Here is a 127,422-nt window from a genome sequence, read left to right on the forward strand (position 1 = left end):
ATACTAGACCTATTGCTTATAGTATCTGAGATATGGACTTGACCACCAAAACTTAACCTTGTTCACTGATCCATGAAATGAGGTCGAGGTCAAGTGAAAACTGTCTGACGGGCATGAAGACCTTGCAAGGTACGCACATACCAAATATAGTTATCCTATTACTTATAATAAGAGAGAATCTAACATTACAAAAAATCTTAACTTTTTTTTCAAGTAGTCACTGAACCATGAAAATGAGGTCAAGGACATTGGACATGTGACTGACGGAAACTTCGTAACATGAGGCATCCATATACAAAGTATGAAGCATCCAGACCTTCCACCTTCTAAAATATAAAGCTTTTAAGAAGTTAGCTAACACCGCCGCCGCCGTAGCCGCCGCCGCCGCCGCCGCCGCCGGATCACTACCCCTATGTCGAGCTTTCTGCGACAAAAGTCGCAGGCTCGACAATAAACTAGACAAAGTGATGCCTCAGCACTCCACTATGAAGTAACTGTATTATAACAAAGTCAACGAAGGACTTTCTTTGAAATATTATTGTGTCTGGGAGACACAAATGATGCTCCCGCAGATGCAAAGTGTTATTTTAAAATACACAAAGTTGAGCATGGGAGCACATGGGTCTATGGTTCACAGTAGGAGGAGTTATCCGGAAACGCTATGCACCTCTTATGCAAGTATATACTTCAATAAAATGCTCCGCTGGGCGCAGCTTGATACGACTGCAGAGGTCGAACCCTGAACAGTTGGGGCAAGTATGGACACAACACTCAAGCTTGATACAGCACTGAATTTGGATTGTAATTAAATATTTGACACAGCATAGGTTTCTGACACAGAATAAATGTGGTCTAAGAACTTAAAAATTTTTAATTTACCTATTCAAACCATATCATTATTATTTGCTTTTATATATAAATCAGAAATAACCAATTTAAAATGGAAAATTTTAAAGAAAAAAAAGGAAACCTCCCCCCCCCCCCCCCAAATTTTTTGAACCCCCTTATGATTCATCACCCACAAACTCAATCCCAGCCTTCCCTTTGTGGTACGGTTCCTTGCAGTACAATTTCAGAGCGATCCATACACTTGAACACAAGTTATTGTATGGAAACTAGAAAAATGCTTGTTTTTTGGCCCCTTTTTGGCCCCAAATTCCCAAATGTTTATGGCAACTACACCCAAACTCAAACCCAGCTTTCCCTTTGTGATATGGAACCTTGTAGTACAATTTCATAAAGATCCATACACTTACACACTAGTTATTGTCCTGAAACTAGAAAAAATGCTTGTTTTTTTCCCTTTATGGCCCCTAATTCCTAAAATTTTGAGGCAATTACCCCAAAAATCAATCCCAGCCTTCCCTTTGTGGTATGGTACCTTGCAGTACAATTTCAGAGAGATCCATACACTTGAACACAAGTTATTGTCTGGAAACTAGAAAAATGCTTATTTTTGGCCCCTTATTCCTAAACGTTTTGGGCAATTACCCCCAAACTCAATTCCAGCTTTCCATTTGTGATATGGAACCTTGTAGTACAATTTCAGAAAGATCCATACACTTACACACAAGTTATTGTCATGAAACTAGAAAATGCTTGTTTTTTGCCCCTTTTTTGGCCCCTAATTCCTAAAATTTGGAGGCAATTACCCCCAAAATCAATCCCAGTATTCCCTTTGTGATATGGAATCTTGTGGTACAATGTCAGAGAGATCCATACACTAACACACAAGTAATGTCTGGAAGTTACAAAAATGCATATTTTTGGCCCCTAATTCCTTAACAGTTGGTATCATAACCCCAAAATTAATCCCAACCTTCTTTTTGTGGTATTGAACCTTATGGTAAAATTTCATAGAGATCCATTCACTTAAACTAAAGTTAGAGTGCGAAAACCAATGTGTCTTCGGACGACTACGACGCCAACGTCATACCAATATATGACCGCAAAATTTTTTGCGGTCGTATCAAAACAGGAAATATATTTTTACAAAACTTCCTTCTAGATACTAGCTTTTGATCATAAACTAGCTTCTGTCCAAGTTTGGTACAAAACCAGGATAGTTTAAGAAAGTTATTAAAATTTAAAAAAATTTAATCACAGAGTGAATGTAATGTTAACTGGCAGAAAAACTAATATAAGGAAAAACAGGAAATATATTTTTACAAATATCCTTCTAGATACTAGCTTTTGATCATAAACAAGCTTCTGTCCAAGTTTGGTAGAAATCCAGGATAGTTTAAGAAAGTTATTAAAATTTCAAAAACTTTAACCACAGAGTGAATATTTGTGGAAGCCGCTGCCGCCGACGGAATGTAGGATCGCTATGTCTCGTCACTCCTAACAAACAATAGCATACAGTTTTAAGTAAATTGATCAGAAGAAACTTCAGTTGGTGTGCACTACTTGAAAAATTACCTTAAATCTTCTGTCAATCCTAATGTTCTGTTAAAATCTTAAAAGAATTGGGCAAAGCAAATTTGAGTTATCATACAACATGTTGGCCTACAGACAGATGGATGGAAGGACAGATGAACAAATGGAATGACAGACTACGGTATACCATAATATGTCATGTTGATAACAGGTATATAAGAAATGATAAAAACTAGAATGGAGATCAAGTTAACTTACTAAAAGGTTACACCCAAGTCAAGCCATTTAGGAGGTGTTGGGCTTACAAGTTATTTCCACATATTGCAACATGTAAATACCCTGTTAGACAAGGACAATATTCCTGTAAGCATATGCTGAGGTAGTATTCTACAACTGTGTAAAGTTTTATCAATATCCCTCTAGCTGTTAAGGAGTTTATACTTTTACCACACATTGCAATATTTTAATAAGTAAATTCCATTATCTTCCGATTAGTAGAAAAACAAAGGATATGGGGTATATATATATCCATCCATGACACAAAATCAGTACATGCGCAGCAAAAAACACACAAAAAGCAAAGGAACAGCGCTTTTATTGCTGTTCTTCATCTGAAACATTAGCATGTTGGACTGGGATTATATCCCTTCATGCATATTCACAGGTTCTACAACTATGTAAAGCAGCATCAAAATCTGTCTATCTCTCTAGTAGGAGGAGCTTTGCTTACATGGCACATTGACAGGTGGACAGGGTAAATCCTAGAAAAAAACCTAAAAACTTTGTTTGGTGGGAGTATAACAAAAGAACTGGACAAACAGGTATCTTGTGCTTTTAACTCCCAAATTTCTTGTGGTTAAATGAAATAATAAACACAAAACTTTGAAAATTATTTAATAAATACTTTATTAAGATGTGAATTATTTTATATAAATTATCAACTGTATAATTATAGTTCAAATTTTACAAATTCAGTCACAACCAAATGTTAGTTACTGTCATGATAACAATTGTATAAAATAAAAATTTATAGATATGTATTTTTGTCACAAATATATATATAAATATATATATATCACCCTTCAATGTTAGAAATATAATGGCTATGTATAATGTCATATGATTTAAAATATCACTATTATGTATTTTGATATGTCTGTAAACAATTAATATCACATGATTTTCATTCACTGTAAAATACATAACAAGATGAAGGGAACTTGAAAGAAACAATTACAAGTCTACAGTGAACTCTTTCCCTTTTGTACAGAAAACCAATCATTACAATTTTTTTCTAGATTATACAAGACTTTAGTAAAAGTCAGTTTCTACTTAGCATCAATATTATTTTTCTGGAATTTTTAAACGAAATCAGTAGTAGTAATGCTACACAATTACTATCGATTTTTCAACAGAAAAAATATGATAGCAAATAACAACTTTTGCAATAATAGAAAACAGAAACTTATAAGTAAATATTAAATATATATATATCGCACTGCAAGATATGGATAAAATCATGTCCTACCTGGATTTCATTATATTAGTAAGGCAATTCAATACATATATTTTTAAAACACAATACAGGTTTCTTGGAATGTTTGCTAAAACTAAAACATGTTCTTCTTTTAAAGACCAATCATAGCTTTTCTAAAAGCTCAATAATCTTTGAAAGAAATGTTTTGCCAAAGTTAAATGATTGCATATATTAAACACTAAACAAAAAAATATAGAACAAAAACAAACAGCAAGTAAACAAAACATAAACATCATACAAATTAACAAATCTTGAGCCAAGGAGACACACTTGTACTTTATGTAAGTATAAATATGAGGTCATGTTTTCATTGTATTGTTTAATATAATATGTTGATGGTATCATAATATGTTGAACACTTTGGTAAGTGAAAAACTGTCCCCCAGAAAAAACAGAAGGGGGAAAAACTTGTAACTGGAATGTTCTGTTGACATATGATTCTATCATATACCTTATCAGAATGTTTAATTCTAACATATTTTAAAAATCCCTAGTATATCTAAGGAAAACCAGGAAAAGAAATGCAATGAAATACATCTTAATGAATATATTATCAAAATGCATTGTTTACATATGTTTTGTGTGACTGAAGTGTGTATACCTGGTAAAGTTTATCATATTATACAATTCAAACTACTTTTGTAATTTATTAACACCATTTAATTACTAATATATTTTTGACAATTTTTTTCTGCTTATTAAATTATATTTATGTTTAAATGAATGAAATAAATGAAAAAAGTTCAGTGGTTGATTTAAAACATTTTGTATTCAACTTCAAAACCATTAAGATATTTTGTAAGTTTATTAATATGCATATTTGTAGTCAAAACAGCACAATTTTTCTGAAACAAGAATTCCACAATTCTACTTCTGTTGCCAATAAAATATCTACTCTGGCCATTTTAACTTTTTTAAAGAAAAATCAAGTTGTAAAATTTATTTTACACTGAAAAATTTAATCATCACAGCCCATTACAGAAACAATAAACTTGTCCTGTTGAAAAATCCTGCCATTCTCCAAGACAGTCTTTCTTTCTCTCTTGATTTAATACATTGAAGATCACTTCTTTATTGTCTTTTGACGATTCATATTTGTCAACATTAAACTAATGTATGAGGTCAACAGATCATCCATCTTATAACCCTAAAATAATAATAAGAAATATAGCAATGTACATTACGGTGTCATTTTCTCCATCTAAATTTGTTTTCAATTGACACATTCATATTTAAAGTTAATAAATCCTTTTTCACTTTTCTATTAATATATGCAATACCATGTTTCTTTTTCTAAGAATAAAGTAAGACAGTAGAACATGTACAGCAATTAGATTCCTGGTACTAAGTTACCAATAGCGGTATGGTTACTTGAAAACTTACCAATGATGTTTCACAGAGTATTTTACTTCCCCTTACTATAAAGTTACTTTTCAACTTACCAATGATGTTTCACAGAGTAATTTACTTCCCCTTACTATAAAGTTACTTGTCAACTTACCAATGATTTTTCACACAGTAATTTACTTCCTCGTACTAAGTTACTATTAGTGGTATGGTTACTTGAAAATTTACCAATGATGTTTCACAGAGTAATTTAGTAATTTACTTCCTCGTACTAAGTTACCAATAGTGGTATGGTTACTTATACTTACCAATGATGTTTCACACAGTAATTTACTTCCCCTTACTATAAAGTTACTTGTCAACTTACCAATGATTTTTCACATAATAATTTACTTCTTTGTACTAAGTTACCAATAGTGGTATGGTTACTTATACTTACCAATGATTTTTCACACAGCAATTTACTTCCCCTAATTAAGTTTATTGTGTTTTGTGTACTGTTGTCTGTCTTTTGGTCTTTTCTTTTTTTTTGCCATGGTGTTATCAGTTTATTTTTGACTTATGAGTTTGAATGTCTCTTTGGTGTCTTTCGCGTCTCTTTTACTTCCCCTTACTATACAGCTACTTTACAACTTACCAATGATGTTTCACACAACAATTTACTTCCTCGTACTAAGTTACCAATAGTGGTATGGAAATAAGTATTACCACTACTCCAGTTTGATATCTTTGTAAATGGATGTGTGGCTAGGATATCCTGTAAAAGGAAGACAGTTTATAGATTATTTGTTAAGTAGATCAGATACTATTCTTTGTTTTATATTTCATAAGCATTTGTGTCTACCTTGTAATGTCCTAGATAGTTTAAATTTCCTTTTCTGTTAAAATATAACATTGCTGTCAAGATTTTCAATTCAAGTAATCTCTGAGCTCAACAAGTAATTTTGTAAACTTTTCTAAATCATTAAATGATATAATAAATATTCAGCAATTGCTTATAATTTGTATTATGTGAAACTCAATGGAATTTAGTCAACAAAATATACTAGTGATTAAAAATAAAATGCTCTTTGCTATTTTCCTGTCAATTGTGGTCAAAATGGATTTTTTAAATGCCAAATGTTCTGTACACAATGAAACTTGATTCATAAAATAAAAGCTTTTGTTATAAATTGCAAACAGTAGATATAACAAATAACTGAGGATACCATATAGATATTTTATACCTTTGATTTAGGATCAATTAGATTCATTCCATTTTTGTTAATTGCAATTAATAAAATCTCTGGATACTGTGGCTCTGTCTGTTGCTATAAGAAAAAAAAATAGAAACTTTCACATACTGATATTTACTTAATTTTAATTCTTTATCAATTATGTTTTCTTCTTCCGACTGTCACCAACAGGATTTAATTGACCATTCTCAAATATCTGATAATGATAACTATTGATAGTTCTGTCAAAGTTACAATCCCTTCCTACTTTCATCACCAATGAATTTGTCACTATTTTGACTAACTGCTGGTCTTATCATGAGTAACACGAACAGGCACCAAAACAATAGGAACCGCTAACCCTTCAAAAGCACCAGAGTTCACTCCTTTTTTTTTACTTTAGATAATTTTGCTCAATCTTAAGTTTTCTGAGTAATGTTGTGTGGTCCATTTTTTATCTTCTTCCACTAGGCCATGTCTTGACTATTTTTTCTATTCATGTTTAATTGGTCTCCTCTTTGTATCTTCTTTTCATACAGCATAACACATTCATGTGCCATGACAATTTTAGTGCAAGTTCAATATAAACTTGTTCAAGAGGTATTTGAAAAATGTTATATATTGAAATCCCTTCTGATCAGGTAAAACAGTCTAATTAAGGTATCTTTACCTCTGGTTTACTGCCTGAGCAATTCTTGTAATAACACTTGACATATTTAAACTAATTTTTGACTACATAATTTCATTCTTTTTTTTTTTACAAAAAAGGATTTCGTATAGACGTATTTACACTTGTATGCAAATTTGTCCGCCATTACTTAAAATCACACAAGTTCCTGTAAAATTTGACATCACAATGCTCGACGTCAGAAGGTTATTCAGAGCTAACTACCAAAAGTGTAAATACGTTTATCAAACCAATGGCAATCTGACATAATATAACTTCTATTCAAAGTGCTTGTGAGCACTGAAGGTTAAAGATTGCTTTTATTTTGCAATTTTGTGAATTTTTAAATAAAACATTGAATTATTTTGCTTAGCAAATTAAAAATTTGAGTTGGAGTTATCTTCCTTTGTTCAAGATTATACATTTGTAGTTGAACCTATTTTTATAACAGATTCATACACCATGCATTACTTGTGTAATTTTTCATAAAAAATGTTTTCTTCACAAGTATGGTAATTTAAATACACATCATATTGTAACTTAAATATCAAAGTATTATCATCAATAAATTGCATGACATTGACTAGATAGGATCTAAATAATGATCACTTCACTGCACTTTTTTTGGTAGTGATCAACCTAGGAAGATATAGACATCAAGTCAGTACCATACGGTTTGATTGCATTTCATGCAATCTTTACCCCAAAAAAAAAAACATTTGAAATCTTGATACATTTAAAAAGGGCATACAAATTTTTCCCCATTAATAAATACAGCAAATTACTTTTTATTTGCTTTAATATCAACAATATCTTAAAATTTATGGTGCCAAAAAAAAAAAAGAGATAATAGTATAATGTATAATATCTGGAATTGTCAATCGACATATCTTACCTTGACTTCAAAGAATGCAGAACCAAATGTTGGCCATTTGTAAATCACCTTTAAGAATTCAATCTTTGCATCTTCAGGAGACATTCCACCATTTTTGTTAAAATGGGTTATTATGCCCTGAAACAAAATAAAATTCAAGAAATCTGATCACTGAACACTAATAGTACTTTTTTGATCACTTGACAAACAGGAATATAGGACATGATGCCAGGCTCCACACTCATTTTTCCATGTTCAGTAAACTTAACAATCAAGGTCAAAACCATAAATTGGCAAATTATTTTAAAAGTTGGTATCATAATGAACATGTGTACTAAGTTTCAGTTTGATGTGGCATCAACTTCTTGGTAAAGTTCCTTAACCAAAAACTTTAATCTGATATGGGACAGACAAACTGAATAATGCATATATAAAATATAGGACAGATGCAGAGACCAAAAAAACATAATACCCTCTTATATCAAAGATGGAACAATAAATAATATTGTACCTGTCTCAAATCAGACATAGGTAAACAGTTGCAGCCTTGTTTTTCTACCTGTATATTCTTTTTTGCATATTGTTTGAATTTGGATTTTATGTCTAAGTTTTTAGAGTATATGATATAATATCAACTTGGATTTTTTTCAGACATTTTTTTTAAAGATTACTAAGGCAACAGGAAACTGTAAATAAAAGAAAATATTGCCTATTGTTTGTCCCTTGTAAAGCATAAACACTGCACTTATTTACAGATAGTCATTTCTATCTAATAACAAGTTTTTTCAACTGCTGTTATCAGATTTCAATTTTTGTATTTTTTCATTGTCACATTCATTTACAAATTTCAATGTTCAAATTTACTACTGGACCCAACAACAATCAATCAAGCAATATTGAGACCCATCTGACAATACACATTATAATACCAATTTACCAATTTTTCTGCTTATAAGGGAAAAGTAAGTCTTACCCGTTTCCAGTCATCTGGTGATTGTTTCTTTACTAAATCACTCGGAACTAGCTCTCGTAATAAACGCCTAAAACAAATAACATTTTATAAGTAAAGTTTGATGTCATTATCTATATGCATATGAAAAATCTCATCTGAAATTAAAAGAGATAATTAAATGTTCGACATCAATTTCCTTATTCAAAATAATACCAGGTATCTTAAAAAACTAAACTAAAGCAGACTATCTAAATATCGGGCAAAGTGAACGTAAAATATTGGTCAAAGTCCCCTTTATTTTTCTTGGAAGATGTAATATATATGCATGTAAGTAATACAGATTTAAAACATAATCATTGTCACCCAACCATGAAATATGGGTCATGTGACATTCAGCTTATGGCACATGGTCGGTCTTGCTAAGATGCATCTGCACAACAAATTATATGGCTGTATGCTTATTAAGTTTCTGAGACTTGGCTGTCACAGACATAAACACCAATCATACTACAATAGTCCATGAACTAAAAATCTGTATCTAAAAACCAGCCCATGGTTCACAGAAAAGCTGATGATATTTTAGTGTACTGATTTTTCGTGACTTATTATCACTTTAAGTCCTCAGATTTTCTGGGAAATGAGGGCATGTTTTTGTACTCTTAATACTGATATAATTAACTTAAGAAGTACATTTTAGCAATTCGATTTTTATTGTGCAACCTTTTTTATTGTGCAAACTCGACTATATTATATGTTATTCCATTTATCAAGATAAAAATAGGGTGTTTGATAAAACAACCATACTAAATATTTATGTGTCTGTCCAAAGTCAGGACTTTTACCATTGGTTGTTGCAGTCTCTTTATATTTTCTTTATAACTAAGACTTGTTAGTGTCAAATATTTGGTCATGTCTGCTAAATTTCTTGACTTGTCTAAATTTTTTTAAATTTGAGTTTGTCAAATTGCATCATCGCTTGTCCATCTTTATAATTCAATATGGTGATCTCTAGATATCTGATTAGGTTCATCGGGTTGCTGTCTCATTGATATCTACTATATATATCTCTCGTCATTGGGTTGCTGTCTCATTGATATCTACTATATATATCTTGTTATTGGGTTGCTGTCTCATTGATATCTACTATATATATCTCTCTTCATTGGGTTGCTGTTTCATTGATATCTACTATATATCTCTTGTTATTCATAAATCCTCCTCTACTACTTACGGTATGTTTGCTAAGCCAGCCTTATTATCACCAAACTTGACCCTGTATATCAAAGCAGCTAGTATTGAAGCTTCCTCTTCACTACATTTATGATATCCTCTCAAAAGTTTGGGTAATTCCTAGAAGTAATATCATCAAATGTCAATTTCAGAAATTATAAAGAGGATAAATGAATTCCAAAACTTTATGTACAGGTAAGAATATATGTTATGTAAAACACAAGATTTAATAATTACCATTAATCTTGGTGGCTATGAAACAGCATTTATTGTTGAGCCTGTGACATTTGTCGTGGAAGCAAGACATAGCGATCCTACATTCCATCATCATTAAACATCAATAACTTTGTCAACCTTCATGGATTTTACAAAACTTGATCAGAAGCATTTTTTTTTATCAAATGACAGTATTCAGAGCAAAATTTTGAAATATTCGTTTTTCATTTTCAGTTACAGTGTAAGGTTAATGTTTTTCAGGTATCAATAACTTTGTAAAACCTTCATGGAATTTGATGAAACTTGTATAAAAGCTTCATCAAAATTATCAAACATGAGCATTTAAAGTTGGTTTTAATTTACTGATAAAAGGTCTTAGTTTTTGGCAGTCAACATTATACTTTGACACTGACAGCAGCAATTGCAGGCTAACTCAGGGTTCCATTGCCTATAGAAGGTTAAATAAAAAAAATATTGGATGGCTTATTAGTAAGTTTTTAATATCAAATGTAGTGATGTATATTACCTGATGATAATGGAAGATGATATCAGCTTGTCTGTCTTTACCAGGAACTGTGTTTGTCCACAACTTCTTCATGAAGAATACTTGATATGTAAAAGATGGTGGCTGCCCTGCAAGTGCAAATTTATATAAAAATTAAATAATATAAAATTATGTGCAAGACGATCTTATCTTTGGTTTTAACAAGAAAGTATGCTTAATTCAGTATTTTCATCCTTGTTCTATGTTTCATGTTGGATAGTTGTCTCATTAGATCTCAAGCCCCTTTTACATATTTAAATACCTCTGTACATGTATTATTTGTTCTTTCAAACAAAAACAAAACATTTATCATAATTGTATGTGTTCTACAGGGTTCTTGAAAAAAGTTATTATATGCAGATATTAATTAAAAAAATCAATAAATAAACAGAAAACTTGCAGTATGTAGAAATTCAGTTTTTAATCAAACAAAAATAAACATAAAATTTGTAGCATGATTCTTACCATCTCTAGATGGTCTGGCTTTTCTGATCCAATCTGTCAAATGTCTGACGAAGTCAAAGAAGAAATCTCCTTCAGGAACACTTATCACTGTCAAAAAGTAAGTTTTATTTCAATTATCATTCTATAAATTTTTTATTTTATAGAAAATAAATGTTCTAACCTTCATTCAATATAGCATACAACATATTTCCAGGCAGTTTGAAATCAATTGGTTACATAGGGTGTTGTAATAATAAATTAATTATATCTACTGTTTAAATTTTTCCTCCTTTTATGTGTTTATGTATTTTAACTAGATCTGCCATTTTCATGTGTTAAAAAGGTTGTTTTCATTTTCTAATGTAAATATTGACTTTTAGCAGTTTTTTTCATATTCAAATATAGATAGTCTTGTCATATTCTCAACTTCACATTTAAATTTGTTCTAAACCATGCTAATTATAATATGGCAGCTTCTTTTTTTTTTTTATATGCCAAAAGATTTCTCACTAAAATTTACAAACCTTTATCAGCAATTTTGACAAATAAACTGAATCCCTCAGAGGAAGTTAACATTAACTTTGTGGCTATATTGTGACAGAAGTCTTTGGCTCTGGTACTAGATTCTACTTCAAATGCCTAAAAAAATAATACAGATCAGATTGTTAACATGGATAAACTTTCACAATTCTCTTCATTTAACAGCTATTTTAAAGCATACAAATCATGAACATACCCAAAAGGCATGCCAAAAATATTCTTTGCCACTAAAATTATTTATTGATCTTGTTAATAACAACCATAGCTTCAGAAAAAAATATCATTCTGCGACTGCTTAAAAGTCTCCTGGTAAATGGCGTTTTGCAAATCTGCACTTCATTTGCAACAATTTTTTTTTCACTTGCGCCAAATTTTATTTTTCATTTGTGCCAATTTTTTCTTATGGTTGCTGCTATGTTGAGAGATATGATTTAAACATAAGTTGTTGCCTGAATTTTCTTTATGACATTCATAAAATGTAAATGTCTCGTTAACAGAAGTGTTTAAACCAATGAGCTCAACATGTATCTATATACATGTACATATAACATATAACATAGATATGTACTCATTGAACACCACTAATGCCTGGTACGTTAGGTTAACCTAATTAACGGTAAGTATCTAAAATGTATCAGATCTTACCTGTTCAAATCAAATTGGCGCAAATGAAAAACTAATAATTGGCTCAAATGAAAACATTGTTTTGGTGCAAATGAAAAAATTGATATTTTCAAAATTGGCGCAAATGTCATACGCCACTGGTAAACTATATATCAAAATTTAAAGGGCATAGGAGGATAAAAATGGCAACCTTTTAACACTGTTACAGTTTATCTATGAAACTGAAATGTTTCTAGTAAGTTTGAAATCTGTAACAAATAATCAAACAGTTTTTTTTCCCATATGATAATTTTTCATTCTGATAGCAGGCAGCCAACACAGGAAAATATCACATCTAAATCTATTAAAAGATACATGGCTAATAAAAAATTAAGTATTTTTTATTACCTTCAATATAGCACATAGCATAATACATTGTAAATCAAAATCTATTACTGTAACAAGAGAAAATAAGTTACCTCATCCGTGTCATCAGGGAAATAAACTTTATGTAAGATCTGAGTGGTCTTATGTTGTATGGCTTCCACTTCTACCTGATGTGGTGGGTATTTTCTTGTTCCATTCCTGTCAAAAATATACATCTGTTTAATATACCCACTACCAATACTATCTGGTGCTAACATTTTTACAATATAGTTCAACTATAATTTTTTCCTATCAATTCTAAATACAAATAATAACAATATCACTTATTTTCCCACTCTTAATTTGTAAACAATGATAAACTCAATGTTTTGCCATGAGAAACACCAAAAAAACGTTTGGATCAACAATTAAATGGATGCACAATGCCACTTTAAAGTACTAGCAATTTTTTTGAAAAATTCATTCATAATGAAGTTACTGAATAAGGAGGAGTTGGAAATACAAAATACAAATGGATGAACAAACAAATAACTGAATGAAATAATGATCACTTTACATCGACACTTCAATAAGAGGGTATACATTTCATTTTCAAACTCCTGAAATAAAATCATTCTCTACTTATTTCCATGTATATGAAAAATATTCCCCAAAACTTCTTGCTGAATGTCATAATGATTTTTTATGTATCTAGTCCATATTGAATTTCTTTCCAATTTTGATATCATTGAATTCATTTTTGTGCCTAATCACCAATAATTGTCTTATTCATTATAAAAGTAATGCTATTTATTTTGTGGATTTTTTTCCCTTTGAACTCACCTTAACGTCTTCTGCACTCTATGAACACAGTCTTGAGCTATTTGGTTTTTACTTTTTGATCTGAGAAAGCTATATAATTCCTTAACAAGATTTGTACTTGGTACAAAGCATCCTGTGGCCAGCCACATTAATTCCCAGCCTCTCCTGTCACTGATTCTGTAAACAATTAAATCATTTAGGGCAAATAAATGTTAAGTTTAATAAAAATTTATGACGATTTCAATCACTATGGAAATATAATACATATAATACAGTTGACCATAAAATATACAAAGATGTGTACCTATGAAACATATATCACTTCCTCTGTGAATAAAAATAAAAACAATTTCTTTGCCAAATACAAAATGTTATTCTACATGAAAATTCCATCATTATTTTATATCAGATGTTAATTTCTAAGACAATACACAATACTTACTCATTTCTATTTTCTGTCAACTGTTTCATCAACTGGCAGTAAATTTCATCTCTCAAAATCTCCTATTTCAGAAAGAAAAACAAAATTTAATGATAAAAATTTATTCATCTAGCAAACTAGAATTGTATTCATATGAGATATTTAACTTAGTCTTTTATATAATAAAAGTTCAGTTATTTATTTTGTGGATTTAAATTTTGTCTGAATATAAATCTGATGTGTATAGAGCCATGACTTTGTATATCTGAATAAAGTCTGATGTGTATAGAGCCATGACTTTGTTTATCTGAAAATGATATCATAGACAAGTATTTATAAATAGTAAAGTATTAAAAGAGTAGGCCCAGTGTCATATGGTATTTTGGACCCCATGGAAAATTGACCCTGGGGTCAAAACACAGCTATGGTAAATTGAACCCCCCCCCCTTCCCACCCATATGGAAAATTTACCCCCATGGTTAATTGACCCCCCTATTTTTTCATTCTAGATATTTCTTAGAACAGTATACATTATTTTAAAGCTTATTGTAGATTGAAAATCAGATATACAAAAAGGGGAGGTCAATTTTCCATGGTAGATAAAAAAAATACCATGGCTTGGTATAAGTGCTCTGAAGTCTTTACCAACAAAATTTCATTCAAAATACGTATTGAAGCATAATAACTAGATCATGTAGCTTAAATGCTTTGATTATTTGAAATCCTAACATATAAGGGGAGTTCAATTTTCCATGGTAAAAAAGGGGGAGGGGGTCAAAATATGATGGCTCAGTAAAATAGTCAAAACAACTTTTTCAACATGTTTTATATATACCATATATTTATTAGAGTATTAAAACTTTGAAAAGCAGTTTGAAATAATTTGATTTCTGAAATTGGAGGTAAATAGACAAGGGGGTTCAATTTACTATGGCAGGGGGTCAAATACCAATGCTTAATAGAATTGTTAAAAAATCTTTTCCAACATGTTTCATATATACCAAATACTAGTTACAGCATTATAACTATGTAAAATAGTTTGAATATATATGATTTTTTGAAATTTGATGTGTATAGGAGGGGGTTCAATATACCATGGCAGGGGGTCAAAATACAATGACTAAGTAAAATTTTTGAAACATCTTTTCAAGCAAGTTTAATACATACCAACTACTTATTGGAGTTTTATTACTATGTTAAGGAGTTAGAATAGCTATAATTCTTGAAATTGGAGGTGTATAGTAGGGGGTTCAATATACCATGGCAGGGGGGTTAAAATACCATGGCTAAGTAAAATTTTCCTAACATCTTTTCCAGCATGTTTAATACATACCAACTACTTATTGGAGTATAATGACCCGAGGTCAATTTTCCATATGGTATTTTGACCCCGGGTTCACTTTTCAGGGGGTTCAATATACCATAAGACACTGGTAAGACCCCTTTTTGGCCCCAAAATATAGCATTTCAAAAATTTGTTAAAAATGTAAACTTTTAGCTATTTATTGGAAAGAATACTTTTGTTACATAAATATGGGCTGTTTTTGACATTACACTGCACATGCATCAGTTACTAGCATCATAAATTCATGCAAAATTACTGAAATCTTCACAATTTTAGCATTTGTGCTAATTTTAGATGGTTTTTGTCTAAAATGGAAGTGGCTGCACTTGTGTTCAGTCTTAATATTTAAATATATGTTGTATTTTGATGATACATAACATATATAAAGGTTGAGACTGAACACGAACGCGGCCACTTCCATTTTAGACAAAAAACATTTGAAAAAGTTACGTTTTGTGGCATATTTGATAGATTTTTCATATTTAAGCTTCAATTTAGGCGTCTTTAAAGATCAAATCAGTTCAAATCTTTTACAAAAACTAATTGAATCGACTGGAGAAAGACTCTTGTGTTTAAAAAATGTCAAAATCTTTCGTCAGATGTACTTCAAATTTTAGGCCAAAATAAGCCCGTACCGAACTTCTCCTTTCAATGTAGAACCATAAAAATGTAAAAATCTTCCATATTGCATCGTTATTTTGGTTAAAATGGAAATCTAAATATAATATTACAGCTTAAGTATAGTAGATGTACAATTATAATGAATTTTGAATTAAAACTTGAATATATATACCGGTATATATATATAATTATGTATTCATGATTGATGATAAAATATATATAAAAGCATATTTTGTTCTGCGATCTAGCCTTGTGTATACACCTTACCACTATTAGTCCACCATTACAGGACATTACAAAATGGTCCCATAAAACATTGACATTAAAAAGGAAATGTCTGAAACCACAGTAAAACTGTGAATGTTGTACAACAACATCAAAAGGTGTTACAGCATCCAAAATAGAGATAAGGTCTATATTAGCTATTCTATGTGAAATTGTTTTAATTCAGTTTAGTAACTCACAGAACTGTAGCCCATAGTTCCCTAAAGTGTAATATGTTTATATATATAAAATTGATATGTTTAAATGTGAAATGAAATTTTAATAAGTTTTAAAACATTAGAGGCCTGTAACTATATTAAACACAGACTATAAGAGTCAATGATGAAAAAATATGTCCAATTAACATGTAACTGTACACATCTTCCATGATGGTCATAATTGTGGGAAACATACATCATAAAAGTTTGAAGCAGCATGGTTTTATTGGGACTATTTTGAAAAATTATACAACTAAGAAGTCCTATTCAACTGTAAAAGCTTCTTAATTCAACCTACACTTCTTAACGGTGGTTCATATATCTGGTCTGTATGTTCATTGGCTACACGTCCACGTTTTGACGGATGATCTCCCATGTATTTCAAGATAGGTAATAATGTTAAGAAAATTAATAAAACTCTTTTCATAGATTAGATTAGCAAAATACATTTCATGAATAAAACTTTCTAATTAATTCACCAGTGAAAATGAACCATGAATATTATTTGCTATTTTTAATCGCCATAAAAATATGTTTTCCATACTAACTACTCTAAGGAGAAAGTATTATAAATACCATAATTTGACTCTTGAAAATGTAAAATAAGAAAATTCTTCAATTTTTCCAAAGTTATTTTCATTTTTTTTTAATGGGTAGAATGATATAATATTGACATTTTAGTGCAAAAATTTCAGTTGTTTTGTGTCACTATGATGTCATAAAAATGTAAAAATTGACAAGTTTGACCTAAAATGCCAATTTTACATATACCTTTTTGAATAAGAATAAAAATAAGAAAAGCACCAGAAAAAGACACTTTCCCCACATTAACATCTTTGTATAACACATCTTAAAGCAAATTGTCTTTTAGGATGAGCCTATGTTTCATATCTAACATTAATGACAAAGAACTAAAAAAGAGTTTTCAGACAGTCTTTGAAGTTTTGCACAAATTTCAAGAAGTTTGAAGCCCTAAAGCAAATATATAAGATAAATTTCAAATTATAAGTACTAATATCTGATAGACTTGTCTTGTGAAAATCTGAAGGATGTTATTTACAAGATCTATAGAACTTTTTGATTTTCAAATTCAAACGGTAAAAAGTGGCCTTTTCACACCTTCTCCTTTATCTTTAATAACATGTAAAATCACGGAATTTAACGAAAAAGGACACAACAGTAAACATAAAAATTTTAATGACCTCTTAAGTTGAATTGTTTGAGCAATATTTTAATTATGACAAATTTATAGCATTTTTTTTTTCTCTCTCAGTTCAGAAAGATTTTTTTAAAAGGATATCTAAGTAACACATGCAAGCTTCTTGACACAAGTCATCTTTGCCGAGTAATTTTTTAAGTAGAGGTTGTTTTAATGGTTCTTTGCTGTATCTCCATAAATCATCTGGTCTTTTCCGTCTTGCTGTTGATAATGTCTTTGATAATGTTCTCTTTGGTGGTGGTCTAGAAAAAAAGAACGATAATAATAAACTTACACATATAGATATCAAAGGTGAATTAAGTGAAAGAGTTACATGATATATTACTCAACTATTAAGTTTTCACCATGTATGATTATACTGTCACATAACAGTATTCTCAACATTTTATAGTACAAGATAAGTAAACCAAAGTAATTATTTCTAAATCTTAACTCAAGAGATTTATTGATTGATTGATTTTTTGGTGTTTAAGGCCACTTTCAACACTATAGCTATTTCATGGCAGCAACCTTTTATGAGAGGGGGTAGCAAGAGTGCCAGGAGAGAATTTCATGGCAGCAACCTTTTATTTGAGGGGGTAGCAAGAGTGACAGGAGAGAATTTCATGGCAGCAACCTTTTATTTGAGGGGGTAGCCAGAGTGTCAGGAGAGAACCACAGACTTTTGGCAGAAAAACTTACAATCCTAGTCCATCCAGATTGGAGTCTAACCCACTCACTATGTAAAGGGTTCAAATTGGTCACCGAGGTCCCTCTAAGAGATGATATAATTATTATATAAAAAAAAACTATGTACATTTTTAACAGTCATTTATCAAAATTATACTATTGTTCAAGAAATGCTGCAGATTTTGTTGTAGTTTAAATTGGATGCTTTAACAGTAAATCTTTCTGGTTATCATAAAAAAAAATGTTTATGTGACATCAGTAGACTGAAAATTTAAAACCAATATGGCTTTTTTTTAATACTGTAAAAAAAGCCAAATTTACATTCATAAGCACTGCATATCATGTAAGATGATTCCATAAATTATTATCATTCTAACAACAAAAGTTTAATTAGAAAATCAGCAATAATATAAATGACAAAATAATATGATAGTACACTAGTACCTGAAATGATCGTATGAGTATTCCTCTAAGGTGTATGGTTTTTCTCCTTGGTCTACTGGGGTGTCTTGGGTGTTAGACGCCAGCATTTTTTCAGCTTGGTCACCAGATTGCATAAATAAATTCTGAAAATAGTTGCCAGAGTTCAATTTTCCTTGCTGTTAAAATTGTGTTTTAGGGTTGTGCGTTTTTTTGATAATCATTAACCTTTATTGGTTCATTTTTTACATATACATGATGCTGGCTAATACTTTTGCTCAACCAATTAGTCTGTTCATTAAAAGTTATGGCAATGAAATGTACAGACTTGTCATATGAGCTAAAATTACAGGACTTGACTGCATGTATTTACATCTAAAATTAAGTTATTTACATTGCTATAATGTGCGATTATTTGCCAATTAATGGATATTATGGCAAACTTTTGTTAAATAAAGGTTTTAACCTTAAGTAATGTACACTATATAGAGAAGGGTAGAGTCTCATCCTACCTTATTGGGGGTGGCTTAATAAGAATAATTCAAAATGATCTGATTGCTTTTTTTGGAATAATTCTGTTCAATGGTATACATGTAAATTGGGTGTTATAAAACAATAAGGAATAGATTGGTTTTTATCTTTTATTTACAGGAAGTTATAAAACTCTTAATATGCTTTTTAATAAATAAATAAAAATGCTGTATAGGTATTATATAGTACTTACAAGGATTTCCATGGGTGGTTTTGTAATAGTTGGAAGCACATATACACATTCTGCAGGGAAATCCCCTTTCTGTGACGTTCTGATACATTCTCCCACGCACCATCCAGAGTTCATTACAGACTCTCCACTTTGTTGGTTCAATACAATTAAATCTCCCTTGTTAAATGTCAAGAAAGAACCACCATCACCTGAAATCAAATTTCAATAAATAGTAATAAAAAATGTACATTGAAAAATAACGGGAAATTTATCATTGTTGAACTGTTTCAAAACAATTTGAAAGAAGGCACCAATTTTTTTCATTTCCTGTAAGAAACATCTTTTTTATCCTTACTGTAAGCCAAAAACTATCCTGATTTCCTAATTTTTTAAAGCAAGAAAAAAATTGAAGACTAACTTCTGAACAAGTTCAGAGAGAGAGAGTTGTGGGTTTGAGAGATGGGGCGGGTTAGATAATGAATCAAAACCAAATACATCACTATAACATAAATCTACCTTAAATTTCTCATTAACATCAAGTCAATATTTTCATTGATGAGCTTTCTAATTGTTACTATTAAAAGGGAATTTAAGCCATTGTCAAAGTATGAATTTGGTATAGGCTGATGTTGCCATGAATTGGTACAAACATGTAAAGGATACAGGTATTGAATTTTCTTTTAAAAAATCTACTCTTGTTTACATATATAATCTTCTTTATCTTCATTTTAAATTCATTATTAGCATATTATATTAAGTCCAAATCTAACTCCTTTAAATTGCATTCAATTCATTGTCAATAGACATAAAGATGAGGTCTATGTTACAACAAATGGAAGTTTTTAACGACCTTGACTGGCTATACAGCCCTTGCACGGTCGGCCCTGGCTTGCGCCTTTTTGGGCATTAAATAATTTAATTTTTACCATATGGTAATTGATATGGTCTATGTTCAGTAACAGATCAAGTATATATCACTTTATTAATGAAGCATATCAAGAATTTGTATCTATTTAACTAATCAATGTTAATAAAATCATCACAATAAAAAATCCAAAATGTAAATGATAACATATACAATATTTAATTTTACAATATATATTATATATAGTTATTGTGGTTAAGAGCAAGTTTAAATATTCAGTTTTAATCTAAATATTCCAAATATATTTTACTATTACAAAAATCCTTAATATAAATAAAACTGTCTACAATATAATGTCTACATGATAAATATTTATATATATATATAAGTATATTACTAAGTTTTCTAAACAAAGTATCTTCTGAATAGAAAGAATGTCTTGCAATGGAACACGTTTTTTGATTCAAGTTTTTTTTATCTTATCTTTCAATATGGCAATATATTAAAATATGAAGTACTAAACAACCTATATACTCAACTTATATTTTCAGTAACAGACTTTTAGATCAATGCTTGCATTAAAGGTATTTATAACAAAGTAACTGTTTTTCCTTACTTGGATGAAATGTATACAAAATCCATTACAAATATTAGTTGGTATAGTCTACTTATAGAGAACTCATTGCTTTACGGTGGACGTAAGACCTTCATTTTATAATACATGGTCAGTTTGTCCAAGATGTATCTGTGTACCAAATTATATGGCTGTATTTCAATTTGTTTTTAAAAAAAAAAAACTGGCTGTTGATGAAGATGTGAACATGTATAACAATCTTAAAGTCCCACTCAACTTTGTTAAGACTAACGGTAAACAACACTCAAACACAAATATTTAATAACTACATTTTGTTAATTAAATACAATGGTGTTAAAATTCTACACAAAGAACTATATGTGCAAGAACAAGATAGTATAAATCCTGTCCAAATAAATCAGTACATTGTGTCACTCTACATATTATCTTACCATTTTTCAAATCTTTAGCAGTATCTTAAAATTCAAATTATACATTGTAACTCTCATAAAAAGTATAATATGTCAATGAAGCAAATCTTTAATAATGGAACCATTAACATGCAACTGAAAAAACAAACAAATAGTAAGCTTTTGACCTAATAACAGTTTTCCTAATATAAGTTGTAAAATGTTTCCATAATACCATTTGTTCATTAACTAAGTTTGATTGTATAAAGCTATAAAGCCACAATTTCTTTTTGTTTTAAGATGAATACAGTAACTTATCAGTGTAATTATAAAATGTTGACAATAGAATTCTTATTACCTGGTGGAACATAGTCTTGCAATGCTATCACATATTTGGAACGTTTCTTTAGACCCTCTAGAAAGGTAACCACTAAATCTCTGATGTCCTCAGCATTAGGGGAGGTAAATGTATATTCATCAGATTTCACTGTAGCTAATGTAAAGCTCTGGCCATGCATTTTCCCAGTTCTGTTAAAAAAAAATGTATTACAAATAAAAAATCTACATCTTTTCATAAACTTTCTCTTTAATCAATATTATACACTTTATACCAAGGGTCCAGATATTTCCAACAATTTTGGTAATTTTTAAGAATTTGAAAGACTGGTCAAATCAAAGTTCACCCTGGAATCAGGGAACTCAGAAAAAAAGTGGGTGCACAATTTTGCAACTTAGCCTAGGTGAAAAACATACATGTTCAAGTATACTTGTTTCACGTGTGATGTGCTAGCTTGAATTTCTTAATTGATGTAATTGTAAGAAAAAGAAAAATGAACAAAAAAAATGTAATTCTAAAGTAATTATCATGTTTACAAGTTGTCAAGTATGATTGATATATTTTCTCCAGGAATTATATAAATTATATCTATAAATGTTCTACTCTGTCAAAAGAATCAGAGGAAGATATAGTTTTTGGCTGATCTAGCTCTGTAAATTCTGGGACACTGATATTAAAAAAAGATTTGTTACAATAATTTTTAACATTTTTGTTTTTTTTAAAGTTCAGAATGTTTCTCATAAAACTTAGGGTTGTTGACACAATTTGACTTTATGTCATAAGGGAAATTAGTCATATTTAATCAAATGAATGTTATTTCTCAAGTGTTTTGGCTAAATAACTAGAGAAAACTGACAAGTCAGTAAGGGCCCTGCTTGCACATTTTAATGTGAGGCAAAGAGATTGATGCATACAATGCAAATGTTCATAGGTTGTCAATTTTCATAAATTTTGACACCAGCAATTAATTAAGGATGTATTCTCAATTAATATATGTTTTGTTAAAATCCATACATTATGACATGTACTTTGGTGGGCATTTTCGTAAGTGGTGGGCAACCAATATTTTTGACACAGAGAATCATTTTGTAAAAGCAAATGATTTCTTTTTCATTTAAACCCTAGCAAGAAAAACATGGAATGCAAATTATGCCTATATCATATATCATTGTTTTTAACATCCTATAACAAGAAGATGCTTCTCAAAATATGCGATTCAAAAAAAAAAAGTAAGTTTTTACCATTTTTCTAAAATTTGTGAATCACTTTCAAATAACTCAATACAGTTACAATGTATATATCAGATTTGGTTGAAACTTGTGATTTTTTCCCGGAAATTAAATGAGCCAAATTTCACCATATATGATATGCACATCTACATATTATGCACAACAACTGTCCAAAATTTCATTGGCCTCCTACCTATACTTTTGGAGTTTTTGCATTTACAAATGACATTTCTCAAAATTTGTGATTTTTTTTTAACAAAAACTAAGTTTTTTTCCCAAATAAAGGAACCAAATTTCACCAATATATTTTTATGCATATCTACATATTACGCACAACAACAGTGCAAAATTTCATTGGCCTCTTATCTATACTTGATTGATTGATTTTTGATTTTTGGTGTTTTAACGCCACTTTTAAGCATCGCTTTTGGGCTATTTCGTGGCGGCCAGTTTTTTTTGGTGGAGGAAGCCGGAGTGCCGGGAGAAAACCACCGACCTTCGATAGGAAAACTGACAATCCTAGTCAATTAAGACTGGAGTCGAGTGCACCCGCACGAGCGGGGTTCAAACTCAAAACCTCAGTGTTGACTGGCTAGTGATTACAGTAGTAACTACTTAGACCACTTGGCCAACGAGGCCCCTACCTTTACTTGAGGTTTTGCACTTAAAAAATCATTGGACAGACAAACAAACAGACAGACAGACAGACAGACAGACAGACAGTCAGACAGACAAATTGAAAACTGTAGGGCTCTCATCCATAAGTGAATAAAAGAGTCCCTTCAAAACAAGTTTTTTTCCTGTCATTAAATAAATACAAAAATACAATTCCAGTGTGAAAAAGTATTTGGGTCAGTGTTGTGCTCTAAATTATTTCTAAGAGTATTATTCAAGCAGTCAAGAATTTGTGTAATTTTGTCGTTTTACTGATTTCAATACAAAACCAATGCTATTAAATTACACCAAATAATAACATCATCAACTACTCATGACTTACCTACTACTGGAAACAGCAGTGATTTCAGGGAAAGACAACTCTAGTAAAACTTGTTCTTGGTCATCTACAACATATACACCAGTCCAATTCACAGCAATAATTACATCATTCTTTGGCAAGCTAGGACCAGCAAATTTATAAGCCTCATAAAACCGTGAAAATAATAATGGCCACTTATATTTTGCATAGCTTACAATGTCTTCCTTCACTTTGTTTGGTTTAATCCTTTCGTTAGAGAAATAACTGGTTTTAAGTTTTTGAGTAACCAGATTTATATACTGATTCATGGCATTAGGTTTACTGAGTGACGAGTCTGGAATGTATGAAGCTAACAAGTTAGATAATCTGTCCATGTTCACTCCACTACCATGTTCTATGTAGTACTGCTGAGCAGCAATCATGGCTAAATCATCATCCTACAATTAAAATACATCTTTACTTAGACATTTTATCAAATGTATATATTTGTTTGTCATAAATCGTTGTCATAAATGGCCTCATTGGTTTTTTTATTTGAATTGTTTCACATTTTGTCATGTAAGGGCTTTTTAGAGCCAACTATACTGTATGGCTTTTGCTAAAGTTAAAGGCCATACTGTGATTTATAGTTGTTTAAATCAGTTTCATTTGGACTCTATTGTATAATTGGCAATCATACCACATCTCCTTTTTATATAGACTTTTCAAGTAATTTTAATTTATACAAAAACACCTGTTTAAAACAATGCAATAACCTCTTCATTCATAAGCAAAGCTTATCTGAATAATTAAACAATGAACAAGTGCAATTCCCAATTTTTTCTTTATGCAAGATAATTCAAAGTCCTTTTAAGGGGATTGTTATTTTTTTTGTTGGTGCGTGTATGTGCATGTTTAATTTTTTTGTATATTGCTTTTTAATATCATTCAAACAAACCTTATCACATCTGTATTCACCAAACTTGATGCCCCTGACTACTTGCTGATAGATTAATGTTGTTGCTGTTAAATCTTCACCAGGGTCATGCCATGGAGCAAAGATCTCCTTCCTAAAGAATAACCTCCACGGAGCATTACGTTCCTGAGCACCTTGTTCTTTGGCATATTGTTCACACTGAGATATGGCATCCATTACATGGTCACCACCTCCACCAAGAGAAGATACCTGTAAATTGAATAAAAAGCTATAGCTGATCAATTCTTAGTACCATTTACACATTATGGGTATGGTGTAATTTATTTGCTCAGGTCTACTTACACATTGTGTTAATATCATTACTGCAAGTTATAAGATGACATTTGGTTGTTTGTAAAAAGAGTGATTGATTAATTAGTCATTTTCATATAGGTGTTGATACAAGATCTATTTTATCAATACTTTTGTCAATTAAGTAATCCATAATTTAATAAATTGCTTCGCCGAGCACAGCTGGATTTGACCGCAGAGGTCCAACCCTGAATAGTTGGGGCAAAAATGGACACAATATTCGCGCTTGATACCGGTCTGAATTTGGATTGTAATTAAATATTTGAGACATAATAGGTTTCTGACACAGAATAACTGTAGTCAAAGAACTTAGAATTAGTTATATGATTTGAATTTATATTCAATTTTTTGCAATACACTATGCTGTTGTCTGGAAACTAGAAAAATGCTTATTTGGGCCCCTTTTTGGCCCCTAATTCCTAAACTGTTAGGACTATAACCACCAAAATCAATCCCAGCCTTCCTTTTGTGGTTATAAACCTTGTGTTTAAATTTCATAGATTTCTATTTACAAATGTTTTCGGACGACGCTGATGACGCCGACATACCAATATACGACCGCAAAATTTTTTGCAGTCGTATAAAAAAGGGGGGCACCAAGGCAACGTTACGTGTGGGACTTGAAAGAGAACTATGCATTAACTATATACTTAGCTCCATTAAGAAGGGTCGAAATATCTGGGCCAGGACTTCTTAATAACTCATACTAAAGACAAGCAGGCTACCATGAGACCAATCAGGTAGTTAGTAGAGCAATAATTAAGGAGTATACACTGATATATCTTACAATAACTTATCCATAAATTTACCTTGTCAAATAATGCTATATACAATGAGAATCCAAATTGATCTTTTAATCCTATTTTCTCTGCTAATTGTTGACAGAGTTCTTTGGCAGTAGTTGCTGAATCTGCTAATAATGTTTTTGTATTACCATCCATGAATGTAATGGGGAGCATTAATGGTTTTTTAGATTTTGTGGCTTGTAATTCTAACCAACTTGGAGGCTGGTTTCTTGTTCCATTTGCAAATGTTCTCCTTAATCTCTCCTCACAATAAGGTGCGTATCCAGGTGGACCTTCATGTATGAAATTCCGAAGATATTTTAGAAACTGTGAAAAAAGAGAAAGAAATTACCAATATGATCATCAATTAAATCAATTAAAGATCAGATTGAAAATTGATACTTCACAAAGTATCCTTAATGGCATTTTTATCAGACCTAACATACTTTAAAAAAGAAAAAGAATAACATAAAATACATTTCTATCTTTAATTGTTAGGTTCTTCTACTTTAAACTCCCATCACTACTGGAGATTACAGCCGATTTCAATGAGTGTGTAGGCAAAGGTAATATCTTTGGTTAGCTTGCTTGCTAGCTGAACTGTGAAGTCATTATCAGGTAAGGTATACTACCCTCCTTTCGAAGTAGCTTAGTCCTACAGACAGATTATCTGTCGGACTAGTCTACTCTTAAAGGAGGGTAGTTTACCTAACCTAACAATGACTTCACGGTTCAGCTAGCAAGCAAGCTAACCAAAGATATTACCTTTGCCTACACACTCATTGAAATCGGCTGTAACATCGATCTTTCTAATGCACATAAAGGATGGCCTTAATAATTATCTTGATTCTATTTCAACAGTATTTTGAGGTCTGTCTTGGGAATGTTTCTCATGTTCTTTGAAACCCAAGTCACTGTCGCATATTCATGATTTTTGTCAATAGAAAAGACAAAAAGAAGCACTGAAAAGTTACATTGGAAAAATTGCAATAAACTAGCATTCTGAGAGTATTGCAAGGCAATAATAGTTCCCTACCAGTTAAAAATTCATTGTACTGGAACAAAATGCTAACTTGATCTATAACTTGTCATGGTGTAAACTTTATAACAAATATCTAGTCAATATCTTCAATCATGATGGGAAAAAGTGTGGAAAACTGATTATTTAAGTAAATTTTTTAAGTCCAAGGACCATAACAAAATTCGAACTTGATCTGTAACTTGTCGTGATAAAACTATATACGAATTATCCATTCAATATCTTCAATCATGATGAAAAAAGTGAGGAAAACTGATTATTTGAGTGAATGTTCTAAGTCCAAGGACCATAACTCTGCACAAAATCATCAGACTGAAACAAAATATGAACGTGATCTGTAACTTGTCATGATAAAACTATATACCAATTATCCATTCATTATCTTCAAGCATGACGAAAAAAGTGAGGAAAACTGATTTTTTGAGTGAATTCCAAGGACTATAACTCTGCACAATTTAATCATAAGACCAGAACAAAATTCGAACTTGATCTGTAACTTGTCAAGATATAACTATATACCAATCATCATATCAATATCTTCAAGCAAAACAAAAACAAGTGCAGAAAACTGATTATTTGTGTGAATTTTCTAAGTTCAAGGACCATAACTCAGCACAAAATCATCAGACCGGAACAAAACTTAAACTTGATCTGTAACTTGTCATGATTAAACAATACACCAAATATCAAATCATTATCTTTGAGCACAAAGAAAAAAAGTGTGGAAAACTGATTTGCCAAACTGACGGATGGACAGACAGAGTGCAAACCTAAAGTCCCCTTCGACTTCGTTGGTAGGGGACTAATTAACATTTTCAGTCAGTAATTACCTTATCTGATGGAGCAAAACATCCAACACATAATGATAACAAGATCCAACCTCTAGCATGACTGGACTTTGATGGGTTCTGTGTTAACTGTTTACATATCTGGCAGTAAATCTCATCTCTGTAATAATGAATCATATGAATAATTTCAATACTTCTAGTAATACCTTAAAACTGTGTTACTTTCATTTCTTACAGAAGAATACTTTCCAAAAACTACAAGATACTTTATTTATAATCATCTTGTGTTACAAACTGCAAAGCCCATTTGAAAAGAAAATTACTATCATGGCACATGTATCTAATAAGATGAAAGGTTCAGCTTTCTTGATTTGTAAGTTGTTAACTAATGACAAATAGAAGCATACCTTAAATCAGGTCTTAGAATACCATGTCCTATAATAAAATGAAGTTTTTCTAAGTTTGATGTAGGTCTGTCGTCCAAAAGAGCATTTCCACCAGATGTGAAACCGACATCATATTCCAGGGCCAACTTTTCACGGACATCCTCTGTTATTTTGGACTTTTTCTTTAAAGTCAAGGACACAAGTTTCTTCCTCATGCTTCTCTTGCCTTGTCTCATGTTCATTGGTTCATTTTCCTGAAAGACAGAAATATTGTATTAGTATAGGAAATTAGCTTATATAAGACTTTAAATTGTCTATTAAAACATTCTTTGCATTTTTCAAAATAACCAAATTTAGATTAGCCATGGCATTGTCAGTTTATTTTTTTGACTTATGAGTTTGAATGTCCCTTTGGCAGGGGTTTCATTATTTTTTTAGACTGGAGGTACCTTTGAGATTATAGGGGGAACCAAACTTAAACGGCAAGGGGTCTGGGGGCCGCTTAAGGCCCCCAGTGGGTCCAGGTCTAGCCCTGGTAGGGGGACCAGGGGGGCAAAGCCCCCCGGAAGCTCATGGATTTTAGGGATTTCAGCCTTAATTTTTTACTTAAAAAAATAGGGTAAAGTCTGTAATATTTGCTTCAATTTTGGGTAAGTTAACATTGAATTGTTTTTTTTCTAGACATGCTAGAGTAATCATCTGAAAATACATTGCTTATAATTATTTTGTAATCAGTTATAAAATATGTATGACCATGGAAGTATTATATTGTCAATATAATACTTCCATGGTATGACCTATAACGCAGGGGTTTCATGTGAAATGTTGTTTAAATGTTTTGTTTGTTTTTATACTTTTATTAAATGTTTTGCATTTGTTCAATTTTGTGAATGAAATATTAATTTCATAAGTTACATAGTATATTATTAAAAAAAATTGATAATAAAACTTGTTGTAACTTTTTTTTATTGCTTTGTTATAATCATAACTGTGTCAATTGTTTGTGTAAGTAATTTAACAGTGTCATGCAAACAATTAAACAACATAAACAATAAACATGCTCTCATGCAAAACAACAAACAAACGTTTTTGATATATGCTAAGTGTTATGATGGTTGTTCTTGTCCGAAAAAAACAACATGTATTCAACTTTCACTTAACTTTAATATTTATAAAAAGGGGTGATTGTGAAATGGGAGGGGGGGGGGGGGGGGGGGGCAAATTAATCATAGGATTCTTGACTATAGTAAGTAAAAAAAAAAAAATTTTCACTTCTTCTTAGCTGTCTTTTTTTTTAATTTTAGAAGTCTTAAATCTCGTCAGATGTTATATTTTGTAAACGTAATGTTCAGTTATGTTAGTTCAGATTGTAAAATGTTTCACGATGTCTTACACTAAAAAATTCAATCACAACAGAGAACACATATCGTGAAAACGGAGATCAGTGACAACGTCCAACGGGAAACGAACTGATTTGATACGATTAACGATTTTTCTGAATTTCATAGAATGTTCACCTTTATTAAACCTTTTATTCATAAAATAATCTGTGATAAAAGCTGCTTTCCTTTTATTAGACATAATATTGCTGTTGTTGTTTAAATTCATCAACAATTTGCCGCTTGAAAATATACTGCTAAATCGTCGCATTTTAAAGCGCTCTTACGATACAGATACAGACACATGGTTTGTAATTATCACTTCTCCTACTTTGGAGGTGTGCCTAAATTGGCAGAAGATAGATCTATACTTTAACGCGGACCTCGACGAAGACACCTATAAACATACACATGAACGGCGTAGAACGGAGATTGTCAAGGAATGAAAGAAATTAGATTTGAACGATCTTCAAAAGAATTTTACACATTTTTTTTTTGTATTTTTATTTTTTCTGCCGGTACCAGACGCTTCCGTAGGCGGGTAAAAGTACCGGGTACCGGGTCTAAATGAATGCACTGCTTTGGTATCTTTTGCCTCTCTTTTTCATGCATAAAGGTAAAACACATAATGTGCCTTCTAAAAAGGAATTTTATTCTATTGTAATTGTTTTTACATAAATGCAGAGATGTTCCCAATTTCTTAGTCTCAACTCTTTTCCTAAAATTTGTTTAAAAACAAGTCTCTTATCAAAGTTGCTTCATTATTGCTATTTAAATTTTGAAATTGAAGAAAAGTAAGCATTGTGCAAAAAAAACTAAATAAAAAGAATTAATTTGTCAATAGTAAAATTACAATTTTTTTTAAATTAACAAGAGACAGAATATAGTGTTGTTTCATTCTCGGGAATTAATTCACGTTTAATGGTAATGCAATCAGTGTATATACAAAATAAATCTATTCCTTTCTATAAACTTTATTATACAACTCAAGTAGATGAAAACAAATATTTTGGTCTACACAATAATTCTTGTTACTGGAGCACGACTTACGACATATTTTTTTAAACTTACAATATTAAAGCCCATCTGTTGGGCCTCCTCCAAATCTTTCTTGTTGAACTTTCTGCCCAATGTGGAGTAGATTTTTGTCATCACAGGAGTAGTGTCCTAGAAAGGGAATGAAATTTTACATTTATTTGTGACATATAGTACTTTCAATGTATAATGTCAGTACAAATAAATGGGGAATGAGTCAATGGGACACAGATGATGCCCCACTTGCATATAACGTTATAAAGGGCCATAACTCAAGAACTGACACTACCCAAATTTGATCTTAATCTGTGTTTTGTGGTAATAAGCAGTTTATAAGTTTCATAACATTTAGTTGAGGTAAACTTCAATTAGAGAACAGAAAAGAAAAATTCAGCGATTTTTCCATTTTTAAAGGGCATAACTCTAGAACAGTAGAAGTGACGCCACCAAAATTCAATCTTTATCTGTGTTTTGTGGTAATTAGCATTGTGCATAAGTTTCATAACATTTGGTTGAGGCAAACTAAAGTTAGAGAACAGAAAAATATTTCAGCAATTTTGAGATCTGTAAAGGGGCATTACTCTAGAACATTAAAAGTGACACCAACAAAACTCAAACTTGATCTGTGTATTGTGGTAATTAGAATTGTGCATCAGTTTCATAACATTTGGTTGAGGCAAACTCAAGTTAGAGAACGGAAACCAATTTTGGTGCGTACGTACGGACGGACGTACAGGCTAAAACTTAATGCCCCCTCCACTACGGCGGGGGCATAAAAAAATGCAATATTTCAAACAAGTAAGAAAGCTTCACTTAATTAAATCTGCATCATATTCTGATAGAATAAACTTTCACAGTCTAGGCTGGACAGAACATTCCATTTCAAAGAATATTTCATAGTGATGATTTTATCTAAGACAATTTGTAATTAATAAACTGATATTTATCTGCTTTAAATCAAATAGTATGATAAGCATAATTTGGTGAGTTCATTATTTTCTGAGCAAAATAACTATCTGACAGACATGAAATTTACATCCCAACTTGTTGCTGTAATTAGACAGTTAGTGTCAATCAGCAGGTATTCCATTATAATCAGGAATTATGAGACATATAATCATGTATTAGTTGTGATATGTATAAACTGCTATTGTTTCCTGATAAAAGCAGGGAAAACCTAGTCTTTTAAATTTTTAACTCTCAAAGAAATTATGCAACATACCAAAATATTAGGAACTGATTCATTACTGTAAAAGTCAATATCTATAAAATATGCCTTTCAATTTCAATACTGGAAGGAAAACCCAAATAAGAAGATTTGTATATATTTCTGATCAATAAATGCTAGCCATACATTGATATTCACTGACAAGGTTGAACCTGAGAATCAGATTATTCATTTTAAATAGCTAACTTATTGTATAAAATTTCATATACTATAATGGACAGGAAGCACTGAATAACTGTTTCTGATCCTTTCAGGAGTAGTTGTGTAATTGGCAATTATACTATATTTCCTTACATTTATATTAGAATCTACAATATAATGTAACTTACTCTTGTATCAGCCACAGCGGCCATATATTTTGGTTCAGGTAAATCTCCCATGAATCTTAAAATGGTTATCCACACAGCTAACGCAGCCTACAAATATATATTTCAAAAGGAAACAATACATTATTGAAGCATATTGGAACTAGAGATGCTGCTCGCAAAATGCTGTTCCTGCTCTACTCAACATTTAAGATGTGAGTTCAAATACCTCCCTTTGTCTGACATAATGCACATCTTGGTGGTCAAAAATTGTGTTAACTTTCCTTAAAAATCATATAATGATTCAAAATGGCATGTACTTAAACAATCGATGAACAGACAAGAAGAAGGAGAAGTATGGTCAAACTTAATGTTATATTTTTTCTAATTTCCATCTAACTTATATTTATATACAACAAGCATTTTAGTTATCTTATTTCACATCCATAAACCAAAAAATCAAATAACCTTGAAAAAATTATGTTTTAATCAGACAGTATAAATATTATCAGAAATGTTCATTTATATTTGCAGATGATATATTTTCATTTTCGAAAGGTTAAAAAGGATCAATTGTCATGAGTTATTCCTTCATGAAAAAATTAAATTGCTACATTGGTGTTAATTATCTGGGATTTTAAGAATCTTTGATCAGCTGTCAATCATCTGACTTAAAAGACAACAATGGAATGTAGATGGAGTTCAAAAAGAGTCTAGCTTTTCAATATAATAGCCATGCATAGTTGACAAAATTCAGATTCTTACCAGCTTATCTCCATCATTCTTCAATGGCAGTAATGGTTCTTTCAATGTTCGTCTGATATAAGTATGATTATTATTTCCTTGGAAGTACATAGCAGTAAACTTAGCGAACTTATATTCTGATATGTCCTCTTCATCCTCCGGCATTGGAAGGGGAGGGGCATCTAAATCTATCTCTCCATTCATTAACTCTCTTCTTCTCTGTTCCAAATCCTGCATACAAATAAACAATATAAAAATAAGGAGATGTGGTATGGCCACCAAGAACAAGAACATTTAAAAGTTTTGAATTAAAATTTCTATCCTTTTATAAAGTGTTCAAGTCAATAAAGGTTATCATTTTTTGCACTAGAAAGCTATCTTTTAGATCTAACAATATTATATGATTTTTAGGGGTACCCATACTTATTGTATTTTGCAACACTTACCTTAAAAGACACAGGACCCTCTCCATTTTCTTGTGTACCATGAACGTCTCCAAATAACTGATCAATCTGAAATACAAATGTCAATTTCAGTCATGAAAATTTATCTCAAAGAATATGGTTTTAAATTAATCAAACCTTAAGCTTATGAATCAAAAGAACATATTTCCTTAATCACAATAAAAGATGGTATAATACAATAACTTAATGGCCACTTATACTTAAAAAATAGTCACAAAGTGTTCAAAACTTAATGCATTAACTACAAAACCTCACTGTGACCTTTATTTGTTTTATATCTGTGGACATATTCTTGGCTACAAAATCACCAGACTACCTATAGAATCAGCAAACTCTCAACAATTTAAATATAGTGATTATAAACTAAACTATTCAGTTCCACAAACACATTTTACACATTGGAAAAATCTAAACATAAGTGTCACCTACCAGTTTACTTTCACTGACAGGTTCATCCTTCATTCTCTCTGCTTCTGCAATCTCTTTTTTCTTCTGTTCAGCTCTCTTTTTATCTTCAACTTCAGCTTTGATGACTTCATCCCCAATTCTAGCCAAACGCTCCTATAAATTACATCAAACATTTTTATTATCAATCTTAACAAATGTTCATATAAAGTACATTAGAAATTGCTTTTATCATTTATCTGTTTAAAAGTATTTTAAACCTGTGTTACTGGTAATAACAAAAAGAATTTAAATAATAAATACTAATTCTCCTCAACCTATAAAAATTTGTAAGGGTTCCGCGGAACCCAGTGTCTTGCCTACTTTTGCGGTAAGTTGCAGGCTCAACAAAAATGGGGAAAAAATTATTAAAAATTTTCATCTAGATACTATCTTTTGATTGTAAGAATCTTCAATCCAAGTTTGGTAAAAATCCAGGATGGTTTATGAATCTAATAAATGTTTTAAAAACTCTAACTACATACTGTATGTAATGTTAACTGGAAGAAAAACTAAGTCCATTTATAAGTAATATACGGATAAACAGGAAATAAAATTTTACAAGATTTCCTTCTAGATACTAGCTTTTGATCATAAACAAGCTTCTGTCCAAGTTTAGTACAAATCCAGGATAGTTTAAGAAAGTTATAAAAATTTTAAAAACTTTAACCACAGAGTGAATGTAATGTTAACTGACAGAAAAACTAAGTCCATTTATAAGTAATATACGGATAAACAGGAAATAAATTTTTACAAGATTTCCTTCTAGATACTAGCTTTTGATCATAAACAAGCTTCTGTCCAAGTTTAGTACAAATCCAGGATAGTTTAAGAAAGTTATAAAAATTTTAAAAACTTTAACCACAGAGTGAATGTAATGTTAACTGACAGAAAAACTAAGTCCATTTGTAAGTAAAATACGGATAAACAGGATTTTTTTTTTACAAAATTTACTTCTGGATACTATGTTGTGATCATAAACAAGCTTCTGTCCAAGTTTGGTAGAAATCCATTATAGTTTAAAAAAGTGTTCAAAATTTGAAAAACTTTAACCACAGAGGATTTGTGGACGCCGCCGCCGACAACGAAATGTCGGATCGCTATGTCTCAATTTGGCGACAAAATTCGCAGGCTCGACAAAAAGGGGGCTATCTAGCACTATTGTAATATATCAATTTTTTTATTTTTCACTTTCATAAGAACCCATTCTTTTTTTTTTCAAAAGAAAATATAATATTTACTATGGCTTGAATAGATTTTTCTTTTTTATGCTTTTCTGTTTAATCTTCAATGAGATTTTATATTAAAGTCTTTAAAAGTCTGACAAAAATTATTATAAAACTCAATTTGTTATAATACCTGGTAAATTTTCTCTGCTTCAATTTTAGCTTTTTTGTCCGTCATTTTCTTTTTCAGATCAGCTTCCTCTTTTTTTTTCAATTGTTCTGCTTCTACACGTTTTCTGTACTATGATATGAAACAATAGTATATGTTAATATAAAACTGATCAAACTGGCAATGCATAACATAAATAAAGTTTATTAACCTGAGTTTATAGAGTTCGTATTGAAAAAAAACTATAAAACAAAAACAAAATTTCTGGAAGTTGCAAAATTTTTAAAAGGTAAAACAATTTATTTTGCATGTATGGAAAACAATTTAGATTTCTTCCTTGTAATTCAATATTTGAAAAGAATATAAAATTATTTCTTCGATTATATTAAAAAAAAAAAAAAAAAGAGCGCAATACTATTTTTTCCTAAAAAAAATTTGTAAGGGTTCCGCGGAACCCAGTGTCTTGCCTACTTTTGCTGCTAGTCACAGGCTCACCAAAAATGGGGGAAAAATTATTAAAAATTTTCTTATAGATATTATCTTTTGATTGTAAGAAGCTTCTGTCCAAGTTTGGTAAAAATCCAGAATGGTTTATGAATCTAATAAATGTTTTAAAAACTTCAACTACAGACTGTATGTAATGTTAACTGGCAGAAAAACTAAGTCCATTTATAAGTAATATACGGAAAAACAGGAAATACATTTTTACAAAATTTCCTTCTAGATACTAGCTTTTGATCATAAACAAGCTTCTGTCAAAGTTTGGTACAAATCCAGGATAGTTTAAGAAAGTTATTAAAATTTTAAAACTTTAACCACAGAGTGAATGTAATGTTAACTGGCAGAAAAACTAAGTCCATTTATAAGTAAAATATGTAAAAAACAGGATTTTTGTTTTTACAAAATTTACTTCTGGATACTATCTTATGATTATAAACAAGCTTCTGTCCAAGTTTGGTAGAAATCCAGGATAGTTTAAGAAAGTCATTAAAATTCCAAAAACTTTAATCACAGAGTGAATATTTGTGGACGCTGCGGCCGCCGACAACGAAATGTAGGATCACTATGTCTCGCTTTTGCGACAAAAGTCGCAGGCTCGACAAAAAACAAATATGCTTCATTAACATACTTCTATTTTCTGTCTTCTGTATTTTTTCTGTGCTATCATTGTTCTGACTAAAGCCTGAATCTTAACCACAGACTCCATCCTCCTAGAGGCCCATTTCCTTACTATATATCCTCGGCAGTATCTCTGTAATAATAATTGTTATAGTTATTTGTTCTGTTACTTCGCAGCCCTGAAATAGTAACTTATATAAGAGTTTGATCCCTCTTCACTAAATATATGGCCTGTAAAAAGATATCACCACCAGAGATCAGAATTAGTTTGTTTTGCATGATAACAAAAATCAATAGAAGGGGTTCTGTGCAGAGAAAGTTTCATAACAAAGAGATTTTACTTTTGATCTTCTATCAATATTCATTGAGATGCAATCCAATTGTCCTAGAAAATTTTCACTTTGGAAGTTCAAAAAGTAGACACCAGTGAATCTGTGAACAAATGGAAAAGTCTGGCTGACAAGTTATTTTGCTGTCTACTAACCTGAACATCAATGATGATTCCTCTCATAGCATTAAACCTGGCTGTTAGAATTCTAGATCTGATCATAGCTTGTAATCTCTGGTAACCTTGTCTCATCTGAAATAAGGAACCACAATGTAAACAAGTTGAACTGTGAGATATTGATCACTTATTATACAAAAATAAGAAGATGTGATATGACTGTCAATAAGACAACTCTCCACCAGAGACCATATGACGTAGAAGATAAAGTAAGTATAAGTCTCTGCACGGCCTTCAACAATGAGCAAATCCCATACTTTTAATATTCCTTAAACAGGAATGGAGGAACTCTGAATATTAAAAGAAATAACATGGTAAAGCATGCTGACATAAAAGTTGATATTAAAGTTCAGGGAGCTCCCTTTGTCTTAACATATGATAACTTTTAACTAAAAATATGTACTGTGGATTCATTTATTTTCGTGGGTACCAATTTTCGTGGATTGAGGAAAACTAGCATTTTCGTGGATATTTGATTTCGTTATTTGAACAAAGTCTGCATACATTTCTGCAGAAATCTTGTAATTCGTTGAACATTTAAATTCGTGGTTCTCCTGTACCCATGAAATCAACGAAAATTGGTATCCAACGAATAATAATGAATCCACAGTACTCTTGTTTCAAAATTAGGGAATGTCTTAATGTTTATTTACTACAATAATAAAAATATAAAGTCACATTTTGCTTGATAATTTTAATCGTGTTACAAAAGTGTGTAGTTTTTATTTGTCTCTATAACTGAATTATCAGCCTTTCACTCATTAAGTTTCTGAGGGCCATGTACTTGGTATTACCTTTTGATTAACGTGAAGGTACCCAAATTGCACCTATTTTGACAGTTTTTTCACCTACGTTTATTTATGATCTAGACAAAAGTTTCCATTCTGTGTTTATTTTGTAGATGTATCATTATTTACTATATGGTTCCACCAATTTAATTTTAAATCCATATTGAATCATAGAAAAATGGTTTTGAACAGACCTCCAAACGATCAATGATTCTGTAATGAGGAGTACCCAAATTGCATCCTTGCTTAAATTCACATCCTTAAAAGTCGAATAACAGATATTTTGTTTTATTTCTTTAAATATTTAGAACAATTTGACATCAGTCCATGCTTACTATTAATTTTTTTAGAAATAAATGCTTGTAACATATTTTATTTGCTAATTTTTAAAAGGTGACTTTTTGTGGACGTCGCCCGTACATTTTACTTTTTCCAGTGAACATTTCATCTGTTTATATATACTGTGAAATTTTTGTGTATATTTAAATATATTTACCTATGTTGAAAGACGTGCATATAGTCAAATCATAAAAATACAAATTGTTTAGTCTCTAGGAAAACTTGTAAGATTTCCTCTGCTATTTTTGCTAAATAGGTGCAATTTGGGTACCGTGACATTATCTAACTTAATCCAAAATACAATTTTAATTCATTAATCTATTCATTTAGGTCAAAACTTACCAATAAGAACCTCTTTCTTTCAATGTATGACCTCCAAGTAGTCTGTATAGTGACACAACTTCCTTTCATTTTCAAGAATCTTCGCCTACAATGCCATGCTCTAATGGTCTTTTGCAGAATCAGAATTTTCCTTGTTAAGGCAAGTTCTCTTTGTTGTTCTAGATACACATCTTGAGCATCCTAAAAATATCAGAATATAAAAATCAATGCATATTTTTATTTTCAAAGCAATATCAACGTAATAAGTATTTATTTTTTATCTTTATAATTTCAATACTTTTAAAAGTCTGTCATTGTGCTAGCTATGTTTTTGAAAATCAGGTTTTAAAAGTAAATTTAATTTTACAGTTGAAAACTTGATCTGATAAATCTGTACTTAAAAAAAAGTTTTATAATTTGTCTAAATTTTTAATAATTGACATATTTTTTTTAATGTATGTAGTACATATTTCTTAGATTTTGATGTAAACATACATAAATATATAATAACTTGTTGTTTGATATACAGTCACAACACTTAAGATAAACATAGCAAATCGGTTAAAATTAAATGGAAACAAGTGCTTAAAGTTAAATATAATTTTAATCTGAAAACACAGAAAATACACATTTTTTTTATAGCTTACAGATAAATCAACAATAAACAAAATGACACACCTTTAAGAAAACTTTAGTTCTACCAAGTTGATAGTCCATTCCCTGTAATACAGCTTTACAAATTTTGTCTGAAGCCAACCGACAATCTTCTTTATGTGATGGTCCAATGCCTTCTGCTAATATTCTGTATCTGTCTACAAAGTCCCTAAATCGATGTCTGATGGGATATCCTGCTCTTCTGATTCTGATAGTTTCCATCATACCAGAATATCTTAACTGTTTACAGCATAATTCTCTGTCAAAATCCTGAAGAATAACACAAAAAATTAGATTGGTTGATGACTGCGTAATGTCCAGCACCAAATATTACATGCATATTTAAGACGATAACATGTTAATAAGTTAGATGTCACAAATATTTCCCTATTCAACTGTTTTAACTTTTTTTTTTTTAGTTCACAAATACTTGTAATTGAAAAGTATACAGATAATCCCTCTATTGTAGTTGATATTTATCACTTCTTAATCAAGGGCTTTCAAAATGTATTACTGTCGTACCATATGGTAACTTTTGGTGTTCATTTTTTTGCAGCCATGTATTATTTGGTTGTAGTCTCATTGATGCTAACTGAAATCCCCAACAGAAATATAAAATTCTTAAACCTACCAAGGGTCGCTTAAATTCATTAGGTTTGATACATCTAACAAAGAATGGTTGACAAGCTTCCAATGTCTTCATCAATGAATCTAGAGATTTTTTGAACTGGGCTCCTAGAGTTGGTGCTCTCTTTCTTGTGTCTGCTCCTATCTCTATGTCATGTTTAAATAGATTCACAATGAATTTATTGCTAGAAGACTGAATCAACTGTAATAGATCTGGACTAAATGTGTCTCGATTCTTCTCCAAAAAGCCTGTGGATATAGAATTAAATATATTTTAAAATTATATATAAAAATTAGTGTTGTCAAATCGAAAAGTTTTGCCTAACTGGTTACTCGGATAATCTTTCGACCAATTAACCAGTTAACCGGTAGTTCAGTTGATGTTTAAAGACTGTCTAGAGTACCCTACAAATGTATATTTTTATGATACCACAAATTGAAGTTTATCCTTGTGCATTATAAGGCTAAGCTTTGAGAATTCCTGATGAAGTTTTTCTTTTAATTATCCAATTCTACCGTATCTTCTATGAAGTTTGTAATAACTTCAGATTGAGAAGATGGTAATCTTCTTGATCTCGTCAAATTGACATTGTCTGAAACCATTGATTGTTTTATTTTCTCTGGTGTCTCAGAAAATAATGTGGAATGATTAAGCATGTTAATGTACCACCAAATATACATTGGAGGTGACATATTTACATGTAGGTCTACGCAATATTAAATCAAAAATGAAATAATGAAGTAAATTGTAAAATGAAATCAACTTTTCAAAATACATGCATGCAAATTATGATAGCTTATGTAACTTGAAAAGATCGGTTTTAAAATCAGCTTACTTTACAACATACACTATAGAAAATGACTACAAAATACGATTATATTTGTAAGTGACAAATATTTTATCTTTCTTTTGAAACTCATCATAAACTTTTCTTGCTAAAACTACATATGCAAAATTCAAATGGATACACAATTTTAGTTTTGAAATAACCATACCTCTACAATCATAGAACACCAGTCCAGCAAAGTGATTGAGACCAAACATGACACTGATTTCTGCTTTAGGTTTAATATAATTTTTATTAGTACCATGTTGTTGATGCAGTTTGTTCAACATAGTCTGATCTGTGCCCTGTTTAAATAAATATTAATAACTTTAATGTTTATATTATGACAAAAGGACAAATTCATTACTAATACTAATGAGAAGAATACTTTATGTAAACATGTTTCCATCATCCTATTGGAATTTTGAGTTGTCAATGCTCTTCAACCTAGTTCTTTATTTGCCCTATTTTAACTTTTTGATTAGTGCATTACTGATGAGTCCTTTGTAGTCAAAGCAAGCGTCTGGCAAACAAAATTTTTATCCTGGTATCTATAATGAGTTTATTCATGAAACTTATATGGAACATTGAAATTGGTAGAAGAACATGTCTATGTACATGTCTAAATGCAGGACTCTAATCAATGGTTGTCTTTAGTTATATTTTAATGTTTTTTAGTCATTTAGAGAATTTAGCATAGATGACATATCTTGAATTTATTCACAACTTTTCATGACTCTTGGTAATTCATACCTTGACAATTTATATATATGCTAGTCTATTGTTGAAGACTGAGTTTTTTGTGATGGTGGGTTACTGTCTCATTGTTGTATAACCCAAATTTCCTTTTCTTTAAGGTCTTACCTTAGGAAATTTACTCTCTTCATCAACCAGTGATATGATGTTCATGGGTTTTGCACCAATTAAATCCAGTGTATCTTGGTTGTCAATGAATTCTATGTGTTTCCAACTGATGCCTTCATTATTATACTCTTCCTGTTAAAACATTTAAATATATCAATTATTTATTGCTGAATTCTAAATAAGCCATCAAATTTGATTATATACCATCAAAATTATATATTTTCTTCTGTAGTGTAGTTTCCAGTAAGCACATCTTTAAAAAAAAGAAATGAGGTATATCACACTAAAACTTCACACATGTTTCTTCAAACTTACAATTTATATCCACAAATTTGAGAGAAAAAAAAATCTGAAAATAAAATTTGTGCTGTGTATTTTGAATTTTTTTTACTTACTAAAACTAAAGAAAAATTTTCTTCACCTGCAATACGTTTAATAATTCTATTCATAGTTACAAAAATAAAGAACAAAATTCTGTTGACATGCAAAAGATAAAAGAACAACTGACTTTGCAAGATTTATAATGAAATATATATCTACACACATTGAATGTGTATTGACATGACATTAATTAAGTAACATTAACATGACAAATTATGATGTAGTGACAAAAATCTTAAATAATTTACATCTTATTTATTAACAGAGGAGGATATAAGTATTAATTATGCTATTTTCTCATTCCATTTTCATAGGCTAAATATGTGATAAATAGATTATTATTGCTATTATCTAAAATTTTGCTTTGAAATTTTTTTTTGTGATAATTTTTCATATCACACTACTCGTGTTAGAATGGTTTTTCTCAGACCAGTAGAGTGAGAACACAATGATACATCTCATCTCAGGGCTGTCATCCTTCCATGAGATTGCTGTCGAGAAACACTCTCTAGTTTGAAAAAAACATTGATAATCTATAATTAGGGGGTACATATGGCTTTTTCCATATCAGCCCTAGTATTATCCCTCAACCCATATCAGGACCTTGGGCTAAAGCAAGGCTTCCAAAACGGTCATATATTCCGGACATTTGTATAATGTCCGGTAAAAGTCCGGCTGGGCAAAGCATGAAACAGACATCTACTTTTTAGTTTTCAAGGCTTAAGAGACGGTCATTTTAACACAATTCGCGATCTTTTTGACCCAACCTTTTGCCTTTAACAGCCACACATTTCCAGTCATAAAAGTGACATGATCATTAAGCACTATCAAAACAACCCCTACTGTAATACCTTCTCATTTTAATCAAGGCTAATTAGTTGTCGAACAGCTGAAATTTACCTGTTCAGGTGACAGGTAAACTATTTTGAACCGGACATTGATCAGTCTATTTAAAGTTAATTTCTTACATTTCAGCGGTTTGCATCTAATTAATTTAGTTCAAAAGATTTAAATTATCAGAAATACGTTTACAAATAAGATTTGATGAAAAAATTAAAAAGGTGAAAATGAAAAATCGTCATAACCACGTTGTTTGAACCAGAGACATGTCTCTGTTTGAACTAGTACACGTGTGCGCATGTGCGCAGGTGTGAAATTTAATTATGCATCCTAATTTCTTCAAAAAATGCTTAAATTGTCATTGATACCTTTATCTTACGTTTATTTCGAATATTTTTTTGAAGAAATAACATAGAAAGAGCTACTTGCACTCATTCATGCTTTGCAAACGTACACGGAATTTACGTATCGGTCTCTGGTCCATGTTTTACCATTGTCAAGATAACATCCGGTTTAGATTTAAAAACGAAAGTAAAGTTTTTGACAATGTTATTTTGCACAAATAAAGAGTCTAAGCAGATATAAGTACGCTGATGTTGCACACTTCTAATGATGCACTGCCAATTTAACAGTTTACGTCAAAACTTCGAATTTGAATCAAAGAAAGTTTAATATCGTTTTTTTTTTTTAATGTCAATCATTGGGATGGCCAACTCGGCAACTGATTACCATAATTGCCTTTTATTTATTTAGTCTTAAGGGATTAAAATCGGGATAATATATAAAATGTCCGGCTGGCTAAAAATAATTTTGGAAGCCCTGGGCTAAAGCCCTCGGTCCATTATGAGAGTTTCTGGTTGATACTAAGGTCAAATATGAAAAATGCTGTATAATAATCTATAATTGTACATGAACTTTTGGTTACGTTCTGTATGAAATATGTTGGTGCTATATAATATGTCCTCTATCTTCATTGTATAGATTTATTAGATATGTTTGAAAAAACCACATGTACTTTCAAAATAATTAAAAGTAACGAATTAACATAAAACAAACCTGTTCAAGTTTAAATATATGTTGAACAAAGAACTGCTGAAGATTTTCATTGGCATAGTTAATACACAGCTGTTCAAAGCTGAAAAATAAAATGAAGCCATACTTAAAAAAGTTAAATAAAGAAGTAGAGTGGGTGGCGCATATTCGCCATGGACACATTTTCACCGTTTTTGCTAATTTTTTCTTTAAATTTCGTGTGCCTTTACCCAATACTTGCCTAAAAAGATGCTAAACGCTGTTTGTAATGTTCGAACTGTTGATATGCCTCTTTACCCCATTTCCAATGTTATTCGCACATATAAAGAAATACGCAGGTGTTTTTGAACGATTTTGGCAATTATGTAAGATTTATATGGCACGCATGCGCAGTCATAAAGTAAATATCTGTTAGAAAAATCATATAGGAATGATCTCTCAAGCTAATTCATGTAATTGCAAACAATTGTTTTTATAATATACAAGGATAATGGGGATGGTCATATCATACATTGCTTCGAAAATGTGTCCCCCGTGGTACAAGAACAACTTGATTTCCTCTTGAGTTTGCGTTCATTTTTTAAACATTTAACCAACGTTTTGAAGAGAATTCCTTTATCAAACATTTTTTTCATATAGTAAACTTTCTGAAACCTACATAAAAAGTTTCAAATATTCGAATATAGGTCAGATGTAGGTGGAAATGAACGAATTTTGCGGCGAATATGCGTCACCCACTCTAAGTTTTTTTTTTCTGAAGTAAGATGATTTATCTGTTACTGCAACTCAGTAAAATCACAATTTTCTATAAACTTGGCACTGTACAACGGAGTTCATCCTCAGTGTTTGTTGGGATTCTTGTTGTCCAATCTTTAGTTTTCTGTGTAGTGTCTTACATACTGTTGTTTGTCTATTTGACATTGTGGCCATTGTGTGGTATGTTTTTCTTTTGACTTTTGGTTTTTGTTTGCCCCCTTGGTATCTACTTTCCTTTTCACACAGTTCCAGAAACTATATTACACTCTGACAAGTTAAGGTGGTATCAAACACCTTGACTTAAAATTATTTGGCTTGTATAATTTTCATAAAATTTTGACAAAATATTTACTTTGACCCTTAAATATAAAAATTTCAAAAAACTTGAACCACCCACTTTATCGGAAAAATTTCATTGGATATATAGCTGTTTGACAAACACAAATCTTGATAATGAGAAGCTTAACAATAGAAAGTGATTAAAACGTTCAGCCAATTTTTACAGAGTTATCTCCCTGTAGTGTTATGTACCTCCTTAATGTGTTGAAATTTGTAAAACAGGATGACCTGTGTAGTATACATTTCCTTGTAATTTCTTCCCTTTTTGCTGTCAGAATAAATGTAGTTGTATGAACCTACAGATCAAAATTATGAATTTTTAACAGCTAGGACACAAAATGCTTTATATAAATAATACCTGATAGTTAGTGTAGTTTAAGCATGTAAACATCATCTTATTTGCATGCAACAAGTAGTAATGCACCTGTCTACTTTTTAATTACCATCAATACTATATAAATAATATAAAAGATTTGAACTTCCATAAAAAAGTACCTGTTGTGGTCAAAACTTTCAAATCCAAATATATCAAGCACACCAATACTAGATCTATACTGGTTTGGAGATTTCTTAGGTTTGTATATGGCCAAATTAATCTTGTCTACAATCCACACGAACATTCTACCATAGACACCTTTCACAAAGGCATCTCTGACATCAATTGACCCTTCTGGTGCCATGGTGACAGTCACACTTTCTCCTCGTGTAATGATTGTCCTAGTTGTCAATGCATCTATCAAATCTTGAGCTCTGACCTACAAGTTTAAAAACTTTATTTTTGAAATAGATTTATTATTTATTTTATTTTATCACCAAAAACACAGTATCATAAGTTTTATACTTTCAAAACTTAAGAAAATATCTTCAAAGCCTGTAACCGGTACAACATTCAGTGTCTATCTTATGTTTTTTTCATGCTCACTTCAACCCTTTTGTGCATCCAATACCCTAATCTTTTCATATATTTTGAATAACAAACAAAAAAACATAGCCTATCATATACTTTTTTTTACAAAATTAGATCTATAGCCATCATGATTATGCTATTTCATGAAGAGATAAATTGTTTAGACAAATATCTGATGTATTTACGTCAGTGGTTTTTATTTGCATTTTTGAAATAAGTTGACATTGGATAATTTCAGATATTTATGATTTAATCAGTAACCTTGTGATATATTTCCTATTAAATTTCTCAACCTTATCATATACCACAAAGCTGAAAATAGCACCCTAATCCAGTAGATCATTCCTAACACTCTTTTATATAGAAGTGGTCATTGGCAGAATATAGCTCATTCAACTTTCTCTCAAGAGAATTACTAATGAAGGTATTCCAGAAAACAACTTCAAAAGCAGCAAACTCAGTAAATTTCACTCTAATCTGCCACTAGCGGAATGATAACACTGTTAGTTGATGCATAATCTCCATGGATATCATTCATCCACTATTCAGAGCTTTAGTACTAGCCATGATTTGTTACACACAGTTTGACAAAATTCTGAGTCGCATTTATTTTGTAATTTGATAAAAAAAAAAAAGAAAAAAAAGAAAGGAGAATGTGTCCATGGGACACAGATGATGCCCCCTGCTTGCATAATAATGTTCTAAAGGGACATAACTCAAGAACAGTAAAAGTGAGGCCATCCTATTTCGAACTTGATCTGAGATTGTAGTAATAAGTATTGTGTACAAGTTTCATAACATTTGGTTGAGGCAAACTTAAGATAGGGAAATGGACTAAAAATTCAGCAATTTTTCCATTTGTAAAGGGGCATAACTCTAGAACAGTAAAAGTGACTCCACCCAAATTCAAACTTGATCTGTGTTTTGTGGTGAAAAGCATTGTGTATAAGTTTCATAACATTTGGTTGATGCAAACTTAATATAGGGAACAGACTAAAAATTCAGCAATTTTTCCATTTGTAAAGGGACATAACTCTAGAACAGTAAAAGTGACTCCACCCAAATTCACTTGATCTGTGTTTTGTGGTCAAAAGCATTGTGTATAAGTTTCATAACATTTGGTTGAGGCAAACTAAAGTTAAGAGAATGAAAACCAATTTTGGGGCGTATGTGTGTACGGACAGACATACAGCTTCCAATGATGAGTTGACCTTTGACACTAACAGCTATTCTTTTTAGTTCTTTTTTTTGGTGCCAAATTACATATATACTTTCCTTATCAAGTTTAATGTAGAAGAGTGATTCAAATGGATTAAATGTTGTAAGTTTAATTCAACTTTATTGAACACCTAACTGATATCTTGTAGGCTTATTGCTATTTATTTTTTTTTTAAAACAGTAACTATTTCATATACTGAAGGACTGCTGAACAAACAAAACAACTCCGAGAAAAGTTGAATGCTTTGGAGAATCTGGTGGAAAAAACTTAAAGACAAGAATCCAATGTTTAAAATGTGATAAAAAATTCGCCAGCATCAGTACACTACGCAGACATCACAAGACTTTTCATGAACCAACGGTCACAATTTTTGAATGCCTTCATTGCCCAGCAACATTCACCAGGAAACATGGAGCAAAGAAGCACATAACTACAAAACACCAGGAGAAACCAACAACAGATTTTAATGAGAAAACAGCAACACCAAAAGCAGCAGCTGACCCAGTCGCCAAATGGGTTCCACCTGTAGAAGCATTAACCAAATATGAAATGACACCAAAATTCAGGATCTTGGCAGCGCCACCTAAATACACTGCCCCAACTCCAATCAAAATACAAGAGACACCAGAAATGCCATCCATGGATATACTTAAAGAAGATCTACAACTCAGTGATTCAGATGATGATGTTATATATGTCAAAACAACAGGACCGCCAAAATACAGCACTAACAGTCTTATCTTGTCGAAGAAGTACCAACTTACCAGCCTACAACCTGTTACAAAACATACAAGGGACCAGTACAGAGTTCAAGCCAACAAACAGTATGCAGAGATGAACCCACAGAAAACAACTGGATGAGCCAAGTGACAGTCCGAGGAATATACAACATTTTCACCAGTGACAAACAGTAGATAAAAACATTTTAATTTTTAAATTATTTTATTTTATTATATATTTATTCTCAAAAAACTGCATAACTGTATTAACATATTTCATTTTCTTTCACTAAATACATTCAATACATAAGTAACCCATAACAACATGGACAATAATAGAACACTATGACGTAAAAAACTTGATGCCGCATTTTAGTACTTCAGAGAATACTTTTATTTGTACTTTGTCCTGATGACGCCGATCTAATCGGCGAAACATGTCGACTTAATAAATTTGCAGATTACTTAAGTGTTGTTGTCAATCTAGCGGCTTTTAGATTATTTCATATACTATAGATTTATTATTATTCTGTGGATACTAATTTCTGTGGATTCTTTAGGTATGAATGAACCATGAATTTAAGTGTTACAATATAATAATAATTTTCTACTGTAACAGATTTTTTATTAAGTAAATGCAATATCGGAAAAAATTATTTATAGAATAACTAATCGAAGAATTCAAATAGAGAAAAATATTCAACGAGTGACCAAACAACACATTAATTCACGAATGCGCGTAGCGCATGATTTAATTATCACTGTTGTTCGGTCACGAGTTGAATATTTTTCGATATTTGAATTCTTTGATTAGTTATTCTTTTTATTACATTGGCAAATGGCTTTTTTTAATGAAATTAATGTAGAAAATGTAAGGAACTATATCTTTTTTCTACGCATTCACAATTTGTTTTGATCCGACGTTATCGACGTCTTGACAACGCCTATTGTTGTATGACGTCAGAGAGTGAAATAACCACGATTATTTCACATGTGAAATTATCGTTTTTTATTTGACTGGGAAATCAATGTAATTCAATGCTACCAATGTAATAATTGTATTTAACATTATACTCTATTATACTATTTCTTACCTCTAATGATTTGCCAGCTTTGTTGACATACTGTATATCTATAATTTCACTAGCTTCAATATTGTCCATTTCAATTTCTGAAAACAAAAAAATATGCAATGTCATTAATCAATATTTAAATACAGCAGACCCAATCAATCTTTACCAGTCAGCTCGAGATGCAATTATTTGTCTGGTTATTGGAGAAACAACTTTTTTATATACTAATCAAATTCAAACTTAAAATGACCATGGCTATATATCAGTAGATCTTAAGTCAATCATATATAGAATAATATTCTGAAATGTTTTTAAAAATGTAATATTTTGAATTTTCATATATATGATATTTCTACTTCAAAATTTCTGAACACAATAACCTTTTTATTCAACCTCATCTTTTTCTCAATACAGCAAATTATTCATTAAGTTATTATGCATTTTTTACCCCTTTATGCACAAATTTGCAACAGCCAGAAATATATCCTAAAGAGTCAACTTTCCTTTCTATGTTAAGGACCACAGACAACATACTGCCTAAGTAGATCCCAATGTTCAATCTTACAAAAGCTTTTCAAAAAGTAAGATATTGTTTTGTTTTGAAGAATAGCAGCATAACAATACACATGCCATCTGTTTGTAGACAAAGAACAAGTTCAAATAGACATTATGATAATTTATTGAATTCCTATTATGTGGTGTATGTGCCCTACAGAGAGATTTTTCCTTTTTCCAATCCTTGTTCTACATTATCTTTGCCATAGGCTTTTAATATCAATGTCATTATAAGCTTCTATTATCTTTATTGTAAGTATCTATGTATCTGGTTCTTAATCAACAAATCTTACTATAGAATAGACCACTTTCGAGTTTGTCCGTCACCGGAAAAAACTCGTCAATTATGCACGCCTTTATGACGTCATTTACCAGATAGAGGGGATCACCTGCATCCCTGCACTATAAACGTTCATCAAGCGTCTTAGTGATCGTTATTGTGCAGGATAAACTAGAAATAATATTTGTTCTGTAGGTACTTCATCACAATTCCCTAATGACAGTAGTGCTGAAAGACAATTATGAGAATTCAATTTGCCGAATAATTCATGCCATATAGCTTTATAATTTTCCAACCACTCGCTCAACATTGGAACGAAAGTGACGACGCCCCTAAACGCACGGATGATGTTCACTAAAACCAAAGTTTTTGACGGAAATGCATCAAACTCGAAAGTTGTCTATTGCTTTCTTACCACTGTATTTTATATTTCCAATATGAAGAAGGAAAGACAGAATTTTGAATATTTCCCAGATTTCTGCGTCACTAAATGTCAACACTTTCATAGCTGATCTGATGTCAGCAAATTCTTTTCCATCATCCCTCCCTTCAACATTTATGTCTCCACCCTACAAAAAAATGTAAAACAATTTATCATATAAATATACGCATTGCTATTTTTACATATGTTTCCCATAATTGAACACAATTTATCAAGTAATTTAAGCAATCACCTGCATTTGTGCTGACCACATTTGTTTCAATGTAAACAACAAAATTCGCGTGCTGAGATGAAAAATTGTGTTTGACAATTCTTGGATACAGTTTTTATACTACATGTATCACACTGGATAAATCTTTAGAATTAGAGACATCTCTCTGTTTAAGGGCATATTTTACAGAAAAGATTTCTTGTGGATTTTGTCCATGTAGTCCTTTGTAAAAGGAAAAAATGGGGTTCAACGTGCTCATTTCTTAGCTAAAATTAGAAAATCCTGTTGTTTTACATGCTGGAGATCCCATTTCCCTTTTTAGGTGCTGAAATATCCCTGAGATCTAGTCTTAATGTATGCCTTACATATGTAAGATTATACATTCCATTTAAAAATACCATTGAACGTTTATTTTCTAGTTGTAGTCTAGTGGGTGTGGTTCCTTTTATGTCTCTTGTTCGAAAAGTATGACTGAATGAGTTGCCAATAAATGATAGACAGATGGTCTTTTGAGCTCAGTTTCGCAGAGAATATTTGTAAATCAATTGCAGACAATCAAAAACTTGTCAAATCTTTCTTTCAGAGCTAGACACTTGGTGTCAATGGTATTTTCAAATTCTCCTTTCTAATGATCCATGAGATTTAGTTTACATGTGTCATACCTGTGTTAGATAGTAATAATGGGTTGCATCTTTGAGATCTAATTGTTTCCTTTCATCAGCTGACAGTCCAGCCAACATACAGTAGAATATATGATAATTCCTCTCATCATGTGCCTGATTAACTATTCTTGACTTTTCTAGCAAGTACTGTTCTATTCTTGAGCCTTCTATCGTTCCTTTTTCATTGAAGTGAATGTCTATGTATTTCCCAAATCTACTAGAATTGTCATTTCTAATGGTCTTGGCATTCCCAAAGGCTGAAATACAATTATTTTCAATATTTAAGTTAGTAATTTAGATTCAATGTAAGTCATATGCCATTAATTCCTTAAACTTTTTCAGTGTTCGTGTATTTTTCTCAGAAGAATGTAGAATGAACCTGTAAATTTTCATTAGCGCAAAGACAGGAACTAGGATCATTGGTCAACAGAAAAACAATAGAGATTATAGCTGCCAAGAATTCTTATCTAACCAGAAAAGTCAATGCATAATTAGGTTGAATTAGTTTGAAATTTTGAATGGTAAAATTTTTAATTTAAATGAAAACATTCATATCTTGTTTCTTCTTAGTATAGCCTTTTTGATTCCTATCCCAATATTGTTATGGTTAATTGAAAGAATGACAAAAAGTTTTTTTACTGCTGATCATGATGTCTGTTATCTGATTTGTTTGTCTTATGATGTAATCTCATTCAAATCAGACCTTGTTTGTAGTTTTTCTGTAAAATGATATTTCTATGTAAAGTAAAGTTGTATAGAGCTAGACAGCAAGATAGACAGGACAAAATCAATATCCCTCCATACTTAACATGAATGATATATAGTTGATCTATGATAGAGATTTATTACCTTCCATAATAGGGTTAGCCTCTAGAATTTGTTGAGCAATCCATGAATGATGTCCACTGACAGCAGCTAAGAACTGTAGAATTAGCTTTGTACTTTCTGTTTTACCTGCACCCGATTCACCACTGAAATAAAATGCTTATTATTATATATAGTTTGGCAAATATTTCCTACAATGATCAATGCTTAATGCAAAAAGAACTGACAACTGTATAAACCATCAGTTTCTATCAGAAACTGCTGAATTTGATTAAAAGATCAATGAAATATTCTAAAGTTGGAGTGATGAAGTAAAGTTTTAATATTACATCAATCTTTTTAAAATCCAAACCTAACCAGTCAGATCTGAGATAAATAAAATGGAAATCTTATAAGGTTACTCCAGTTTAAGAACATCATATTTACTAGAGTTGGATTTAGGGGAAGAACCCCTTCCCACACCACTGCTTATGGAGCTTCATATATGATAATTTAAATGCCTAGACTTTTTTACAAGCATCATTCCAAATGTTGGCTTGCTTGCTTCACCTGATTATAATACATTGGTCATGTCTATATCCTTTCATGTTATAGTATGAATTATCTGCTGTGCAAATACATGGGAAGATAACTTTTATCTTTTTATCATTGGTCATGACTGTTTGGTTCATGCTAAGGGGAGGTAGCTCTCACCTGATTATAATACATTGGTCATGTTTGTATCGTTTCATGTTATAGTATGAATTATCTGCTATAGCAAATACATGAGGAGGTAACTCTCCTATTTTCCTGTCGCTATACAGTTTAATCTGTTCACTGGTGTAGATAGGAAGAACTTGGTATGGGTTAACCGCTACAAGGATGGAACCTGTGAATGTCTGTAAAGTCAAAGAGTAAAAACACATATCATTTCACCAAATAACCTGTATCATTTACAAAAAGAATTTAAAATCAAGCAATTTAACATTACATTTCAACTTGGAATTTTCTTAGTTTATAAAATTTTCTAGTTTAAAAAGTACTTGTAGTTTAGATTTTCTGTATACTGTCAGCTTTCATTTCATGTAGAGTTTATATAATTATAGATTTACCATATCCTCCTTTCATTTTGTAGATTTGGAACAGAATTTTTGCAGTCTGAAAGATTCTCAATGCAACATAATTAAGTAGGTATAAAACTTTCTTTTTACTGGTTTAGGACCAGTTACTGTCAAAAAGTCTTTTACTTAATAACAAAAGTGTTACTCAAATTGGCATACTAGTGTTATCTTCAGTCAAAAAATGTACTTCATTTGTAAAAACTTGGATTTTTTGGAACCATAATGACAGTGAAATGCCAAGCTTTTTGTTTTTTATAACAGGTACTTGGGAATACACATTTTCTGACAGTAACTGGTACTAAACCAGTAAGGAATACAAAGTCAAAATATCCTACAGGTCCTGCACTTGTAAAAATTTATATGGTGGAAGTTTAAATTAATGAGTGATATATAAACTATACTTACGTATATAAGATTTTCCATGTATCTTGTAAACAAATTCCTCAGGATTCCAGCCTCATTTAGATCACCTAACCCAATCATGTCTTCGATTCCTTCCACTGATGTTGGGTGCATGTGTTTGATCTGTGTCTTCCCATCCAGCCATACTTCTTTGCCATCATCATCGATCACTTGGATCTTACCAGACTGGGTGAACTTGACCCTACCTCCAATTGCCACAACAAATTCTCCCTTCGTCTCTGGCTCCAGCCACACATGGTCTCCCTAAAGGTAAATAATATCAAAATGAAATAAGAAAATAAAGGTCACTCTAAGTTCATTCTTTACTCGAAATAAAATAAGGTGGGTGAAGTATTAACCTCAGTGACAGCAATTAATGCTGGTCATATATTAAAGAACCTTAGTGAGCACGCTCACATACCCCACGTCCCCACATTGTCATTGGAGAAATAAAATAAGTGTAAGAAAAAAAAAATTGTATCAGAAAAATAAATTGAATCATAATTTCCTGTCAATATGCACATCTACATAGTATGTCCTTATTATCTACACAGTTTCATGAAATTCTGTTGTGTGGTTTGAGAGGAGTTGCGATGACAAAAGGTTGCTGTAGTATATTGGGCAAATAAGTTCAAAGGGGCGTAACTCCTTGAAAAAAAATTGAATCGTAATTTCCTGTTGATCTGCACATCTACGTAGTATGTCCTTATTATCTGAAAAGGTTTCATGAAATTCTGTTGTGTGGTTTGAGAGGAGTTGCGATAACAAACTATTGCAGTAGTACATTAAAGTAAATAAGTTCAAAGGGGCGTAACTCCTAGAAAAAGAATTGAATCGTAATTTCCTGTCGATATGCACAACTACATAGTATGTCCTTATTATCTATAAAGGTTTCGTGAAATTCTGTTGTGTGGTTTGAGAGGAGTTGCGATGACAAGAAACAGGACTGACGGACTGACGGACGGACAGACGGGTCAAAAACATTATACCCTCCGCAACTCGTTGCGTGGGGTATAATAAATGGAGATGTGGTAGAAACCCAACAATATAATTAAATCAGAAAAGATATATAGAGGTCAACATAGTCTCCTATAATAGACAAGTTCTAAAATGCATAGAGTATTAACAAGTTTTACACATATAACAGGCCAGTGAAGATATATACAATCAAGTTCAACACTGAATTTTTCAAAAGACAAAACCAATAAGCTAGATCTGGGTTCTCACTACAGATATTTTAAGGCAAGTCCATGAAATCCTCATTTCTACCGTGGTAAATCCAGAAATACAGATATTTAAGGCAAGTCCATGAAATCCTCATTTTTACCCTGGTGAGTCCAGAAAAACAATGTCAATGCTTTGACTTATTATCTAGTTCTTCATGTTAAATAACATAAACATAGTCAAGTTCAAGTGTCAACTTAAGACATATTTTTAAAACCTTTGCAATGAAATCATTCCTTTTGCACTTTTGTTTTTTTCTTCTTGTCCCATAACTTATAAAATGCTAACTCAATCAGGTCAAATAATTTTTGTGATTTAAAAGTGGGTTTTCTGGCACAATTTTTTACAGCAAAAGGCAGATATTTCAGGCACAAAGGAAAATATTTTGGCGAGCTTGACCAACAAAACCAACACTCTTATTATGACACTAAACTAGGCTGGTGGCTAACAGTTACATATACAATTGAAAATCACAAAACAATCTAATAGGACATTAACTGTCAGAAATACCACAATAACATACAATGTCCTGTTATTAAATGTTATGAGATATTTCTTTCCTTTTCATTATAAATAATAAGATGAGAGAGATCAGATATGCCAATTCTAAAATGAAATCACGTTCATGTAATTCAGCAATTTTGAACATACAAATGTTCTTTTTGAAAATTGATCTTAAACTTAATCCATGTGTGTACTGGTTCAATACTATCACAGATATTACAAACTGGTCCTTTACTCTTTATTCATAAAACTGAATACTTTTATCTGTCAAAGTAATATGTAAACATTGGTTATACATTTAAATCTGAATGATTTTTATAAGTATTACTTTACTTACAAAATGCTTTGAATTCCTTAGTTGTTATGGGAAATTTTCTTATAATTTTAAATTTTAAACCGGCAATGTGAATAAATTGTTAGATAACTAGTGGTAACTACTTTGCAGTAAACTGCTTTTATCCTTTTAAAATTTGATATAATTTAGTTGCAACATCAGAGGGAATTCATCTTAAAAAAAATTAGTATATCGCAATAATTTTTGGGTTTTTATTTTTTTTATCTCCTTTCTGAAACAGATTGGTTTGTCAAATTTTATCTTTTTTTCTTTCAATAGATATTGGTTCACACCTGTCAACATTCATGTTTTGTAAAGTTTACGTCTTCCAATTTTGGGCATATTTCAACTACAGTTTATACATTATTTTATCAACTGCATTCATTCCTCTTTACTATCATATATCTTAGTTAAAAATCTCTTTCCATACTGCCAAAAGCCCTTCAAAATTTCATCAATTGACTTTATGATAAATTCTGCTAGTTACTTACATGAACCTGTAGTCGTGGATACACGTTATGTTCATCCTTTTTTGCCATATTTTATACAATTTCGAGTCCTCTTTAAAAGAACACTAAATACTCAGAAAATTATAATCCCATTTCATTATTGAAGTGATACCAATATTTGTCTATGCATTTTATGATCTAAAATGCCATTAAAGTTTGATATTTTACGTTAATTCCCATTGGAAGGTGGGTAAACCTTTGAAATATTTGAATCACTACAATGAATTTGTGCCAAGGTGTTCGTCAGGTTGTTTTCAGAATTATAAACTAGATTATCTGCACGACCCACTATTATCTTGTTTTTAGTGATAAAGACTTCCATATAAAGAAGAGTGGTATAAACAGCTTAATGGAATTGGTCAATTGATATAGATAATGATATCTGGCTGAAGAACGAGATTATTACTCTCATCAGGCACAAGATAGCACTTGAGGCAAGTAAATTGTATTCTAGTTTTTATATTTTTGAAATCTTAAGACAATTTATGTTTCTAATTTCTTTTCAGATATCCCATAGGGGATAATTCAGTGATTAACCAATTTTTTATGTGCAGCCTTGTAACTTTTTCAGGGTTGTAACCGGCAGTAATATTACTTTATTTGTCAGCAAGCTTGATTTGTCTTCATCCAATATTTTATTTTTATTATTCAGTCAGATGTAGTATGAGTTTCTCACTTATCTGAGGTGACATAAGTGATCAAGGATAGAAGAAAGAGACCAAATATATTCAATTGACACAGAAATAATACTTAATGTTTTCATTGATGTCTAGCGTCAAAGTTTTTCTAACATAAACTCACTAAATGTAGGCACATTTTCTAGCAATGTTTATGATCAATCATTTTGAAAAGATATCATAATGGCTTAATAGTTTTCAAGTGATTGCCTTGCCATATTATCACACTATCTATATGGGAAAACACACTTATACAGAAAAAATACAGGATACTAAAGAAGCAATCTAATCTTGTAAGTTAAAGGTCATACACACCTTGGTCAAACGAAAATCACATAAAAATTAAAAACAACAGTCTATAAATCATTGCACAGAACACTATCCACAATAGTGCATAAATCAATGCATAGAACAGTAAGCACAACAGTCCATAAAACATTACAAAGAACACTAAGAACAACAGCCCATAATTCATTGCACAGAACACTAAGCACAATAGTTCTTAAATCATTACCAAAAACACTTAGCATCATTGCACAGAACACTAAACACAATAGTCCATAAATCATTGAGTAGAACACTAACCAAAATATTCTATAAATCATTGCACACAACAATAAGCATAACATTCCACAAATCATTGCACTTAAAACTTAAGTACAACAGTCAACATATCATTACATAGAACACTTAAACCAAAATAGTCCATAAATCATTGAACAGAACACTAAGCGCAATAGCCTTTAAATCATTGAACAGAACACTAAGCACAATAGCCTTTAAATCATTGAACAGAACACTTAGCACAATAGCCTTTAAATCGTTGAACAGAACACTAAGCACAAAAGCCCTTAAATCATTGAACAGAAACATAAGCAACATGAAGTTCACTAACTACCTGGGTGAAGTCAGGTGCTTGAAGGGTAAGCAAGTCCTACAATACTAGAGGCACTCATTCTCAATTCAAAGTGTGTTCAAATATACATAACAACTAACATCAGCCTTTTTCAGATAAATAAAATACATGTACTGATTTTTTTTTAAAAGTAATGTCATGGCTATCTAAGATATAATGTCATAGTGTTAGAGTGTTGTTTGACATTTACCTGAGAAGATCACTTCACACTGCATCCCCTCTGGGGTTTAAGTCCCATTTGATCAGTAGATAGTGTGGCAGAGTGTTGTTTGACATCTACCTGAGAAGATCACTTCACACTGCATCCCTCTGGGATTTAAGTCCCATTTGATCAGTAGATAGTGTGGTAGAGTGTTGTTTGATATCTACCTGAGAAGATCACTTCACACTGCATCCCCTCTGGGGTTTAAGTCCCATTTGATCAGTAGTTAGTGTGGTAGAGTGTTGTTTGACATTTACCTGAGAAGATCACTTCACACTGCATCCCCTCTGGGGTTAAAGTCCCATTTGATCAGTAGATAGTGTGGTAGAGTGTTGTTTGATATCTACCTGAGAAGATCACTTCACACTGCATCCCCTCTGGGGTTTAAGTCCCATTTGATCAGTAGTTAGTGTGGTAGAGTGTTGTTTGACATTTACCCGAGAAGATCACTTCACACTGCATCCCCTCTGGGATTTAAGTCCCATTTGATCAGTAGATAGTGCGGCAGAGTGTTGTTCAACATCTACCTGAGAAGATCACTTCACACTGCATCCCCTCTGGGGTTTAAGTCCCATTTGATCAGTAGATAGTGTGGCAGAGTGTTGTTTGACATCTACCTGAGAAGATCACTTCACACAGTCACACTGCATCCCCTCTGGGGTTTAAGTCCCATTTGATCAGTAGATAGTGTGGCAGAGTGTTGTTTGACATCTACCTGAGAAGATCACTTCACACTGCATCCCCTCTAGGGTTTAAGTCCCATTTGATCAGTAAGCATGTTAGGTGGTTTACCGCAAAACTCAAGTTTCATTCACCAATATACATTTGTAATCAACCATAATTTTATTGCCCAAATGAATAGTGAAAACCATTAAACACCATTTAACTAACAAGATTGTAGCAATAAGGAGAAGTAACTCTTATTTTGAGGGAATTTAATTATGAGTGTTGACATTTCAGGTTATTCTTTGATTGGATATGGCTAATGGCAAATGGATAATCCATAGAACAAATTTTAAAGTTGAAAAGCATGCTGTCATGTTTACCTTATACAAACAAAGAAAAGATAAACATTAACAATAATGACTGTCTGTAAAGCTGGCTTGTCAGAATATGCTTCTGAGTTTTTAATTATCTCAATATTACTTAAACTTTCACGTTAGATCATTCACTGGTAGTCAAGATATCACGATTAAGACATAGATGTAGTGACTGCAGAAAATCAACTGACTTCTTTGAACCTGCATTTGTTTACATCCTCCCACCCCAGACATGCCTATTAGGTTGTTATTAAGATATATTGGTAACTAATACAAAGTACAAAAGCAATCAGGGCTGTTTTGATAGATTCAAAGTTAATTTAACAATTTTTAAATTACTTCAAAAGTATACTTACTCAGGTGATGCCATTTTCCCTCAGAAATTACATAATTATTGAGTTTGAAATAGGGGGTCTGAAGTATAGCTATACATACCCACTGTTAAAATCTAGAGCAAAGTAGTCAAAATATTTTTACAGTTGTTAAATTTCACTGAAATTATGAGGAGTTTCTTTTAATTATAGACAGGTTTTTTCTGATTATCTGCCTTAGTTTGTGACTCGACTTCTAGGCGTCGTCGTAGTACGATCGACATTACAACCGTGAAAAAATATTATATATAGATCTATAAGCCCTAACCGCATATAATTAAATGTGAACACAACAATGTGAAGTCGTACTTGACCTCGGCAAAATTATATGTGCTATAAATAATAAAGTAATTAGATACGGATTCTAAGTGTATTGCAGGCCAGGTGTTGTGTCCTTAAAATATAACTGTATTTGATATGTTACACGCGGGACATAATAAATTTTATACGAATACTAATCCCAGGTTACATGTCGATTATAATAATTTGGTAATCATAATATTAATAATTATAACGCATACATAAATAAAAAATAAATAGTCTTGACCGGTCGAATGTGATATATCAGAAAAACCAGGGTGCAATTTTATCAAATCATAGAAATTTCTGTGGTCAGACCTATAATGAGACAGTCCTAAAATTTAACAATCCACTAATCAGACGGTCCTACAGAGACATGAGTTTTGTGCCTTTTGCTTGACTCATCAAAATGCTAAAAATTGAGTGACATTTTCGTATTACTTTGGTGTCCGCATGAATTGCACTATACATGTACACTATCGATGCGTCGGACCATATGTATATAGATATAACGTTGCGATTAGAATATGGGCTTAAGAAGTTTTGAACTTTCACGGCCCATGTATTCCTATAGTTATTATGTGTTCGATTCCAATTTCTTTTAAAGAAAATTACTCGACATACAACTACTATAGTATGTATAGTATATAACATCATATTCCAGTCCGTGCTTAATATAAATGAATGCCATTAAACCACCAAAGACTCCAACATGTAAATTCAAAGCGATGATTAGTTATGTTTTGAAGCGTCATTTAGTGAACTGCACCCAGGAATAAAATATTTTACAAGCCTTACTTTTCGAAATATTAAAGCGCCGTCCCAAATAACCAAATATCAAACTAAGTGTTAACCTCATCAGTACAATCGCGCAACAGCTGATCTGCATAATCGTAGTTGAAAATTAAATTGTGTAGTAATTCCACTAAAGTAAAGAAAACTTAGTTACATAAGTATACAATAAGGCGTCACTGTCATTCATAATATTTTTTAAACGGCTGACGAGGTCCCCCTCCTTTTATTTAATTTTGAACTCCTTACTCCTCTGTTAACAATATTTTTGTCTGAGTTAATATTGTCGGAATGGGTGTCCATTTTGCAGCATAAAGATACTATAGAAGTCGTCATGAATGAAAAAAGTTCGTCTCTTCACACTGGGTTGATTTGCTTGCAATTATAAATACATGTAGCCTCAGGGTATGTTTCATTGTTATTAGCTTCATTTATGGTTAATCCAGACATTTTACTGCTTCCACTACAAAAGTTTGGGGGCACGCGCCCTCCCCCCTTTTTTTCAAATTCCTGGATCCGCATCTGATGTCGCAGTGGATCTTCTCTACAAAAAGAGGCAGATGCACTGTAGTCATCGGATTAAATTTTAAAGATTAATTTAAGATTTTAACAGTCGTTTTACATCGTGTAAACATTTTTACTTTCATAACTAACAAGTTTTATTAAAAAAAAACGGATTGTGTGCAGTGGCGCATCATCCAAAAAAAATGGCCGGACCATACAAAAAACTGTTTATGCAAAGTTTTTTTTATGTTTACGACTTTGATCCACTCTGGTTTGTTGGCTCGTCTGAAGGCATCACAGTCATAAGACGTATATGATATATGAAATCAAACGAGGGCAGTCATCATGCAACTCGTTGTGTAATTCGCATATTGATTTTTTCCACACCTGAAGTTTTTAACGATTATTTGTACAACTATTAACTGCACAAGAAATGCTTCCGTGTTTTTTATAACTTTTGGCTGCATCCATAGTAAAATAAATCAGAAAATGAAAGAAATACAAATGTAAACAGAAAATGAATATAATGTTTTGATCAATACACATGCGTTATTTTTCACGGTTGTAATGGCGGATTGGTCACATGAGAGGTTAATGGATGCGCCCATGTTTTCTAGGTCAATTACAGATAAACCCATCTATAAAGCCCGTGATGAAGAAAACACAATAAAGGGAGATAAGTAAGTGGACAGAAGGGGAAGACAATGGAAAAGATTGAGAAGGAAATATATGTTCACACTAACATCAATGTATGCTCTAGTATGTCCATTTTAGCATTTGCACTAGATTAACACTAGTTGTTACACATTTTTATTAAATTTCAAAAGAAAAAGTAATAAATATACCAAGAGGCATAATTTCTACAATTTCAAACAAAATAGCACAAGCAGTAGAGTTCTTTGATATGTATGAATGAGACCTTTGAAATTGGGCAACAGTCCTCTAATAATAATTCTACATGTTCTTCGTCATATCACTTTTTACATGCACTGTCATTCTCCTGCCTTCCTGAAATCTTGTCATTAAACTAGGTTGCTAGGTTTCAGATACTATTGTCAGTAATGAGCCCCAATATAACAAACATTAGCCTATTTACATGACTTTTCAGTAGGAAATGACGTGAAAATATCAACACCTTTAGGTACACTAACATTATATAACAAAGCTAGCTATCAAAACCACATTAAGTGCACTTTTTCACTATACCAGACATTATAAACATTATCCTTCAGATGAAGGTGTGTCTCTTCTTGTTAGAATAGTATCATTTTTTTAATATCTTATGCATTTTAGTTTGTGCAGTTCCCTTTATCTTTGTGAATAGACAAAATTACTTTAGTCAGGGTTTTTTACTAAAAGCTGAGTCATTTTCCTTCCTCAGTTTCTGATGAAAACAGTTTTCTGTGTTTCTACTGACTGCTATATTTGCTAAAAAGGTTATAAAGAAATTCTCTGCAAAGTTTTCTTCCTTATCTAAATCTTGTTTAGTATGGTATATCTGGTTTATATGAATAACTGCCTTTTTGGATAAACATATTGAAATTTATTACTAATTGATCTTTAAGAAACCTGCAACTATAAATGGATAAATGGAAAATATTTAGGAACACATAACAAAAACATGTGACACTGATTTAAAGTCATCCAACAGTCTTTTTGGGGAAACATTACAATTTTACCTCCCCCCCCCCCCCCCAAAAAAAAATAAAATAAACTAAAAGTGTAAATGGTAATAACCAATTGAAAATGTTTTATTATGACAATTAAGTTATGGCCTTGTTGCTATTAATTTTGAATGCAGCTTACTATCAATAGTTTTATTGCAATAAAAAATAAAATGCTCCGCAGGGCGCAGCTTGATACGACCGCAGAGGTCGAACCCTGAACAGTTGGGGCAAGTATGGACACAACATTCAAGCTTGATACAGCTTTGCATTTGGATTGTGATTAAATATTGACACAGCATAGGTTTCTGACACAGAATGAATGTGGTCTAAGAACTTAATATTTTAAATTGGACATTCACCTATTATGGTCCAATATCCAAAATCTAAATACATGGTTAGATTCAGCATATCAAAGAACCCCAAGAATTCAATTTTTGATGAAATCAAACAAAGTTTAATTTTGGACCCTTTTGACCTCAATGTGGACAAAGTTGATAACGGGGCCCAAAAATCAAAAACCTAAATACATGGTTAGATTCAGCATATCAAAGAACCCCATATATTCAATTTTTGTTGAAATCAAACAAAGTTTAATTTTGGACCCCGATTTGGACCAACTTGAAAACTGGGCCCATAATCAAAAATCTAAATACATGTTTAGATTCAGCATATCAAAGAACCCTAAGAATTCAATTTTTGATAAAATCAAACTAAGTTTAATTTTGGACCCTTTTGGACCTTAATGTAGACCAATTTGAAAACGGAACCAAAAATTTAGAATATAAATACACGGATAGATTCGGCATATCAAAGAACCCCAATAATTCAATTTTGATCAAATCAAACAAAGTTTAATTTTGGACCCTTTGGACCTCAATGTGGACCAATTTAAAAACGGGGCCCAAAATCCAAAAACTTAATACACGGTATGATTTAGCATATTAAAAAACCCCAAGAATTCAAGAATAAAACCCAATTGAAATTGGTCAAGAAATAAGCAATTTATACGAAGTATCTTCTTTTGCACAATACTGTGCAATTAAATATTTCTTGCTATTGCGCAATACTGTACAACTGACAATTTCTTGCTATTTGCGCAATATTGTGCTATTGGATATTTCTTGCTATTGCGCAATACTGTGCAATTGAAGATTTCTTGCTATTGCGCAATACTGCGCAATTGAAGATTTCTTGCTATTGTGCAATACTGTGCAATTGAAAATTTCTTGCTATTGCACAATACTTATTATATAATAATTTACACATCCTGTTTGGTGTTTATCTCCTACCATATCATTTTTATTTGCTTTTAAATATAAATCAGAAATAACCAACTTAAAATGGAAAATTTTAAAAGAAAAAAAAAAGGAAAAAAAGAAAAAAAATGAAAAAAAAAAAAAATCCCCCCCCCCCCCCCCCCCAAATTTTTTGAACCCCCTTATGATTCATCACCCCCAAACTCAATCCCAGCCTTCCCTTTGTGGTATGGTACCTTGCAGTACAATTTCAGAGAGATCCATACACTTGAACACAAGTTATTGTCTGGAAACTAGAAAAATGTGTTTTTTGGCCCCTTTTTGGCCCCAAATTCCTAAACGTTTAGGGCAATTACCCCCAAACTCAAACCCAGCTTTCCATTTGTGATATGGAACCTTGTAGTACAATTTCAGAAAGATCCATACACTTACACACAAGTTATGGTCCTGAAACTAGAAAAATGCTTGTTTTTTGCCACTTTTTTGGCCCCTAATTCCTAAAATTTTGAGGCAATTACCCCCAAAATCAATCCCAGCATTCCTTTTGTGATATGGAACCTTGTGGTACAATGTCAGAGAGATCCATTCACTAACACACAAGTTATGTCTGGAAGTTACAAAAATGCTTATTTTTGGCCCCTTTTTGGCCCCTAATTCCTTTACTGTTTGTACCATAACCCCCAAAATCAATCCCAACCTTCCTTTTGTGGTATTGAACCTTGTGGTAAAATTTCATAGAGATCCATTCACTTAAACTAAAGTTAGAGTGCAAAAAACCAATGTGTCTTCGGACGACGCCAGACGACGACGACGACGACGCCAACGTCTTACCAATATACGACCACAAAAATTTTTTTGCGGTCGTATAAAAATTAAAGTTTTCCAGGGAATCCTGTTTTTCCCCTGCAAATTTGTATAAACCTTATGTTGAGAGCAAAATACTTTTTCAATATATCAGTTAAATACAAAAAAATCTAAATTTGCACAGGATACTCTCTTGATTATACAGAAGCTTCTGTCTGTATAAGTTTTGTAAAATGCCATGAAAGTTTGACAGAGTCATTAAAATCTTTCAGATTGCACCTTAAATGTTGACAGCAAAAAAAGAACCGAGGCCAATGACTAAATGTAGGTTGTCTCAGGCAAGACCATTACAGAAAAGTAATGCATGGTGCAAAATGAGAAATCTATAAGCATCTGAAGTAAGGTTTATAGCAGTTATCTCCTCTAAAAGTGATGAAACCATTGGTATTTAGTTCACATACATCTTTCAAGAAATATAGGTCAAACATATCTTTCAAAAATACAAATGTGGTGTTATATATACGCATTTTATAAGGTTAGAGGTCATCTGAAAACTTTCTAAAGCTGAAAATCATTGTAACAGTACTGCCTCTGTTATAAAATCTGATATTTCTAAGTATTACGTTTTGTCTCTCAAGCTATACATAGCCTCAGTTTAATCTTCAATATAAAGCAGCAAATACACATTTCGTATGTATGTTTTATCCTTTCTGGTCATATTATTTACAACTTGGATATTGGTTATCATAACCTAATCAACCCCCTTCTTCTTTTGTTGACAGTTATCATTTCAAGATAATACTGTCAAGTTACTGCTTGTAAGACATACATTTAGACAAAACTAAATTATTTATATGTTTATCTTCTAAATTGTCACCTCTTATATTTTCAAACATATGACAACAGTTTTGTCTCTTAGCAGTGTAAAAATAAGAGTGATGACCGATGATAACTTGTATTTCTCCAAGTAAAACAAAGTTATCTTTTCTAGCTGATTGATGGTGTGAAAATTTACTCAACTAGTTTCTACTTGCAATATTACTCCTTATAAAACCCTTTCTTTCATTTCTTATATATTTCACTGAACAAATTGACTTATCTTTGACAAGACAGACCTTTCACTACATGCAGCTTACACACTCGGCTGTACAGCAAACAATCTTACTGCCACCCCCTTCCTTTTTCTTCTCTCCTTTCCCATGAGCATTATTTCCTCTACCTTTAGACACAATGACATTCTCAATATCTGTTTAATAAGCAGGACTAACATAACTGATGGTCCACTTCTCCCTACCATTATTTTTCACCCTTCCCTTTCTATGTCCCCTATTATTCTTACCTTAGATAAGATGACCATGGTTCTACTTGTAGCTGGCTACCTGTAAGAGAAAAATCAATAGTGAATCAATGATATCATTAAATATTTACCTTACTGTATAACTTTTCTCCTGTAGGAATTACTGATGGATTTGTGTTTTTACACTCTGTCCTTTGTTTTCCCCATGTTGAAAATTTTTCTTTTATTTTCCTTAACTTACGGGCACTAAACTGATCAAAAATATTTAATAGAAAGTCAGAGGTGATTGCTAATAAGGTCATTCAGTTCATCCTGTAAATGAAGCATGGATAAAACTAAATGTACTGAGACTCGGACTGAAACAACATCTCTAGAGCATGATTTTATTTTATGGTTGAGATGTGTCAAGTATTTTTTATGAGTCATGATAGTGGTGCAGCAATTAATTACATAAAAGACCATTATTTTATTTCTTATTCTCAAACATAGTTATTAAAATGGATCAATAACTAACTGACTATAATCTGGGTATCATACAACAATTCTGTATAAGGATGTCTTGAATTAAATAAAAAGTATGGGAAAGCCTCAGCATCACTGTTTTATTATCATACATGTACAGTGACCTTTACTATATTAATATGATCATCATTTGAAATGCTCCTTTCAATTTTAGTTTTCCTAAACCTGATACCATCTCATAAATAATCTTAAATATCCTGCCATTGAATCTTTTCCAATCATAGTACATTATATAACTTTGAATGCTGGCCTGCAGACATTTTCACAAAAAATGCAAAAATTGTTTCCAGACCATGAATTGCAATATAATGTATCATCCATGCATACAATGTAAACAACAATTTAAAAAATAAGTGAATTTCTCTGATAAACAAATAAAACCCAGGATGTAAAAGATATGAGCTGAACATCATAAATTTGTTATATAAAGCAATTTGTATAATTACCGGCCTCAAGATATTCTTTCTTTCCAAGTAACTTGAAAATTACATACAAAAAGGTCTACTTCTCATTATAGAATCACCTAATGGCAATAAAATATACAATACAGGTTGTCAATTTCATCTTGTTATCAGGATTTCTACCTAGCTGTTCTTCAGACCTCAGTACAATTCAAGGAGGGCTCATAAAACTTACTAACATAATAAAATAATTTGGTCTCCTGCAATTATCAACAAATAATGATCTGTGAAATTCAGCATTTGTATTGTCTGCAATGTTTTACATTACAGTTGAGGGCATTGTCCATCCAATTTGTATCTAATCTTTATTAAGAGGTGTTTAACCATCAAATTAATAGCAAAAGAAGAAAGTTCATCTAACATCATTCAAGGATATAAGGTACTGTTTTAATGAGATTTCTGAGGCTCCAAAAACTTATCAAGTATAAAAGCTATATATATATATATATATATTCTATAAAATGTTATATGGATCAAGGTAAAAAAAGAAATGCAGTTTTAAGGTCTCATAAAAAGCTGAATGTTGCTTCCTTTGTAAAAGAAATGTGAAAGATACCAAAGGGACATTCAAACTCATAAGTTGTAACTATAACTTGTGTCTTTGCATTACTGTATGATTTTTGGATCTATATTATGAAACTACTAAAACACCTTTTCATTTTGATCAAAATAAAATATTACATTTGAGGAATGTTTGAAAAAAATTGTGTGGGGTTCTGTGGAACCCTGTGTCACCTGCAATTGCTGCTGTCTGTGTAAAAGTGTAATGTTGACTTAAAAAGTGAGTCCATTTATCAGTAAAATACAGAATTAAAAAAAAAATTCTAACTTTTTCTTTTGATGCTATTTCTTTGTCTTGAAGATAAGCTTCTGTCAAAGTTTCTTAATAATCCATGAAGGTTTATAAATCTTTCATGTTAAAAACATTTAATCTTAGACTGTCTGTAAATGTTAACTGTAAGAAAGTAGTATCAGAAAAATACTGAAAACGAAATTTAAATTTTCAAAAGTTTGCTTCATACATTATCTCTTAATCATAAAAAAGCTTCTGCCAAAGTTTATTAAATTTCTAAGAATGTTTGTCAAAGTAATTGATGTGTAACAAACTTTAACCCCAGACTGCATCTACTTGATAACTGTAAAAAACAAACTAAGTCCATTTATCAGTAAAATATCTGTATATTGGTCATTAACAAGCTTCTGTCCAAATTTCATAAAATTCCATGAATGTTTGACAAAGTTATTGATGACTGAAAAACTTTAACCTCAGACTGAGTCTGAATGTTAACTGTAAAAAAAATAAGTCCATTTATCAGTAAAATACGGAAAAAGAAAAATAAATATTTTCAAAATTTTGCTCTGGAAACTGTCTTTTGGTCATAAACAAGCTTCTGTTCAAATTTCATAAAATTCCATGAATGTTTGATAAAGTTATTGATGACTGAAAAAACTTTAACCACAGACTGAACATAAATGTGGATGCCACCAACGAAGGAACTATGATTGCCATGTCTGGCTTTCACAACATAAATGTTGCAGGCAACAAAAAGCACAGGTACCTCCCAAATTTTTCATAATTTTCTGTTTGCTTAAAAACATGACCATAATCTAACTGTAGTATTACACATTTAGAAACATGTTCAACCTGAATTAAAAGGTTTTCATACAGATTGTAGAATGAAAACATGCATGGGTATCCCTAAGTTTTAGAGTGTTAGATCTGCACACATATCAGTATGGCAATTTTACAAGACAATTTTATTGTGTTGTATTTGAGCTTGTTCTTAATTAAAATCAAAACAGTTGTTGCTTTTGCTGAAAATTCGCCTTAAGAAATATATAAAGCATGATGTCTGATTTACAGTAAATTACTAGTAACAGCTTAACCAATGATGGTTCCCTATTTTGGTTGAATAACAAACCTTCAAGACCAATCATTAGGAAAGAAAGAGAACAAGGCATATTCATCCTAAGTTATACACTGAATTTGCATTGACTATACACAAGTCAATTGAATGCGTGTTGCTTGGTTTACGTCCAGCATACAGAAAGAAAACAATTGAAATGATCCTACATTTTGAATGTCTTTCATAAAGCTTCAAATTTTAGATTTCAACCGTAAATGAATCTTCTTTATTGTTTAATGATAGATTTTACACACATTATATCAAATCATACCCATAAGAGGGTTGTATATGCAAAAATATCTAAAAATAATTAAATTTGACCAATTATGATGGAAAGTCTGAACTGCATAACTGATTATGACTTAATAATATATTAAAACTCTATGAAATTAAAAGTCAGTGGTGTTGGAACAATGCAAGATGAACTGTATATCTTTTTGGTCTATATATAACAGATAAAGTAACAATAAAACTATAGAATCTAATGGTCAATAATTGGTTTTCAATGATAGACTACACTTAGACAAATTTTTCACAATTTTGTGAATGCTGTTTTCAATTCAAGAAAAACCACAGAAGACCTGCCATCAACAAAGTTCCTTATTATGTACAAAATCTTTAAGAAAATAACCACTGGCCACTGACATCATCTCAATCATCCATTTTTTCACGAATAACTGTTTTAATGTTTTTTTCAATTGTTTCTCATCCTGAAAATGCACAGATGTTTGCCAATGGATGTTGTAAGCAAACAATAATTAATCAGCCAATTTGTCTATCATGATGTTTAATTCAAGGACAGTTCCTACTATGATAGTTAAGACATGAAAAAACTTATTGATATTGATAACATAATTAAACACCAAAGGTTCAAATAATCAATACATATAAACATATGTCACTCTTTTTTTGTCAAAATCATTTCTATATCTGACATAATTATGATTGATAGTTGACAAATTATGTGTAAGATTTTATGTCATTAATTTTTCCCTAATATAGACGTTTTCTAAAGTGAGCTATCAGAAAAATAGGATATTAGTTTTTAACATGAATAGAAGGAAATGTTGGGTATGTGTCACTTATACAGCAACACATTTATAACTAGATGTGTCTCAACAACCCATATGCCCATGCCTGCAGCCTAATCACAAAAAGTTTGTGGATCAAAAACGAAACACAAACTTTATAAGGACCATAATTGCCCAAAAAGTCAGTTAACCGGAACAAAAGGGAAAGGAGTAGGCTAGTTACCCCAATAAACGTCCCCTGTAGAGGTGTATTGATTAAACTTAAATTGTTTGATTAAATCTATTGTATATGTATTGCTTTAAACATCCTTTTTGGAAGTATAATAAGAGAAATTGTATATCTGCTTCATATTTATAAGTACTTCAGCCTTAAGTAGGAATAGATTTCATTTTCAGCCATTTTTCTAGAAATTTATCTTGGGTTTTATATGTTGTCCCACCCCTCGTTCATTAAAATTTTTTGTTGAAAAATAATTAAACAGTATGGTGTATAAAGAATATTTCATCGAAATATTTGTTATCAAGGGGTGGCACCTATGTTAAATTTTTCAGAAAACTGTCAATAATTTTGAAAATTTTGCAAAAAATCATGTTTTAGCGAAATTCACCTTCATTTATGATTTCACAAATACCTCACTTATGACGCAATAGGTGAAAATCTTTTTAAGCTGAAACATTAAATGACATTTTATCATATATTTTCATCAAGATCTACCAACATTGTCATAGTGAAAAATTTTCAGAGATTTTTAGGGCCAAAGTTATGAGTTAGTGAACCAACTCCTTTGATTTGTAAGCCATTATTATACACTAATGTACCAAAATCATATCAATATCTGCAGGCAGAAGGAATAAACTGCTTCGATGAGCGCAGCTGGATATGCCCGCAGAGGTCTAACCCTGAACAGTTGGGGCAAAAATGGACACAATATTCAAGCTTGATACAGGTCTGAATTTGGATTGTATTAAATGTTTGACATATTATAGGTTTCTGAATAAATGTAGTCAAAGAACTTGAAATTGGTTATATGAATTGAATTTATATTCAATTAAAGATTTCTTGCTGTTGTGCAATACACCATGCTGTTGCGCAATACTTAGTAAATCTGTTGTCAGACTATAAACAATTAAAGTTCAAATAATTCTCAATGTCATATTAGAAATTTATGAAAATGTAAAGGGAGCAGCTTACATCAATAGATATAAACAATTCACCAAAGTTTCATGAGAACTGCTGAAAGCATTTTTTATTTTTTGTCAGAAAACTGGAAAATCCCCCTTTTTTTATGAATAAAACCCTGTAACTCGGAAACGTAAAATCTAAAATTTATAAAAAACAAAAGGGAGCTCATGGCAACAGATATAAACAATTCACCAAAGTTTTATGCAAATTGGTTAAAGCATTTTAGAGTTAATGTCCGACATGTTGACGACGGACGGAGAGACAAACAGACAGACGGACAACGGTATACCATAATACGTCCAGTAAACGGGCGTATAAAAAGTCCAGACATCTGGTTTATTTCAGAATGTGGGAATGCCGGACATGAGTAACACTATATGCCCAGACCACTTAGTGGGGGAAGAAAAAAAACCAAACACAACAAGAGGTCAACATACTGTCGTTAGTGGTAATTCTGATTAGGTTGCTTGTATCATGTAGTCCTAATTCTGATTAGGTTGCTTGTATCATGTAGTCCTAATTCTGATTAGGTTGCTTGTATCATGTAGTCCTAATTCTGATTAGGATGCTTGTATCATGTAGTCCCAATTCTGAATAGGTTGCTTGTATCATGTAGTCCTAATTCTTATTAGGTTGCTTTTATCGGTATAAAATATAATATATACATATGAAGACATACCTATCTTGGTATACCTTACTGATTTAAGAGATTGCTTCAGACTGTTCCATCACAAGACTAACAGACAATTTTCTCCAGAAAATCCTTTACATGTTTGATTTTATCACAAAACCTAATATTCAGCATCAATCTGCATACAATTTGTTTTAATCTATTGTTATCTTTTGTATTTTTTTGTTTAACGGCAACAATTGGAACTTAAGGGTCCCCCAGAATACATACCACCATATTTGTTGAAAATGATAAATTAATAACTTCCTGTATAATTCTTACAAAATAATTCACAGGCTATCAACCATGTATGAATGTGAATATGTAATTAAATGTCTACTAAAATAATCTTCACTATATATCAATAATCAATCTCTACAGGAATCACTTTTTAAACCTGAATGACATAATTTGACAGTATTTATTTTCATGGGTGGGTTTATTTTCTTTGTATTGTGTGTTTAAAGGCTAAATTTTTAGTTTCAAGTAAGCTAGGTCAAAAAGTAGCATGTGATACGAGACAGAATAAAAACTCCCAAAGTCACATGACAGACATACCGGTAGTTTCCTCATTCTAGATAGGTTGATTGTATCATTTACAAATGTAATAGGGTAGATAGAATGTGCACATAAAAGTACAAATAAGATCTGAAAAAGCATTTTTAAAACTCTATATTAACAATTATGAGTAAAATAGTATTTAATGAATCTGTCATGTCTGTACCAAATTATGTACACAACCTTATTTTTCATGATATTGTGTCTGTCTTTTGTGCTACTTATACTATTTAAAAATGAAGACCTATTTCTGAATTTTTTTGTCAAGATTTTTCTAAATCAATTCTTATTTTCCATTTTCAACATATAATTTGTTCTTCTGCAAATACATGAGGGTAGGAATGACCTTTACTGTCAGGCATCAAATGGTCAATTTTCGGCTACCGTTAGCTTCAAATTGGTTAAAATTTTACCGTGATTCGTCAAAATATCCTTATCGTGATTTGTCAGAGGTCTCAAAAAATTATCGTTACCGTTATTTTTGGAAAAAAATTAACGTGATTCATCAAAATCAGTAGTTTTTTTATCATCTAAAAGAAAGTGTATATTTTATCGTCATGTTCCAAAAATTACCGTCAACGTCATTTAGCAAGATTTTTTACCGTTAGTCGTCATGAAGGTACCCCCATTACGACCCTCATACAAATGTAACATGTTAATAAGGCAGAATCAGGAACTCACAAATTCATTTTAACCCTGCTCCATGTTCATGTTCCTGTCCTAATTAAGTCAGTGATTGTTCGTGGCTGCATGTAACCATTTCTTAATGTTGTTTTTTTATTTGCAAATTTGATGTGGATGTAAAAATTTTACAGTGTCTGAACTGAGCTGGTTATGGAGTACAGATATTTATACACAGTGGGAGAATTTCTAGATAATGCTTACCGGCACTTGTCTCTGTAAAAAAATTCATATATACCTTAATTTAACACATTATGGTATTTGAATTTTATTTTTAGGGTTGCCATCATCATGTTGACATTTACTGAAACATATTTTGATGAAATGTTGTAATATCTTTGTAAAATAATATTAAGCAATTCATTTTATCAACTATTGTAAAAGTAAAAGTAAAAGTCCCTTTCCAGGACATTGTCAATTTTTATTTTTACAACAAATTTCTAAGTCTCTGTAGTGTAAATTTACTCTGCAACCCTAAATAAATATTCACCTTATATAATAGAACTAATTTTGATGGTCACTTGCATGTTAAAGAAATCAAAGTTCTATTGTAGTATTCAGTATATAGCTTACATGCATAGGAATATTAGCAATAAACTGATACACATTTACTCCTATCAATTACAATTATTGTTGTTTTAAGTCTAATGAGTCATGAGAAAGGGTGTAAATAATTTTACCTGTGTACTCAGGTGTGATCAAGGGTAGACTTGTTATAAATAGGTGATCAATAAGTTATTGATATTTGAAAAACTTACATACAAGTTTATGATCATTTGTTAGTACAGTGTACAATGTATACTGTAGGCGTTCAAAATGTGACTAAGTCAATAGGATTTTTTTCAAAACTAAAGATTTACAATCTGAATGATAAAGTTCTTTTTAACTGATTAACATATAATTCCATATGTATGAAATGTTACTGAAAATACATGTATGTGTAGAAATTCTGAGGTATGCTTTTTTTTAGTTTAAAAGCAAAGGGACTATCTAAAAAATACATGTTACATGACTGATGAAGTGGCAAACAATTCATTCGAGTCAGTTTTATTGTCACCATGAAAGTAGCAAAGGTCACTTTTGTTCCTAATTAATAAAGTTTAAATTAGAAAACCCATCTTAAATGCAGCAAATCTGATATTATCCACATGCACAGCTGATCTTTTGAAACTTTTCCCATACATTTACATAACACGGATAAAAAGAAATTGGTTGGTATTTGTAAATGAGACTGCAACTCACGGACATTAAAACTGAGCAGTTAAACAGAAAGGCATTTTGATGTCAAAATATATAGTCTTCAACAAAAGACAATTGTCTATACAATATATGTCAATTTCTAAATTGCTGAAAAATTTTGAAAAGTTGAATAAAATATCAGCAACTATCAAATGTTTGACATTTACACTTGTTTTTGTTAGATGTATTGATACACCCCTTGTGTAAACTTTTACTTCAGATAATAAGTTTTATCGTTTCACAATACAGAATGTAGTAGGTGACTCTCTTTCTACTTTTTAAATTCAAGTTATTAATTAGTCATTATGCAAATACAACCTTTGCAATGAACATCTTTTACGTTCTTTATTAAGTTTCATCATTTTTCCATTAATTTGATTCATAATAGATAGGACAACATGTACATATACATGATGCATCACATTAATTTTAATTTTTAAAATTGTTTTTATTTTCTGATATATTACATGTATTATGGTGATGATTTGTCTCCCCTGAGGGATGATACTAGACTGATTAAAACATTCTTATCACGTATTTGAAAAGCAGGTGTACAAACATTTAGTACATCTTTAAGGCCTTAAATAAACCACATTCTAAAAATATATATTGAATATTGTGAGAATAAAATTGAGACAGTTGGTAATCAAGAAGATACAAGTATCTGTGATGCTGGAGTAATATTGGAGATCTAAATTAATATATCCGTCTAAAATATACCCTTACACACATGTATTAGAAAAATATTGCAAACTGAATGAGGTCCAAACCCACAAATTCCAAGAATTTGCATTATTCAGCATGTGAAACCAAATTGCACAAAAGTAATAATTATCTTTCATCTAATCCCTGTGATGTAAACAACAATTGATACAAAACTGTCCTGTTATTTCTTCAGGAAGCTTGATTAAAAAAGTTATATAAGTAACCTGACAACGCAAGTTTTAATATATGTATATGTACCATTTAAACAAAAAGTACTTGTACTTCTAGCTAAGATTTGTGCAGAAGGCACTTGTCAGCTACTTTGCAGTGGCGTTTACAGGATTTTCAAAAAGAGGACCACAAGAAGCCATAGGCAAATGTTCGACTAAAAGAGGGCTCCTACAGTCAAAAAACCCAAACCTTGACAATAAGGAGACCTGTACGTGTCACACTGGATATGCCCCCCCCCCCCCTCCTCCCAATTTGTACACAAACATATACTCATAAATTATTTTGGTTGATTTTTTTAAGGCCCCCATATTTTAATAAATCATAAAAAATCCTGCAGGACAACTTTAAAATACTTTTAACTAATGTTAAACTTCGTCCAAATTCACCTAACCAAGGTGAACAAACTAACATCATATGAAATGTACTCAAGAAATAAAAAGATGTCTTAAATAACAATAAACCTGAATATGAATAAAAGGATTTGTGGGGCATACATCAATGATCTACACACTTATACAGAAATAAATAAATTTACCTTCCTCCTAAAATTCTAAGCGCTCATCCGAACTACATGTACATGTTCACTGTATTTCAAACACTCATATAATCTTTTTTTTTAATAAAAATCAATATTGATTGATGTACATTGAACTGGTTATATACCTAAGATTGAGGAAGTAATGAAAAAGATTAGAACTTTTCTACACCACCTTAAAATGTAAAGGTTGAAGGTTATCTGAATATCTACAATGAAAAGCAGATATGCATGTACATTGTAACATACTTCATATATCCTTATCACATGTACTTACAATATTTATTGTCTTATTTTATCTTTCAAACAAAAAATATTTTTTAAAGTTTTAAACAATTTATTTTTATTTATATTTCAATGATCAGAATCATCAGACTCAATTCACAACAGTCAATGACAGCAGAACTATGAACATGATGAAGAACATGTATATGATTTTCTTTAACCAAGTTTACTAACCACGGCTGTCACTGATATATTATATATAGACTCTCTATATAATAATATATCAGTGATTGCCGTGGATAGTAAACTTGGAATTGATAGTAAATAGCAAATACACCTTATTTATATTATATGTATGATCATAGTATACAGAATAAAATGCTCCGCTGGGGCGCAGCTTGATACAACCGCAGAGGTCGAACCCTGAACAGTTGGGGCAAGTATGGACACAACATTCAAGCTTGATACAGCACTGAATTTGGATTGTAATTAAATATTTGACACAGCATAGGTTTCTGACACAGAATGAATGTGGTCTAAGAACTTAAAATTTTTTAATTTACCTATTCAAACCATATCATTATGATTTGCTTTTATATATAAATCAGATATAACCAATTTAAAATGGAAAATTTTAAAGAAAAAAAAGGAAAAAAAAAATCCCCCCAAATTTTTTGAACCCCCTTATGATTTATCACCCCCAAACTCAATCCCAGCCTTCCCTTTGTGGTATGGTACCTTGCAGTACAATTTCAGAGAGATCCGTACACTTGAACACAAGTTATTGTCTGGAAACTAGAAAAATGCTTGTTATTTTGCACCCTTTTTTGCCCCAAATTCCTAAACGTTTAGGGCAATTACCCCCAAACTCAAACCCAGCTTTCCCTTTGTGATATGGAACCTTGCAGTACAATTTCATAAAGATCCATACACTTACACACAAGTTATTGTCCTGAAACTAGAAAAATGCTTGTTTTTTTTTTGCCCCTTTTTTGCCCCAAATTCCTAAACGTTTAGGGCAATTACCCCCAAACTCAAACCCAGCTTTCCCTTTGTGATATGGAACCTTGCAGTACAATTTCATAAAGATCCATACACTTACACACAAGTTATTGTCCTGAAACTAGAAAAATGCTTGTTTTTTTGCCCCTTTATGGCCCCTATTTCCTGAAATTTTGAGGGAATTACCCCCAAAATCAATCCCAGCCTTCCCTTTGTGGTATGGTACCTTGCAGTACAATTTCAGAGAGATCCATACACTTGAACACAAGTTATTGTCTGGAAACTAGAAAAATGCTTATTTTTGACCCTTTTTTCCTAAACATTTTGGGCAATTACCCCCAAACTCAATTCCAGCTTTCCCTTTGTGATATGGAACCTTGTAGTACAATTTCATAAAGATCCATACACTTACACACAAGTTATTGTCATGAAACTAGAAAAATACTTGTTTTTTGCCCCTTTTTGGCCCCTAATTCCTAAAATTTGGAGGCAATTACCCCAAAAATCAATCCAAGCATTCCCTTTGTGATATGGAACCTTGTGGTACAATGTCAGAGAGATCGATACACTTACACACAAGTTTTTGTCATGAAACTAGAAAAATGCTTGTTTTTTGCCCCTAATTCCTAAAATTTGGAGGCAATTACCCCAAAAATCAATCCCAGAATTCCCTTTGTGATATGGAACCTTGTGGTACAATGCCAGAGAGATCCATACACTTACACACAAGTTATTGTCATGTGACTAGAAAAATGCTTGTTTTTTGCCCCTTTTTGGCCCCTAATTCCTAAAATTTGGAGGCAATTACCCCCAAAATCAATCCCAGCATTCCCTTTGTGATATGGAACCTTGTGGTACAATGTCAGAGAGATCCATACACTAACACACAAGTTATGTCTGGAAGTTACAAAAATGCTTATTTTTGGCCACTTTTTGGCCCCTAATTCCTTTACTTTTGGTACCATAACCCCCAAAATCAATCCCAACCTTCCTTTTGTGGTATTGAACCTTATGGTAAAATGTCATAGAGATCCATTCACTTAAACTAAAGTTAGAGTGCGAAAACCAATGTGTCTTCGGACGACGACAACGACGACGCCAACGTCATACCAATATACGACCACAAAAATTTGTTTGCGGTCGTATAAAAACGCGAATATAATTGTCCTGTGACTCCTGTCCCCAAGTACTTATGAAAATTATGTGTAATTTTAAAACAGTCCTAAACGGAAGTCTTGTCTATGACTTTAAAGTCTGTCCGATGGCGGAAATAATATCCGGACGCCTTTATTTTCGTTTTCCTCCCAAAATAACCCAAACTGAATAATCATAAGCCAGGATGACAAATGCGACTATGCATGGTACCTATAGGACACAGAGGCGTGATGATTAATTTATTGTGGAAGGAAGAGAAGCGACACACAAAATGAGGTCTTCTCATTTAATATTAGGGAGCTACCATTTGATTTTTATGGGGGGGCTAGGATGAAAAATTTTGTCCTGCATTTTTTTTTAGTTGTAATCTCTGTCCTGCCTTTTTATTTTTCATTCTATTCGGTCCTGCCTTTTTTTTTTTTAGTTTATCCTGACTTTTTTTTACATAAATTGTCATCCTGCCTTTTTTTTTACTCAAAACTCCTGTCCTGCCAATTTTTTTCAAATTTCATCCTAGCTGTATATCACACATATATGTACATGTAGCATGAGCACATGTGTAACTGTTCTTAAAAAGAGGGATATTTTCAAAGTGAATCATTTCAATTCAAATGGCAATTAAATCTTAATGAACAATACTTCTACATTTAGTTTTAAAATAAAGTTGTTAAAATTTTTATTCTATTTTATTGACTTATTATCGTAGCTCATAAATATGTGCCATTTCAACTATAATGTAATTTTTTTGCACTTGAAAAATATCCCAACCCCTAATTTGAGGTATAGTGGCCCGCTGCAGGTTCAGCAAATTTAAAATTCAAGCTTTCATATCCAAATGATTTATACAAATTATCTCCCTTGGACAAATCTTCTTTGTTGCTACAGTGAAACTCCTGCTAAATATTTATAGGAACATAACAAATGAACACAGCTCAATATTTTCATGCAAAAAGTGTTTGTATAATTTTTTCATACAAAAGGCAAATAAACAGATGTGCCAGGAGCTCAGGAAATACCTTTCCTATGTACATTGGAATTGTTGTGAGGATAAAATGGAAAGCTGTGGTCTTAAAATCAGAAGTAAACTGCCGAAAAGCTTGCAGCCAGCCCTTAGATGTATAAAAATTACATGGAATGCGATGTCTAATAACTCATGATATTTTCAAAAATGAAAAGAAATTCACTTTAACCGTTCATGCAAGTAATACTCAAACTAGAGTGGGACATGTGCAAAATAGTCTTTAATGTGCGGGTAAAAGTCCCACAACTAAGGAAAGACCATCAAAACTTTTGCAAAACCAAAAGGTAGCTTTAATACTTTTACTTAATCATGTTAATTTGTATCCCAACAATTGTGTCAAGTATAATGTAAATCAAACTGGTGTAGATCTAGAGACTCCACAGAATAACAGATGGAAAAATTTCCAAAATCAGACGGGAACTTTCTTCCACAAATTTCAATATTCCATAAAAGTTACATATGCTCTTGTACTACGTTGGAGAGACAGAGGGACAGACAGACCATAATATGTCCCTTCTATTATTACTTTCAGCTGTACATGTACTTCTTATAACAAAAGTCTTAGACTGTATAATGTACTAGAATTTATGAGAAGCAGAAATTTCAAAGGGAGATCATTTTTAATAGCTTAAATGAGATAAATTAGCCCTTTCTTCAAAAATTTCATTTAGCATTCTGCTTAACAGGGAATTTTGAAATACCAACTTGTTTCTGGTTAACATGGTTAAAGCATCATATCCCTAACACAATCTATAAGAAAATCTTATCAACTACCATCACATTCAAGCAATATAGCACCACATTACCATCATGCTAAAAGGTCCAAGAGAGAACAATACACGTAGTTACCAGTTTGGTGTGGTCTGCCTTATTTCAAAGAATTTTTTGCCTAATTGGTTAAACCAAATATATGTGTACAACTAACACAAATTATGAGATAACTTTGTCCAAGCCTGCTCTTTGTTGAATGTTGATGTTTACCAATAGTTGTTGTTATTCAATGCTTTATTGATATGCTTCAAAGAATTTTTATGTCCCAACTGCAGTCTGGCCAACACTAGTTATTGACTGTTTTCTTGCCAACTTTCATTATTTTCATAACGTGCCATGGCCCATCTTTAACAGGTTGGGACCAATCATCCAATTGGGATATTATAACCTGTTTAGGATATAGTATCCAAAATCATCCAAATAAGATGTTATTTTTCTGTACTCCCAAAATGGAGGACTTTTGGCACAGTGAATTATTATCCTATTTGTAATATAAACCAAACCGGTTATAATATTCATTTCTAAACATTTTTCATAACATTTAATTTGATTGGATAATGTAAAATACTTGACTGATAGTCTGAAATTTTGCCCACTTGCGCGGAGGCCGATGAAACTAATTATAAAAATATCAGATTTAGCTCTGTTTTTATTTTATTTAAAGATTTGCGTGCATCAATTTTGATTTGAAGGTTGCAATAGACTTTTAACCTATTACTGACTTTTGACTCCAGAGTACATGTATATAACCTTTTTGACAGGTTACCTACTCGTTGGTAGGACATTCTGATACTCGGTCAAGTTAGAACAACTAAAAGACGTTGAATCAAGCTACAATGTAGCTGTCTAATTGGCAATCATATGTACCACATCTACATGTATCAAAGTTTTATATTTACAATCTGTGCAATTTTGGGAAAAAATTACAGTTTTCAGATGATTTTGTCATGCATAGACAACACAACACAGTTATATTTTCCCCCAAATTGCACTAATTGAAAGCTAGATTTTACCTCTTTAACTTGCTCTGACTTGACTGAGTTCTAGCTAGGTTGTCCTATTACAAAGTACTCAAGGTAACTTGTAAAAAAATTATATACTCTGGGCAAAAGTTGGTTATATAAAAATAGTCTAATATTCACCTGCAAGGTCCACTAACGCATATCCAGTAAATTCAATTTGCAACGATCAAATCATAAATTGATGCCCATAAATTTTCAAGAGAATATGTCATTTATATCTGGCTGATTTGTCCTAATCTCTGGAACTTACTGGGAGGTGTGAGCTTTTCTCTATATTGAAGGCTTCACTGTGTCTTTCAGATGAAGAACAGCAATTAAAGCTCTGTTCCTTTTTCTTAGGGTTTTGTGTCATAAAATAGTACATTTTTTTCTCATATTTTATTGAGTTTTATGGTTACTAAAGAATAAATAATATTTGTTGATATGTTTGTTTGTAAACATTTTCCATATACTATTTCAGTACTGATCAATATCAGACATGCATGTCATGGCCGACTCACCTGTCAAATATGACAATAATTAACACAGCATCCATCACCTGTTGCTTAGACACGTGTTTTATGTTTATTTCAACTTACCGATTAATCTATAATTCACTTTTAATTAACGGTTGAAGTAATTAACCTTAATTCTTTTTCACATTTTCATTGAGCAAGAGTTACACATTCGGCACACCCATTCACATTGAGAAAACCTGTCGAAGATCTAAACCGGGTGACGTCACAGGGTTTTGTTTTCTCTCACCTGGTGGTGTTTCCCAAATATATTGCACGTAATGTTAATTTTCTTAGTCTTTGGTCAATTGCATTTTGTTATGGATAGGGTAAATAAGTTTTTCATCTTGTAATGTTTACTTTATATTCTTTTTACCTGCATAAAATCACCTGTAAAGTTGCCATGACGTCATGCAATGAAAAACCGGAAGCCTGTTTTTTATAGATTGTGTTAATATCGTTCAAAGGGAATTAACTCAAGTTAATTTTGTGTGTACTGAAAAACTATTGAGTGATAAAAAAAATCTCTCCAATATGCAGGTAATTTTATCCGCACTTATACTCATTCGTATTAGTCTTTCTATTAATAAATACAAGATACAAGATATTCTATATGTTGTTTTTTTTTTGTGTTATTTAAAACCATAACTGACTAATCAATGCGAAAGTTGAAGGTTTGTATTTTTTTACTTATTTTTTATAATAATTATTTTGTCATATTAATTGAAATGCCCTCTTTGTGCCCTATAATATATTTTTGTATTCTAATATGCCAAATAAATAGAAGTTCACACAGGAGTCTGTATTTTCTTTACCATTGTATTAGAGATATTTACATGTAAAAATGCTTCAAGTAGGAATTAAGAGTTGGTCCTGTCAACATTTTTACCTTTATGACATCAATATTTTACTATATAATTAAAACAAGGTATATAATAGGTAGATTACCTAATGATTCTCCTCTGCATCCATCATTTGAGAATTTAGCTCTTACACCTATTACATATCTAAAAAATCTAGTGCACGGTGAAGTTTTTCTAAGACAAGCGAATCAGTCTCTTTAGAAATACATATTTCTACATTATTTACAAATTAACTTGGAGGGAAATAGCCCCATATCTCAGAACCATATAATGAACTTGGTTTAATTGTGCGGTAAAAATATGTTACATAACTTTTGCATTTGGAGTGACATTATTGAATGATTTTCTAAGTTTAAATGATGCTTTGAAACCTTTTGTAAAAATATTCTTTAGTTGCAGAAAAACTTCCAAAAACAGTTACCAAAGACTTATAAAAACATTGTAGTTTTTTGTCTCTGATATAACAGTTTGTTATCTATTTCAAATATCCCATTGAGAAACTTTACGGTTCCCAGCTTTTTATATCAAGCACTATTTTAGTAGCACCTGTTTCACTCGTTGTGGTCCAAAAATAGTATTTGCTCTTTTACAGCCACGAACCTCTCAATATTCGTTGAATTTCATTAATCACCCAATGTTTAAATAGCACTGAGTCCATCCAACTGTCCATTCGAAAGCCATTCAAGGATTTAAATAGTACAATATTAAAAAATATCATTGTGCCACTGAATAAAAGGAAATGCTTATCACGTTTCGAGAAAATGGAGTTCAACACTAGTTTTTTTGTGGAGTTCGGTGTTGCTCAAAATTTCTTTTTATAATCAATGTTTTGATGGCGACTGTTTAATTTTTATTTTCGTCTTTTTCTTTTAACCGTAAATGGGTCTAATACATTTATATATTGATCCCAAACCGTACAACATAGTCAAGGATAGTCATAGTATTTATAATATCTAATATTTTAACTTATTTACCATTTTTTATGTGTACTTGTTCCTTTCCACAACAGCAAGTACAAGTCAAATTAGCGAAATAAGTTGAAATATTAAAAATCACAAAAGCAAAAAGAGGGGGGTGTCCTTATCAAAGAACATGTGGTCTTCACAGGCTGAATGTATACATATTAACAACACTCTGTTTGGTATATCTTTCTTTGAATTCGTTCAATAACAAGAGTTTGAAATTCTCCAGTTAGGACTTATTGTAAGTATGACTGAGGCGCGGATTTAGCAACAATAATTTGTACTTAAGGAGCTCCTGAAATAATCTCAGGGTTTTCATACAAACAGGTTCCTTTTGGAAATTTTAAGAGATATAACGCAGTTCTTTTGCCGCGAGTGAAAGTTCCTGATGGTATTATATAGAAATAAGAAGATGTGTTATAAGTGCCAATGAGACAACTCTCCATCCAAGTCACAATGTGTAAAAAGTAAACAATTATAGGTCAAAGTACGGCCTTTAACACGGAGTCTTGGCTCACACCGAACAGCAAGCTATAAAGGGCCCCAATTATACTGCATTTCTTCTCCATTGTTTCCTCGGTGTGGTCACAAAGCTCGTTTTTGAACTGATTCAACATCATTTTGATTGAGTCAAAAATTTCCACAGTAAAATACATGATTATTCTTTGAATATTGACATATGATATCAGTGTTCTTATACTATGACAACGTCAATTTGTAAATTACATTGATATGTATAAGAAGACGTAAACGGACAACGATTCATTAGAAAGACTACAATATAGAGCTATACGTACTTTTCTTGGTGTAAGTCTTACAACGCCGATACCCACAATCACAGGCGATATGGGATGGTATCCGATTCATCATAGAATTCAAGTCAATATTGTGCGTCTTTATTGTAGACTAGTTAAATTACCTGACACTAGAATATGTCGTAAAGTTTTCTTGTGGGATCAAAATATGTCTACCAGATATCGTGATACGTGGTTCAATCACGCAAAGAAACTGTTTGATTCATGCGGACTCAACGATGTACTTTGTCTAGAGAACCAACACATTGTAACGCCATTCTTAGTCGATTCTGTGAAAACGCATTTAGAAGACGAACATAAACAATCTTGGTTAGACAATATTCAGCAAATGCCTAAACTGAGAACGTACAAACATTTTAAAACAGAACTTGCAACAGAAACTTTTCTAAAACGTTGCTTAACTAGAAGTCAGCGATCCTCTATTTCACGAATGCGTTGTGGGACATTTCCTTTAGAAATCGAAAAAGGACGAAGTAGAAACATTCCAGTAGAACGGAGAACTTATAAAATGTGCGATACAAACTCCGTTGAGGACGAAATACACTTTTTGATCCACTGTCCAAATTATACAGAGAAAAGAAACAAACTGTTTGAAAATATTTGTGTAACATTCCGTGATATATCTGGTCTTTCTGACATTGATAAATTGTGTGAGCTTCTTTCTAACCACAAACTTAGCAAACTCGTGGCAAATTTTATAGCAGACTGTTATCATGTCAGCTCTTTAACACTATGATCACTTGATTTGAAATTATTTATCTTATCTTTTTTGCAATTCGCTTATATATATATAATTTCATTTTATAATATATAAAAATGTTTTTCTGTTACAAATCATGATGTATTGTTTTATGTGTACATGTTATGCTGCCCATCAAGGGCCCTTGATTGGAATAATAAATATTCTTAAAAATATTCTTATAACATAACACTAAGTTTTATGAACAATGATAAAGTCTCTTAATTGTATGTATGTTAAATAACGATTTAAACAGTGCATCATAAGCCTATTTGGCTGGTTGAAGTTTTATATTATGTATTTAATGTAACGACATACTTTATATTCAGGTTGCACTATAATAAACAATTTGTCTTCTTCTTCTTCTTCTATAAGAAGATGTGGTATGAGTGCCAATGAGACAACTCTCCATCCAAGTCAAAATTTATAAAAGTAAACCAATATAGGTCAAAGTACGGTCTTCAACACGGAGCCTTGGCTCACACCGAACAGTAAGCTATAAATAAAGGGCCCCAAAAATTACTAGTGTAAAACCATTCAAACGGGAAAACCAACGGTCTAATCTATATAAAAAACGAGAAACGAGAAACACTTATGAACCACACCAACAAACGACAACTGTATGTATCTTGTCAACATATTTTATAGGAGTAACACGGCGGATGTCACATGTGCAGCAAAATCTTTTATCCCTTCCGGAGCCGCCGTGACCTGAAATCACCCGCGGTTTTCTTTAGTCGTCTATAATGTGATTTGTATACTGTTGTTTGTCTTTTTTTTCTCCGGTTTTTCCGTTTGTCGTCGAAATTGAATATCTCTTAGGTTGGGTATATCTTCCGCCTCTACTTTAAAGCATCAACATACTTCCATTTTAGTACGATAGATAGGACAGTTGGTTGGATGCTACAGTTTGACATGCCTTCATAAAAACACGTATTTTCAGTGGCATGTTGACTTACTACAATTGCTTCACTAAATATGCTTCAGTATGGAAAATTTCTAATGATTTCAGGAAAAATATTTCAATGAGTTAGTGCACTGTGTGTGTAAAGGAAGCCGCGATATATTTGACACAGTATTTTTATTTTAAACAAGCTTCTTCTGTATTCATTATTTCATATTCGATCAGATTCATCTAGTATTTTCAAAAGGCGGCGGAATGCCCGCCAACAAATAAAGGGGACAGTCAAAATTGATAAAAATATACTTAACATACATTTTTGCACCACCTCTTTAAATCACCCCTGGTATTTGACTAAATATATATGTAGCCATTTACATAATGCGACATCGGATACACTTCTCTTTCCCTATTACATGACTAAGATATTTAGAATATGTTAAAGTAAATGAGACAGCAGACCAGCAATACAAATAAACCAGAAAAAAAGACTATAATTAATGAATTATTATTATTATAAATCAAATTACAACTTTAATTTTAAATGTTATAAATGAACAAAAATCGAATGTTTCAATCTTAAATTCTCCATCTTTTAACAACGATAAGATAAATGACAGCACGTAAACAATTGCTTGCACTGAAAAAAATAGTCTTAGTGTAAATTTTTCCAGCTTGAAAATACAAAAAAATATGTTATGCCGGTAGTTATGAGTTAAGTCAAATCTTGAATTTTGTTTTAGATCACAATTTGTGTTCTATGGACGACATCAAGCGAAACCTTAGTTTTTTGTAGACAATTCTGATTGAAACGAATGACTTTATTTAGCAGTAAAACAACTTAATTAAATTTAAGATGCTGACTCCCTTCTATTCAAAATCGAAATAAAATGCGTTTGTAAAACTAACTTAGTTAATCATCAATATGGTCCAAACTGCTCCCATAACAAATGACTTATTCGATATCAAATAAAACGAACACACTTCCGGATCCATTAAGCGTATTCCTCAAATTTAAATAAATATACTGTAAAAGCAGGAACATGCATGGACTGTGCGTATTGCTGTGTGTTTGTTTATTCTACATTGGCTAGAGGTATAGGGGGAGTGTTAAGATCTTACAAAACATGTTTAACCCCGCCGCATTTTGCGCCTATCCCAAATCAGGAGCCTCTGGCCTTTGTTAGTCTTAATTGTATGTTTTTTAATCTTAGTTCATTTATATGTTTTGGAGTTTAGTATGACGTCCATTTTCACTGAACTAGTACACATTATTATTTAGGGGCCAGCTGAAGTCCGCCACCGGGTGCGGGGTTTTCTCGCTGTGTTGAAGACCCATTAGTGGCCTCCGGTTATTTTCTGCTCTGGTCGGGTTGTTGTCTCTTTGACATATTCCCCATTTCCATTTTCAATTTTATGGAGTATTGATCCTCGACACCAAATCTCTACACCCGCTTGGCAATGCCAAAAGCAAAGAAACAGTGCGTTTATTTCTGTTCTATATTGGAATGACACTTTGAGGCCTTCAAAGTTTCAAATATATGTACAACTTTTCAATTTATTCGCAAAAAAAATCAATAACGACAATAAATGAATCAAGTTTTAACTCTTGAAATCTCGGAAGTTTTTGGCAACTGGAAACCGATATTTTACTTCGCTTTTCGAATTACAACAATTAGATTGTTTTACATTATTTAGTATAATTTATTTCTTATTATTGAAAATCTTAAATTGAAAGCGTTAACATTCAACAATTATCATAAATCATAATACTTTCAATTTGTGAACATTTCTTTCTATATATATAACATAATTTCAGGCATTTTGAAGCGTTAACATTCAGCAATTATCATAAATCATAATGCTTTCAATTTGTGAACATTTCATTCTATATATATAACATAATTTCAGGCATTTTGTAAAATGACTGAAAAAATAGTCATTATATAAAGTTCCTGAATCTTACAGGCATTTTAGAAAATGCCTTGAGTTTTCAGGCATTGTACAAAATGACTAAGAAAATGCCTGCAACATATAACAGACGTAAGCAGCATTCCATACTAACTTGGAAACAGGGAGACTATATATAGCAACTTGTTTATCCAATGCTACAAACAAAAGAAGGACTAGAAAGCTTAATATGTTCTATTTCATACTTGATGGAACTGCCCCTGGTTACCTGATTTGCAAAATGGTAATAATTATATGTATAGTACCTAATATAATTAGACATTAATTAATAGATTAATACAAGCATATCTGTTTTCCCCTGTACTACTGTTGAACGGAATTGCCCTAAATTCCGACATACTGACTTCTCAAAAAACAAATATATTCGAAAGAAATATAACAACCTACTTAACACACCCACCTCTTATATTAGTTGACTGGATAAAAAAAAATAAAGATCATCAACACGCGATTGCGAAATAAATGCAGGTCTGTAACAGTTTGATATCAAGCCTCATATAGAAAGCAGCTGTGGCCATCCTGTTGAAGATTGTATACAATATTTTCCAGTACCGTTTCCGCAATAAAGCAAGAGAAATTATATTTTTAACACTAAAAAGATATTCTATAGCCATTGCAGCCACTATTGGCTGGTGACGGAGACATTACATTTGAGCAAAATATTTGTTTTTTCTACACAATCATTTATTTCAGGAGAAACCAAAGATTCAGACCATAAAACTTGCACTTAACTTCTCATTCACCCACCATACTCAGGCGCGGATCAAGCAATTTGAAAAGGGGCGTTTCAACCCCCGGAACACCATAAAACGTTCACATAATTAAAAACAAAAAACAAAATCAAATAAAAAAGTCGAAAAAAGGGAGGGGTTGTAACTCTCGGATCCGCCTATGCCACTTCAGTCTAGTATAATTCATATTATATCGTACTTATTTCGTTGTAACTTGTTTTTGTAGTACACACATTACCATCATGATTTCGTCATTAGAAGAAACAACATCTTTTTTAATTATGGCACTCTATGACGAACTTCATATCCACGGATATTGCTCTCTCCCCTTATATTGTATGATATTGCTCTCTCCCCTTATATTGTATGATTTTGCATACGACATCTGTAAATAATGTTTTAAAAGTAATCTCAGCTTAATAATAATAATAATACTTTATTTCCGAAGCAAATACAGCTTATTGGATTTACATAATATAATAATATCCAATCTGAGACAATATACAGCATAATATAACATTTATACACAAATCATACAAATTAATGAAAGAATGAAGCGGAGCATGACATATAGACATATTCAATTATCAAAAAAAATTGAATAATTAACCATTACGTGCCTTTTCTGCAGAATATAAATATTTTCCCAAGTTGTTTAGCTCTTTGATATTTCTCACAGTTGAACTAATCTAAAAGTCGATTGTTTAACATAGTAATAACACTTGATATATTTACTTCTGATATCGTTATATTTATCACATTCTAAAATAAAATGATACTCATCTTCAATAGCATTTTTATTACACATACTACACAAAAGTTCATTTCTGGCTATACCATAATATCTGCCTGTTTCTATACACAGTGCATGAGCATTTATTCTATATTTAATAATAAAAGATTTATACAAACTGTTTAATGGACGACTAAGGTAAAATTGCATAGTGTAGTCATCGTGTAGATACTGATACAAAGTACATTTAGGCGAATTTTTCAAAATATGTAATTATCTATAACTCTTTGTTTAAATTCACTCAAAAATAATTGTCTGTTTTAAAATTTAACACTCTGTGAAAACAAACATCACTAAAACCATATTCACATAATATATTTCGTACTTTACAGGACCAATTAAGCTTGTCATTTGGCTTTACACAACTAGATTCGTACATATCTTTATATACATTCTTTAAAATACAGTTTTCTGTTTCTAACAGTCTCAACCAGTAGCTGACTGTTTTAAAGTTACATACAACGGCAATCTGCCCAACTTAAAACATACTATGTGATTAACAGTTCCTTTTCTAACTTTTAAAATTCTTTTCATATAATATAAATGTAATTTTTCTATATCTTCGGCTTTATGAAAGCCCAGACTTCACTGGCATAATTCATAATACTTATAAAATAAGTATCAAATAAAGATACTAAAGTTTCTATATTAAAACATTCATACATTCTGACTTCATATGGCTCAATACACTGTTTAATTAATTCTATTTCTATATCATTTACGTAAAGATAAGATATGATAAGATAACTTTATATTAGCACTAACATATCAACAAACAAAATACAGACAAACTACAATAACATATGTAGAAAGAAGGAGTGACAGTGATAAGTACGAGAAAAATCTAGTACCTTTTGACAATGAGTTTCTCACCGACAAGCATTCATTCAAATAGTTCACAATAATTTTGATACTGCTGGGGAATTACTATTTAGAATTGATATAAGCAAGTTTTATGATAAAGAAAGTAATTTATTGTTCACTAGATCATTATCTAACTTTTTTATGAAGTTATCCCTCAAATATTTATAGGAATAACATTTTAAAAGAAAATGTTGTTCATCTTCAATGTCCCCATTGTTGCAGCAAAGACATATCCTACTCTGCTTCAGTATATTTTTAAAAATATCCCCCTCTTTCAACAGACAAAGTATGAGCACTTATCCTTAACTTACATAATGTAGATCTATCACATTTGGATTTGCATTGATCAACATATGAGGGTCTTGTATTTGGTTTATATAGTATTAAAGAAGTTTATTTTTTTATCTTGATTGATGTCAGTCTCTTGCTTTTTAAAGGCTGTATCTTTGATTCTCTCTTGAATGTGTTTTAAATAAATTTTAATAACAAAAGGCTTTAGATTAATAAAATGAAATCCAAGTTTTGAAATAAGATTTTAGAATAAACATCTATGTCCTCTAAACCAGAGACAGATACAAGAGATTCACAACTCTAGCAGAATCTAATTATTATATGATCTTATATGTCTGTCTATTTATGAACGGAGCAAAGTGAAAGGGAAATATCTGATTTTAAGATTGAACCCTTCTCGACCCTCGATCTTTTTCTTTCCACGCATCAAGGGAGATAATTAATGGGAATAATGTAAACAAATCGTGACCGGAAGAATGTAATTTCAACACGAATAAGAAATAAGACGATCATAACCAAAAATAAACAATTATTTTCAAATATACATTAACAAGATATTTATTATATTACAATACATTTTATAAATCTTCCAAAGTGAAACAAAAACTTAAATATAATGACTGTTGGATGGGAAACTTTAGATGTTGGAGAACAGGTGAGCTTGCAGTTATACTATTTTTATTTTAAACACATTACAGTACAATTTTTATTAAGCAAAGCTCTAGGACTAATATATGTTAGTGTAATAGTCCCAGTCAAGATACAGTAAATGAGCTATGTCAGATTTTTGTAAAATTTTGCTGACATCTTTCAAATTGGCTCATTAAACTATGAAATAATGCATCTATCTTTTTTTTGAAATATTACTGAAGTATTTCAAAAAAGTTGATACACATTTGTATAGGAAACACATAAAATGAGCGAAAAACTTTATTAAATTTGTCTTAAAATTAATTTGATACATTTACAAATGTACATTTCTGTTTAAATGAAGTAAAATTTATATAATCATAGGGTTACAGACTTTAAAGTCTTCATGGTCATGATCGACAGTACAAATTAAATCATACAATGTGGTGTTTTCGGTGAAAAATACAAAAAAAAACTGTAGAAATAAGCATACTATAAAATATTTTTTATGTATCTATCAACTTCTTTATTCTTCCCTCCACTATCTTGATTACCACTACTTTCGTAGCATAGTACTGGTAAGCAACTGTACTGTTAGCAAACTAGGTAACATAAATTGGATAATACACCAAAAGCCAAGTTTGTGACCTTATGATTAATTTACATCATTTAAACAGATATTTATGTATCAACAACACTTACATTTATTTTTTTTTGGCCATTGGTATGTGCTCTCCATAAAAATTTGCGTTTTTATGCCCCCGCAGTAGTGGAGGGGGCATTAAGTTTTAACCTTGTCTGTCTGTACGTCCGTACGTCCCAAAGTTGGTTTCCGTTCTCTAACTTTAGTTTGCCTCAACCAAATGTTATGAAACTTATACACAATGCTTATTACCACTAAATACAGATCAACTTTGAATTTTGGTGGTGTCACTTTTACCGTTCTACTAGAGTTATGCCCCTTTACAAATGGAAAAATTGCTAAATTTTTCGTTTCCGTTCTCTAACTTAAGTTTGCCTCAACCAAATGTTATGAAACTTATACACAATGCTTATTACCACAATATACAGATCAAGTGTGAATTTTGGTGCCCTCACTTTTACTTTAACTTGAGTTTGTCTAAACTAAATGTAATTTCTAAAAATATCAATGTCATTATTCAAGTAATTTCTAGAATTGGAGTTATCTTCCTTTGTCCATGATTATAGTTGAATCAACTACAATCAATTAATGCTTTATACAATGCAATGTTTAATTTTGCCTTCCACTGATAAAACACAGATCAAGTTGAATTTGGGAAGTGTCACTTTAACCATTATTGAGTAATGCCCCTTTATCATGATCATGTTTATAAATCGAAAGATTGCAAAATTTTTAGTTTCCATTCTGTAACTTAAGTTTGCCCCAACCAAACATTATGAAACCTATACACAATATTCATTACCTCCAAACTAAGATAATGTACAATTTTTTTGTTTCCGTTCTCTAACTTTAGTTTGCCTCAACCAAATGTTATGAAACTTATACACAATGCTTATTACTACATAATACAGATTAAGTACGAAATTTGGTGGCGTCACTTTTACCATTCTTGAGTTATGTCCCTTTATAAACATAAAAATTGCTGAATTTTTCATTTCCGTTCTCTAACTCTAGTTTGTCTCAACCAAATGTTATAAAACTTATACACAACCGTTCTAGAGTTATGCGTGTTTACAAATAGAAAAATTGCTGAATTTTTAGTTTCTGTTCTCTACTTATAAGTTAGCCTCAACCAAATTTTATGAGACTTACACACAATGCTTATTACTACAAAACTCAGATCAAGGTCAAATTTGCGTAGCGTCACTTTTACCGTTCTTCAGTTATGTCCCTTTATAACTATATGATATGCAAGTGGGGGCATCATCTGTGTCCACATGTGGACACTATCCACATTTATTTGTAAAAAAATTAATTCAGTCATATATCTATTTCAGAAAATAAAACGGATAAATGCACTATTTTTTTCTTTTTTCAGTTATAGTTCAAAGAGCCAAAGTTGTATAAAAAAAATTACCATAATCTGTGACTTATCCCATTTACTGTACTTTGAGCTTAAAAGAGGACAAAAGTTTGGACCAGTCAAGGATTTAGCATTACCATCTAAATCCTTGGACTAATCACCCAACTCAGATATTATGATCTGTTTGATATATAAATTAACAGTGCAAACAATCTATTTTTGATTTCAGATAGAATATTCAAAAGCCATGTCAAGCTGTTGAGGAATTTGTTCACTATTTTTTCATATTTAAAAGTCATTTATTTTAATTGAAAATCATTGATTGATACAAGCATTTGTATAGTAAGAATATAATATATTTAGAGTCCTGGTGTTATAGGTTCATCTGTTCTTGATAGTAATCATATTTTGATTTCCGTGAAGGAAAAATTAACTTCTGCAATTTTGATTGAGAAGTCAGGCACATACATGTACACCATGTTATGTTGGAATTAGAACATGGTAAACAAAGCAAAAGGAGAGCTCACAAACAAAGCATTGGTTATAAAATTTGAAACAGGAAAAATCTCAAAAATGGATCATTACTTTTAAAATGCCCTTATGTTGAAAAGCATGCATTAGAAAACGTGATTGATTGATTGTTGTTTGCTTAATGTCCAGTGGCAAATATATGATGCATTTTCAGAAGAATAGCAAATTGATAATAAATTCAATGTGCAGGTTCTGTAAAGTAGATCAATTGATATGAAGGGCAAGAATTTCAACTGCCATTTGAAAATGAGAGTATGTTGGACAGGGACTTAATTTGCAGAGATCATGCACAATTTTCCTACTCAAGGCATTGTATTTTAAATGTCCCATTCTGACTGGACATGGCTGCGTTTATATAAATCCCACACAGCCAACGGATACATGTACTCAAACTTTAACATGAGTTTTACCTCAGGGTTGGAAATTCCAGGTTTAAACAGAATTTCAAATAATTTTGACATAATTTTAAAAGAAACAAATCCAATGAAAAGGTTAGAGTGTCTCTGGACCTGCCACTGCCTTGTTTTCCTAGTCTCATATTCTTTACCAACATTACCAACTTAACTTTGTAATTTGCCCTTTCTCCTATTTCATTTTGCATCATGTATTCATAATATTACACAAAAAATATATTTTCCCATATATCATGTACATAATCTGTATTTTTTATATCATTAAATTTATATTTATAACCTCATATTTCTCAAAATTGTGTATGATGGCCTGTATTGTTTTATCTGAAATGAACCAACTTTTAACACTTTTTCATGAAAATTTAAGTGAATCTAATCTGTAACTTTAGACCACCTTATTTAAAAAAAAAAGAGATGAAATATTAAAAAAGATGGAGAATAAGATATTTATATAATGATTTTTTAAGCAAAATTGTACATGATTTTTTTCTTTTTGAAGGCATTAGTTTATAACCATGAAGGCGAGGCCAGAATTGAAGAGGGGCCAAAGAGGGTAAGCTGCTTTTACATTAATTTGATATTTTTTTGGAGATTTTTAATCATTTTGACCTAAGAATTAAGTAGATATATTGGAAATAAAATATACCATTTTTATTTAAAAAAGGAGATCAAAAATAAAAACAGCACAAAATGAAGTTTTATGAAAATGCAGTAGGATAAAAGGAAGCCTGAATGCATGTTATGATGTAAAGTGCTATGTAACTTCCAAAAAATTGAATCAGTTTATGATTATATTTCTTAGAATAAGGGTTATGGAAATGCATTTGCCCACTCATCAATACTCAAAGGCCAATGTTTAAATAAGTTGTGATCAGTAGATATCAACCGAATCCTTCAGCCACAATGGCTCTGGAGTGACATACCATGGGTATGCAAATTTTCTTTGCTATTGGTGGTTTCAGAGAGCACCCAGCCACTTCTACATAGACAATTTGTAAAGAAGTATAATAATAATGAACTATGTGAACACAAAACAGGTCCTTATATATATATAGTCAGTTGCCAACCCAAACCCTTTTTATTTTGAAATTAATCGATTGGCTATTTCATGGTTCAATTTATGATTTTTCTCAAACTTCTGTAAAAGACTTCTGGGTCAATGTACTTTAAATTTTCAATATAATAACTAGGGGTCACTGACCTTGATTTTTCTTTACCTTAAGTAAGAAATCCAAATTAATGTCAGAGCTAACCAATAGACTGACATTAATTTACCAAAATTTCTTCTTTGACAACCAATTTAAAGCATGACAAATAACACCAAAGTAAGGAAATATTACAACTAAGCCATAAAAAACAATCACATAATATAGTATGTTTAAAAAATAATTTGTTGAAGTTGGTTATAAAAAAAAGATGTGGTATGATTGCCAATGAGACAACTCTCCAAAAGAGACCAAATGACACAGAAATAAACAACTATAGGTCACCATACAGCCTTCAACAATGAGTAAAACCCATACAGCATAGTCAGCTATAAAAGGCCCTGAAATGACAAATGTAAAACAATTCAAACGAGAAAACTAAGGGCCTGATTTATGTACCAAATTAATGAACAAAAAACAAATATGATATACAGCAACAAACGACAACCACTGAATTACAGGCACATACTAGAATTCCACATAAACAAGCAAAAAAACAAAAAAAGAATTAAAAGACATTGAAATGAGAAAGGTTTTTGATTCCCCAGAAACTGCAAATCTACTTCACCTCTGTTAGTTAATATGTGTACTGAAATTACTTTTAATATCAATAAACCAAATGTTTGTTGATAAAACAAAACGATTCCTTTGGATATATATTTTAGTAGATTTAAATCACCTTGTTGTAAGAAGAAAAGAAAACTAAACTTGCATCAAAATAACAAACCTTCCATGATATGATTTGCAGTGAAAACTGATGAAAATGTTGACATTTTATGAACTTTTTGGCCAATATTTATTGCAGTTATTTTTATGGAGAGAAAGATTTCAGATACTAAAGAGGACTGCAGTGAACCAGAATTCCTATGTAATTGTGAGGTACAATGATGGTCAAGTGGAACATTTGAAAGGGTAAGGAGTCAATAGTTCTATATGTTCAAGTTATTTACCGTATCTGATAGTTCAAAGTAAAAACTACCATACATGTTATGTAAAAATAATTCTTATATGATTTGCATATTAGGGAATACATTTATATGATTGGTCGAGAGGACTTCCGGTAGTGGATTTTGATGTTGTTAATTTTTCGATAGACGACGTTGACCGAACTACTTTTCGTAATTAATGTAAACAAAATGGCGGCAATAATAACACAATCCGGTTCGACGTTGAAAATATTTATTTTCACTTCGTGCTAATCGTTAAATTTAATAATAAACCCAAAACATTCATTTGAATGATAATAAGATATTTTTTTAGTTGATTTTTTATCATATAGCAAATTTCATGGAGTACATATTTTTGCGTTAACCAACAAATATATCAATGCGCCAGGCCAATTTGACGACACATATATACAATTTACATGTGATAGAGGTTACGAGTGTGGAAAAATAAATTCCTTATCACCAATTTTAAAGAATTATAAGGATTAAACGCCTTTTTAAAGGAATATATTGGTGTATAAACTGGACCAAGTCACTCACAAACATATCATAAAAATCCTTCGAACTTTTATTTGTTTGTGAGTGAATTGGTTGAGTTTATACACCAATAAATTCCTTTAAAAAGGCGTTTAATCCTTAAAATTCTTTAAAGTTGGTGATAAGGAATTTCAATAAATCCTGTTTGTAATAAGACTTTTTTTTATTGTTTAAATTTTGATTGAAATACTTACCATATATTTGCAGACCATGTGTTATTTATGAGAATCCACTTCACCAAAAGTTTGTTAAGGCCTACCCAATGGAATCACTTGACGCAAATGAAGCTTTAGTTGTCTATAAACAAGATAAGGAGACCAACAAAGTCACTAGATATGTACAGTTTGGACCAACCTTATTCATGCCAAAAGAAAGTGAATGGTAAAAAAAAGTTTTGAGTTTTTTGTTTAAGGAATTTAAAAAAAATCAAAATTACAGTGAAAATTATCCCTGATGATTACGAAGATAGAACTAAGGTTTACACTGGACAAAACCAAATTAACAATAGATACATCTGTTAACCAAGTGGTCACTGTATGCTGAACACTTTTCATATTTTTAATGCATACCCGGTACCTATTTTCACATTTTATGTATTTGAAAGGAATTGCTGAGTATTTGAATTCTTTGATATAGAATAAATTAATTAAAACTTTTAAATGTGAAAAGATTTTGATTGGCAATATCTTTTACGAGTTGTAAGATGAAGACAGTTTGATGATTTTTTTATTATGCAACTTGAAAATTTGAAGAGAATATGGAAAATTAACATTGTAAGTGCTCTCTAACATACAGTTCTCATTGGAGTTTAATTAAGATCATAGGTAACATTATTTTGGATGAGTACAAAAAATAGAGTTGATTGATTATTTTTTGGGGGATACATATAAGTCCCTTTGAATTATTAATAATATGGAAAATCAACATTGTAAGCCAGATTTCAAGTTCATTCCTTATTGAATTTTTTTTAAACTTGTGTCAAAGTTTTAAATAAATCTACATCAGCAATATCACAAAAAAAATGGAAAATTAGTGTGGACTTTATTTTATGCCCCCACCGTAGCGGAGGGGGCATTAAGTTTTACCCTTGTCTGTCTGTACGTCCATCCAACGTCCGTCTGTAAGTCCCAAAATTGGTTTCTGTTCTCTAACTTTTGTTTGCCTCAACCAAATATTATGAAACTTATACACAATGCTCATAAGCACAAAATACAGATCAATTTTGAAATTTGGTGGCGTCACTTTTACCGTTCTAGAGTTATGCCCCTTTACAAATGAAAAAATTGCTGAATTTTTCGTTTCTGTTCTCTTACTTTAATTTGCCTCAACCAAATGTTATGAAACTTATACACAATGCTTATTACCACAAAACACAGATCAAGTTTGAATTTTGGTGGCATCACTTTCATCGTTCTAGAGTTATGCCCCTTTACAAATGGAAAAATTGCTGAATTTTTCGTTTCCGTTCTCTTACTTAAGTTTGCACCAACCAAATATTATGAAACTTATACACAATGCTCATAAGCACAAAATACAGATCAATTTTGAAATTTGGTGGCGTCACTTTTACCTTTCTAGAGTTATGCCCCTTTACAAATGGAAAAAATGCTGAATTTTTCGTTTCCGTTCTCTTACATAAGTTTGCATCAACTAAATGTTATGAAACTTATAAACAATGCTTATTACCACAAAACTCAGATCAAGTACAAATTGGGTAGCATCACTTTTACAGTTCTTCAGTTATGTCCCTTTATAACGTTATATGCAAGCAGGGGCATCATCTGTGTCCTATGGACACATTCCCCATTTATTATTTAAAGTTATCCCCTTTGAAATATAAGCGATATGGAAAAATACAGTTAATGGGCAGGAGACGTTGGCTATCATGTACCAATCCTAAAAATATAATTGTATTTTTTTTTGCAGGCTACATGAATTTTGCTGGCATGGAGTAGATCCAGACAACAAAACCAGTATGATTCCAAACAGTAACAGATTCTCAAGACTGAAAATTATTCCAGACCAGTTTTATTATAATGTGAGTAACAGCAAAAATTTTATTTTAGTCCTTTTTGTTTGTAAAATGAAAATGAAAATTATGAATTATTGCAAATTAGAATATATAAGGATAAAAAACAAGCAAGAAAAATTGGTAAATCTATGTATGCTTTTGGTCATAAATAATATTTAAAAAAGACACAGTCGCATTGAACATACCTTGCTTTTTATATTTTACTTAAAACAAATGGCTCAAGTAGGATATACAGTACTATAGTTCCCGGTTTTATAAAAAAATTAGACGCTTCTGTAGTCTTGGGAAATAAATATATTTAAGATATATAAGAAAAAAATACAGGTCAACAATTTGAATTGTAAATTAAGTCGACAAAATATAATCATTTCATTACACCAGAATAATGATTAAGTGGTAACAATTAACAAGTAGACAGTTGACAGATTGACAGTTGACAAAAACTATAAAAAGAAATCATTAAATTAAATTTATACCAAAAAAATAATCATTATAGTGGTTGACAGTCGATAGATCTACAGTCGACAGTTCACCATTGTCACCAAGAATGCTCATATATTTATGTTGACCTTTCAAACTGTATACTTGTCTACCTGTCGTCCTTTGTACATAAAATTAAACACCTGACAACCTGTTGACTTATGTACATATAAACCGATTTACCCCTCTATTCTTCTGATGGAACTACAATCCTGTATATCCTACTCGACTCCAAAAAATAAATTATTGAAGGAGTCTGTTGGTATTGACACATCTCTAGTAAAAAATGTTATTAGAGTAAATACTTTGAATATTTTCAAATAAACATATCTTTAGATTGTCAGTCACTGCTTTTGTTAACTCTTCTATGCAAAATGAAGATGCTGAATATTGTCAAAATAACACTTTTGTCAAAACAGTGTTTGATATTTAATTGATATTGGTTTGTTATTTTAAAGGTTGATGAAGTGAGAACAGCTGATGATGCTGCTATCAGAGTCAAGTTAATGGTGTTTTATGAACTCAAAGATATAGATACCATGGTAAAGAAATTAAAAACTTGGAAGAAAATTCCGAATACTCCAATTTGGTCATATTGCCGATCAGACTTTTGTTGAACAGATGACCCTTTTGAATAGAAAATTTTATCAATATTGCACTTATCTGTAAAAAAAAATCTTCTCTCCAGAATACATTGAGTTGATTTTTGTACTCTTATAATAATGCCAGAGTTACATATTGAGTATGCATTTAAGTTTGGTAGATCCTTTTTTACAGGAGTATGGCATTTCCATGGAGATTATTTGGCCCTGGACCTTCAGTTATGGTTCATTGACTTTGGTTGTTTTACATAATTTACATACTAAAGTTTGTGATAAGGTTAGTTTAAGGGGAACAACTTATAGGTTAATAATATTTGGTATGCAGTTGTATTTATAGTACTGACATATTATTTCTATGGAGATTATTTGGTCCTGAACTTTCAGTTATGGTTCATTGATTTTCAATGGTTTGCACATTTTACATGTTAAAGTATTGACATTTTAATATCAACATTTGCATTTTATTGTCAGAATTACATGCAGGGGAGACATATCTCTGTGTCAACAGTTTATTGATATTTTAATTTGTAGTTTTTGTCTTTTTAGCTCACCTTTCCAAAGGAAATGTGAGCTTTTGCCATCACTTGGCTTCCGTCGTCGTCGTCCATCCGGTGTAAACTATTTCAAACATCTTCTTCTCTGAAACTACTGAACCAAATCCAACCAAACTTAAGCTGAACGATCCTTAGGGTATCTAGAATAAATTTTTGAAGAAAACATGGCCGCCATGGCTAAAAATAAAACACAGGGGTAAAATGCAGTGTTTGGCTTATATCTCAAAAACTGAAGCATTTAGAGCAAATCTTACATAGGGGTAAAATTGTTCATTAGGTCAAGTTCTATCAGCCCTTAAATTTTCAGATGAATCTAACAACCCATTGTTGGGTTGCTGCCACTGAATTGGTAATTTTAAGGAAATTTTGCAGTTTTTATACGACCGCAAAAATTAAAAAATTTTTGGTCTTATATTGGTATGACGTCGTCGTCGTCGTCGTCGTCGTCGTCGTCTGGCGTCGTCCGGCGTCGTCCGAAGACACATTGGTTTTCGCACTCTAACTTTAGTTTAAGTGAATGGATCTCTATGAAATTTTACCACAAGGTTCAATACAGCAAAAGGAAGGTTGGGATTGATTTTGGGGGTTATGGTACCAACAGTAAAGGAATTAGGGGCCAAAAAGGGGCCAAAAATAAGCATTTTTGTAACTTCCAGACATAACTTGTGTGTTAGTGTATGGATATCTCTGACATTGTACCACAAGGTTCCATATCACAAAAGGAATGCTGGGATTGATTTTGGGGGTAATTGTCTCAAAATTTTAGGAATTAGGGGCCAAAAAAGGGGCAAAAAACAAGCATTTTCCTAGTTTCATGACAATAACTTGTGTGTAAGTATTTAGATATTTCTGAAATTGTACTACAAGGTTCCATATCACAAAGGGAAAGCTGGAATTAAGTTTGGGGGTAACTGCCCGAAACGTTTAGGAATTGGGGGCCAAAAAGGGGCCAAAAATAAGCATTTTTCTAGTTTCCAGACAATAACTTGTGTTCAAGTGTATGGATCTCTCTGAAATTGTACTGCAAGGTACCATACCACAAAGGGAAGGCTGGGATTGAGTTTGGGGGTGATGAATCATAAGGGGGTTCAAAAAATTTAGGGGGGGGATTTTTTTTTTTTTCTTTTTTTTTCTGTTTTTCCTTTTTTTTTTCTTTTAAAATTTTCCATTTTAAGTTGGTTATTACTGATTTATATTTAAAAGCAAATAATAATGATATGGTAGGAGATACACACCAAACAGGATGTGTAAGTTATTATATAATAAGTATTGTGCAATAGCAAGAAATTTTCAATTGGACAGTATTGCACAATAGCAAGAAATCTTCAATTGCACAGTATTGCGCAATAGCAAGAAATCTTCAATTGCACAGTATTGCGCAATAGCAAGAAATATCCAATAGCACAATATTGCACAATAGCAAGAAATTGTCAATTGTACAGTATTGCGCAATAGCAAGAAATATTCAATTGCACAGTATTGTGCAAAAGAAGATACTTCGTATAAATTGCTTATAACTTGATCAATTTCAATGGGATTTTATTCTTGAATTCTTGGGGTTCTTTAATATGCTGAATCTAACCGTGTATTAAGTTTTTGGATTTTGAGCCCCGTTTTTAAATTGGTCCACATTGAGGTCCAAAGGGTCCAAAATTTAACTTTGTTTGATTTCGTCAAAAATTGAATTATTGGGGTTCTTTGATATGCCGAATCTAACCATGTATTTAGATTCTTAATTTTTGGTTCCGTTTTCAAATTGGTCTTCATTAAGGTCCAAAGGGTCCAAAATTAAACTTAGTTTGATTTTAACAAAAATTGAATTTTTAGGGTTCTTTGATATTCTGAATCTAAACATGTATTTAGATTTTTGATTATGGGCTCAGTTTTCAAGTTGGTCCAAATCGGGGTCCAAAATTAAACTTTGTTTGATTTCAACAAAAATTGAATATATGGGGTTCTTTGATATGCTGAATCTAACCATGTATTTAGATTTTTGATTTTTGGGCCCCATTATCAACTTTGTCCACATTGAGGTCAAAAGGGTCCAAAATTAAACTTTGTTTGATTTCATCAAAAATTGAATTCTTAGGGTTCTTTGATATGCTGAATCTAACCATGTATTTAGATTTTGGATATTGGACCATAATAGGTGAATGTCCAATTTAAAATTTTTAAGTTCTTAGACCACATTCATTCTGTGTCAGAAACCTATGCTGTGTCAAATATTTAATCACAATCCAAATTCAGAGCTGTATCAAGCTTGAATGTTGTGTCCATACTTGCCCCAACTGTTCAGGGTTCGACCTCTGCGGTCGTATCAAGCTGCGCCCTGCGGAGCATTTTATTGGTTATTATCTTGAATATTATTATAGATAAAGTTAAACTGTAAACAGCAAAAATGTTCAGCAAAGTAAGATCTACAAATAAGTTTAATATGACCAAAATTGTCAATTGATCCCTTCAAGGAGTTATTGCCCTTTAAGGACAATTTTACACAATTTGTTTATCATGTATTCTAACTTTCAAAAGTCTTCTACTCTGAAACTACTGAACCATATTAAACCAAACTTAAGCTGAATGATTCTTTGGTTATCTAGAATAAAGTTTGTGTTTAATTTTCTGTTTCCTCAGAAAACATGGCCGCCATGGCTTAAAATAGAACATAGGGTAAAATGCAGTTTTTGACATATCTCAAAAACTAAAGTATTTAGAGCGAATCAGACAAGAAGTTAAAGTATTCATTAGGTCAAGTTCTACCTGCCCTGAAGTTATCAGCCAAATCGGGTATCTGATTTTTAGGTTATCGCCCCTGAATTGATGATTTAAAGGAAATTTTGCAGTTTTCAGTTATTATCTTGAATATTATTATAGATAAAGATAAACTGTAAACAGCAAAAATGTTCAGCAAAGTAAGATCTACAAATAAGTTTTTATATGACCCCATAAAGGAGTTATTGTCCTTTAAAGACAATTTTTCACAATTTGTTCATCTAGTTTGCTTACTTTAAAAAATCTTCTCCTTTGAAACTGCTGAATCAATTTTAGTCAAACTTGGGCTGAATGAGTTTCAGAGTATCAAGTATAAATTTTGTATTTTATTTCCTTGTACGTCAAGAAACATAGCCATTATGGCTAAAATGGAACATAGGGGTAAAATGCATTTTTTTGCTTTTGAAGAAATTATGACAGTAACAAAGAACATTTAAGTGGCATTTTTAAGCCACTCATTAATATATATTGAAAAGCAAAAATAATCATTGATGAAAGATTTAAGCAAAAAATTACAGGTGAGAGATTCAGGCTCTTGAGAGCCTCTTGTTTAAATATCTGTAATTGTTTTACTGTTTATCATATTTAATCAGAAAAAATACTGCCCTGTTTTTCTGAGATGTGGTATTTACATATTTTTGGTGTGTTGGAAAAATATAGAGTGATCAGTTTGTTAAATATGCAATATGTATATATAAAAGAGTGAAATATACTACATTTAACTTATTATATGTAATTTTTCAGCTAAATGCCACCAAAGATCCATTTTCAGACTTTATAAAGTAAGTATTAGTCATGATATACAACTGTCTTTGAAATTTTATAAAAGTCTTATTTAGAATTGAGAATTTAGTTTTATAGAATTTCCAAGAAAGATTCCTATTATGTACTTATTCAACATACTTGCTGAAGCTCTTACCCTTTCTGAAAATTAAGGAGTCTATAAAACTCAAATATTTCAGTTTTTAGGCAGTTAAGCTGCCTTATGCTAGCACTCTAGATTTGCATTTTCCCCCAGAAATACTGAAATAGGTGCCATTGTTCTTAAATAGCAGGCTGGTAGTTCATGTTAAACTAATCGGACACTTTTTTCATGGTTTTAATTCTGGATTACAAAAAATATGTCTAATATAACCTTAAATGATCGTCGAACAATCCAAAATCAATGACGTTGCACATTGGAAATTATGCTCAATGGAAAGTCTTACACTGAGTTTTATCTTCTGTGCTTTTGATAATGATGTTAAAGAACAAGTGTATGAAATATTACATCGCCGAAAATTTCTATATACAAATCGTTTACATTTAATAAATGACAAATTGTGCATGGATATCGTTTGGTGGTATTTTTAAACTAGGAGACGAAAAGTAGATTTCAAGGATTTATTACAAATGTTTAGCTGTGATCGATACTATATTGCAACTTCGTTTACATGAATCGTATATATTACAGTGTCATTTCAACGTAGCAGTCATGTGGCATTCTTTTGGCAGTCATGCATTGATCACTTTATTAACGCTTTCATTCCTTTCTATTATATTATTCCGTTTTTTTACATAACTGGCCTTGTCAATTGAAGTTGTTATAGTTGGATGACAAATGATTTAATGGCTTCTAAGTTCAAGATTTTGGTCACGTGACAAAAGGTCAGAGTTTATCGTGTTTGCATTGTTTTCGGTTGTTTTTTTTTTTTTTACATCGTATTGTCTTATTTTTACTTTTATACGTTTTAACATTTTATTTTTGTTATTGGTGAAAAAATAATCAACTCTAATTCTTAAATTTTCTCACGTACAACACTCATCTCAAACAAAAACCTGTAAAGGGTCCCAGGTAAATTTACTACTTTGCATATACGAAACAGCTATAAATATTTTACAAAGGGGCATTGAAATATTTATTTTTATAATTTCTTTTGTCATGGAGACAAAAGGAAGCGCCGGTAAACAACACATGAAAACAGACTGACCATTGTTTATAATCTTTATTGAAAGAATTAAAACAATATTATATGAGACAAATATATTTTATTGAATTTAACAAGAGACATATATTTCTTTGATTTAACACTGTGACACTGACATATCGAGCATAGCTCTCCATCCTTTTTCGGGGGTTTCTGTTCTTCCAATCGTGTTTGACCCTGTAATTTAGATTTCGGATATCAACTGCATACCGTTTTTCGCGATCTAAAAATTGGCAATCTAAGTACTGTAAATTCAGAAATTATTGCATGCATTTATTTTTGCGATTTTGTCATTTTAGACTTGAATGCGATTATAATTATTGTGATATTGAGAAAAATCCTGTTTAATCCATATAAAAAAATTTCAAAATGCGAGTTTAAATTATTGCGATTATAACCCTGTCGCATTTTTCGCAATAATAAAAACATCGCAATAATTTCTGAATTTACAGTAACTGAAATCCACTCTACTGCTGCCAAGAAAGAATGGTTGCTCCTCAAAACTTTATGAATAGGGAAGTGAAGTTTTTTTCTTCAAAATTCGGTTTGGTCAAAGCAATGACATATATTGTTAGACATACATCCTTGGTGAAAGTTGAAAAAAGTTATCCGTATTTGGCTATAGTTCCACAACTTCAGAAAACAGTGTCAGTGGACTTGTTAGTTTTTTTTTTTCATATAAAGGAAGAAAAGCATAAATTTTGTACTGTAGAACTTACGTCAACCAAACTCAGTGTTCTCCCCAGGCCAATATAATATTGGACAATGGTCCTTAGGGCTGTGCTTTATTTCTGGCCCATGGTGATATAATTTTCAGTCAAAAGATCGTATATTGGTAAAATTTTACCCGACTTGTTAAATCTTATCTGTGTAGTTCAAAATTCAAGGTGAAATTTAACCTACACCTTGATTGTAATTGATTTACCTGGTGAGGTAGGTATGATGAGTCTAAGTTGTAAGCTTGTAAACTAGCACATTAAAACATTTATTCAGCATGTTGGTCATGAACAAAACAAGGTTCATAATCATGAACATAATATTAGCCTTCTATATAATATTTTGTGTAAAAAATACATCCTAAGATGATCTAAGATTGAAGCTTTCCATAAAACTCACTAAATCACCTTTTCATAAATTCCCATTACAGATGCATTTGCTTTCTTCAATTATTCAATGGAAACATGCTTATGCTTACATATACATACATCTTCTCAGACATTATTATTTTAAAAAAGGATACATATTTTAAAGTAACTTAAAACCGGGTACTAGTATCAGATTTTTTTAGAACAATTGGTATAGTTGATAAGAAAAGTGTGTATGATAGTGGAAAACAGAACAGTACAAAAAAAGAGTTAATACTTGAGATTTTTTTATACAACCACAAATCAATTGCAGCCGTATAATGGTATGGTGATGTCGTCATCCGAAGACATCTGGTTTCCAGACAATAACTAAACTAACTCTTCCATAATTTTCACCATTACTTTTGACTGGTTTTATATTAACTGCCCACAGCACACACAGTGCTTTGATTGATACTATGTATAACTTTTCTATTGCATCACGCTTCAAACAACGCTAGAAAAAAGTCTTCGTCTATACTTTCCGAAAGGATTTAAGTGGAATAATGTGGATTCATTTATTTACGGGATTGATGAAAAATTGTGTTTTGCTTTATATTGATTTCAAGTTTTGCCAAAGTGTGCTTACAAGCCTATAGATAAATTTGTACTTTGTTGAACATTTAAATTCATGGTTAGCCTTTACCCACGAAAGTCACCAAAAATTGATATCCCACGAATAATAATGAATGCTCAGTACTTGGGGAAACTCTCTGCTTGTGTTTTTCAGTTGGACTTGACCGAGCAACTGCTATTTTTGATACATTTTTAGGGCTGTTTCCAGAATATTACATGGCCAGTATTGTACATTGTCAAGAACATTACTGTATCTACAACCCACAGGCACTTGTCTCAGAAAAAAATTTCCTATATACCTTAACAGTGTTATATTAAGGTACAGATATATAGGAAATTTTTTTCTGAGACAAGTGCCTGTGATACAATCACTGTTCATATATTCTTAGTTAACTCCCCCATTTTTGATAATCAAAATTGTTATATGCTGTGCAAGCGTAGGTCTACATTATGAAAATTCTGAAACATATACATTTGTTTTCATTACAGCTGTGTCTGTGCAGATATTATAGCTTATTCTTCTAAATACACGTAAGTAAAAACTTAGTGGAATAAGAATGAAAAAAAATTATAAAATATAAAAACCCATTCATTGCACTTCTTCAGGAGTCAAGATGTTTGTAGTTGCTGTCGTCAAATGTTACTTTCCAATATTTTTGATGATTCTGCATTATTCTTTATATATATATATATATATATATATATTGTCTAAAAATAGCAACAATCAACATTCAATCTATCTAGGCGTGGATAAATATTGACAAATATTTCATCTACTATCCACAAGCACTGGCGTCTTATCGAAAATGACTCTTCCTTAAAAGAAATTTTTCCATCACCTCCTGTTATTGCCTATCGCAGACCCAAAAATCTCAAAGACATACTTGTCACATCTAAAGTAAAGAAACAAGAGACTTCTAAAATTGGGTGTTACATACAATGCGGAAGATCCAATTGTAAGTGCTGTAACACTGACCACTCTTTCAGCAGCACAGTAAGATACAACATCTATGTTACATCTAATTGCAAAACGGAAAATAGTATTTATATTCTTAATTGTGGAACTTGCAAGCTGCAGTATGTTGGTGAAACAGAAACGAAATTCAACATCAGACTTAACAATCACCAGTCTTTTTATACAAAAGGAAGAAACTGTCCAATTAAGAGACACCTCTTAAGAACAGGGCATACTTTTGAAAATATCACCTTTCAAATAATTGAGGTAAACCAAAATTGGGACTCCCAAAGGAGAAAACAGAGAGAAAAGTTCTGGATGCATCAGCTATTTGTTTTGATTTAAGAATTGCTATGTACAATAAGCGGCAAAAATATTTTTCTAGACATTTAACATTGAGCTGCAAAAATTTCTTTACAGCCTCTAACTTTTACCTGGTTGGCTGCACACGCCTGATGAAGCTAATTTGTTTAGCGAAATATTGCGTGAATAATATAAAATATAACAACTAATTTTATAACACTCATTAGTGTGTTAAAGTTACATTCTTAGGCACTTATATATATATATATATATTAATAAATACATTGGGGAATATACTTCTTAAATGCCAGTTTGACCAGTGTTTTGCCTTGTGCTAAAAAAAAAAACATGCCAAATTTTAACATTACAAATATAAGATAATATGATTATATTGGATACTTTTATGAAGTATACAGGTAATGATATTCAATGTTGTCTTGGTAACATATTATGTTAAGCAGACTCATGAATGCATTATTTCTTATTTTTAATTTAGTATTCTACTCTTGAAAATATTCACAATATTATTATGGTAATACCTTAAAAAATTAAAACGCTGATTCATCTCTGAATGTCAAAATATTCAAGTGGTTTTGCACTGCTTTTAACATAATGAAGAAATATATTTGTATGTTATATGTTTTTTAGGTATATAGAATTCATGGAAAAGTCTTCAGCATTAAATGATCTATCTAACTACCCACAGTTATTAGACCGTAGTAAACAGATTGGATATGAGATCTCTAAAGTTGTCTATCGAGGATTCCATACACATGACAAATTACAGAAACTTCATGATAGTGCTGTCAAAACAAGGACTAATCTAAAAATAGCTGTAAGTATAAAAACATAAATACATTTGCCTAATGAAGTTGGAAAAAGTAATATTGTTAAGTTTAAGGCAAATTTTTAATAGATTTTGGGCAGTGAGACCTGTATTTAGCTCTCCAACATGTATGTTTTTATATTGTGTATGTAATGAAACTTTATTTTAAAACATACTTTTTATCATCAGATTTTGGATATGTTTAGGCCAAATAATGCCCTCAACAATCCCTTATCTTTTCCTTATGAATACAAGATGATATTGAGTGTATGTCAAAGAGACAAGATGATGTTGAGTGTATGTCTAAGAGACAAGATGATGTTGAGTGTATGTTAAAGAGACAAGTTGATGTTGAGTGTAATGTCAAAGAGACAAGATGATGTTGAGTGTAATGTCAAAGAGACAAGATGATGTTGAGTGTATGTCGAAGAGACAAGATGATGTTGACAACATGGTTGAGTGTATGTCGAAGAGACAAGATGATGTTGAGTGTATGTCAAAGAGACAAGATGATGTTGGGTGTATGTCAAAGAGACAAGATGATGTTGAGTGTAATGTCAAAGAGACAAGATGATGTTGAGTGTGTCAAAGAGACAAAATGATGTTGAGTGTATGTCAAAGAGACAAGATGATGTTGAGTGTAATGTCAAAGAGACTAGATGATGTTGAGTGTAATATCAAAGAGACAAGATGATGTTGAGTGTATGTCGAAGAGACAAGATGATGTTGAGTGTATGTCAAAGAGACTTTGACAAGATGATGTTGAATGTAATGTCAAAGAGACAAGATGATGTTGAGTGTATGTCGAAGAGACAAGATGATGTTGAGTGTATGTCAAAGAGACAAGATGATGTTGAGTGTATGTCAAAGAGACAAGATGATGTTGAGTGTATGTCAAAGAGACAAGATGATGTTGAGTGTATGTCGAAGAGACAAGGTGATGTTGAGTTTATGTCAAAGAGACAAGATGATGTTGAGTGTATGTCAAAGAGACATTTAATTGAACCAATTCAACAAAAGTTTTGAAATTTGTTTACAGAGACTATGAAAGTTCTGCCATCAACAAGAAATTCCCCGATTGACACACATATAAAGATATGACAAAAGGCAACTATTGACAGGGTGTGATATTGTCATGGGACAGACAGATTAAAATGTGAAACGGTTAATCTTTTCTTTTAGATCTCAACACTTCGCCCCTTGTAATATCCTAATTAGTGGAATACCAAGAGATACACAAATGATGTCCAACAAAAAATTTGTACAGAAAAATCATTCATCTCAATTATACTAGTGCCTGTATGATAAATAGTTATAACACAAGTACAGGCAAAGCAATTATAAACAATAATGTATCAAAAGTATTTGTATTTCTTAGTTGCAATTTCAAGTGACAGAAAAAGACTAGTTGGAAAAGACTAGTGATTTACATCCAAAACAATGGCTTATCTTCAAAGTATTTCTTCAATTAATCTTTGATGTTAATCAGTGGATTTCTTAAAAGTACACTTGTGCTTTGTGTCTAACAAAATGCAAAACATGCATATTCTTTCCATTTTAATCATCTTCAAACATTTGGACATTATTATTTTACAGTATGAAAAGGAAGAACAAGAACAAGAAATGACTGACATGAAATTAAAGAATGAAAAAGACAGAATACAATTAGGTGAGAAAAAAAACTTTGATAGCTCAAGCAAATATTAGTTCTTTCAGTGGTTTTTATGCCCCCGCCGTAGCGGAGGGGGCATCAAGTTTTACCCTTGTCCGTCTGTACGTCCGTCCATCCGAAAGTCCCAAAATTGGTTTCCGTTCTCTAACTTTAGTTTGCCTCAACCAAATGTTATGAAACTTATACACAATGCTTATTACCACAAAACACAGATCAAGTCCGAATTTTGGTGGTGTCACTTGTACTGTTCTAGAGTTATGCCCCTTTACAAATGGAAAAATTGCTGAATTTTTCGTTTCCGTTCTCTAACTTTAGTTTGCCTCAACCAAATGTTATGAAACTTATACACAATGATTAATACCACAAAACACAGATCAAGTTCGAATTTTGGTGGCGTCACTTTTACTGTTCTAGAGTTATGCCCCTTTACAAATGGAAAAATTGCTGAAATATTCGTTTCTGTTCTCTAACTTAAGTTTGCCTCAACTAAATGTTATGAAATGTATACACAATGCTTATTACCACAAATCTCAGATCGAGTACAACTTTAGGTAGCATTACTTTTAAAGTTCTGGAGTTTTGTCCCTTTATAACGTTATAAGCAAGTGGGGGCATCATCTGTGTTCCATGGACACATTCCCCATTTATTTTATATGACTGAACATTTATTTAGTCATATCATTGTATGGGCCATCTGTCTGTAGACACAATATTTTAGAGATTGTAGTCCAACCTAATTCTTAAAAATAGCCCAAAGTCAGTTTTTATGCAACCGCAACTGAAAGTTGGGGGCATATTGTTTTACCCCTGTCCGTCTGTCATTCCGTCCGTACATCCCAATATGGATATATAGCTATTCCAGATAACTCCTCCTACAGTTTGAATGCTAGGAAGTTTTCACTTTGCTAGCTGTTTGTATATATATTGAAGGTGTGAATGTGGTCAGGGTTTTGATTTTTATAAATATCTGCTCTTTTGGGAGATAGTTGAACTTTGTCATTTTTGGAGTATATACTTGCCTAAGAGGTGCATAGCGTTTCCGGATAACTCATCCTACAGTGAACCATAGACCTATGTGCTCCCATGCTCAACTTTGTGTATTTTGAAATAAAACTTTGCATCTGCGGGGGGCATCATTCATGTCTTTTTTTTAGGGGGGTCAATTTTTTTTCCTCAAGATTTAAGAAATTGTCAATTTTCCAAAGAAAAATTGGGGGTCACAATTTATTTTGCTAATTCTTTGTATATAGTCTGAAAACAGATTTACTTAGTATTGTGTAACAGCACAATGTATTGCACAAAAGCAAGAAATCTTCAATTGAATATAAATTCAAATCATATAACCAATTTCTAGTTCTTTGACTACATTTATTCTGTGTCAGAAACCTATAATGTGTCAAATATTTAATTTCAATCCAAACTGAGACCTGTATCAAGCTTGAATATTGTGTCCATTTTTGCCCCAACTGTTCAGGGTTGGACCTTTGTGGTCGTATCCAGCTGCGCTCGGCGAAGCAGTTTATTAAACGATTTTTAGGGTTTCCCATTCCAAAACAAGGACTTAGCCATTTATGCTTATATTATTTGTAGTCAGCAGGCAACATACATCTTCTGAATCATTAGAAACTCACATTTGTTAACACATGAATGGCTCTGGTTTAAGTATTGTGTTAATTTCCAGATCTAAGCATCTTTAAATTATAGAGGAATGTTCTTTTGTCAGTTAATACATTGTCTTTCATATCAAAGATCCATTCTTAATGAGGTGACCTTGACCTTAATTTTACATTTAAATTGGTTTGGTTAAGATTTGTGGTAATTTCCAAATCTAAGGAACTATAAATCATAAAGAAATTATCTATTGTCAATTAAGCCATCATGTTAAATGATTGTCAGTTAAGGCATTATGTTTAATTACAATAGTCCACTCAAAATTAGGTGACCTTGACCTTTATTTTACATGTGAATTGGTTTGGTTAAGAAAATTTAAGAGCTAGGCTTATTTTTATGCCCCCGCAGTAGCAGTTTCCATCTTCTAACTTTAGTTTGCCTCAACCAAATGTTATGAAACTTATCTCTAACTTAAGTTTGTCTTAACCAAATATTATGAAACATATTCACTATGCTTATTACCACAAAACTCAGATCATTTACCAATTTGGGTAGCGTCTCTTTTACCGTTCTTGAGTTATGTCCCTTTTTAATGTTATATTGCAAGCGAGGGCATGATCTGTGTCCCATTGACACATTCCCCATTTATTTTAGTTTTGTGTTGTTGTATTGTTTTACTGTCTCGGTGACATATACAGTGGATTCATTCTTATTTGAGGAATTCCAATTTTAGTGGATTTTGTGGGTAAAGGTGAACCACGAATTTGAAGGTTCAAGGAATTACAAATTTTGTAAAGGTTTTTATACAGACTTAGGCAAAACCATGAAATCAAATATCTATGAAAATGAAAGTTTTCCTCATGCCATGAAAATAAATGAATCCACTGTAAACCACAAGTTTTTCAGCCATATTGAATTATTTTTTCATCTAATTTGGATGTGATTTTTATTCTAAGGTTCCCTTTGATGTTATTTATCAAGAATATGCAATAGATTTTCTGTAACTGGTACAATTTGTTAGCCTTTTAGGATAAATGGGTTGTGTTGCTTATCTATTGTATTTAATATATATATTTATACCCCCGCTTTAAAAAAGTGGGGGTATACTGTTTTACCTCTGTCTGTCCATCCGTCAGTCCGTCTTTCCATCCCATGAATATTTTTCGTCGCATCTTTCTCAGGAACTACAAAACAAGGATTTCTGAAATTTGGTTTCAGGGTTTATATTATAAGTCAGCTATACCATGTGATGCGTTTTCAGATTCATCACTCAACAACTTCCTGTTTACTGAACACTTGTATCATTTTACACATGATAGCCAAGTTGAAAATTGTCGTCACATTTTTCTCAGGAACTACAATACAAGGATTTCTGAAATTTGGTTTCAGGGTTTATATAAGTCAGCTATACCGTGTGATGCGTTTTCAGATTCATCACTCAACAACTTCCTGTTTACCGAACACTTGCATCATTTTACACATGATAGCCAAGTTGAAAATTTTCGTCACATTTTTCTCAGGAACTACAATACAAGGATTTCTGAAATTTGGTTTCAGGGTTTATATAAGTCAGCTATACCGCATGATGGGTTTTCAGATTCATCACTCATGACTTCCTGTTTACCGAAATATTTGATAATTCAATGAATAAAAGTGTTAACTTATATTTTCAGAACACAAATTGGAAGAAGAAAATTTATCACACAAACAAGAGTTGGAAAAGTAAGTTAGATAATATTAATTTATAAAGCATCAAATAAAATTAATACTATGGAAACTTATTTAATTTTATGTTTCAAAATAATGTTATCTCACAACAAAACTGAATACATGGAGTAAAATCTTGTCTGCTGCTGATTTGTTTATTTCGTAATTTTCTCTATTTCAGGTAAGCAGTGAAAACTTATATTATCTGTTTCTATTTTAGCCATCACAATCTTGAAAACAAAAATGCCCTGTAAAATATTTGACACATGGCATAGACACTTGTCAATTGTTGAAGACTGAATAATGACCCCTAAATATTTTTGTTGGTGGTTCAATTGTGTTTGTGGCTTGCAGTCTCATTGACAATTACCTCTCATCTCATTTTATTCATATGAAAATTTGCTTTAATGTATTCATTGCATATATATCTTTTACAGAGATAGAGTGAGACATAAACTGATGATGGAACTTAAACAAGAGAAGAATGTTAGAGATGTTTGGATTCAGGAAAATACAGCATCATTAGAGGTTATACCTGTCATAAACACTATTTTAATAATAATGGGTTTTTGTACACATTCTTAGATCTACTGCCCTTCAATTTTGTTACTGATAATAGTATATAGTTGGTATATTACTTATATTGATTATTTTATCTTTTGATATCTCGCCAATATATATGTGTGAGAGGACTCCCTCTTGTCAATAAATATAGCAGCTATTACAATTGTTATAAAAGAATTATTTAAAAAATTGAATTAAAAATGGGTCTGACAAATTTAATCGGTAAAAATGTTTCAAATATGATTCTCTCTAACAATTTCATCCTGTAACTCTTTTTGAAGAAAAAAACATTTAACCAAACAGTTCTTCATAAAACTTAAGCTGACGCAATCAATTGCAACAGTTTTTTTTTTCTTAATCTCCTGTGAGACTTCTTGGTCATATGAGACTTAAAATGGTTTCAATCCTGTTTTGTGTGCATAGTTTGTATCTGATATCCCTGCTTCTTGTTGTCGAGAAATAGGAAGAAAGGCTTGGTAAACCTTGCATTTGTACTTTTTTTCTGTCTAGTACAAACTATTATCCATATTCAGAAACTTTATGCACTATTGTCTTTGTCAGTATTTTAAGTGTCCTTTTTTTGTCTAATGGTTAAAGTCTTAGGTAGCAATATACAATTAGGAAAAAAAAATAAATATTTATCCTAATAAATTTTACCATCCCCTTTTCCTTGCTTTCATACAAATTAAGCTTACTGTTTGTGTCATATATGTGCATATGCATGTAATCAGTATCTTCGAAAGATTTGATTTCCAGTAGCTAAAATGGCTAAATAAAATTTCTCTTTGGTGTATCCATGGCAACAATCTGCATTTAATTGCTATAAAATGTTGCAAAAAGGAGGGTAAAGATGTCATATATTTCCCTAAAATTTTGCCAAAAGTAGAATTTCAATCTCTTGGAGTGATACTTTTTCTGAAACTGTTTACATATATCTATCAAGAGATCAAATAAAAATCATACGTCTTTCATCTCATTTTTTTGTAAAAATGAATCAAAGAGTTCGTGTGAAAAAAAAGTGTTTGTAAACATTACAATAATTTCTGGACCTATGGCCAGTCTGGCTATGAAAATATGGACAGTCAAACAGAAAATAGCCCATAAAACATGTAAAAAGTAATCTTGATGTTCTTATAAACCCACTTTGAAGGCTAAATTAGTCATCAGCTGTCTAAAAATGAATTTTATTGCACAATAATTTCATATTTGAAAAATCCACCATGGCCAAAATGCGAAACTACACTCCTAGCTGTGTATTGCTACCTTTTAATTAATAGTAAATATTTTTTTTAAATTCCCCCTTTTAATTAATTTTCTGTGTTCTGCTAGCTTAAAGGAGTAAATTGGCCCGTTATTTTTGAAAATTGGTTGAGTAATAAATATTTTATGAAGCAGTGTTCTCCCCAGACCCTTAAAGGACCGCGGGCCCGCGATGTATAATTTTTTACCGTGGTGGTATCGTTCTTACCGCGATGTATAATTTTTCTCCGTGGTGCTAAAATTTTCAGTTAAAAAATCGTAAATCGGTAAAGTTTTACATGACTTGTTAAATCTTTTCCGTGCGGTATAAAATTCCAGGTGAATTTGACCAGTTCAAACCAGTTCAACACAGATTGTTTACACCACGTGATCGATTTACCTTATGAGGTTATTAAACCTTGTTGATTGGATTTAATCGATGTAATTAACACTTGTAACATGATTCTTTTGTGTTTTAATTAAGAGTTCATAACTTTATGATCGCAGATAACTATTTTATGGCTTCACTCTCCACCCAAGCACTGACCTGTGACAAGTCGGCAAATACTTTGTACACAAACAGTGTCTTGACCAGATAGGAACATTTTTTGTACATCATAATGGTGGCTCATTATGTATAATGGACAACTATACATTTCCCAATTCTTATATTATAATATTATATGTCTCTGATTAAACCATGGCCAATATTATCTTTAATTATGACATTGTTATTGCATGAAAGTCGGGTTTCAAACTGTCTGTACATATCACATGACCCAGTTAGTTCACGTAGAATATTCAAGTTTATTTACACTTAATTGCAATCTATTATATTTTATAAATAAAATGCATGACTGTACCTTCAAACTGGATATCTATATCCATAATTAATGAATAACAGAAGTAATCTTGCAAATTTTATCCATAAGCACATGTTTAATCTATTTATATCTACTTCCTGTCATTTAGACGGGAAAATAGGGAGACTTAGTTGTTGACATTGAATATGGTTACTTATAGATCTATAGACCAAAGATAAATTTATAGATTTAGGAATTCTTTTTAAATGGTTCATGACAAATAAAGATTTAGATTTTAGGGCAATATTAAGTCTGTATCTATGTTTGATTATCACCAAAGACAAGAAAGATTAATATTTACATGAAATCTATGGCAAAATGTTCTAAAATTTATGAAAAATTTCTTTTTATTAAAATCTAAGATAGAAACTGGTTCAAATAATAAAACAATATTTGCAATTGTTCTTGTTAATTTTATATCTTCTTATGACAGGAATCCTTTCACATTCAACAACTTTTTTTCTAGAAACTAGAAAGTTTTTTTAAATTGAACATTTTTGTTCTCTTTTGAATGATATTTTATTTTTATTGATTTTGGATTTTACAAAAGATTTAATTACTTTAAATTCAGATGAATATTTTATTATGAATCATAATTTATTTATTTTAAAAAAATATTAAAGTATACAAACTGTTTTTTTTATTTACTTCTTTTTTACCAATAATTTTCTGAATCAATGTCTACATAACACAGTACCACAGTGTTAAAACAAAACAAGAGACATAAAAACTACAGTAACTAGAGATAAGCGATGCGACGCGACACAACTGGTTGCATGAAATATTTCACCAAGAAGTCCACACACGTTACCCTGGTGCTATCCAAAAATCCTGGGGAGAACACTGTGAAGGTTAGCATTTGATACTGAAACACGACAAATAATGATTTAAAGAAAAGTGCCAAGTCAAAGTGTAAAATCTCATTTCTGCCTCAATTTTTGGTTAAATTTAAAAAGCTATACCTCTTGTATTTGTTTTTTAATGGTGCAAATCATAATAAGATCTCTGAAGATGCAAAATTAACCAATTTAAAGCACAAAATGTTAATTTTTATATGTACCGGTATTGCATACCAAAGCCTTGATTATGAAACTTGATAATAGGGAATCAAGTTGTTACAGTAAAAACAACTATACATTTAATTTAAATTGCTAAAAAATACTGCATAAAGGGGGGGGGGGGAGGTTAGAGATATCACATATTTCCCTAAAATTTGGCCAAAAGTAGAATTTCAATCCTTTGGAGTGATACCTTTTCTGAAACTGTTTACATATATCTATCAAGAGATCAAATAAAAATAATATGTCTTTTGTCTAATTTTTTTGTAAAATTGAATCAAAAAGTTGGTGTGAAAAAAAAGTGTTTGTAAACATTACAATAATTTCTGGACCTATGACTGGTCTGGCTATGAAAATACAGACAGTCAAACAGAAAATAGCCCATAAAACATGTAAAAAGTAATCTTGATGTTCTTATAAACCATTTTTGAAGGCTAAATTAGTCATCAGCTGTCTAAAAATGAATTTTATTGCACAATAACTTTCATATTTGAAAAATCCACCATGGCCAAAATGCGAAACTGTACTCCTAACTGTGTATTGCTACCTTAGTAAATATATTTTGTTGAATTCACTGAAGTACATTTTGATTTACAGGGTAAGAAGCTACAAGATGCTCAGACACTGAAGTACTACACAAATTTACATGACCTAGGTGTTGACCTCAATGGCTACATACAGGCTAAAGCTCAACGTCCACAGAAAATCATCAAAGTAGTTGCAGATAAAGATTCAGCTAACTTTCATCTTCATCATACCTAATTGTATTGAAAGTTGATGTTTTCATTTTATAACCCACTTAAGGAGTGGACTGTATTGCATTCACTTTGTCCAACTGCTTGTCCATCTTTTCATCTGTTTGTTCATCTGAAAACCATTTTCCTCACTTTTTTTCATGTATTACTCAGCAGAATGATTTGAAATTTATATGTTTCTTTTAAATTTAATTTTATCAAACATTACATATAAAACTACCATTTTGGTCAGATTAGACATGATTGTGAAATCATAATAACACATCAAGTTAAATTTCTGCAATAACGAGGCTGTCTTATATTATCCTTTTCACAAAAAGTTATAAAGAATGATATGGAAAAGATTCAAGGTTTTTTGCTGTTTTTGCAATTTTAGGGGTCAGTAAGGGTTCCTATTAATTGTAGTGATATTATTTCCTCGTTTTGTAATCTACAAAATGTATCTAAAACAAATCTATTATATTTACTCTAACAAATATTACACGTTTATGTTTTTGTATTTTATGTTGTCAGTCAGGTTGTTTGTATTGTCAACTTCTATTGAGGTCACTCTTATATGTTTTTTTTATTTCTCATACATACTGTGATATATATACACTGAATCTTTTATGACATACTTTTAAATCATTAAGAGATGATATTTTTTTAATGTAATCTTTAATGAAAGGTAATTAGCACACCTGGTCTAAATATAAGGTAAAAAAAATGACTGGCTTTTGATTACCCAGCCTCAAGTGTCTAGTGATATTTTGAATAATAGAAGTAAGTACTGTTTTTACTGCTTAAGCTTTAGAAATGAAGACTGTGCTTTTATTAATTCAAGATCTTACTTTTGCACTAAGTCTTTATTTGCATTGCACAATCAAACAAGTCATATATTTGTTTACATACAGTTAACTCTTGTTGTCTTGAACTCGGTTGACTCGAAATTTCGGATGGGTCGAAGTTTTCTCGTGGTCACGAACTTTGTTCCATATAAATATATGTATTTCGACTCCTGATGAGTCGAAATTGGATGAGTCGAAATTTCAGTTGAGTCGAACTGAATTTACGGTCCCAAGGTTAACAAAAGCAAAATCATACACCTGTAATTAAATTTCCGGTCACTGAACACTGTATTGATTTATGACAAGCTATTTCCACAAGTGTTTACCTAAGATTATCTTGTATCACAATGATAAATAATTAGTGATGCATTGTTAAAGTTTATGAGCAATTATCTTAAGAGGGTTTGTTAGGCATCCTGTATAATCCAACTATGCCTAATGGTTAACTTATTATTTGTTTCATTTATCAACAAGGGTTAACTCAGAAATAACAATACCTATTATTGTACTACCACAAGGGACTCATTGGAGATATATAGTCGAGCCTTAATAGAATTTGTTTATGACTGAAAGCAGTTAGACTCAATATATTTTGGCATATCCCTTGCAAGTTACTACGCAACAAGATAGTCCTATATCTATTGAGATGATCTGTTTGCTGAAGCTGATGACATCAAGTAAAATGCCTAACCCTCAATCTAACTGATACCCCCTATCTTATTTATATATTTTATTTGCCTCTTTAAATATGATTCTTTTTTCAGAATTCCATATAATATATTCAAGTTAGAATAATGAATAGAAATTTCTTTGTATAATGATCCATCAGCATTTGTCTTCTCAGGGATAGTTGCCCCCATTCCATCACTCATCCTTAACCCTTACCATGCTGAGCCCGTCATATGACGGGATGACCCAGACCACCGTTATTTGGCTCTAATGGCTCTCCATACTTTTAGAGGTCAACTTTATGATACTATTTCGAAATTGATGCATGTTCCCTCAACCTGAGGCTATCTATTGTCATGTTTCTCAAGTTTAAGTAGCATTTTGAGCTCAAATAAGAACTTGGAAAATTGAAATCGGATAAAACTGGTTTTTCTGGAGGGGTGGGCTTCCCTTCTGTGTCTTACACAGGACGTTCAGAGGCCTAAAACTTTCAAAAATAGTGTAAACCCGCAGGCATATATCTACTGATCATAATTATTATTGAAATACGCAGAGGAAACGACTACTTCCGGTTTCAGGTCCAGTTGAAGTCCAAAATCGGAAAAAATCGTGAAATTCCGTATTTTTTGTCCAAATGACCTTCTTAAGACTGGTGTTCCCAGATCAGTTTCACTCCAACCTAAGAACTGTTTGGGTTATGTGTTTACTGTGGTCCACTGTACATGCAGACTACAGCTGGATACCTATATCAGCATCCCTCGGTCTTTGGGGTCAAGAAATAGGACGAAAAATCGTCAAAAATGACGCTTTTTGCACCTGATGACCAACTTTGGGGCAAATGCCCGCCCACCCACACCCACCTCCTCACCCCAACCACCCCGCCCCGTGATCCCCTATCTTAGATTAAAAGAAATCAATATGCCTCAGCATCAGGGTAAAGCTCATTTGCATATAATTTGCGAATAAACGAAAACAAGACTTTTTCTGAAAACAATTCAGCATGGTAAGTGTTAACATATAGGCACTGGCTACGGTTACATGGAAATGTAACAATAATATAAAAATTATTGTTACATTGGAGACTAATTGCCGGAATGCAGGGTTGGGTAAGGAACCGATTAATTACGAATGTAACAATAATATTTGGGTCTACGGTTACATTGCGTTATTGTTGCATTAACGCACTGCAATGTACAATGGGAATAGTAATAAATATGTATTAAAATAAAACTTGAAAACTTTTATCTGATATTTACAATATTGCATACAATATTTTGATTTTTTATTTACAATGACAGTTTCTACAAATCCAGTATGTTGTTTTTGGAGCATGTTTTAGTCCGACGCATTTTCGGTGAAACCACTCTAAGCAGCCATCACAAACCAGTGATACGGCAATGTGCACGCTCTATATTGCATACCGTACAATTCCATTCTGCATTTTCCCTTTATGAAGTTTAAGAAACTTTCAATGTCTGAATGCCATGCTTCAGGTGAAAAATATTTTGTTTCTCTTGCGATGTTTACATTTTCGTCCAATTTTTTTTTTAGAAGCATGTTAGGTTGTTTAAATACAAGTCAATTGTGAAAGCAATTAATGTTGACATTTGCCGACAGATTGAAATTGGTGGAAACAGTGGTTTCATTTTCAGAGTCCAGATATTTTGTGATCTTATCAGTCGTGACAGTACATGCTCTATTGAACAGTTCATTAAGTATTCATCAATAGTGATATTGAACTAAACTGTAGTAGTCATGATTTTTAACAACACCAAAACAATCAATACTTATTCGCTGAATAATATTATTATTATTAATATTATCTAGTACATATCGAAGAATTAAGCAACATAACTATAGAAGGTTTAAGTTTAATAAATCTATCATACATTGCAGTCTTTAATGTAACAATAACGTAATGTAACCGTAGACCCAAATATTATTGTTACATTCGTAATTAATCGGTTCCTTACCCAACCCTGCATTCTGGCAATTAGTCTCCAATGTAACAATAATTTTTATATTATTGTTACATTTCCATGTAACCGTAGCCAGTGCCTAACATATACCGCGGTAATTAGATATCATTAAACTTTCACAGAATCTTAAATACCTAACATCATTATGAAGCTTCTTTTTTAATATTTTGGTGAAAAGATTTATAGGTCAATGTGACTGTGTCCAATAGAAAATAATTTAAATTTTTGGGACACATTAGTGCGCTCACAAGGCAATTTTCCATATAATTAATATTTCCAAGAGGCATAACTCTTTAAAAAATTATTGATAAGCACTGATTTTCAAATTTGTCCAAGACATTGCTGATTTAAATCTTTGATTTAAGTTTCATAAAATTCTGGCAAGAATTGTACATATGAGAGCGCTTACAATGCAAATCTGCATATAATTTATATTTCCAAGGGGCATAACTCTTTTAAAGATAATTGATCGGCACTGATTTTCGAAATTGTCCAAGACATTGCTGATATAAACCTAAGATATAAGTTTCATAAAAATCTGGCAAGAATTGTACATGTGAGAGTGCTAACAAGAGCGGACAGACGGACACCCGGACACCTGGTAATTTCATGTCCCCTGCAAAGTGTTGCACGGGGGACAATAAATCAATTAAGACAATTAATTACAATAAAATATCATTATTTGTAAAATAGATAAGAATATCAACATCATATCGACATATAAACTTTGTTTCAAAATTGTTGTCAACTATATTGTTGTAAGATGTGTTCAAAAATAAGTACCCATGTAAAATTCTTGCCAGATTTTTATGAAATTTATATTATAGGTTTATATCATCAATGTACTTGAAGAGTTCAAAAATCAGTGTGGAACAATTATTTTTAAGAGTTATGCCCCTTGAAAATATTGATTATATGGAAAATTGCAATGTTAACGCTCTCGTGTGTTCAATTCTTGCCAGAATTTTATGAAACTTATATCATAGGTTTATATCAGCAATGTCTTTGACACTTTCAAAAATAAGTTCTGATCAAATATTTTTAACAAGTTATGCCCTTGGAAATATATATTATAATGGAAATCACATTGCTTTTGCTCTGAAGCCTTCATTTCACTTAAGATATTAATAAAAAGTTTTAAAGAACCAAAAAAAAAGTGCATTTTTAGTTATTGCCCTTGTACCTTTGATAGATAAAATATGTGCTATGTGGGAGACATTGGAACCCTGTTCTTTTATTTTTATTGTAATAATTTTTTTTCCAACTCTTAATTACCTGTTATATGCTCTTATCACCAATCTAACTGTGCAATATCCTTTTTCTAGCTGTGTACATTTGAGATAATACCAAATTAAATATTAAGTAAAAAATTAAAAAAACAATGATCTTATTTCTTTCATCAGTCGGAGCCATATTGAACATTGTTTAATAATAATATTAAGCAGTGACTAATATCATCATTTAAAGTTACATTATTAAAAGTTGAATAATCTTACATACAAAATGCAACAGGGAGAAGGAAAAAGTTGCAAACATAGTTAAAGTGCAATAATTGATTCCTCAGTTGTAGCATTTGCTTTACATCATTTATAATAAACTGATTCCTTATTCATTTAGATACCGAATAGTTTACATTCATTCTGAACAAAGAAGGAGAAGGTTTACTAATGGTTAAAATTGATATTATGATTTAATATTTTGTCAACTGGCCAAAACAGTACAAATTTCACATAGAACTAGTTGTGATATAACTTAAAATACAAAATAACTTATTTAAGGAATGACTGTAATATTTTTTCTGTCTATGAAGAAATAACATAAAAAATGTGGTGCACACTGAATAACCGGTGTAGAGGGTTATATAAAAGTGTGCACCACAGTTTTCATGTTATTTCGAATAGACAGAAAAAATATTACAGCCATTCCTAATAATTTAAATCTAAAAAGGAGTATATCATTATAAAATCGTTGATAACTTCATGGTCACATGACAAAATTATGTCTATGGGCTGATAGACAAAACACTTTCAGCCAATCAGAAGACGTGTTACATCCAAAATTAAATTATTTTTGGATAATCACATTATGAATTACAAAGCAATGACCCTTAATTATGCATTATTTGTGTTGTTTTGGGTTTTTGGTCGGATTTCACCATAATTCATAACAGTTTTTAGCATAGTTTACTCTGCCTTCACCCTTGCTCACACAAACTGTTATGTCTAGAAAATCAATATAAACATGGGAAACTTTGGGTTACAGAATATCTTGGATAACAGATTGTAGCCATTGTTTTCCTGAAGCTTTTAGGTCTGAAAAATGCACAAAATCATTGTATTTTGACAAAATCTTCAAAATGTGCTGACTTTGCAGCCTATTGAAGTACTCTTATTAAGATATTTGTTTGAGCATTAAGGAGGGTGGTAAAGATGGGTGCTTGCATGGAAAAAATGTTGAACTTGAAATAATTTCTGTCATGAACATTGCACGAAAAATAAAGACTTTGGTGTGAACCTTTTGTGACATTGTCTTCCCTCTGTGTACATGTTTTACTTGGTATTCCCTATTTAGTATACACATTTATGGTGTAAATGATTCATGGCCTTTTAAAAAGTATATAACGATCTTCTTAACTTTTAAACAGCATTAAAGTCCTTTCCGCTTTATCAAAAAACAAAAAAGAATCCATTTTTTCTTGACCATCCCCGCGAAGTGTTTGAATATTATTTGAAAAATACAGAGCATGCAAAGTTAGCATGTAAAAATCACAATGCACATAAAATTAAACAAGCAGAACATGTTTAACGAGGCAGCTGTCTTGCAAGACTGAACGTCTAATAAAAAAATAAAAACATGTTGAACATGAAATAAAAAGCGGGATCACATTGCACGAAAAATAACCCTTTACCACCCTCATTGAGGGTTTTGAAATGGATCTATTTAAGAATCAAATTGTGTTCCTTTTGATAGTTTTGATATTTTTTATAATGTTGATATTTAAGGGCATATTTTACCAAAAGTGAACTTTGTCCTTTTCAAGGACATAGAGGATAGAAGAGATTAACTGTTTACAAATGAAAATAGGTTCTGTTTTCATACGACCGCAAAAAAATTTTTGTGGTCGTATATTGGTATGACGTTGTCGTCGTCGTCGTCCGAAGACACATTAGTTTTCGCACTCTAACTTTAGTTTAAGTGAATGGATCTCAATGAAATTTTACCATAAAGTTCAATACCACAAAAGGAAGGTGGGGATTGATTTTGGGGGTTATGGTACCAACAGTTAAGGAATTAGGGGGCCAAAAAGGGGCCAAAAATAAGCATTTTTGTAATTTCCAGACATAACTTGTGTGTAAGTGTATGGATCTCTCTGACATTGTACCACAAGGTTCCATATTACAAAGGGAATGGTGGGATTGATTTTGGGGGTAATTTCCTCCAAATTTTAGGAATTAGGGGACAAAAAGGGACAAAAAAACAAGCATTTTTCTAGTTTCATGACAATAACTTGTGTGTAAGTGTATGGATCTTTATGAAATTGTACAACAAGGTTCCATATCACAAAGGGAAAGCTGGAATGGAGTTTGGAGGTAATTGCCCAAAAAGTTTAGGAACAAGGGGCCAAAAAGAGGCCAAAAATAAGCATTTTTCTAGTTTCCAGACAATAACTTGTGTTCAAGTGTATGGATCTCTCTGAAATTGTACTGCAAGGTACCATACCACAAAGGGAAGGCTGGGATTGATTTTGGGGGTAATTCCCTCAAATTTATAGTAATTAGGTCCATAAAAGGGCAAAAAACCAAGCATTTTTCTAGTTTCAGGACAATAACTTGTGTGTAAGTTTATGGATCTTTATGAAATTGTACTGCAAGGTTCCATATCACAAAGGGAAAGCTGGGTTTGAGTTTGGGGTAATTGCCCTAAACGTTTAGGAATTTGGGGCAAAAAGGGGCAAAAAAACAAGCATTTTTCTAGTTTCCAGACAATAACTTGTGTTCAAGTGTATGGATCTCTCTGAAATTGTACTGCAAGGTACCATACCACAAAGGGAAGGCTGGGATTGAGTTTGGAGGTGATGAATCATAAGGGGGTTCAAAAAATTGGGGGGGGGGGATTTTTTTTTCCATTTTTTTCTTTAAAATTTTCCATTTTAAATTGGTTATTTCTGATTTATATATAAAAGCAAATAATAATGATATGGTTTGATTAGGTAAATTAAAAATTTTTAAGTTCTTAGACCACTTTCATTCTGTGTCAGAAACCTATGCTGTGTCAAATATTTAATTACAATCCAAATTCAGTGCTGTATCAAGCTTGAATGTTGTGTCCATACTTGCCCCAACTGTTCAGGGTTCGACCTCTGCGGTCGTATCAAGCTGCGCCCCAGCGGAGCATTTTATTATAAGACTGCTAAAAATTTTGGGGATCGTATAATGCTATCATGTCATTGTCGGTGTCATCGTCCGAGACATTTGGTTTCCGGACAATTACTGAAGTTGCAGTGTATGGATCTTTTTGAAATTTAAGCAAAAGGTTCAATACCACAAAAGAAAGGTTGGGAATGATTTTGGGTGTGATGGTCCCAACCGTTTAGAAATAAGGGGCCAAAAAAGGGGCCCAAAACAAGAATTTTTCTAGTTTCAGGACAATAACTTGTGTATAAGTATTTTGATTGCTCTGAAATTGTACCACAAGGTTCAATACCACAAGTCGAAGGTTGGGATTCATTTTGGGGGTAATTGCCCAAACTGTTCAGGAATAAAGGGCCAAAAAGGGTCTAAAACAAACATTTTTCTAGTTTTTAACCGGATTTTCAAAGGAAAATATCGGTTTTTGATTTGGGGATGTACGGCGGCCGGCTGCCAAACAGTGTCTCTTTAATAACACGAAAACGCTGTGATGATTTTTTCTCAAATTTAAATATGTTGTTTCTTGTGACTATATGAAGGTGACTTAGGTCAAGTTCAATTTTCAGTATTTTAGTATTTCTCCTTTATGAGTTATCGCTATTTTTAATATCCAAAAGTGGTATTTTAGAATATTTTTCTCTTGTTATCACATTATGACAAAGCATATGGTAAATGTCTTTTCTCACAATTATAATTGGAGTGACAAATTTATTTGAAAATTTTCTATTTCCTAAGTGGTGATGATTATAAGCTATATTATTAGACATTTTGAAGTTAATTACAGTACTTATTATTATATATGTAATGTTTAGAGTACTATGTTAAACCATTGTTCTGTTCAAAGGGAAATAACCCTTCAAATTTGCAAGTATGATTTTCATTATTAATTAGATCTGGGAAATATCTTAGCATATGATAATAATTGGAGTGACAGATTTTTTTGAACATTTTCTGTTTCCTGATTAGATCTGTAGGACTGTATATATAAAGTTTGAAATTTACTAGTAGGACTGTATAAATGAAGTTTGAAATTTACTGTTCATTATTAGACACTTTGAAGATAATTACAGATAAGTTTTATAGGTTTTTAAGAGATAGACATTTTGAAGTTAATTACATTACTAATAATTATATATGTAATATTAGAGTACTATGTTAAACCATAGTTCTGTTCAAAGGGAAATAACCCTTCAGATTTGCAAGTATGATTTTCACTATTAATTTTTCTTTTCTTTGGTGAACTGTTTGAAGAATTTTATGGTGTGTTTGTTATTCTGTAAAAACTAATTTTCTGAGTGATATATGCATATAATTATTTTGTTGTGTCTGTTAATTTTGATTTTTACTTGATCTTGTTTGGGGTTCCAGATTTGAAAATTCATTAGATAATAATCTATTATTTATAAGTTTAAAAGTTTAAATTAAGATAAGATAAGTTGCAGATCTATATTAGTATGTTACAAATGAAAGAAAAAATATTGGGAACTATCAACTATATATATAAAGTTTGATTACACTAAGTGATAAGATAACACAAATCTGGTAATTGTCAATGCAATCACCCAATTATAATTGGAGTGACAGATTTATTACAAAACTATTAATTATATTTGATTATAATTTGAAAATAAATATAACTTCATTTCTCTTTACATCATATCTAATTTTAGAGTCTATGGTTAAATCATATTCAATTTTAGATTTACATTATTGGTTCATGGAAATAACGTTTGAGTTATTTCCATTCGAACAGAAATGGTTTAACTAAGAAGTATTTTTAGACAATAACTCGTGTTTAAGTGTATTGATGTCTCTTAAACTAACTGCACCACATTTTACAAAAAGAAATTTTCTTCTAATGTTATTTTTGTTGGAAAAGG

The 127,422-nt window shown here is 31.4% G+C and overlaps 2 protein-coding genes across 5 annotated transcripts; one reads left to right on the plus strand and one right to left on the minus strand.

Moving 5' to 3' along the window:
- Positions 1-3,259: 3,259 nt before the first annotated feature.
- LOC127698255 (myosin-VIIa-like) lies at positions 3,260-81,242 on the minus strand. 4 transcript variants are annotated; one of them, XM_052201619.1, is made up of 46 exons: positions 81,179-81,242; positions 65,432-65,471; positions 52,996-53,256; positions 52,184-52,368; positions 51,515-51,636; positions 50,666-50,922; positions 49,766-49,919; positions 48,537-48,613; positions 45,093-45,352; positions 43,527-43,605; positions 41,250-41,381; positions 40,555-40,690; positions 39,563-39,807; positions 38,956-39,201; positions 38,299-38,478; positions 36,809-36,904; positions 36,335-36,457; positions 35,230-35,337; positions 33,856-33,987; positions 33,409-33,474; positions 32,984-33,193; positions 32,243-32,329; positions 30,722-30,817; positions 28,293-28,525; positions 27,928-28,045; positions 26,083-26,385; positions 24,944-25,171; positions 24,028-24,443; positions 21,823-21,992; positions 21,507-21,530; positions 19,637-19,824; positions 18,937-19,058; positions 17,905-18,065; positions 16,903-16,994; positions 14,178-14,239; positions 13,757-13,912; positions 13,027-13,132; positions 11,929-12,043; positions 11,426-11,512; positions 10,943-11,049; positions 10,202-10,320; positions 8,992-9,058; positions 8,040-8,156; positions 6,490-6,573; positions 5,901-6,020; positions 3,260-5,063 (listed from the first exon to the last, which is right to left on the minus strand). In XM_052201619.1, exons 2-46 carry the CDS (start codon positions 65,447-65,449, stop codon positions 4,980-4,982), a joined length of 6,549 nt encoding a protein of 2,182 aa, XP_052057579.1. In that variant the 5' UTR covers positions 65,450-65,471; positions 81,179-81,242; the 3' UTR covers positions 3,260-4,979. The 4 variants fall into 4 exon arrangements, with proteins under 4 accessions (XP_052057579.1, XP_052057578.1, XP_052057577.1 ...); XM_052201618.1 differs by lacking the exon at positions 81,179-81,242 and adding an exon at positions 80,887-81,032; XM_052201617.1 differs by lacking the exon at positions 81,179-81,242 and adding an exon at positions 75,113-75,216.
- An 8,926-nt stretch (positions 81,243-90,168) lies between these two features.
- Positions 90,169-127,194, plus strand: LOC127698282 (uncharacterized). Its single transcript, XM_052201673.1, has 13 exons — positions 90,169-90,387; positions 93,812-93,865; positions 95,323-95,429; positions 96,209-96,382; positions 97,928-98,039; positions 98,972-99,055; positions 103,183-103,220; positions 106,595-106,636; positions 108,012-108,198; positions 109,786-109,858; positions 113,146-113,194; positions 113,617-113,707; positions 117,501-127,194. Exons 1-13 carry the CDS (start codon positions 90,349-90,351, stop codon positions 117,663-117,665), a joined length of 1,215 nt encoding a protein of 404 aa, XP_052057633.1. The 5' UTR covers positions 90,169-90,348; the 3' UTR covers positions 117,666-127,194.
- The last annotated feature ends 228 nt before the right edge of the window (positions 127,195-127,422 follow it).

Source organism: Mytilus californianus, unplaced genomic scaffold (genome assembly GCF_021869535.1).
Source record: "Mytilus californianus isolate M0D057914Y unplaced genomic scaffold, xbMytCali1.0.p SCAF_4, whole genome shotgun sequence".
NCBI lineage: Eukaryota > Metazoa > Mollusca > Bivalvia > Mytilida > Mytilidae > Mytilus > Mytilus californianus.

What these genes read in the sequence shown, in the direction of transcription:
- LOC127698255 (XM_052201619.1), bottom strand. An exon ending in TGTCAAAATTGCTGATAAAG is followed by an intron (nt 11,513 to 11,928) that starts GTTTGTAAATTT and finishes ACTTTTTGACAG; the next exon opens with TGATAAGTGTTCCTGAAGGA. An exon ending in AGCCAGACCATCTAGAGATG is followed by an intron (nt 11,050 to 11,425) that starts GTAAGAATCATG and finishes TTGCACTTGCAG; the next exon opens with GGCAGCCACCATCTTTTACA.
- LOC127698282 (XM_052201673.1), top strand. Translation starts at nt 90,349, where the DNA reads ATGACTGTTGGATGGGAAACTTTAGATGTTGGAGAACAG. An exon ending in GCTTATTCTTCTAAATACAC is followed by an intron (nt 106,637 to 108,011) that starts GTAAGTAAAAAC and finishes TATGTTTTTTAG; the next exon opens with GTATATAGAATTCATGGAAA. An exon ending in CACAAACAAGAGTTGGAAAA is followed by an intron (nt 113,195 to 113,616) that starts GTAAGTTAGATA and finishes TATCTTTTACAG; the next exon opens with AGATAGAGTGAGACATAAAC.